The 144,179-nt window shown below is 38.9% G+C and overlaps 5 protein-coding genes and 1 pseudogene across 7 annotated transcripts; 2 read left to right on the plus strand and 4 right to left on the minus strand.

Moving 5' to 3' along the window:
- Window positions 1–7,247: 7,247 nt before the first annotated feature.
- Window positions 7,248–20,911, minus strand: fbxw10 (F-box and WD repeat domain containing 10). Its single transcript, XM_051673827.1, has 14 exons — window positions 20,383–20,911; window positions 18,597–18,776; window positions 18,243–18,524; window positions 17,629–17,756; window positions 17,333–17,449; window positions 17,102–17,208; window positions 15,925–16,128; window positions 15,718–15,839; window positions 15,214–15,368; window positions 14,859–15,001; window positions 13,838–13,996; window positions 12,569–12,756; window positions 10,443–10,643; window positions 7,248–7,963 (listed from the first exon to the last, which is right to left on the minus strand). Exons 1-14 carry the CDS (start codon window positions 20,909–20,911, stop codon window positions 7,248–7,250), a joined length of 3,231 nt encoding a protein of 1,076 aa, XP_051529787.1.
- A 4,263-nt stretch (window positions 20,912–25,174) lies between these two features.
- Window positions 25,175–49,660, plus strand: LOC127426848 (protein unc-13 homolog D-like). The gene is made up of 35 exons (XM_051673878.1): window positions 25,175–25,330; window positions 25,410–25,492; window positions 25,895–25,939; window positions 26,044–26,094; window positions 26,243–26,299; window positions 26,381–26,488; window positions 26,589–26,648; window positions 27,571–27,637; window positions 27,827–28,004; window positions 28,148–28,192; window positions 29,883–29,954; window positions 30,081–30,150; window positions 30,273–30,377; window positions 31,430–31,522; window positions 32,051–32,151; window positions 34,222–34,339; window positions 35,148–35,269; window positions 35,776–35,866; window positions 36,532–36,588; window positions 36,739–36,836; window positions 37,014–37,065; window positions 37,196–37,326; window positions 37,541–37,661; window positions 39,114–39,266; window positions 39,405–39,500; window positions 41,516–41,722; window positions 42,771–42,845; window positions 42,949–43,028; window positions 43,153–43,258; window positions 44,342–44,413; window positions 44,494–44,577; window positions 44,670–44,790; window positions 46,858–46,981; window positions 48,087–48,283; window positions 49,212–49,660. Exons 2-35 carry the CDS (start codon window positions 25,430–25,432, stop codon window positions 49,313–49,315), a joined length of 3,324 nt encoding a protein of 1,107 aa, XP_051529838.1. The 5' UTR covers window positions 25,175–25,330; window positions 25,410–25,429; the 3' UTR covers window positions 49,316–49,660.
- Window positions 49,661–50,869: 1,209 nt separating this feature from the next.
- On the minus strand, window positions 50,870–67,167 carry unk (unk zinc finger). The gene is made up of 15 exons (XM_051673879.1): window positions 66,882–67,167; window positions 66,101–66,310; window positions 65,839–66,015; window positions 63,727–63,857; window positions 63,085–63,220; window positions 61,681–61,798; window positions 60,831–60,915; window positions 57,676–57,899; window positions 57,340–57,405; window positions 57,074–57,242; window positions 55,433–55,531; window positions 54,672–54,857; window positions 54,321–54,505; window positions 52,625–52,885; window positions 50,870–51,205 (listed from the first exon to the last, which is right to left on the minus strand). The coding sequence occupies exons 1-15, from the start codon at window positions 67,031–67,033 to the stop codon at window positions 51,044–51,046; spliced, it is 2,361 nt and encodes a 786-aa protein (XP_051529839.1). The 5' UTR covers window positions 67,034–67,167; the 3' UTR covers window positions 50,870–51,043.
- A 512-nt stretch (window positions 67,168–67,679) lies between these two features.
- Window positions 67,680–78,696, minus strand: si:ch211-250n8.1 (uncharacterized). Of its 3 annotated transcripts, XM_051673880.1 has the most exons (16): window positions 78,528–78,696; window positions 77,553–77,657; window positions 77,152–77,227; window positions 76,245–76,401; window positions 76,121–76,166; window positions 74,670–74,728; window positions 74,466–74,501; window positions 70,360–70,412; window positions 69,956–70,088; window positions 69,587–69,804; window positions 69,417–69,462; window positions 69,109–69,174; window positions 68,946–69,005; window positions 68,777–68,865; window positions 68,382–68,476; window positions 67,680–68,207 (listed from the first exon to the last, which is right to left on the minus strand). In XM_051673880.1, exons 1-16 carry the CDS (start codon window positions 78,562–78,564, stop codon window positions 68,173–68,175), a joined length of 1,311 nt encoding a protein of 436 aa, XP_051529840.1. In that variant the 5' UTR covers window positions 78,565–78,696; the 3' UTR covers window positions 67,680–68,172. The 3 variants fall into 3 exon arrangements, with proteins under 3 accessions (XP_051529840.1, XP_051529842.1, XP_051529841.1); XM_051673882.1 differs by lacking the exon at window positions 77,553–77,657; XM_051673881.1 differs by lacking the exon at window positions 70,360–70,412 and having other exon boundaries at window positions 69,956–70,048.
- Window positions 78,697–80,393: 1,697 nt separating this feature from the next.
- LOC127426795 (endoribonuclease Dicer-like) lies at window positions 80,394–82,400 on the plus strand (annotated as a pseudogene).
- Window positions 82,401–82,452: 52 nt separating this feature from the next.
- On the minus strand, window positions 82,453–89,489 carry LOC127426796 (galanin receptor 2a-like). Its single transcript, XM_051673828.1, has 4 exons — window positions 89,143–89,489; window positions 87,240–87,902; window positions 86,867–86,953; window positions 82,453–82,510 (listed from the first exon to the last, which is right to left on the minus strand). The coding sequence occupies exons 1-4, from the start codon at window positions 89,487–89,489 to the stop codon at window positions 82,453–82,455; spliced, it is 1,155 nt and encodes a 384-aa protein (XP_051529788.1).
- Between the last annotated feature and the right edge of the window lie 54,690 nt (window positions 89,490–144,179).

Here is a 144,179-nt window from a genome sequence, read left to right on the forward strand (position 1 = left end):
ACTTATTACATTAGCTAGTAGCTCATGAGTCATGCATGTTAGCAAGACACAAGTTAACTATATTTGTCTTTTGGCTTTTGGCTAATCAGCTGTAAAGTTGAGGCACTGGTAGCTTAGTCTTTTGTTCATCACCACTCACCTCCACACAAGCCAAGAAAAACATCTTGGTTACTGTCGTAACCTCCGTTCCCTGATGGAGGGAACGAGACTTTGTGTCGATGTAGTGACACTAGGGGTCACCCTTGGGAGCCCCAAACACCTCAGATCTTTGAGAAAAGGCCAATGAGAATTGGCAAGTGGAATTTGCATGCCACTCCCCCGGACATACGGGTATAAAAGGAGCTGGCTCGCAACCACTCATTCAGGTTTTGTGCTGAGGAGCCGAGACAGGGTCCCGGCCATTTCAGCGGGTAGTACAGCATTGTGGAAGGGGAACGGAGTCAGGGAACGGAGGTTACGACGGTAACCGAGACGTTCCCCTTCTGTCACTCACTCGACATTGTGTCGATGTAGTGACACTAGGGGTCCCTATACGAAACGCCACAACTAGCTGAACTGTGTTACTTGGACTGCTGGTGCCGGTGCAAGCAAGCTGCTGTGTACGTAGCAGCAGGTGCACCGGTCTGCACGTAGCCTCCCCCAACGCCCCAAAAAAACGTTGTATAGTTGCCCATATCCCTAGGGGGGAAGAGATGTATCTAGTATGGGAGCAGGCCGTGCCATTTTCTCTATGTTTTCTCTCCACAGAGTATTCAGTTATTCGGCAGGGGCCATTTTAACGCTCAATATATGTGCTGGGGAAGGTGTTCTTTTCCTATCCTATTCTTTCAGGGGGAAAAGACCCCATGAAGACCACATCCTGCCCAGAGGGGAGGTAACTGGTGGCAAGCATGTCATGTGGGCTCAGAGCCGCACATGGAAGAGGCACGGTGGTAGGTCCTGCCTGAAAGGGGAGAAGCTCTACAAACACACCGACTGGGACAGAGAGGGCTCTGCCGAAGGGAGACGCAGGTCTGCCGACAGGGAGACCGTACTGCGGAAAATACATTACAGGGGGTTACCGGAGTAACCTGCACCTGTGGAGCACCTACCTCAGTAAGGGCATATTAGCACATGTACTGTGAATTCCATTGAGAACAATGCTCCCCAAAGACAAATTGGAAGGATTTTGGGCATTTCACCCTCTACAGTGCACAATATAGTTAAAAGATTCAAGGAAACTGGTCAAATCTCGGTGGGTAAAGGGCAAGACAAAAACCACTTCTGAATTTGCGTGATCTCCGATCCCTCAGACGTCACTGTCTTAAAAAACGTCATTCATCTGCAATGGATATCATGAACATGGGCTTGGGATAACTTTAGTAAACCTTTGTTAGTCAACTCCACTCGCTGCTTCCACAGATGCAAATTAAGACTTTACTATGCAAAGCAGAAGCCCTACATCAACACTGTCCAGAAGCGCTGCCGACTTCTCTGGGCTTGGTCTCATCTTAGATGGAAAGTAGAACAGTGGAACCGTGTTTTTTGGACAGAAGAGTCCACATTTCAACATTTGTTTGAAAAACACAGCCGTCATGTTCTCCAGGCCATTCAAGCTGTTATTAGCGTCAGGTCCAAAAGCCAGTGTCTGTATGGGCCAGGGGTGTGTCAGTGCCCATGTCATGGGTAACTCGCACATCTGTGAGAACACCATGAATGCAGACAGATATGTACAAATTTTGGAACAACATATACTACCACCCAGCCCCATCTTTTCCAGGGACGTCCCTGCTTGTCCAGCAGGACAACTTCAAACCACATACTGCCCAGATTACAAGTGCATGGCTGTGTAAGCAGAGAGTGTGGGTGCTAAACTGACCTGCCTGCAGTCCTGACCTGTATCCAATTGAGAATGTGAGGCGCATTATGAAGCACACCATACTGCAATGAAGACCTCATCCAATTGTGCAGCTAAAGACCTACATAATGGATGAATGGGGGAAAATTCCACTTATTAATCTTAACAAACTTGTGTCTTCGGTGCCCATATGCTTAAAAAGTGTTATTAGAACTAATAGTGATGTTTCACAGTGGTAAATACTCGACTGTTCCAACTTTTTTGGAGCGTGTTGCAATCATCTGATTTGAAATTACTGTACATTAAAAAAAAATTCACAGGGTAAAACATCATATAATGTGTAGCTGTAGAGCATTCATTATAGCAAAGGGTGAATATAATTTACAAATCACTCATTTTTGTTTTTATTAGCATTTTTCACACTGTCCCAACATTTTTGGAATTGGGGTTGTATGGTCTGAAACACAATTGTTTTCGTGTTCCATCGCCGGACACCAATTCCAAGTAAACTTCCCGTTGCCTTTGAAAGAATGCAATGTGAATGTTGTTCAAAGTAACACTTATCTTTAACAACACTTTCAAAGTGAATATCAGGCACAACAGTGCCGCTATAACACGGGCCGCCATCTTGATTGTTTTGGTTGAATGGATCACATGACAGTGTCATATAACAACAAATATATCATCATTTACCAATATATCTGTTTTCCCAGTCCAACGTAAAGATGCTGTTTTCAAATTTATCCACTTGGGAGAGCATTTTCAAAAAGGTCAGTTTTCGCTGACAAAAACGCTGTCTCAATGTGGACTAAAGGCCAAAACGTAGAGAAAAAGATGCGTTTTCAAACGAAAACGTACTAGTGTGGACGTGGCCTAAGTTAGAATACTATCTTACTAGGCAGTAGACAGCAAGGCAGCTCACTAGGTTTTAAAGCAGAACCAAAGTCTTGTAATAAAAAAAAAAAAAAAGATGTGGCTTTCATATTCCTCTGTTTACGTATTTACAGTAAGACATTTCATTAGGTTAAGACAATTACATAACTATTTACTTCAGCAACTGTATATTTAATCTGCATCTCATAAGATGTACTATACACTGTGCACTTACACTATGCACTTGGCCATCTAGTGTATGAATTTTTAAAGTTTAGTATTATCTCAAATGGAAATCTAGCGGGGGGGTTCGTTTGTTTGTTTGTGTTTTACTACACAGAAGCATTCTGCATTTTTCAGCTGATGGAAGTGACATTTCAAATGCACATGATGTTGCTGCTAGCCATAGCACATTAGCCAACCTCAGTCTAAAATTTAAATCTCAAATAATGTACATATTCACACAATGTGGGGTGATGGTAAAGCATTCAACACACGCTTGCAAGGTGCTGTCTTCACAGAAGTATTTGTTTTGTCAAGCCAGCATCATGACCACCACTGAGCACAACACACTACTTGCACTACAAAATGTCAATTAAATTTGGGAAAATATTATTTGGACACAAAGACAAACGCATGCATATGTAGCTAAGGATGGCAGAAATAGTCATAGTATGGTAGTATGCCATTCCGAGCTCAGCCCAAGTTTCTAGTGATCCTGGTCTCATGACAAGTCGTAATAATACTACAAGATGGTGAAATCTTAAGAAATCTTACAAGTTGGATCTTTTACTCCCATAGAGAACTTTAGCCCCTAACCCAAACATAACCATGAAGTCTATAATGAAGTCAAACGTCCCTAAACCCAACCATTACTAAAATAAAAATAAAAAATACATTTAAAAAAACTTTGGTGTACAACTTCTGTATATTTATTTAAATGCATAAATACATTTTTCACAGATGTTTCCTTTCTTTAAATGAGGTGTTGGACAGGAGGCTTGCTTAAATTTGATGTGTGTATTGTATTGATTTGAAATTCTGTGTTAATTGGTTGGTCTAAAATTAATACCCTTTCGTACAAGCCAAGTCATACGTTATTATATGATTTTGCACATACAAATTAAAATTGGGTATGGATTATTAGTTGTCATAAGACTATGTTGAAATATGTGTCGCAAAATTTTGCAGATTGGGTTTGCTCATTTTATAGGTTAGTAAAAACTATCTTTCAGAAATGAGGCCAAAATTAATATAGCTGCTCTGTCTGCCCTCATTCTGTCATGTCTTCCAAGCCTTGGGACAACACTGTCAAATGTCAGTATAAACAGGGGTAAAAAAAACTGTGGTTTAGGAGTTAAAATATAAGCCACTGGAACCTTTAAGCAACAGCCTGCCATGTGCTTCCAACTGCCAACTCCTCTGTAGTTGCAGAAATGTGATTTGACAGTTCATCATGGCTAAATCCCTCTTGCTCCCAGTCAAATGGAGATCACAAGGCCCTCTGGTCATTCATATGCACTGATTCTGCCTTATTGTTCATCTTTTCAACCCGCATTTGAGCTGTTTTATGGAAAGCAGAGGCTTCTTTCAAGAACCCTTCCTGCTTTCTGCTTGCATCCAGCTTCAATGCCTCCCACCCCAGGTCTCAGAGAGGAACAGGAGCCTTGTGCGCACTCCTGCATGAAGCCTGTCTGTTGTTCACCTTTGCTTTGATTTCATGCTCGTTATCTCACCATGGAACCAGTGACCCCGCACAAGAAGGCCGCTACCTGGGGGAACAATGCTGGGTTTCCAGGATTTTGGTGGCCACTGAGAAGGTTTCAAATGTTCCTGGTGGGCATTCTCCTCCCCTGATTTCAGACACATTCAGTGGACTGGGAGAAAGGAGGGACACCGTGAAACCCAATTTTCTGCAGATTAAAGCAAATTAGCACAAGAGTTCTCCTGCAAGAGTGGGTGAGGGGTGATTGCTCTTACTGTGGCCCACCCCTCGATCTCCAGCGCTTTCACTTGTTGTTGGCTTCCTCCACTGCACCGCTGCACACCTGTTGAATGCTTAAACGGACTTCCTCAAACGGAACCACTTCCAGTAATGCCCTAAAGGCAATGGTGAAGAGCAGGTGGCAAGAAGAATGAACGGTTCAGGATGGGCCATCAACAGCTGCTGGACACAAAACCAATGGCATCAATGGTTCATCAGAAATGCACTGAAAAGTATCACGTAACTAATTTGTGCTCTAAATCACTTTGTAGTCTGACATTACACTAACACATTTGTTTAGAGTAAGTGAGTCAAAGAAAAATACACTCACCGGCAAGTATCCTGTGTCCAAATGTATCCACAACTTGATTGTTTCGTGATTGATCGGTGAAGGTTTTACCAAAGAAAATACTGTCGGTTTTCAGCAGTTGCTGTGGTGACTGAACATAATGGTTTGAGGTAATCTTTGATTTGAATTGCTACACTAAACATTCACATGCCAGATAACTGGCCTTGACTTGTACTCGATATTGTTGTAATATTTGTATTTACGCATTTGGCAATGCATTTATCCAAAGCGACTTACAGTGATCTTGGGCTACACACTTTAAACAATTTATGCATTCTCAGGGAACTGAACCTGTGTTATTGGCATTGCTAGCACCATGCTCTATCCTGAACTACAGGAACTACAATATTATAACAGACCAACAGCCAAAGCTTCTCAGGAATATTGCATGTGATGCCTCCAACCCCATCTCATGACAAGTCGAAAGGCTTGTAGTTGATGGTGAAATCGTACGAGTTGCCTCGCATAAAAACGGATGACTTTTACTCCCAAAGAAGAAAAAGTAAACGAACCAACAAACTATGTGATTACGATTTTCTTAAGTTTAACCCCTAAACCTAACCATGATTTTAATAGGAAAATCACTAATGTACCACAGAAGAAAGAAAACACCAGGGTTTGGAACGAGATGAGGGAAGCGTATTACATTGACATACATCAGTCATTTGTATAAATAAATATGGAAGTAGTTACCAGATTAGTTCATAGATGTTTCTTTTCTTTAAAATAAAGTGTTGGATTGGAGACTAGCTTGAATTTGACGTCTGTGAAATGATTTGAAACCTTGTTAGCTGATTGGTTGATTTGTATGGGAATAAAAATCTTAACTTTTGGCTCTGACTTGGCTAGTATATCTTATAATTTGGCCATCTCATACAAATTATTAGAGATGTCATGAGACTATGTTGGATGCCTCATCCAAACACTATGAAGAGTAGGAGAGACAGAAAGCTGTCTATAACAGCCATGAAAGAATTTAGTTTTTGAGTTTGTTTTTCTCAAACTTGGGAGTAAAAATGGAAAGTCAGCTTGATGACACTGATATTCTAAATTACAGACGTTTCTCTGTATGAGAAGTTTTTTGTTTTTTCACTACAAATAATTAAGATTTAATGTGCGAGCCTATTTTATAGGACAGCCCTAAAAATGCTACTTTATACTTATCTTTATAGTTTGGGAACTTAAAGAGATTACGTTTGCGAGCCAGTAGTCTGCTGAACAGCTTGGAACAGCTCATTTGTTTAAAGGGAAATTTGTATTACTGATAGCAGAATTACATTTCCATATCAACTCTGCTTTCAACAGAAATAAACCACAGCTCGAGGACAATTTAGTATTCCGTTTCAGTTTCTAGAACAGTTCCATAGGAGTCAGTTACATTCAAAGAGACTAAAAGGGAGAGATGTTTGACTGTGATGTCAAGGTTCTTCAATGATCTCTAATAGTGTGTGGTAAATCAAATTTATTTTAAGAGTCTCTAAAATTCAGCAGAATATGATTTATATAACAAAACCAAAAGACATTACTTCCGAGGGAGTATTATTACCTTGTACTCTGATGTCCTTTAGCATCAAAAAGTATTTTCTATACAAAATAAAGCCACTCAAATTAAACTTGGTACGAATAAATGTAAAGTACATTGATATAATGGTGCACAAATCCAATAAATTATATTTAAGGCCAAAGAGTATTTAAAAGTTTTAACTTACAGCATATTAAGAGCATAAAACACTAATGCACTGAGAGCTCTTGATGAACACCTACACCAAATGAAAAAAAAAAAATCTACCATAACATTTTACATTTTATATTATGATGTTATGCATGTTACTTTTTTAGAGTACAAAATATCCTGAGAATTCAGTTGTGGTAGCTTCTTGGCTAAAAGTGTGAGTCATGCCTTAAAGTGATAGTTCACCCCAAAAAAACGACAATTCTATAATTTCCTCACACTTATGTTGTGTAGTAAGACATTCTTTCTTCCATGGAACACAAAAGGAGATGTTAGGTAGATTGACAGCCTCAGTCAATATTTACTTGCATTGCATGGGGGAAAAAAATATATAAAATAAGTGAATGGAGTGTTTCACAGAAGAAAGTAAGTCATATGGGTGAGTAAATGACAGAGTTTTTATTTTGGGATGAACTATCCTTTTTAGATTTTAGTACCTTCTCCTAGATTAGGTGCACACACCTAGTTTCCTTTACTGAGGACAATAGCTGTGCTTCCAAAACGTTTTATCATGGTCACCTCTTCCATGTGTATGAATCTGCTGTTGCCTACTCTGCTCCTGAATGAATTCCTCTAACTGTGTGTCTGTCCTCAACTGAAAGGTTCCCTGCTCCCTGAATGGGTCTAGGGGGTTGTGATATGTGCTGGACATACTAGTCATATCAAAATCTTCAGGACAATGTGGGACCATGGAAGTTCGCCTCATAAACAATCGCTGTGGAGCCTTGCCATCTTCCTGGGAAGTGGTAATCAGTGGGCCAATTTTGTTTATCCCAGCCCTAACTTTCAATGATGTATGAGATTGTTTGGGTGGAGATCCTTTGGGGCATTCTGCCTCCAGATGGTCAGGAGAGTGGGTGATGAAACAGGTCTGTCTGGACTGTAGAGAGCGCTGTCCCATCAGTTTATGAGACAATGGGGTTTGGGGAATTAGGGAGGCAGAGTCTTTATATTGAGTGCCTATGGATGGACCTGGGTGACAAGGCCCCCAGGCATCTCGCACTCTGGCATTCAGCTCCAAGTTAGACCTGGCCAGGTCACCGTACTGGCTCTGCTGGGAGCAGTTGGTTCTCAGTAGAGTTAGGTCAAGGGTTGAAGGGTGGTAAGGGCCTCTTTTTCTCACCCTGTCTCTGAATGCCTTTTCGCTCTGGCTGAGCACTGAGTTTTCGATGTTAGAAGTCTTCTTATCTATGAATAAGAAAGCCATCTTAAAACTTCATGCATTAATAATCATCTGAGACTATTGAGTATATAATATGATAATATTTTTTTTTTCTATCTTTCTTTTAAACCTGGAAATTAGAAATTAACTTTTTATCATTTTGAAAAAAAAGTATTGATGCAAAAAAAAAATAATAATTCTAGCTCACTAATTAAATGTAAGCACATCTGAGACATTGACCATGCTAACTCCTTTGTAGAAAGGGTCAGATATTTTTGCTGTAGAGAAAGAGAGAATAATAATAATAATAATAATAATAATAATATATATATATATATATATATGAACTGTGTTTTTTTGTACTTATTTGAAGAATGAAAAAATGGTAAAATGAAAAACTGAAATCAAATAGGGTACAATGAATACAACAAATGAAATACAACACATGAAATACGGTAGAGGCTAATGTCAAAAGAAAATACAAACAGAACATCAGCTTACCCATATGCTTCAGCATACATCACCTTAATACAAGCTTATATAATTCACAGCATTTTATACATTCAAGTATTTGCTTAAATATTCAAAGCATTTTATGCATTTAACACAAGCTCAAATCACTCACAGTATTTTACTTATTTTTAACCAGGCTTTAAGGACAGGTATAATGATTTAAACAATAGAATTCTCATATTTTCACTTATTTGGAAAACACACTGTGCAATAAATCATTAAACAAGATATGATCAATACTAATTTTACATACCCAGTTCTCACATGTGTGCACAGAACGTGGTCAAACTCGACACATGTAATCCATATGCATCCTTCAAAAAAGATCCTTAACAAACACTAAATTTTAACATTCAACTCTTCTGAACACATATTTAATGTAATTAATCAACATTTTGTGTAAAATGTGATATTTACCTAAAGAATTATTTATCGATGAACAAAACAGGGAGCTCTCTTGCGAAACACTCCAGTCTTAAAGGGGCCACGTCCAATTTATAACGTGTTAAATTACTCCACTTGGCTACAATAATGTATATATATATATATATATATATATATATATATATATATATATATATATATATATATATTTATATAAGTTTGCAGATTACAGTAAGGCACTTACAATGGAAGTGAATGGGGTCAACCCATAAACATTAAAATACACGTGTAAAACAGACATAAACATTATACGTGTTCAAATGATTTTATTGTTATAAAATCTCTGTTCTACATGATTTAAGTGTGATAAAAAATTGCTTACAGGTTTTATCACCGTTGTGTTGTCATGGCAATAAAATTCTAATTTTTATATCATTTTAGACTGATAAGAGATGCAGTCCAATCCACAGGGTCCCTAAGCAGTGTTAACTGCTCCCTACTCACTGAGCAAAGGATATCTGTTTAAGTTCACTTCACTTGAAAAAAATGTGTTCATTTGGAAAACCCTGCAGTGTCATCAAACACAGACAATGCTTTAATCGTGCAGATTACGGGGTGATATTACACAATATACTTGTGTAAATGCATATAAATGAACTATAAATATCCTTACATCGACATATATAATTTTAGAAAATACATCTATAATAATATACTTACAAAAATGTAGTTATACAGTGTTTAAATTCAAATATTTCTCTAGACTTTTAACCCGTACGTTAAATGACTGTAGCTGTTTAATATAGAAAATACATTTTATGTTGTAATTTTTTAATATGCGTGTCTTTTTAATTGTTCTATGAGCAATCGTTATGATAATGGATGTAACGGCTGCATCTCGTGCGCTTTGCACTCGCGCACAACCACATAGTAAGCACACCTGGGGTGAATTAAGCTTAATTAAAACGTCAGCGTCTCTAACCCCTTTTGTTTATTTGATTTTAGCGTTTATTTTAGCCAAACTACGTCAGTACTCTGCTGGTTCACAATGACTGGTGGGTAAATTTCCCTCTCCACTTCCTGTGAAGTGATGTATCGATATACACTTATTCCCTATGCCGTTTGGAGTTCCCTTATAAGTGAACATGTACGCACCTTCGGAATGTAATCTCACTTATGATGGCTGAATACAGTGTGAAGTCCACTTCGGAGGACCGTAACGGTCGATTGAAATGCACTCAAGGTAAGTAAACCATTTTATCACACTAAAATCATGTTAATATGTATAATGTTTAAGTCTTGTTGCTACGCTATTGAAACGGTGTGTATTTTTATATTTATGGACTTACCCCATTCACTTCCATTGTAAGTGCCTTAATATAACCAGCATTTTTGCTTTTTTGTTAAATAAACATGGGACGAGTCGAAATTATGTTTTTTTTTTTTTTTTTGTGGTACTCAACATCATAACACAAATGCTGTCAAGTGAGCTGAACTTGCATTGAAACTTGAACATTCCTTTAAATACTCATAAGAACATATTCATAGTGTTTGGATAATGTTAATACAAAACTGTCAATAGCAAATCTACTTGAGCAACTTTCTTACCCAAGCTGGTGATGGCAGTCCTCTGTGTGTGGATGACTCTACTTTGAAAGTCCTTACTGTGTCCACTGACAGGTCTGCCTGCTGAAAGAACAGGCCGGTGCTTGGTGAAGAAGTCATTCTGCAGTTCAATGGCAGCTCTGCTGCGCCGATAAGCCTGGAGCTTACTCCATGTCGCCGCTCTTCTGGACACCTGCTGAGTATCTGAAGGCACAACAATCGAGAAGGGTCTTTCTACGTCCTGCAAGACTACAACACGGCCCACTACAAGACATGTCCCCTTCAAAAAAATAAATAAAAAAATGGCAAAATGCTTAAAGGGATAGTTCATCCAAAAATGATAATTCTCTCATTACTTACTCACCCTTATGCCATCCCAGATGTGTATGACTTTCTTTCTTCTGCAGAACATAAAATTTGATTTTTAGAAGAATATTTCAGCTTTGTATGTCCATACAATGCAAGTGAATGGGTGCCAACATTTTGATACTCCAAAAAGAACATAAAGGCATCATAAAAGTAATCCATATGACTCCAGTATTTTAATCCATATTTTCAGAAGTGATATGATAGGTGTGGGTGAGAAACAGATCAATATTTAAGTAATTTGTTGCTTTAAATTCTTCTCCCTGCCCAGTAGGGGGCGGTATGCATGAAGAATGTGAATCACCAAAAACACAAGAAGAAGAATGTGAAAGTGCTCTGTTTCGCTTTAGAAGATATAGATTTAACCACTGGAGTCTTATGGGTTACTTTTATGCTGACTTGTGTGGTTTTTGGAGCTTAAAATTTTTGGCACCCATTCACTTGCATTGTATGGACCCAAAAGCTGAGAAATTCTTCTAAAAATCTTCATTTGAGTTCAGCAGATGAAAGAAAGTCATAAACATCTGGGATGGCATAAGGGGGAGTAAATGATGAGAGAATTTTCATTTTTGGGTGAACTATTCCTTTAAGTCTTGCAACAGTTGGATGTCACATTCATATACTGTGTTTGTTGTGTTTATTTGGAGACATTACCTTTTCAGTCAGGTATAGAACTGATTTTAAAATTTTGATCTATGTCTACAAGGCCCTGTCTGGTCTTGCTCCACAATACATTTGTGAACTTTTGCACCCATAATCACCTCCTAGAACGCTGAGATCTTGTAACCAAATTTTTCTATCTGTTCCCCGCTGTCGTTGCAAGTCCAAGGGAGATCGAGCATTCTCTGTTGTTGCCCCCAAGCTTTGGAACAGTCTCCCTACTCATGTGAGGTTGCCCCTATCCTTGTCTAATTTTAAGACTTCTCTTAAAACTTATCTGTATTCCATATCGTTTAATAATATCTAGGGTCGTTTTATATAAAACTTGATTGTTTTAGATATTTGTTTATACTATATCACTCTTTTATCTATTTTGTACAGCACTTTGGTTCAACAGTTGTTATTTTTAAATGTGCTTTAAAAATAAATTTGACTTGACTTACCTTAACTCTACCCCTAACCACAAAGATAAAAAAAAAAAGAATTGTTAGTAAAATTATTAAATAAAAATGCTTGAAAGTTCTATTGAATACAACCATACCGCCATATCACTACGTGGTGAAAGTGAGGAGAAACATGACGCAAATAAAGAGGAAAAGAAGCTTGCGGTGTGCTAAGCTAATAGGCTAACCGGTTAGAGAAATGTTTAATTTCACCATTTATATCTTCGGTTTAATAATATGACGTGACATATAATTAAAAAAGTTATTCTTTGTCATATTTACAGTACATAATTCAGAGCACATGAATCATACTGTGATGCATAGGATTTTACAAGTTCTTTCAGCCAATAGAATCGCTTTGGGGGTGTTACTTGGAGTGGGCATGCCGTATAGTAGGTGTTCCTTATCGTCTTGTGAGATGGAGTCTCAGACAAATACACTTGCAAAAATCAGCAACATTAAGCACTATAGATGTCACCCATATAAGCCTCATTCTTTAGTAAAACATGGTGTACTATTTTATAAAACATGACCAGTTCAAATCTATCTGCTAATAGTCTATTGTGACAAACAGTTTAAGACTAATGAAAACCATAACTAAGGCCAGAATTGTCCATTCTGAATATAAATTTGACCATTTGGCCATTTGAAAGAAGATACCTTGTGCATGCTTCAGACTTTTTGGGCTGGATGGGCTCGCTCGAGTCCGTTCTGAACTCCGAAGTGCACATTCAGGGGAGACAAGATGAGACCAATCCAAAAAATCCCTCACGGCACTGGCAGAGTAGTCCCAATGAACTTCAGTGAACTGTAGCATCAGAGTACTGTCTCTGGTGTTCACCATAACACTGAGAGCATGAGATGAGACATCAAACCTTACGCCTGTTTTACATAGCATGCCGAAGCAGCACGTGAGCCGAACAGAAGCAGTGCATCACAACAATTTCACAGCAAAAAACACGTGTGGTTTTACACCAGCAGCGTTTCTGCTGCAGAAACTGCTGCGCTCTATACACAAAATAAAGTTATAACTTTTATCAGGAGTGTGCTATTGATAAGTGTTACTAGCTTGATCGTCATGAAATATTATTTGCATGATGCTGGTGTAATCTAATGCAGTCTTGTAGAATTATTTAATGTAGTGACAGCCAACACAATAAGCTCTGCTCATTTTTAAACATCATTATTTAGTGGAAGGGGAGGACGATGAGCCTGAATGTTGTTTTTCACAACAGAGGATGGTTTGACCACTCGGTTTGGCTCGATCACACTTAATAAAATAGCTTAATAATATAGTCATGTTAATAAAAAGTCATTATGCACAACCATTGAATAGCGTTATCTCTTTGTTGAACAGCATCTCACGTTCTGAATTTTTTGCAAGTCTATGACTTGCAGTTTTAAACGATAAAACCGCATGTCTGCTTCTATATATATATATATATATATACGTATAAAATAGTATAAAATAATAATTAAAATAATTTAATATTGTTTTTGTGTGATTTTATTATTATTATTATTATTATTTAGTTTTCCTATGAGCTGTAATTAAAGTAAAATCACACTACACTAAACATATATGCTTATTCTGTGCATTATCTACTTTTTCGTATCAACTCTTCTTCATGATGTCCATCAACAGTGCAGTGTCAATTTAATTCAGCATGTGCTGCGCTGCAAAAGTAGACTCGACGCCGAAACTCCCGCTGCAGTGCAGCTCACGCGCTGCTTCTACTTCCGATGTAAATACACTAATTTGTTAACATGAATGCAGAAAAAAATATGCACTGCTTATGTCCTGGTTTAGCATGCGGTGTAAAACAGGCATTATTACAACACAAGAGTGGCATGACTGTTCCCTCGATGGGTAGCTGTATGCCATGCGCAGAACATTTTTTATATATTTCAGAGGCAAGGTAAACTCACATGTTATTGTGTGTATGCAAGGACAGAACGGGGCTCTGCTGCATGTTTGTCTTGATAACTCTCATGCAGTCCCCATTTAAGAAGTTGAAGATCCTGATCTTTCCGTCCATGCAGCCGGTAATAACCCGCAGGAACAGGAAACACATTGTCAACACCTCTCTACAGATTATAAAAGAAAATATACATGAGAACAAATAATTTTTCTTAAAGGGGTCATGACATGAGGAATCAAATTTTCCTTGATCTGTTGACATATAAGAGATCATTGTAATTCAAAAACACACTGTACTGTAAGTTTCAGAACTCAAAACTTTCTCCTTACTGCGCAAAAAAAAAAAAAAAAAAGCATTTGTTGAAACCAAGCTGCTAAAATGTCTCGTTCTCTACTTCCTCCACATTGTGATGTCACACTGTGGTAGACATTTGCATCTGACCATGTCCACAACAACACATTAACACCTACTTTACCTTATCCCTTCCGTAGCCCCGCCCAGTAGTGGTGAGCATTGAGATGGCAGGGAGAGAACAGGTCAGTCAAGAGCAGAGAGACAATCATAACAGTGGGTGTTTACTGTCAAGTCTTAAATGAGAAGCAGCACCAAAACCGAGCGTTTCTGACAAAAGGTCAGCATAAGGGTGGAAAATTATCATGTTTTATAAATATACATGAATGTTTTTTGTGCAAAAAAATATATTTTTAATATATAAAAATATATTATAAGTGAACCTCAAGAAGATATTAAAATAATAAAAAATCCTTGTCATGACCCCTTTAACTGATGGAGCATAGCACTAGCAATGTAAAGGTCATTGACTTGATTGCCAGGGAACATACATAAATATAAAATGTATACAATTAATGCACTGCACTATACCTTGGATAAAAGCATCTGCCAAATGAATTAATGTAAATGTATGGTACTACCCAGTCATGCTATTGAAGAGTGGCCAGCAGTATGACTAATGCCAAAAGTATTAGTCATCATTGGATATCTCGTATTTTCACATCTCAGCAACTTACTTTGGATGCTGGAAGCTCATCAGACTCTTCTTGAAGTTACAGTTGGTGCTCCACGCCTTGACCACCCCATCTGACCCTCCAGACAGGATATGCCACTGGTCGAGACACAGACACAGCACTGCCCCCTTATGGCCACTGATTTGCTTTTAATGGGGAGAGAATGCTCCAGTGAGGAGCATTCAAGTATTCAGTATTTGATTTGTTGAGTATATGTGGCTGGTATTTGTGGTAAATGTCTTGAATGAACAGGAATATCCATTTGTTTATGATTAATTCTTTAAGTCAAGGATGAAAAAACGGTTCTGAGGCGAAAAAACACAAGCTTGTACTTGAAAAAGTTAATTTAGCTCCTTACCCTCATGAGTGATGCAGTTTCAATGCTCCACATCCTGACCAGACCTCTAGTACAGCTGCTGATCACCAGGCTTTCATCAGTTTTTACGCACATGATTGGTTTAAGGTGTTTAAACTTGAGATTGTCAATGGACTTCCCCGTCAGCAGGTTCCACACTATTATTAACACACCCACACAGACACATATTTCCAAGCTATTAGGCTTGAGTCTGCTGTAATTATACATACCCCGGTGAAAAAACAACTACACCATGTCTAAGGTCTCCTAACCTGGCCATTCTGGTTAGTAGTTTTAGAGGATTTTGGGGCATTTGTCAGCTGGGAGGCCATCTGGCACACAATCTGAAAACCATTTTGGCTGCTAAGACCAGCAAACCACCTTAGTATGCATAGTAAACCTGCTTTATGTAACAGACTCCTGTTTAAGGGGCATCATGATATTTTTACAATGACAGAATGATTGTTTCTGTTATGTTGTTTCTGAGAATCAGTTATGGCAGTCTACCTTTAACTCGGCAGTCTTTGGCACCAGATACCAGTCTATCTCCATACAAATCCAGGCAGTTTATTGTGCCAAAATGTCCATGAAATATCATTGTACATACGCCTGACTTCAGGTTCCAGCACCTGTGATAGGAGTGCATAAATAAGTTCCCACATTTTTTATTGTGCTCCATAATCTTAGTCTGTTATATTTCTTTATGATTCTAACCTGATGCTGAGGTCATAGCTTGCACTTATGACTAAGTCTCTTTCTTCACAGACCAGCACTGCTCTGACACTCCCTGCATGTCCCTGGAACACTGGAGGAACCTCTTTCAATGATGCCACATCCAACAACCTGACAGTACGGTCCCTGGACCCAATAGCCACAAACTGACCCCCAGCATAATGCATCACTCTACTGGAATCCTCTCTGTGTGAGGGGAAAGTGACAAGAAGTATTAAAACTCTAAAAAGAATCATCAAGGCTTTGTAAATTCATATGGCAGTGTTGCAGCTTGAAGGAACAGATCACCCAAAAATGAAAATTCTCTCATCATTTACTCACCCTCATGCCATCCCAGATTGGTATGACTTTCTTTCTTTTGTAGAACACAAACAAAGATTTTTAAAAGAATATCTCAATAGTGACAAAACTTTGAAGCTCCAAAAAGCACATAAATGCAGCATAAAAGTAATCCATATTACTTCAGTGGTTAAGTCCATGACTTCAGAAGTGACCCAAACGATTTTGGGTAAGAACAGACTAACATTTAACTCCTTTTTCACTGTACATCTTGCCACTGGAGTCTCTATCATGTATTGCAGTCCATCAAGCTTGATTACACTTCCTAGTGTTTGACACAAAGGATAATAAACACATAGGAAGTGTAATCAAGTTGAAATCATGATCGCCAAGGAGACTGCTGATGTCAAGATTGACAGTGAAAAAGGAGATACATTTTGGTTTGTTCTCACCAAACAACAATTGGATTTCTTCAAAAGACAAGGATTAAACCACTGGGTCATATGGATTACTTTTATGCTGTCTTTATGTGCTTTTCGGAGCTTCAAAGTTTTATTCACCATTCACTTGCATTGTATAAACCTTCAGAGCTGAGATATTCTTCTAAAAATCTTTGTGTTCAGCAGAAGAAAGTCATACACATCTGGGATGGCATGAGGGTGAGTAAATGATGAGAGAATTCACCTTTTTGGGTGAACCATTCCTTTAACATTTGCTTTTCTATTACATTATTAATAATATCCAGGAAAATTGTTAGAAATACTTTGTTTAATGTTCTTTAATGCAATATGTTTGATTATATTTTATATATTGGATGGATGGAGAGAGAGAGAGAGCGAGAGAGAGAGAGAGAGAGAGAGAGAGAGAGAGAGAAAGATACCTTTCCAGCAGGACCAAGATGTTATAGACTCCACAGTACACATTTCGTTCTTCCATTTGGACTGTCTTAGTTTTAATGCCTGTGTAAACAGATCTAAAGTCCTTTTCCTGTGGAAAAAAAATGCAACAATCATAAACCGTCAAAGTGGAGATTTCAACATGTAATTGAACTGAACTAAATTCCATTGCTTAGAAAGAGAGTCAAACATAATGATATGGTAGATTTTTGTACCACCTTATATTTGGGGAAGGATTCTCCATGCCACAGGTGCTTTTCCTCCTCACTGATGGGCACTTGGACCTCACATATTTTGGCATAAAAAGGGTTGATCTTAGATGTAGAGTTACCCTGAAAATGTATGTAAATCATACAAATGTATATACTAGGAAGGAAGCAAACACACAGTCGATTTTACTGAACTAACTAATCATGTACCAACTGAAATTACTGTTAGCGTTATACTGTGATATTTTGATGAGTTGTCAACAGACATAAACAGTAGATATAGTTAGTTTCTGCAGCATTACCTGCAGGATCATGGCCTGTTTCTCAACACTCTTTTTTACTTCCATCTCTGTTAAGATCTCCTCTGTTAGGCATCGCCAGTGCTTGGACACACATTTACAACTGTACAGTGAGGCCTTGTCCAAAAGTCCTAGAAGTGTCAGACATTATGAACACTATCTATTAGGGTATATATTTCAAGGTTGAACTCCACATATTTATGGCAACCAACATTGAAATAGCAGCACTTAAAGTAATAGTAATAATTGTAATTTATAGATATCAGTTTGTCCTTAAAAAATCCAAATAGATACTGTATAGATGGTCTCTTGAAAACAAGTACTCTCGAAGTAAAGAGTGTTTTTGGAATCAAACCAACCTATTTGCAATAAAGCCACAGGCAATAAAGTCGTTTGCACAAAAGCGCAGGTCTAGGCTATTTCATGGGGCTGGAAGTAAGTCTACAAGTTCAGTGACAGTGAAAGAAAGCATCCAGATTCATATGAACTAGTCAAGGCTAAACTGGCAATACAACCATCTGAGAAAGGGGAAACAAGTCTATTTTATTTTATTTTATTTTATTTTATGAACTGTGACATTATGCAGTGCCTTAGGAAAAGTAGACCTCTACACTCACCCAAAATCCTCTTTGCAATATCGACTGGCAGACTTCGGATTAAATCTCTATGGCGGCTCACCCCTGACAGAGATTTGGACGACCTGGGGACCACTGTTAGGGCCGGATCATCTGAGCTGTCGCAGTCTGAATCTCTGTGTTTTCTCCTTGTGTTCCAGGGGTTCACACTCTGCATGTACATCTCTTCACAGCTACTCTTGAAAGATTTGATGTTCTTTGCTGGATAGCACACATTAGTGTAAAAAATTAATGGCTTTGAATTAGATTCAATAGGTTCAACCACTAATGCATTTCAAATGTCTTAATGGTGCAGCAACAATTGGACAAGAGTCTATTAACAAGAAAAAGCTCAACACTTACTCTGTTCTAAGCACTCCTGTTTAAAGACATCTGTTTCGCTGCCCTGTTGAGTTTCTTGAGGAAGATCAACTGGCTCATATAAAGAACATGCTTGAAAGAGAAGATCCAGATCTGGGTGGTCATCCGAGTGGTAGGAGAAACGTGACTCTGTAACTGACAGATCTGCAATGATATCTGAGCCTAGGGGGAAAAGTCTAAAATCAGGCAAACTATTACATTTCAACAATAATGACATTTTTTAATGTTTTAAGGGGTATGTGTTTAAAGGAATAGTTCACCCAAAAATACAAAAAATATCTCATCATTTACTCACCCTCATGCCATCCCAGATGTGTATGACTTTCTTTTTTCTGCAGAACATGAATAAAGATTTTTAGAAGAATATTTCAGCTGCGTAGGTCCATACAATGCAAGTGAATGGGTGCCAACATTTTGACACTCCAAACATTACATAAAGGCAGCATAACAGTAATCCATATGACTCCAGTGGATAAATCCATATCTTCTGAATGATATCATAGGTGTGGGTGAGAAACAGATCAATATTTAAGTCAATTTTTGCTTAAAATTCTTCTTCCTGCCCAGTAGGGGGCGATATACATGAAGAATGTGAATCACCAAACACACAAGAAGAAGAATGTGAAAGTTAAAGTGGAGCCTGACTGAGCAGGGAGGAGAATTGATAGTAAAAATGGACTTAAATATTGTTCTGTTTGTTACCCACACCTATTATATAGCTTCTAAAGACACTGATTTAACAAGCAGAGTCATATGGATTAATTTTACACTGACTTGTGCGATTTCTGGAGCTTCAAAATTATTTTTGACACCCGTTCACTTGAATTGTATGGACCAAAAGAGCTGAGAAATTCTTCTAAAAATCTTCGTGTTCTGCTGAAGAAAGAAAGTCACACACATCTGGGATGGCGTAAGAGTGAGTAAATGATGAGAGAATTTTCATTTTTGGGTGAACTATTCCTTTAATATTAAAGGGGTCATGACATGAGGAATAACATTTTTCTTGATCTTTTCATTGTACAAGGAAAACATACTGTATGTTTCAGAATTCAAAACTTCCTCCTCACTGCAAAAATAGCATTTGTTGAAACCAAGCTGCCAAAACGACTCGTTCTCTACTTCTTCCACTTTGTGATGTCACACTGTGATACACATTTGCATCAGACCGCCTCCACTGCAACACATCAACGCCTACTTTACCTCATTATTTCCGTAGTCCCGCCCAGTAGTTGTGAGCAGTGAGATGGCGAGAGAACAGGTCAGTCAAGAGCAGAGAACCAGTCACAACAGTGGCCATTTACTGTCGTCTTAAAGGAGAAGCAGAACCAAAACAGAGCGTTTCTGACAGAGGGTCAGAACGAGTGTGAAAAATTATAATGTTTTACAAATATTTATCTTTTTACTTTTTTTTTTTTTTTTTTTTTGTGAAGAAAACTACTAATATTATTATAAGTGAATCTTAAGGAACATATTAAAATAATAATAAGATATGTCATGACCCCTTTATTTTAAAGCCACTGAATCATTCAAATATCACTGTAGAGAAGACCGTAGTAAGGTTATGATTACAATGTTGAAATCATAGAGTATACAATGTACAGTAGACTTATAATTTGTATATGGCATATGCACAAATGCTATGTTATCAAATTAAATTATGGCAAAGTTTAATTGAGAGGAGATTATATTCACATGAATTATTATATTCATTTTATGATCATTGTTTAGTTTTATATTTTTGTCATTTCATATGCATTCTCACCAGCATTGCTGAACTGAAGAAATTTGTGTTTCTCCCAAACAATCAGGACACGCACCAGATTTCCTAACATGTGCAAAAGGGAGGTGTCACAAAAAGACAAGATGGACAGCAGATAGTTTGACTTGGTCCAGCTTGGGCTCTTCCTAAACCATTCCCAGGTTTCCAACATGTCCATGCCATGCATTTTTGCGTCCGGAGTTCTACCCATGCGCTGGGTGGTGCTGATGGTGTCCTCAGGTTTTCTCGGCTGGGCTCTGGACCTGGCATAGGTGAAATCTTTCCCCGTTGTCACTTGCAAAACACCCTGGAGATTCTCCAGGATGTGAAGATTCTGACAGCGCACAAGAATGCCAGTAAGGAACCTCTGCTGGGATGCTCCACCAGCCTTTTGCAGCCACTGGGTGTAGTTGTAAAGTTTGTCAGAGAGGACACAGGACTGACAGTGTCCGCAGATGCTGATCTCTTCATCCTCTCCTTTACAAGTCCATTCAAACATTGAATCACCCGTTAAGCATTTCACTTCAGTCATCTTAATAATCCAGGGATGTGCAAATCCTAACAAATGTGTGGGTTTGAAACCCTGAATTGTAGATTATTAGAGCAACTGTTTCAAGCACCTTCCGAGAAACTTTGCCAAAGTTTTGACGCCTGTGTTGCCAGGCAACAAGCGCACTACTGTACACGCTACTTCACTGCAAGTTCTGAGCTCACCGATTCTATTCACTGTAATCAAAGACGCCGCAAAGATTTACATTCAACTCGCAAGAGATTTGTCTTAATGGCACATTAACATTAGACATTGTCCTGTTGGTCAGAACAATAGTACAGGGTTTAAACCGTAGAGGAAAATATTTTACTTGCACTTCGTTTCCGCAGAGAGAGCAAATGTGTCGATGCCGTTGGTTATTGATCAGTTGTTGGCTGAAGAGTTCTGTATGGTGGCCCAGGGGTGCACAACACAACAAAATTAATTTCGCTGTGCTGTGGCTTAAAGGAATATTCGGGGTTCAATACAAGTTAAGCTCAATTGACAGCGTTTGTGACCACAAATATTTATTTTGACTCGGCCTTCCTTTAAAAAAAAAAAAAAAAAAAAAGTAGAAGCAAAAATCTGGGTTCCAGTGAGGCACTTACAATAGAAGTGAATGGGGGCCAATTTTGAACATTAAAATACTCGCTGTTTCAAAAGTATAGCCACAAGACATAAAGGATATGTGTGTATGATTATAGTGTGATCAAATCGCTTACTAACCTTTTCTGTGTAAAGTTATAGCCCATTTTACAACTTTGTGTAAACAAACCCTAAAACCCTGAAATGACTGTAAAATTGAGGATTTAAACAACTTTACAGCTCAAATAATACACAAGTTTTAACAGAAGAATTGTGGCAAGTGCTTTTATAAAATTATAAGCTTCACATTTCTGTGTTTAAACCCTGCAAAAAATGGGACACATTCACTTTCATTGTAAGTGCCTCACCGTAACCTCGATTTTTGCTTTTTTTTAAAAAAAAAAAAAAAGAAAAGGAGGGTCGAGTCGAAATACATTTTTGTGGTAATCAAAATTATGCCACAAATACTGTTGATTGAGATTAACTTGTATTGAACCCGGAACATTAATGTTATTGTCTTGTGTCTTACTTCCGTTGAGCTGTGGTTGTGTTGTTTAATTTAGTTGAGTTGTAGTTTAATTTAATTTTACCTTGGCTTTTCTGTTATGTTGTGGCTTAATTCATTATGTTGTAGCTTAATTTTGTTGTGTTGCGGCTTAATTTTGTTGTGTTGCGGCTTAATTCATTATGTTGCGGCTTAATTTTGTTGTGTTGCGGCTTAATTTTGTTGTGTTGCGGCTTAATTCATTATGTTGTGGCTTAATTTTGTTGTGTTGTGGCTTAATTTTGTTGTGTTGCGGCTTAATTCATTAGTTTAATTTCATTTTACCTTGGCTTTTCTGTTATGTTGTGGCTTAATTCATTATGTTGTGGCTTAATTTTGTTGTGTTGCGGCTTAATTGTGTTGTGTTGCAGCTTAATTCATTATGTTGCGGCTTAATTTTGTTGTGTTGCGGCTTAATTCATTATGTTGTGGCTTAATTTTGTTGTGTTGCGGCTTAATTGTGTTGTGTTGCGGCTTAATTAATTATGTTGTGGCTTAATTTTGTTGTGTTGCGGCTTAATTGTGTTGTGTTGCGGCTTAATTCATTATGTTGCGGCTTAATTTTGTTGTGTTGCGGCTTAATTTTGTTGTGTTGCGGCTTAATTTCATTATGTTGTGGCTTAATTTTGTTGTGTTGTGGCTTAATTTTGTTGTGTTGCGGCTTAATTCATTATGTTGTGGCTTCATTTTACCTTGGCTTTTCTGTTGTGTTGCGGCTTAATTCATTATGTTGTGGCTTAATTTTGTTGTGTTGCGGCTTAATTGTGTTGTGTTGCAGCTTAATTCATTATGTTGCGGCTTAATTTTGTTGTGTTGCGGCTTAATTCATTATGTTGTGGCTTAATTTTGTTGTGTTGCGGCTTAATTGTGTTGTGTTGCGGCTTAATTCATTATGTTGTGGCTTAATTTTGTTGTGTTGCGGCTTAATTGTGTTGTGTTGCGGCTTAATTCATTATGTTGTGGCTTAATTTTGTTGTGTTGCGGCTTAATTTTGTTGTGTTGCGGCTTAATTCATTATGTTGTGGCTTAATTTTGTTGTGTTGCGGCTTAATTTTGTTGTGTTGCGGCTTAATTCATTATGTTGTGGCTTAATTTTGTTGTGTTGTGGCTTAATTTTGTTGTGTTGCGGCTTAATTTTGTTGTGTTGTGGCTTAATTCATTATGTTGTGGCTTAATTTTGTTGTGTTGCGGCTTAATTCATTATGTTGTGGCTTAATTTTGTTGTGTTGCGGCTTAATTCATTATGTTGTGGCTTAATTTTGTTGTGTTGTGGCTTAATTTTGTTGTGTTGTGGCTTAATTTTGTTGTGTTGCGGCTTAATTCATTATGTTGTGGCTTAATTTTGTTGTGTTGTGGCTTAATTGTGTTGTGTTGCAGCTTAATTCATTATGTTGTGGCTTAATTTTGTTGTGTTGCGGCTTAATTTTGTTGTGTTGTGGCTTATTCATTATGTTGTGGCTTAATTTTGTTGTGTTGCGGCTTAATTCATTATGTTGTGGCTTAATTTTGTTGTGTTGTGGCTTAATTTTGTTGTGTTGCGGCTTAATTCATTATGTTGTGGCTTAATTGTGTCGTGTTGCAGCTTAATTCATTATGTTGCGGCTTAATTCATTATGTTGTGGCTTAATTTTGTTGTGTTGTGGCTTAATTGTGTTGTGTTGCGGCTTAATTCATTATGTTGTGGCTTAATTGTGTCGTGTTGCAGCTTAATTCATTATGTTGCGGCTTACTTCATTATGTTGTGGCTTAATTTTGTTGTGTTGTGGTTTAATTTTGTTTTGTTGCGGCTTAATTCATTATGTTGTGGCTTAATTTTGTTGTGTTGCGGCTTAATTCAACACAGTGTTACTAGAGTAGCAGCCTACCACACACATGTGGGATGAAATATAGGGATGGATGAACAATGTTTACCAGTGCACAGAGTGCTTTTACCTTAGCCTTTAAAGTTTTCTCCTTATTTGATGCCGATCTGTGTTTTTGTGTTGTCCAGGGTTTCGTTTGAGATGCAAAAACTCATCTTCAATTTGACCACAAGATGTCGTACTTGCATATTGTACAGCAATTGTTGTGTGATATGCTCAAAAAAATATTTTTAGATTGATGCATTTCAGTTTCATAACAAAATTACTTCTAATTGAATTGAGTATTATTTAATAAAATACGAAAACTATATATTTTATTTGTATAAGTTAAATAAATGTACGTTTTATTTCATTTTGTTAAACGTTACACAGTTCAGTTTTATTGGATTTTTCTTATGAAATTGAAATGTGTTAATCTTAAAAATTATATTGAATTGATTATTAAAAATTAAATTAGTATAAATTAGATAGAATTTGTCAGAAAATCTTAATAGGATCAATAAACAATATCAGGGACTCACAGTTTCCAAACACCACCATTTTTTTCCACCAACAATGTTTGCTGTAGTCATGCAGCCAATGGCACTCTCTCCACATGAAAAACTATGCATAATAAAACAAAATTTTGCAATTATGCCTTATGGACATACTGTAGTGCAGCATTATTTTATTCAATGTTGTGAGAACATATGGTCCTTCATTTGAACCATTTGATTTTTGTTTCCAGTCATTTTATTAATTTCAGTAGAGAACTTCAAACTTCTTGAAGAACTTCTTGAGAACTTGACCATTACTTGAAGAACAGTTCTCATGATCTTCCTTTTTTAAAAGTTTGTGAGTTACATTTTTAATCTAGTTTCAATGTAAAAGTTTACATGTTTTAGAAGCTAAATTTATCTGACATATCTTTCTTTACATCTCCCATTGATTTTTTCCCAACAGAGATCCACACGATTGTTGCTATGCAGTTGGAAGGCTTTTCCTCTTCATAATGCAAATCAGCAGTGTTCTTCATGTATTACTGCATGTTATATGTTGATATGCACCAGAACTCATCATGCATTACAAAGACCAGCTGTGTCAAATGGTGCAAAATTTAGTCCTATATAGCTACAGAGGGTTGATGTGTCAAACCATGGAAACTATGAGAAAACAGCATCCTGTTTGAAAAGAACCAACCATGACTGTGCTGTGGTGATTTAAACTGTGGCTAAATACACAAAGATGAAGAGAGAGTGGCATAGATATGCACGTGGTGAGAGAGGAAGGAAGATGGAGTGAAAGAACTACAAGAGGAGTGGTAACATCTTCTCAAATATGAAGAAACAGATAAGTTTCGTACAGGAAACGACAGCTTCCGCAACCTACATGAGAAAGTGCTTGTATTTATTGAGACGTTTGACTCTTTGAAACGGCAAAAAAGAGAAACAGGTAGTATCATACACCCACATTATATATCTAGTATTAAGGAGGGTTGAATAATCGGTTGAGGACGATCTTTCATGTGTAGGTCAGAAACTTGCTGAAAACATGGTACCAGTCCAAGATGGGGCATCCATACATGGGGAAAAGCTACTTATTCCCCCTAAAGAGGTTAGTATTTGTCACTGTTATAATGATATAAATGCATTTATTATAATTCATAAAATATAACTTTTGACACTTTAAACTTTAAGTTTTATGCACTTAAGTAAAAAAGGAAAGTCTTAGCCAACATAAGTATATCTTGGCAACTGCTTGGAGTAGAAACATAAAAATTAAATCATTAAAAAGCTAAAACTTTCCCCTTTTTACTTAGACAAGTGCCATGTAGAGTAATTATGCCATGAATCTACATCTGTGAATAAAGATTTCTGTTTAAATACATGTCTGCAAACAACAAGTATTTGCATGTTGTTTAACAATACAATTTCCAGCCTGACAATTGCAAAATCTACCATCAGTAATTTTGTTTTCATTTAATTTTCCCATTTCTTTGTTTATTTCATCCCATAGGCTCATATGGAAAGTTCAGGGTCCAGCAGGGTCCGACAGAGGCAGGTATGAAGGTTCCTTTTTATTTTCTTTCTTGAAATTTAATATTTTTTTTCTTTTTTTTTTTTCTTGGAATTAAATAATTAAATTAAATTGAATTGAATTATCAGGCCTCCCCTGCAAGGAGAATTGGCATGACCAGACGATGGAAGGAGAGAAAGGTATAGAATTGTTCATGATATTTTTAAAGGGCTAATCATCTAAAAGTGATTTAAACACTAACATTGCCAGGTTGCTTTTTGAATGGAGGACTTTTTATCATTTAAAATGACTAATAATAAGTATATTTGTTATATTATAATCTTCAAGGATTTTAAGGACACAGAGAACCCAGAGGAGAATGAGAAGAAACATAAAGAGATGGAGGTAATGATCTAACCGAAAACCGATAACTTTCAAGTATGTCCTATGAGCGGTTTCGAATAATGACCATGATTATCCCTGCAGCTCAACCCACTGTACAAGGAACTTCTGTACACAATCACTCACAGATTAGGAAAAACTCACACAAAAGAGAAATACAGTGCCAAGCAGTTACAAGACTACATCAGAGAGGTAAACCAATACACATACAATTTTTTCACTCCCGAAAATTTGTTAGTGGTCTCAATTAATGTTCTAGATTTTTGAGTCTTAAATATTCATTCTCACACAGGCATTTTCTATGAAAGAAGCAGAGCATGAAAGCTTAAGTGAAAAAGTCCAAAGCTCATTGGTAAGAATAGTGTTTACATACATTTGAACATAAATCACTGTGACATAATATAATCTAATAATTTGTATAGAATGTACAGTCAGCCAGTAATTGCAACAGATAAACCCTGACAAGGTGATCAAGATCCTGACACATGACAGGGCCTTCTTGTATAACCCTGAAGGCAAGGACATAGCCAGGAAATTACTTTTGGGTGGGCCTCAATAAAAATGGATGGGCCAAGTTTTTGCCCAATATCTTTCTTTCTTTTTTTCTTTTATTTTCTGTTTTTTATTTTTATTTTATTTTTATCAAATTTTCCTTAACAACAGATAAGCGGCACATTCAAACAGTTCTTTCATGCTTTCTGAAATCAGAATTTATGCATTTTTGAAACTATTTAGAATATATAGTTGAAGTCAAAGAATAATCTCTAAAATTCTGAGTGGGCCTGGGTCTAATTTGGGTGGACCCAAGCCCACCCTGGCCCACCCTTGGCTATGCCACTGCCTGAAGGGGTTTATTTTGCATTAATGACTGGCTGGCTGTACATCATTCCACTTACACAGCTACTTAACAAATTGATAAATAAATGGACATTAATTTGAGTTTAAATTATTTTACTATAGTAAGAAAATGAGAGATAAGTCCTGAAACTAGTACAGCTACTGTATTAATTATATATATATATATATATATATATATATATATATATATATGTATATATATATATATATATATATATATATATATATATATATATATATATATATATATATATATATATTTGAATGCACAGTACCCCAGTGGACCAATCAGAATTAAGTATTCCAGAGAGCCATGTTATAAGTGAATTTATGTTATTTCAGCCTCTATATCATGATGTTACTTATGTTATTACTGTATATGCTGGATTATTTTATGTAAATCTCTTCACGGTTAGAATCCAGTTTACTGCCTGATGGTTACAGTGAAACAAGCCAAGGGTATTCTTGGGAAAGACATCAGTGGTAATATATTTTTTTTTGTTGTTGTTGAGTGAGGGTTGTTCAATTTACTGTATAGTATGCAAAAAATACAGAACGTCATAGCATGAATGTATTTACGTATCCCTGCAAAACAGATTAAAAGTATAAAAAAAAATCAAATAACTATATATAGACAATTATCTACATTTATCTCACCCATTTTTATAACAGGATTCAGTGATCCATACTGCCTGCTGTCAATGCTACATGAAAACAAAAATTCTCAAAGTGGCGTCTCTTCACATAAACCCCAGAAAGCAGTAGTGCGGGACTCAGCTAAAGGGCAGGTGTTCCAGACAAATATAAAGAAACAGACACTCAACCCCATCTGGGATGAGACTTTCAAATTGTGAGTACACAGAACTCACTTAAAATTTCTGTAGACTTTTTAGAGTATTTGACCAGCTGTTCCTGCAATATTTTAAACTTTAATGCATTTTGAGCATGAATTAAAACATTTATTTATCATTTTGCATATTTGCTTACTTTTAGGGAGTTTGAGGACATCTCAAGTGCCAATTTCCACATCGAGATGTGGTAAGTGATCAAAACTTTCAAATTTTTTGAGAATGATCATATTATGCTTTCATAGTATTGTCAGTGTTGGGGAGTATTAGGGAGTAATGGATTACATGTAATATGGATTTGTTTGTTTTTTTTTGTTTTTTTCTAAATCTTTGTAATTAATCTTTGTATCTTGTATTTACTTGTAAAACCATGTGTAATCAGATTAATCAGTTTTTATTACATTACTGATCAGCCAATGGCAATAACTGATGGGAGGAACATGCCTCAAGTTGTTCCTTTGTACAATGGGCCAATAACTAGTGCTTAATTTATTGACAATGCAACTTAATCATTTTCACCATGAATATGCACACTGGCCCATGCTTTACAATGGCAGAAAAAGCACTAGTCTTAGATCAAGGCCACACCTTCTCATGAATAATTATGAGAAGGTAAAAATCCACAACATATCTAGAGATAGTCACTCATAATTCATTTTAGTCAATGTTGTTGTTTGTAAAGCTGGACGGGTCACTCACAACAATCAGAGGAATTTTTTATAGTGGCACAGATATTTGGGCCCTTTTTTGTGCAAGCGTTAAGCGCAGCACTATGCTTTAAGTCATACGTGCAAAGTCAGTGGGCATGGCCATGAAGTTTTGGTATTTTCGTGCAAGCATGCGCTAAATCTAGGCGCAACTTGCTTCGGCGAAATTGCACACGCAAAGGGCTAATGGGCTGGGTCAAGTGCAGTTTAATTCTGAGGTTCTTCTCCAGTTACTGAACCATTTGTGTCTAATTATAGAGTCCTTTCCTGTGAAGCACTAGCGATATAAAGACAGCATATTCATAAGAAGTTGGTAGTGTAAATGAACTGTATGCAATGAATTAGGAATAGAAATATGGACTTACTGTACATACTTTTGTGTATTAACTGTTCCTTGTTGAATGTCAGGCATATTTCTATGACACGCTCCTTTTATAAGTATTAAAAATGTGGTTCTCATCAGGATTTGGGTGTACGCTCTGTTAAATTATAGAGAATGTAAGTATTATTAATATTTTTTATATACTGACACACAAATCATGACTAGTATAAACAGTGATTGTATCAGAAAGCACTTCACTTCCAGTCGATTTTGAAAAATGTTATTCATTTCTTGAAACATGAAAAAATTAAACCAAAAATCTCTTGAAATTCAAATTACACTTCAAACAAAACTAAAATATAATCATATTATGAAGTGGTCAAAAAAATTCCCACCCACGCCCACTTGCGCTTTGCACTGGCACGAAAATTGCACTTAGAATTAACGCTCTCACAAAAATTGTATAAGTAGCTCATGATTGTAGCATGTAGCACTGCTCTTTGCACGCTCTCCAAAACAGAGCCCACAGTGTTTACTGTTTTCGAGGAAATCAGCCAAGGAATGCCTTTCAGTTGACACTTCATAGTAAGCTGGGATAAAGTATTTTAACACAGAAAAAGTTTTCACATTTCAGCTTCAATGATTAGATTTTCATCAAGCGTCCTAGTAATCAGATTACATTATCTAAAAGTTTAATATAAAAATTACATTACAAATTACAATTTTAGTCATGAAATTTGTAATCAGTATTGGATTACATTTCAGAAGTAATCTTCCCAACACTGAATATTGTACTGTATATTTTATATTATGATTTAATTCTAAGGACCTCAAAAACTTTTGTTTTAAAGGGACAAAGACGAGGAGGTGTCACTGGTGCAAAAATTGGATGAGTTTCGCACAAACATCCATGGACTTAAAAGGTTTAAAACATTTAAAGATTTAAATATAACACACTTTAAAAACCTTTAATATAAACACATGAACAATGTGTTTAAAGTTGTGTTGGCATTTCATTTTATGTTGAGTGTCAAATTATTTCTTGTTAGGATGATAAAAGATGCAAAAAAGGAGAAAGGCCAGGATGATTTTTTAGGGAATGTTATTCTAAAATTAAAGGTATTGTGCATCACACTGGTCAAGATTGCATCATTTTCGATTTCCATATATTAGGACTTACCTGTCCTGTTTTTATGTATTTTTGTTACCTGTTGCGCTTTACATTTGAATGTTGTGGGCAGGACCTGCATTGCACAGAGGACAGCTGGTACACCCTGGAGCCCCGAACAGAGACATACCCAGACAGAGGACAGTGTCATCTTCAGCTTAAATTCATTCATAAAGAAGTGAGAGCTTTGCATTTCCCCTGTGTTAATTAACAGGCCAGGACTGAATAAAGTTTGCCAGTGCTCAAACACTGTGGTTTATGTTTGGTTAACTGGTAAAAGTTATAAAGGCATTGCACAAAGAGTATTCTTTGTTCAAACTTTCCTGCAAAGAAATTATGAAGTGTGATTTTAATATACAGTACTGTGCAAAAGTTTTAGGCACATAAGATGGTTCACAAAAACATTAGTCTTCAGATGTTTTTTTATATCTTCAGATTTAGTGTGTCAATAGGAAATATACATTTTAGACTCCCAAACATTACTTTTGCAAATAAAATAGAACAGGAGAACAGGGAGCCCTGCGACAGATGGCATGGCCCCTACAGAGCCCCCCACTAAACATCAAGTCAGTCTGGGATTACATGAAGAGACATAAACTATTGAGACAACCTAAATAAATAAAAGAACTGTGGTGAATTCTCCAAGAAGCTTGGAACATCCTATCTGCCAACAACCAAGAAAAACTGTGTCCAGGTGTACCTAGGAGAATTGGTGCTGTTTTAAAGACAAAGATGGTCACACCAAATATTAATTTAGCTTTTTTAATGTTTACTGGACTTTGTATGATGTTAATTGATAAATGAAAACTATTTATGGCATTATTTTTGAAGACATCCTCACTATGCAACATTTTGCACTGTACTGTATTTTTATTTATTTTTTTTAAATGAAGTGCAACTGTGTGAATGCCCACAGCTTTGAAACTTACAGCTGAGACAATTATTTTCAGTTCATCTTGTAATTTTTGAGAACTGAACCTAAATGCACAGTTATTTTCATGTGCAATGTTATTCACAATGAGTCAGTGATAAGATACAACATAGCATAGTGTCTGATTAATGAACACATTTTTCAAACTCACAAGAATGCTGAATTTGTAGACTGCCTCTGCATTTCCAGACCAAACCAGAGAAGTACTTCAAATCTTTTTTTTCTGCATTTACTCAAGATTAACTGACTTAAAGACACTTATAAAGCCCTTATTCTAATGGTTGATTTATGATTGACAGCGAGATGAAACCCTGAGTGCTGGACGGAGTCATTATGTGAACTACTGTGGCATCCTGCAACAGTTTGTTCAAGCTCAAATCTCTAAGCAACAGGTACATTCCCACCTCACACTGAAAGTTTGTACTGTACCTGTCATCAGTGTGTGATGAAAAGAGACAGTATTGTTGAGAAGATAATGAATGCTTTCAGTGGTTCTGTGATATGAAACCAGCTGTGGTACGACGGTTCAGTTTCTAAACTTAACAGAGAGTTAAATGAGACATTTATACATGTTTCTGTAGACCTTATAAAAGATCCAGTTAGGTTACTTAATGGGAGGTTAAAACAGCCATTTGTTGTGTAAGTTTCCAGCTCAGTCATAAAGCATTGCCTGTCATGCAATACTGTTTACATATTATATTCTGTTTACCATAAAGGTTAAACTCAACTATTAGTTTTCATAACATAGTCTGTATATCTGTTAGAAACCAGACAGTGATAACAGATTGCTCTTGACATTTTGCAGCATGGAAGACCTTCCATGTGCTGGCATTTGCACCACACTCCATTGTTCAGCTTTAAATTTCTCCATCACCCCACCTCTTTCTCTTTTTCAATCTTACTCGATTCTTACCCCTCAGGACAGTAACCCATGGAAAGGAGAGCTGTGTGGGGAGGGGACGGCCCTACTTGAGTACTACGCCACTCAGAATGACATTTCACCTTTTCTTCAAGACTTGGCGTAAGCACCAACATGGCACATGTTATGCTATGTGTGAGAAATGTATTAGAGACCAAGATGTGAAAATTACATGTCTGTGGTGACGTTTTTGCTAAATGATGTGACGTTGTTCCTAACACGTATCGCAGCATTACTGTACCATGGTGAAATGTCCATTGTGAGGCATTAAAGCAAGTTAACTTTTCTCCTCAACAGGTGAGGTTTTTAAAGGAATATTCCGGGTTCAATACAAGTTAAGCTTAATCGACAGCATTTGTGGCATAATACTGATTACCACAAAAACAAATTTCGACTGGTACCTCCTTTTCTTAAAAAAAAAAGCAAAAATCCGGGTTACAGTGAGGCACTTTTCTATGTAAAGTTATAGCCAATTTTACAACTTCGTTGACATGACAATGTCATTTCAACAAACACTAAAACGACTGAAAAAATGCGATTAAAACCACTTTACAGCAAAAAAAAAAAAAAAAAAAAAGAAAGTTTTAACAAAATAATTAAAGCTAGGGTGTGCAATCTTTTCCAGAAACATTTTTTGTTATACCGGTTGAAAGTCTCTTCACATCCTGAGAGCAATCAATAATTTAAGTGGTCTAAATGTAAATATATATATATATATATATATATATATCTTCTGTGGAAGGGACAGGACTAAAAAATTATCGACCAATCATTGCATTCGGTCCGAATGTAATGATAGGATGTCCTTCCTGTCTGTCAATCTATATTTGCATACCGCCGCGCATCTTGTTCGCGCAGACAATCGCACATCATCAGCGCGGGTTCCTTGACACTGTGCAGAGCGAGCACGAGAATGGAAGGCGAACCGCAGCTACCTTATGTTCCTCCTGAACCACCAGTAAAAGGAAACAAGAAAAGAAAGACCGTGTTAGAAACTTCTACAACGGAAAAACCAACACATCTCTCCTCCTGGCACTTAGACTATGCTCTGTGTGTGTGAGTTCATGTGTGATAGAATAGGCGTGGCTTTGGAGACACCTCTGAAGCGAGGGCGGGCTCTATGCTTTCAAAGCTAGCTTTCTAACTGCTAGCCTCTCTGGATTACACACCCTAGCTTTAATGCAATTGCTTTTTATAAAATTATAAGCTTCACATTTCTGCCTTTAAACCCTCCAAAAATTGGTTCCATTCACTTCCATTGTAAGTGCCTCACTGGAACCTCGATTTTGTTTTGTTTTTAAAGAAAAGGGAGGACGAGTCAAAATTAATTTTTGTGGTAATCAACATTATGCCACAAATGCTGCCGATTGAGCTTAACTTGTATTGAACCTTGAATATTCCTTTAAGGTTAATGCTCTATCAAGTTTGAAATCAACAGAACCTACCTTCCTACCCTAAACCTTAAACCTAAACCTAAACGATAGTGTCATAGCCTACATGCAAATCTGAGATGAGAAAAGCAATTGCTGAAGCAACCATACCATTTTGTGGTGCTTCTGTGACACTTTCAGCAGATGCATTGATTCATGTGCTCATCAGGACTCGTGCACTGGTCTTTTGCATCGCAAGTGCAACGCTCTATCAGCTGAGCTACTGTGCGCTTGAACAAGCTTGTAAATATAGCTGTTTATGTAATACAAACATTCAATTGTTTTGCCTTACAAGTCATGCTATAGTGTGAGTGCATTGTGTGAGGAACAGGACAAAAAGTACGTTTATGAACCGAAAATCTACCGTTTTACTTGTAATTTATATTAATGTGAATAAAAGTGCATCAAATAAAAATGTTGTTGTAGTGCATCTTGTTTATTTCACCAGGAAACTGCTGTGAAACGAAATAGAACTAGAAATGAACTAGCCACAAAAAATAATTTGCAAAAATGTAGGTACAGTATAGTAACATGATTCAATGAGACTAGGTTGCAATGAAAATAATGTTTTTTACACTTACATGTTGTTGTACTACATACAACTCAGTGACTCTCAACTCAGTTGAACTCAATAATAACTCTTATGCCTTTCAGAGTGCAGTTTACAAGTAACGAATGGAATAAATGCTGATTAATTTAAATCTATTTTACATATGTGTGGGTTGTTTGTGGGGCTATACAGGAAGTGGGTGGCATACAGTAAACTGTACCAAAACCTGGAGGTGGACTCAATGGTGCTTTTTCAGCAGCTGACCAGTATAGAGTATCACTGGGACCAACAGGAACTCCCCCAACAACAAGTTAGTAATTCTTGCTAAATCTTATGCCCATGTGATATGAAATTTCAACAGTTTTTAGAGTGGGTGTAGATGCACAGAATTAGAAAATACTTTCGACAGTACAGTTATTTTGCAACAGTATCACATGATGTGTTAGCACTTTAACACAGAAATTGTCAAAACATTTATGTACTGTCATCATGCCAAAGCCTCACCCAAAGGAAATCGTTATCACTCAGAGGTTGCTCTTTCATAGCTCATATGAATAGCTCTTAATGGAGAGCTCAGTTATGTTTCATTAATGTAACTTTTTCTCCTAAAATTCCTTAGGAAAATAAATAAATAAACACAAATGAGACAATTGTTGAAAATCTATGGATTGCATAGATCAGATTATTTGGTCTTGGAAGACTTTGAGGACAAATGTTCATATTGAAATCTGTTTGCTTGCAAACTTTTGTATCTTAGTAAATCTGAGCACAGTTTGAGATATGTTGAAACTCTAGAGGAGACATGTTAGGTTACTGGGGTCTTTTCTCAATTTTGCTTTTCATTTGCTTTTTATTAAATATCACTGTTGTGTAGGAGAAACAACAGATATGGCATCTTTCCGATGGGCTGCAGTTAATTTGGTGCAGTTTTTTGCTTTTACAAGAAAGCGTGACATTTCGTAAGCATTGTTATGTACTGTTACACAAAAACACTGTGTTTCGGCATGGTCTAAGTTTTAGTATTAAGTTTACATGTTTATAATGATCATACAAAGATCGTGATGACATTCGCGTGTGTGTGTGTGCGTGCGCGTGCGTGCGTGTGTTTGTGGTTACAGAAACAGGAGCTAGGTGATTCTCTACATGGGTTTCTGCAGTATGGGCTCTGCTTAGTGTCCAAATACAGAGACATCTTTCCACCAACCCCCAAAACAACACCACGGCTACATACACTGCTCAGGTAACACACACATTTTTGTTGTTCAGTTTTGGTGGGGACTTTCCATTGCATTTTATTGTATTTGTACTGAGCTAATGATATTTTCTATCCCATAATCCTACATCTGAACTTAATCCTCCCAAAAACCATCTTGCAGTTTTAGATATTCATCAAAACATTATTTAGTTTGTTTACTAAGTCATTTTCCTCATAGGGACAGTTGGCTGGTCCACATAATTTAAGTGAAAAAAAAAAAAAAAAGTTTAAAAGTAAAAAAAACTATCATCTATCTATCTATCTATCTATCTATCTATCTATCTATCTATATTTCTATCTATCTATCTATCTATATTTCTATCTATCTATCTATCTGTCTCAGTGGGAACACACATACAACCACATATAACATGAATAATCTATTAATTATTAATAATATGTTTAACTATATCATTATGCAAATCTCTCATAATTTATTTCAGTGCTTTTGTGTGTGTGTGTGTGTGTGTGTGTGTGTGTGTGTTTTGTAGAGTTCTTGTCCAGATTTGTAAAACTCGAGCGTTTCAGAAGCTCAATCCTGCTCAATTTGACTTACATGATGAGGTCACCGATGCTGTTGCTGTGAGTAACAAAAATAAATATGAGATATATTAAAGCGAAATGAAAATCCCTGTTTGCACATGTCCAAAATATTGTGTTTGCTTATATAATTTATGAGTGTGACTTAATTTAAATATTTAAAATGATATTAAGCTATATTTATGGCGGTTTTGATATTTAAAGGTGCACCCAGTAATTTTTTCCTCATTAAAAATGTTTAACTTCTAAAAATATGAATTGCAATTTTGCAATATATGTAGGAAATCATGACCTTTCACATTAAAATGAAGACTCCAGTCATATCAGTAACTTTATAAAAGCTGTTAGGAGTCTACATGCAGAGGGTCCGCACATGGGGGCTGCCATGTTAGAATCACATGATCAGCCAAATACTACTTGCTTAATCTAAGTAACCATCCTGTTATTTGACACTTACACTCATTGATTAAAGTAATCATGGCTGATTGTGAATACTAAATTTCTACAATGGTATTGAAACTGAAAACTATTCATTTTAAATGATGCTGCATCCAAGCCGCTAGGTGTCAGTGTAAGTACAAGATGACACAAAGACAAAAGTTACTGAGTGCACCTCACTTTTTTTTTATTGCTAGATTTGATTAAATGATGGCTATAAAATAAAGGTATGCCATTCAGTCATTTCAAGCATGCTCGTTGTATTCCAGACTGGCACAGAAGAGTGGTTTAACATAAAAAAAGGTTTACATCAGCCCATGACTAAGGTAAGAAACACATTTTCTATATTTATAAAGATTATATATGATTAATTCTATATTTCGTATTATTATTATATGTTGCATTAACTTTGCCCATCTCCAGATACTGTACTTCTGTGAGTTTACTGTAGGTTAATTCTAAGCACTCTTTGACAGGATCTGTTAGAAACTGTCAACGCCCTCTCTTTGTTGATTGAAGAAGTGCAAAAAGACATCCAGCTCAGTAAAGATGTCTGGAACAAGGTGTTTGTTAGGTAAGAATAATACAACGTTTAGTCAGTTTAAACTCATTTTTGTATATATAATATCAAGTAAATACATTACACTTAGCTTGGATACAAGCCTTGCTTCCTCCTTTTCTGTTGTGTTTTAGTCAGGTCATGGACACTTCTAGCCACTGGATTGGCAAATAATTTTCTTTCTTTTTCCAGTGCTGTGCAGTTGGATGTTTTCACAGTGGTTTACCATAGGCTTGACTCTCTGGTGAGAATCAGGGATATACATCAAAACCATTGTGTATTCTCTGTTCAGTGTTTCTTTTAGATCAATAGATGTACTGTAACAGTTGTCCCATTACTGTTGTACTTCTGTTTGTATGTCCACATGTGTGCAGTTGGCTGATGAGTTAAAAGCTACCTTCTCTCAATTGGGTAATCAAATGGATCAGCTGCTGGCAAACAAACTGTTTCCTGTGTATCTTACCTTGCAAGCAATACACAAAGACAAAACCTGCTTACAAAAAAGGTCAGATGTTCACCAATGTTAATGTTTTATCTTAATGCATTTTTAGCTGCACTTTTAATTCTCACAATCACCTGTGACCCCTGAATCATCACATTTGCATAATAACAGTTTTGAAATCTGTTAACTGTAATCTCATGTACTTCTGAGCATCTGTAACTTAGATCACAAATAACTAAACACCAAAGACGTATAACGTTTTAATTGCTCTGTTTAGGGGGATGTTGCTGCAGCTCACAAGTTTCCATGAGAACTTCAGAGATGCACTTCCATACTGGTTAAACAAAGCCTTTAGCACCACAATGGAGAGGGTGGAAAAGGCTGTACAGGTGGATCAGGTACGAGCATCAATCTGAAACTGCCTTTCAACACTGGGAAAGACAATGTCATGCTTTCTTTTTATTTTACCCATTAGACTGGAGGGATAGTTCTCCCAAAAATGAAAATTCTCTCATAATTTACTCACACTCATGCTATCCCAGATGAGTATAACTCTCTTTCTTCTACGGAACACAAACAAAGATTTTTAGAAGAATATCTCAGCTCTGTAGGTCCTCACAATGCAAGTGAATGATGCTCCAAAAGCACATAAAGGCAGCATAAAATTAATCCATATGACTCCAGGCGTTACATCCATATCTTCAGAAGCGATATAAATGTGGGTGAGAAACAGATCAATATTTAAGTGTTTTTTACTATAAAGCTCTACTTTCACTTTCACATTCTTCTTTTGTTTTTGATGATTCGCACTCTTCATGCATATCACCACCTACTGGGTAGGGAGGAAATTTATAGTACAAAAGGATTAAAATAATGATCTGTTTCTCACACACACCTATCATGTCACTTCTAAAGACATATACTGTATTTAAACACTGGAATCATATGGATTACTTTTATTCTGACTTTATGTGATTTTTGGAGCTTCAAAATTTTGGTCACCATTCACTTGCATTGTGAGGACCTACAGAGTATAAATACTTTTCTAAAAATATTTTTGTTCAGCAGAAGAAAGAACGTCATACACATCTGGGATAGCATGAGGGTGAGTAGATGATGAGAGAATTTTAATTTTTGGGTGAACTATTACTTTAAGCAGCGCATCAAGCAGCTCTAACTGTTATTGGTTCTTGCTAGATATTTCAGCTCATTTAAAGTCATTATGAATTCAAAATCAGCACTATTTACAAATGTAGAGCACATTCCTAGTCTTATTGAACACAATTTATCATAGCACATTATTGTCTTCGTTATCTTTTATCAATATGTAATAACGTGCTCCACCTCTGAAACAGCTTTTCTTATAGGCTGACATCACCAAGCCCTCTTATTTTTCAACTCCTCCCCTCCAACTACCCATAGAGACCACTTTTCAAGATCCAGTCACATCCTTTTTTCTTCTTCTCATTGAATATCCTGTTTCCCTCAGAAATATGTCTGATTATGGAGATATGGGTTGTGCATGCCAACTAAAAGATGTAGAATTACGTTTAATATTTATTGTCTAAATGTGTACTAACCCTACAACTGTCACATAAACAAATGTGTCATTTGAAAACTGCACTTGAAAACATTTAAGGAGCTGTTTTGACCACACGTGTCTTTGCACTATAAAGAATAAAGAGCTCAGTGTGAATATCCACTAAAGCATGTTTACTGTAGATTATCTGTCAAAAATAGGCAGTAATTTATGCCTACAGCAAACTTTATTTTTTACATGCATGCTCCATGTAAAGTTAGTAGCTGCTTGTCTAATACACACTCAGGAACACATTCTTTCTTTCTTGCAGTTGCAGCCACTGCAAACCGGAACAGTTCCCATCAAGCACAGCTCTTCTGCAGTGGACATTGCGGCATGTTTACATCCTGTTGCACAGCTCTGGGAACAGCTGAGCTGGCCTGACCCAGAGGAGGCCTTCATGCTTATGGTCAAACTCACAGAGGTAGGCATAACCCTTTTTTTTGTTGTTTAAGCATTTCATTAAACTGTTAGATGCATGAATTTAGACTGTGCAGTGTGTTGTATACACTGTTATCACATAATTCCACTAAATGTGTGTGCTTTTTTTTTTTTTTTACAGGATGTGTGTAAGATCGCGTCAACATACTGTCAGATGCTGAAGGCTCGAGTGAAGGAGCTCTCTGTTGACTCAGATCATGGCAGTGCTATAAACATGGTGAGATGGCGATGAGAGAAAAACATATTCAGGTCAAACTCCCATTCTGGGTTATTTGCATCTAAGCTCATGTAAAGCTTTGTGTTTTTTTTTTTTATGTTTGCTGTCTGATGTCTGAGACTGGGCATAGTGGTTAGTGACCTTAGGTGTAGTATTCTTGAAAGTATGTTTTATGGCGTTGTCACGTGTTGTGGTAGAGAAGATGATGAAGGAGAGGCGATGGATCTATTTGCAGGCTTTAATGGAGAAGATGAAGATATATAATAATGTGGAGTACCATAAACTAAATAAACCAACCATCACAACTATTACATAGATGAGAACTGACAAAGAATGATCAACACAGGAGGGTATTTATACACAACAGAACTAATAAGGGGATGGTAGACAGGTGAGGATGATGAGGAACAGCTGGTAGTGATAAGGGCAGTGCACTATGGGAAATGGAGTCCAGGGGGAAACTTCAAAATATGAGTCCATAGAAACAGGAGGGAGAAAGAACGTGACAGGCGTAGTGGTTAAAGATCTGGGCTGGCAACTAAAAGGTTGTAGTTTCAAACCAAGATCTAAAATGCCTGGATAGAGCTATCTGTTAGTGTTGCCTTTAATCTCAATGATTCTGTAGTTGCTCAGCTGGCGCATGCAACCCTGGAAGTATGCAGCTTGGATGCTGCCATCTTTCATTAATGGGCATTCAATTCTGGAGACATTAGGTGTGTTCGAATTGAACTGCGTCTTGCTTTACCAATCAGCGAGATTTGCCTTCTACAGTTGGGGGAGGAGTTTAAAAGAGGGCCGTCAAGCCGGACACTTTGTGCTTCCCGTCGTGTGCAGAACCTACATCAGTCACAGCAGATTGCATGATGTTTACTTTCTTTATTGCAGACAAAGTGGAATTCAGAAGGATGTTTGAATTTTACATACAATAACCAGAAACATTGTTCATTTGAAAAGGTTATGTGCTGCCGAATACAGTGCCTGCTGTGTGTACAAAAAAAATCCAAAAAAGCCTGTATTATTATAATACCATTAATGGAGTCTGTATTTTTTAATTGTTTTAATGTATAAACATGATATAAACTTGATGTACTGTTCTAAGAACGCAGATTTGTTTAGTGGAACAGAAGGTTTTAGACTAAACACCTTGGTAATTGCATAATACCATACTACTCTTATTTCTGCCATAGACTGACATTGCACAAGTAGTAAGAGTAGTGTGTGTAGTATGCCATTGCGAACTCAGCCCATGAAATTCACATCACCATTGTCACTTTGTGAGTCTGGCCAATCGCGAATAAGCTGTGTCTTCATCAGAGCTTGTGCAGCCACTCAGGAACAACTGTGCTGTGCCAGACGGCTGGTCTCCAATCGCTCTCTCGGTACTTTAATGGCATACGTCATGGTGATACGGCTGTGGCCCCATCTCAAGTCAGACAAAACTTATAACCGACATGCACTGCTTCAAGTCTGGTGCCAATCGGTCTGTGCATTGTGTGTAAGTTGAACACACCCAATTTGTTTGGAGCCAAGCATCTGAGCCATAAATGCCATGTGACCAAGGATGTACCCAAATGGTCAAGAATGGGGGGTACCCAATGGAAAAGTTTAAGAATCTGCCCATCTTGATTGATATGAATATTGGTGGGCACGTGTCTCTGTTCCACTATATCCACTATTATTCTAATATTTTTTCATGCTGTATGAGTCCTCCAAATATGGCACTTGTGAAACATCTGCTGCTTTTTTTTTTTTTGCGTCTAGCAATTGATGTGTAGAGTATTCAGTCTTTTTTGTGAATCTGTATTGGTGTGTGATACTTAATGGCTGCATCCGAAAATGTCTTGCTGCCTAATCACTTAATTGGCTTAACCGACAGTGTTTTGAATGAATGGATCTCTTAAAGAAACTGGTCTCAGAACCAGAACTGAGTCTCTTTTGCATAGTATTTTAACCTGATTTCTATGGCCATCGGAATGTGGTTGTAATTTATCTCTTCCTGGTTTATGCATGTCCAGCTGTGTGTAGTGGTGAATGATCTGGAGCATCTTCATACGGTTTTGAAACATCTACCAGAGCAACTGAATTGGAAAGGGCTTCGGAAAGATACGTGGAATGTGATTGGAGAGGCTCAGTTCCAGAACACACTTCATTCACAGCTGCAACACACACAGTCCGCCCTAAACCGAGAGATCCGCTCTGCGGTTGACACACTAGGGAAGAAGGTATTGTAACCATAATGTCATCTATGCCATCAGTTTGAGTCTATGGGAGATCTTGTATTTTGATGAAGTTTTATGACATTATGTGCAGAGATCTCTGTTTGCCAAACAACTGAAGACAGGCAGAGTGTTTGGGAAAACAGTCAATAATGTTGTGATTCCGTTAGAAATGACACACTGTAGCTTTAACTTAAAGGAATAGTTCACCCAAAAATGAAAATTATCTCATCATTTACTCACTCTTATGCCATCCCAGATGTGTATGACTTTCTTTCTTCCGCTGAACACAAACAAAGATTTTTAGAAGAATATTTCAGCTCTGTAGGTCCTCACAATGCAAGTGAATGGTGACCAAAATTTTGAAGCTCCAAAAGCACTTAAAGGCAGCATGAAAGTAAAACATATGACTCCAGTCCATCGGTCTACAATATTACTCAGTCAGTCCATATTTTCAGAAGCGATATTATAGTATAGGTGAGAAACAAATCAATATTTAAGTCCTTTTTCAGTCAATCTTCACTTTCACTTTCACATTCTTCTGTTGTTTTTGGCAATTTTTATTCTTTGTGCATATATATTTTTGGAGCTTCAAACTTTTGGTACCCATTCACTTGTATTGTGAGGAACTTTCAAAGAGAAATTTCATTTTTGGGTGAACTATCCCTTTAAGGCTTCCAAACTCAAATGATTGACCATTACAGACCTTAGGCTGGACTGTTTAGAGCCCTTCCACAAGACCATGTTTTACCTTATTTGACTGAATTGCTTTTATGTAAAAAAAAAAAAAAAAAAATACTGTTTGCAAAGTATTACTGGAATTAGTCTTAGCATTTTTTCAGTTTTAATTTCACTGGTTCATATAGTCCTGAAGTGCATTAAAGTAATCTGCCACATCTACTTGAGCTCTTCCTGAGGAGGTGATGCAAGAAGCCACTTTCCTCAGTGAAGATATCAGTTTCTTTGTTAGAGTAAGAAAGCTACAGTACACACAAATGCTGACATAATACACAGCCAAAACATGTTATACCATGTCTGTTTTCTCTCTATATAGTTGAAAAGAGATATTGAGACATATGTAGGCAACATGGCTACACGTCATAGGCTTCCCTCTAGATCGACAGAAGAGGTAAGGCCTATATTTTCTAGCTTTTAATGTTTTTAGTGTTATCAGCTTGAGGTATAAATTGTCATTATCTCTAAAGTACTGAGTGTGTGACTCTTGTCTTCAGGCTGTGGTTCCTTTAATGAGATATCTGGAGACAGAACTTCAGTATATGAATGAAAATCTGGTACAGGAAAATTTTAATAGGTATCTTAACAATTTCTTTCACACATATATTAAGTATGACTATATCTGTACCATTATATACTTTTAACTACATTTTTAAAACATGGAATACGTCATTTTGATTGTCATTCTCTCTCACTATCAGTCTTCTTACCCCATTGTGGTTGAACTCGGTAAAGATTCTGCAACAGATGTCTCAACAGGAGGACAGTAACCTGGTTTACTTTCAGAGATTACTGTACACACTGCAGGTCAGTTAACTCAGTTTTTTAAGTGTGCAATTACTTTTCTAAACAATCAGAATTTAGATTTTTTTCCTGATAAAACATATATAGTAACCAGTATATCACAGAGACTTGTTGGTGGGCTCTTTTGACCTGGACCAGTAAGTAACCACTTAGCAACAACCAAATAGCAACACACTAACAACCACTTAGAACACATTAGCAACCTCATAGTAACACCCTAGCAACCACCCACAACACCTTAGCATCAAGGTGACAAGTTTTGCATTGGCAAGCACAGAGACTATTTAGCCTGGGACGGAGTACTTGTATTAAAATTAATGGGAGAAATTGGAACGGCTAACATGGCGGATGTAGAAAAGGAATTCCTGACTTACAGGTAAAATTACCTTTCCGATACAGACATTGCATTAGCAGAACCAGCCTGAAAAATCATTTTTTTTTTTTTTTTTTCCAAAAGAAACACAATTTATTAAAATATTGTTATTGTCAGATTTGACTGCTAATTAGAAATAGACCTTATTCACGCTAGCGCCATCTTTGATTTTTAATTGGAATGACAACGAGGCCGTGAAGGATAGACTTACCATCTCTTCAATGGCATGAAAGGTTAAAGCTGTAAAAAGCTCCTAGATTACATCTGACTTTCCACAACTAATGTTGTCTGGAGTTCTTTGTATACTGAATGTTCTTGGACAGATATTTTATCAATGATTTGTCAGCGGAACGATCCAAAAACACTTTAAACTGCAGTACAGCCCATTGAAGAGACTGTAAATCTATCCCTCGCAGCCTTGTTGTCATTCCCATTAAAAATAAAAAATGGCGCTAGCTTGAACAAGGTTTATGTGTTATTTGATTATATTCTTGACCAACCATTTTGGGGATTTTGGTCTTTCTCCATTCAAGTAGATAGGACTTGTACTTTTATGCCGCTTGTATCCATAGAAAATAGCTCCCCGTGAGCATTCCACAGATGGGCACCGAGTGGACTGTCTTGCCTTGAAAGGGACTTTGGCAAGCACCACTCATATTTTCTTCACAAATTTAAAAATGATGCTTTATGTGTTTGTTCTCCATTATCGACAGTGTTTAGAACAGTGTTTTCATGCTGAAGGGAATGGACTTCCTCTTGAGACACTACATACTGATGAATACAAGGTCAGTCAATGTTTCATACTTTTTTTTTTTCTTCATTTATTTTCCACTCTAATATTTCTCTTTCAATTTTGTTTCCCTAGACACTGCAAGCACACCTAACACAGAACTCTTTAAGCTGTAACCAGCTGATAGAGAAATTCTTTGAGAGAAAAGTGTGTGAACAGGTGAGTACACAGTGCATGAAATCACCCATAACACCCAGCAAGGTGTTTGCATGCATGTGTAATCGAACTTGTTTTGGCTACATCCTCAACAGAAAGTGTTCAATGGAGAGAAATATGGAGCTGTCACTCTGATCACTTCATTCAAACGCTTAGACCAGAAACTGCATGTAGAGGTGCTCAACGCTGTCAACCTTACCCCTCTCGACTCAAATGGTGAGAGGACAAAGACATTTTTTTTTTTAAATGCAGGTAACTGTCAAAGCATTTGAAAATCAAAATAACATTATATATGACATGAGGAAGGAGAAACTGACTCAATTGCAACCTTGAATATGTTGGTAGTGAGTGAAACTGTATGTTCCTAACAGAATACAGTGGCTCTAAAAAGTTTTTGGACACTTAAAGAAATATTCTGGGTTCAATACAAGTTAAGCTCAATTCACAGCATTTGTGGCATAATGTTAATTACACAAAAATTAATGTCGACTTGTCCCTTTTCTTAACAAAAGGTACAAATCTGGATTATAGTGATGCACTTACAAAATAAGTCAGTAGCCGCTTTTCCACTATCATGCCAATGCGAGCCAGGGCCATAAACTGGTCAGCCAGAGTCAATAGCCTCGGACCATGAGCCACAAGACCAAAATCGCTCTGCATTCCCACCTTCGGGCCAAAAGCCCTGCAGCGTTGCTCTAAAACCTGCCCTTAATACGACGCCCTGGTGCATACGTCACACACCGCCCATTTCTCAAGCCAAAACAAACACGTATGTTATATAGTTATCTAGAATATCACGTTTATATTGTATGGAAATGTTAGCTAGCTAGCAAGATAATTTAATGCTGACAACTCACCGACTTTAACTGCCATGGTGTCCCCAGTGGTCTCTCCACTAACAACAGAACGATGTCCCAGCACAACGTCCATGATCTCGAACCATGGAAAGTTCTTCCTTTGGGCGCCACTTTGTCCACTGTGCATCTTAAAGGATTTGTAATGTGTCCGCAATTTTTCCCGCTGAGATGCAGGTGTGTGACGTCATACAAATATGTCGGCATCCAGAGATGTACAAAGTTAGTGATAAACTTTCACTTTTATTAAATGATATCGATCAATGAGTCAAAGTTCCTACATTACAAGATATTAAAGCTTGTTAAACAAATGTTTTCAGAGACTGGTGCACAAAACACAGTAAATTAAACTCTCTTTTGATGATCGTACACCTGTAGCACATATGCTAGCGTAGCAGCATTTTTTTATCAGTTGGGTTGTTAGGAAACAGCCAAACCCGTCATGCTAATGGGAGTGTTGCAGTATTGGTTGTTTAAACGTAATTTTCCAAGCATCTGGCAATGGAATTCCTTTATGGTCGGAGTTCGGAGAATTCTAGTAGGAATATCCCAAATTCGACTTGAATGAAATGCAGCATGCGTGTCTCACTAAACTCGGCAGGCCAAAGGCCATTGGCAGTTGGTCCAAAATAAACCAAAAGGAGGCACGATTAAGCCCCGGAAATGACAGTGGGTACGCAACTGGCCTTGGCACGCACTAGCACGCCTTCATTTGGCCCGACAGTGGAAACACGGCTAATGGGGCCTATCCGTAAATATTGAAATACTCAATGTTTTAAAAGTATAGCCACAAGACATAAACAGTATGTGTTAACATGATTTTAGTGTGAAAAAAAGCTAATTAACCTTTTCTGCGTAAAGTTATTTCCAATTTTACAACTTCATTGTCATTACAACGTAACACGTAAAATCCTACAGCCGTAAAATCGATGATTTAAACAACTTTGCAACTCAAATAATACATAAGTTTTAACAGAAGAATTAAAATAAGTGCTTTTATAAAATTATAAGCTTCACATTTCTGCCTTTAAACCCTCCAAAAATTGTCCCCATTCACTTCCATTTTAAGTGCCTTTCTGTAACCTTGATTTTTGCTTTTCTAATAAAACAAATACTGTTGACTGAACTTGAGATTGAACATGTATTGTACTCTGAATATTGCTTGAAGTCATTGCATTAGAAAAATATAAAAACAAGTGGAATTTGTTTTTAAGAAAGGTGGCACAAGCACAATTTTCACTCAAACCATGTAACAAAAAGAAGTTTGTTAGTTAGTTCTGAAGTTACAGTAGTTCTGAGAAATGGATGAGCCTTATTTGTTTGCGATGCCACTTGGTTTGATAGACTATCTAATGCAATGGACACTTTCTGGGGCAGCTGTGAATATCCTTGGTCATTCTATCAAACTGGATTGTCTTGTCCTTTACAGGTTCCAGTGATCCTTTTGTTCAGCTGTCTCTAGAACCAAAGCATGTGTTCCCTGCGATAGAGTCACGCTCCACCAAGATCAAGAACTGTGATCTCAACCCATTGTTTGAAGAGTCCTTCGAATTGTGCGTAAACACACACACACACATCACTTTTAAATACGACACCAGTTTTACAGTTTTAATTGCTTTTCAAATGTCCTAAAAGCTCTTTCTTGTAAGGCAATGAAATCTAGGACATTTTACATGTAATACTGGCTTTTTAGTGTCCAACTATGATCAAATTCTTAAGCTCTTCTAGGGTGAATCTAAGAAAAACATGTCCAGGTCACATTTTTTCACATAGAAAATGAAGCTTATTTGTAGGGACCATTAGGATTAATTTTTTTTTTTTACATTCTGACATTATTTTCATGACGTGTGCACATTTTCCACTAAGATTCTCATTTCTCTAATCAGGTTGTTTTACTCTTTATTTTATTAGTAATTCTTTGTAGTTCTCAATGGTGATTCTCATTGGATTCTCATTACTGTTAACCAATAAGGTTCTATTTGTTAACACTAAGAAGTGTATCAGGAACCATGAACTAACAATGAACAATATTTTTATGACTACCACCCCTGGAGTCACGAGTTCAAATCCAGAGTGTGCTGAGTGACTCCAGCCAGGTCTCCTAAGCAACCAAATTGGCTCGGTTGCTAGGGAAGGTAGAGTCACATGGGGTAACCTACTCGTGGTTGTGATTAGTGGTTCTCACTCTCAGTGGGGCGCATGGTAAGTTGTGCATGGTTCGTGGAGTCTCCGCGGTGTCATGCACAGCGAGCCATGTGAAAAGATGTGTGGATTGATTCTCTCAGAAGTGGAGGCAACTGAGACTTGTCCTCTGCCACCCAGATTGAGGTAACCGTGCCACCACGCAGACCTAGTAAACTGTGGGAATTGGGCATTCCAAATTGGGGAGAAAACAGGATAAAATAAAATACAAAAATAAATTTAAGAAAAAAAGGACAAAAAGTCGCGTCACTTATCAAATTAATGCGATATGACCCGTATTTTAAACTGGACAGATGGCGTCATGGCGAAATCACCCAAGATCGTTAATTTTTGTGTGAACTATCCCTTTAAGGAGGGGTATAGAACTGACATGATCTTGACAGTTTTGATATTCATTCTATGCACCAAATTTTATATTCCGGTTGTAATGTTATTCCTGTCCTCTGGGGGGCACAGTCTCATTACATTAGAGCAGTGTCAGTTTCCGGGAGCATGTCTGTTGGTGACAGTGCTGGACCATGACACATTAAGGAGTGATGACTTCGAAGGAGAGGCGTTCCTCTCTCTGAAGGCAGTGCCAGGAGTTGGGGGCGGAGACAATAACCCTACACCTGCACAGATCCGCCTACCTCTGATGCATCCCAAACCCAACAGTACGTCACTTCCTGTTATATGCACCCCATTTTCTACATTAACTATCAGATAACCAATACTTGTATAACATTACAAGTAACATGTTTTTGTTTCATTTTAAACCATATTATGTTTTGACTCTCATAGCAAAATTACACCCTAATAGATCACTTTCACTGTCAAAATATAGCATTTAAAGGAATAGTTCTCTCCAAATTAAAAATGGTAATCATTTACTCACCCTTATGTTGTCCCTGTATTAATTTCTTTCTTCCATGAAACAATAAAGGTGTATTGTGGAATCCTAAACTTCTGCTGTGCATAAAATGAAAAGTAAATGGTAATTTGTACTGCCAAGATTTAAAAGGTCAAAAAAGCACAATCAAGCATCAGAAAATAAGTTGACATGACCTGAATATACGTAGTTATTCACTGATAATATTCCTCAGCTTACTTATGTTAAAAAAAAAAAAAAAAAAAAAAAAAAGGCACATTCAGATGTGTCATGCCATGTTATTGACGGCAAACACCACTGTTTCCTGTGTCATGTGACTGATTTTATGAGATTAGTCACATGACACGAGATTTGAGAGCTACAGCAGAGGGGAAGATTATCAGTGAACAATGACTTAAATTTCAGTCTGTTCCTTACACAAGTCTCGAATGGCTTCAGAAGACTTTGGATATAGCTTACGAAATAAATGGACAACTTCTATGGTACGTAATGTCCTTTTTGAAGCTTGGCAGCATAAAACACCATCCATTTTCCTTGCATAGAAAAGAGCAGCTTGGAAATTCTACCAAACATCTTTAGTTTCATAAGAAAGTTATACACGGTTGGAAGAACAGCTGAGTAAAAAAATGACAATTTTTTTATGCCATTTAGATCTAGGCCATTATGCTATCTAGAGATTCAGTGACTTCATGTTATTGGTTATGTTTTTATAGGTGACAATATCTTGAAGTTACTTGAGGCCAGGAAAGGTGAAAGAGATGCTCAGGCCTTCGTTAAACTACGCAGACAGAGAGAAAAGAAGTCTCAAGAAGCTTAAGGGAAAAAAAAAATGGACAGCATCAGTCTAAAAACAAAAAAACATTTCTTGCCTTATTTAAAGTTGTAACTTTTAAGAGTCTTGTGTTTAATTATTGTACAATGAAGATATTGTTAGCGTTTTAATTAAAAAGTATAAATACACCCTTTTCATCCAAAAATATACATTTGTTTATTGTCTTTACAAAAGCAGACTGAAACACTGTATATGAACAAAACTAAGCAGGTGATTTCTGAATTCACAGTGAATCTGTTTAAAAGAGAGTCATCAGTTGACCCTCCCATACAACTTTACCTTCAAACAGAATTCAACCAAAATCATCCAAATAAATCTAAACACACTGGACTGCTCTTGTTTGGTAATCAGTGCACATGAATTCTATTCTTTTCCGACATCTGTTCAAATAAAATGTCTCTAAATGAACCGTAAGCTGCTGTTGGTTTAGTTAACAGGCAAAATTACTCGATGCAGATGCAAATGCAATTTCAAATAAAATGTGCATTATAAGAACAAGATCAAAAGACAAGTGTGTGTGTGTGTGTGTGTGTGTGTATGTGTTCGCCCTTCTTTCTCCAGGACTCCAGTTTCATGATTCTGAAAACAAAAACCTGAGAATTAAAAGATTTCCTTTTAATTTTTGCTTTGTAGCAGTCACTGAACTCCTGTAGAACACCCCTGGAACTTAAACTTAAAAAATCCTATAAAATGGTAAATTTCCTATATTTCCTACCTATTATGCTAATGTGTATAGATTACAAAATTTCCCCGGCCTGACAAATCATTCCAGTTGCACTAAAGATATAACAACTGCATTTTGTCTGTAAACATTTCAGAATGTTCACGGAATGTTTTGGAAGGACATTCCACATTTCGTTTTAAAAGTTTGTTTAAAAAAAAAATATGATAAGATTGTCTTACTATATAAGAGTCATACTGTATGCGTGTGCTTCTACATATAGCATATAGGGAATATCACCGTTTGGTATCATGGTTTTCACTTAACTATTTCCTTAATTTCTCTAAATGTGCTGTAATTGAAGCACTAACTATATTTTATTAGTGCTTTAGAAAACCTAGACCAGGCCTGAATACTTGTACAGGTTATGACTGCTATGTTCTCATTTAAAAGAAAATAACAATTACAAGAGACATAAGCATATTCATATATCTGTGAAGTGTTTATCCCCACAATAAACATGAAAATACCAAAAATAAATAATAAATTTGGTAAGAACAAGAAGCTTCTCTTCTCAGTCATTTCTCTTGTTTTGACTCCGCTGAGGTCTAGCTCTGGTTGTTATCCCTGCTTGTTGGTGTAAAAGTTTAGATTAGATATGACGATCCCTTGTTTGAGAACCCTTTCTGAAACTAGACAATGGAGTCTTACCTTCTGATATGGTCAATATGAAGCCAAAAAGATTGTACAAATTCATATTTGAAATTAGTCTCAGCTTGAAGCCAAGATAAGGCCAAGGAGGTTCCATTCTTCTGGATATGGGTCAAATTAAGTCCACGGTCATGTCTGTTTTACCAGTACAAGTGGCTTTCAGAGAGGGGGAACAAAAAAAAAAAAAAGAGCAGAACAGATATTTGGGGAAAAACTTTAGCCCTAATTTTGTTAAAAAAATGTATTAGATCATAGTAATACCCAAGTGAGAGAAGATACTGTGAAGGACGAGGGTTTATGTCTAGTGTCTGGATTATATTAGATTAGGATTAAGTCTCAGTTTATGACTGGGGGATATTCAGGCTCTGCTGGTGTTCAGTGCACAGCGGGCATTCCGTCGAGGCTGCACATCGCTCACAGTGCAGGCCGTGTTGGCATGGCAACGCCACCGAGCCCATTTCGTCACAAGATACACAATATAATCTCTGCTTCCTTAACACCGCCTGAAAGGATGAAGGAGACAGAAAGACAGTGAAGAGGAGATATTAAATAAAACCAACATGTCTTCTTATTACTCAATCTGTACATCAGATTATTGGGTGAATCTTACAAAGAAATGTCCAGGTCATATTGCATTTTCCAAGGAAATGTTTATCTTCATAATTACCTTAAACATTTTTTGGTTTCTCCCATCTAACAAAAAAATGATACATTATATAAATTGTAAACTACATTTATAAAGTACAATCGTAAGTATTTAATAGAGGAATTTTCGTTTCATTAAAAATAATAATAATAATAGTTGGACACTATGATTTCCATTACTGACAATGAGATTTACCATATTAACAGATTATTTTAAATACTGTAATGGGGGAGTGGGGGGGGATCTCATTCTCAGTTAGAAAAATCATTGGTCACCTGGACATTTGTAATAAAATTAGCCTAAATTAAATTCAGTATATGAAATTCTAGGATGCAATCTTACAACTGGATTCAACACTTTTCCTTATAATCTAAATAAATAGCTTTTTTTCACATTACAGTAATGGGAATATATTTTTACATTATAAGCTTCTACCTATTTTTCGAGGGGGTTGTAAATGTGCATAATTGCATAATGTCACAAAGAAAAAAATCTTAAAGGATTTTTTAATTCTGAAAATCACTTCCTCAGTCTCATGTTGTTCCAAACCCATAAGACTTAAGTGTGAAACAAAAAGAGATGTTAGGCAGAATGACAGCCTCAATCACCATTCACTTTCATTGTCTGGAAAAAGATGCAATGAAAGGGAACGGCAGAAAGAAAAAGAGAGATACAAGTTTGGAACAAAGTTAATCATGACAGAATTGTCATTTTTAGATGAATCAGTCCTTTAAAGGTGTACTCAGTAGTTTTTAGCTGGCTTTTACTTATCCCAACGGTCCCAGTAGTACTTGTGGTTTTGGACTCTACTGACACCTGTCATCTTGGATACTGGAAATTTGATTACCAAATGCTGCCACTTCATACTGAAGATATTTATCTTCTGTTTTGTTACTTTTAGTCTGTGTTTTTCTCTGTCTAATTCAACACACATCCCTATTATGGACATTCTTGGATTTAATCCAAAAGCATGTTCGCACATTGTTGCATGCTGGCAGCCACGACTCATGAGCACTCTGGCAATTAAATCATTTTCAGAATATTTCTAAAAAATTATATTAATATCTTTGTGTAAAAATAAATTGAATTAGCAAAAACTTACTGAGTGCAACTTTAACTGCTTTGGCCTCATAGGCTTCATTTTTTTTAATGTAAATTCTAATTACAATTATTGGTAGGTGACATATGAACTGAACATTTCTAGACAGTTTTTGTAAGATTCATCCATTTTCCATCCAAGTGTGTGATGGGTGCAGATAGCAGGTGTGTGCATTACCTGTTCTACAGTGCGTAAGCAGGTGCAGATCTGTGCCTGCAGGCTGCAGATGGAGCTGAGCGGTAATCTGTGCAGTAACTGCAGCTGGTGAAGTTGTAGATGTGGGTTTTCTGCGTGCCTCAAGCTCTCTAGTGCCTCCTCCAAGACAGCGGCTTGCTTCTGCGCCTCCTCTTCAGACTGCCGTGCTCGTTCGGCCTCCATACCCAGCTGACCTGCCAGAAGACGCGCCTCTTCCGCATCTGCTTTTAAGACTGCCCATGACTGAACCAAAAAAAAAAAACAGAAAATCTACAGTCAAAACAGGGCCTGTACTAGGATGCGATCTGTGGTGGGGTACTTGTATGTTTGGTGAGGTGGGGTGGGGTGCCCCTTGAATCACAGTCACTATCAGTCAGGGCGGGAGGATCAGAAGTTTCTGTGGGGGCTCAAGGCAAATCTTTTAGGCCCGGCCACGACTCAAAACAATAACCATGATTTATACTAATTATTTATAGCTTTTACTGTTCTGCGTCTAAGTTACATATGGATTCTGGCCAACAGAAATGTACATATTAAAGGAATATTTCAGCCAAAAATTTAAATTCTCTTACCATATATTCACTCTCATGCCATTCCAGATGTGAAAGACTTACTTTCTTCAGCAGAACACAAACAAAGATTTTTAGAAAAATTTCTCAGCTCTGTAGGTCTATACAATGCAAATGAATGGTGATCAGACCTTTGTATCTCCAAAAATCACATAACGGAAACACAGAAGTAATCCATACGACTCTAGTGTTTTAATCCATACCTTCAGAAGCAATATAATACGAGTGAGTGTGAAACAGAACAATATTTAAGTCCTTTTTAACTCTAAATCTCCACTTTAACTTTCACTTTCAAATGTAAAAGTGAAAATGAAACTAAACAGGCACCACATGTGACTTTTAGATGTAAAAGTGAAAGTGAGATTTAGAGTAAAAAAAGGACTTACATTTTGATCCGTTTCTCACCCAGACCTATTAGATCGCTTTTGTAGATATTAATTAAAACACTAGAGTCATATGGATTACTTCTGTTTCATTTATGTGATTTTTGGAACTACAGAGGTCTGATCACCATTTACTTGCATTGTGAGGACCAACAGAGCAGACATGTTCTTCTACAAATCTTTGTGTTCTGCTGAGGAAAAAAAGTCATACACATCTGAGATGGCATAAGGGTGAGTAAATAACACAATTTTCATTTTTGGGTGAACTATCCGTTGAACATACATTACAGAATCTACCAAAAATAATAATAAAAAACGTTTTCACAGATTGTTTTTATGAATATCATAAAAAAAAAAAAGTTTAATTTCAGTATACATGTGTACATATAAATTGCCATAATTAAATAGCTTTAGCCTATCATATTTCTGCATTGTATCAACCACTGGCAACCCTGCTCTCTAGTTATCATAATCAGCGTTTCAAAAACTCCTGAAGGTCAATAACTAACTTACATATAGAAGTCTTAATAGTACAGTGAAAACTTCCTTATTAATTCTAAGGTTAAAGAGAAGATGGAAAATAGCTATGGAAAACTAAATTACGAAGAAACATTGGCTAACATTATAACTGAAATACAGGGTGAAAAAAAACAAACTAAAATGAACATGGCCCCTTTAAAGTCCCCAATATCTTCCACTTAAACACAGACACAGCTTGTGTCTGACCTGAGCCATCTGTCTCCAGCTGTGGTCCCAGTGTTTCAGCACCCGGTGTGCCTCCTCCACTTCCTGTTTGAGACGGGACGCTTCTGCGTACATGGTCCCTGTGGAGAGCAGAGCAGGAGGGGTACCTGGAGAAGTCTGACCTGTAGGAAAATGTTCCCAAATACTGCTGCTCATTCCATTTAAACCTTAAAAAAAAAAAAAGAAGAAATTTTAGGTTTAGCATATCCCCTCCCAAGCAAAAAAAACAAACAAAAAAAACAGGATGATTCATATTTTAATATTGAAAAAATATAGATCAACACAGTTTTTAGTAAAATAGCTGCCACTGAAGTCAATAAAAATAATGCAAACCTAAAGAACCATGGGAGGTCCCTAAAAAGCTGCTCTCTGATTGGCTATGTTGTAGCAGCTGTGCAGAGAGGAATGGAGAGTGGTGAGCTCTGATTGGTGGAGAAGGTGAGGGTGATCTGAAAGGGGAGGGGCTACTTAAGGAGCCAGGAATGTTGACAGGTGCTGAACTCTGTAACTGACTGCCTCCTATGAAAAGAAACAGAAAAGAATAAAATGTCATAAGCTGTGTCCAAATTCATGTAATGTCAGAGTATGTATTGCATTTGATGTTGACCATCCTTCTCTGACATTTTTTAAAGAACTTTTTTTTGGTATGCAGGTCAGTAGTATAATTACTTTCCTGGACATACTTCATATGGGAATGTGGGCATTGTTCTGTAACCCGAATACATGACATAGTAACAACAACTGTGAAAATAATCTTTTCTGGTTTTGTAAAACAAGCACAACTTTTTTTATAGTATGCTTTTAGCATACTATATAGAAGGGAAGTATGCATATTATGCAATGGCGATATTATGAAACCATGTGTCCGTATGACACATGGTTTCATAATATCACCATTTATTTACCCATTACAGATGCATCCTTTAAAGACAGCACAGAACTGAAGGAAGATCAGAACTATTCTTTTAGAATTATTCTACTATTTTTAGTCTAATAGAACTATAACAAGGCTCAAATGCAGTATTTTCCCATTCACATTCAGGAACAGAACTGTCAGTTATACTACAGTTTATCTGACAAGACTTGTTACCAACCCAACATGAGCCCCATGCTTGGCAGGCTTGAATTCTCCAAACTTTTCTCAAGAGCTGAGACTCCAAAGTCATTCAGGTCCAGATCATCCAGTGCAGACTCTAAAAAAGAGAAACAGATGCTGTTTCAGTCCTATCGCACAAAATGTCAAAGTCATTCTAGCAATAGTACAGTTTAAAGTAAACGTTAACACTTTACAACAAGGTTCCATTTGTTAACATTAGTTCAAATGAAAATTCTCTCATTTACTTACCCTCCTGGCATCCAAGATGTGTATGACTTTCTTCTGCAGAACACAAATGAATATTTTTAGAAGAATATTTCAGCTGTAGGTACTTAAAATGCAAGTGAATGGGTGCTAACATTTTGAAGCTCCAAAATCCACATAAAGGGAGTATAAAAGTAATCCATATGACTCCAGTGTTTAAATCCATGTGTTCAGACACAATATGATAGGTGTGGGTGAGAAACAGATCAATATTTAAGTCATTTTTTATCATTAGGGAGCGATATGCACGAATAATGTGAATCACCAAAAACAGGAGAAAGTGAAGGAAAAAGGACTTAACCTTTGATCAGTTTCTCACCCACACCTCTCATATTGCTTCAGAAGATGTTAATTTAACCACCAGAGTTGTCTGGAGTACTTTTATGTTGCCCTTATGTGGATTCTGGAGCTTCAAATTGTTGGCACCCATTCACCTGCATTGTATGGACCTACAGAGCTGTGATATTCTTCTAAAAATCTTTGTGTTCAGCAGATGAAAGTCATACACAACTGGGATTGCATGAGGGTGAGTAAATGATGAGAGAATTTTCATTTTTGGGTGAACTAACCCTTTAACAACATTAGTTAACATAAACTAACAATGACCAATACTTTTACAGCAAGTTACTGTTAGTTTCAACATATACCAATACATTTTAAAAATAAACAAATGCATTTGATAACATTAATGCACTTTATGAACTGACATGAACTAACAATGAACAATTGTCTTTTTATTAACAAACATTAATAAAGATTAATAAATGCTGTAAATAATATATTGTTAATTGTTTGTTCATGATACATAATGCATTAACTAATGTTAACGAATATTGTAAAGTGTTACCAGTAAATCTTAAAAAGCTCAAAATAGTCATATTGATATATTAAATCAATATATTCGTATTCATGTTCACAAACATCAAATTATTCCTAAACACCATAAAGTGATACATATTCCCCAAACATAAAATTTAAGAACCCTTATTAGCATGAATTGTCGTCAATAACTCTTATTCTGTGTCTACACAGCAAGTAAACTGAACAACAGAATGCTACCAAACTAGATGGCTACTATTATAATAAACAAAGCTGTCTACACTGCAAGTCTAGTGAATCCTGCTATGCAGACATCTTCGATGCAGGGTAGACACAGAGTCTAACTCTATTCTAGTATTTAGTCTCCAAGATCACCCTGACCCCTGATCAGGCCCAAAATAATTATTTGTTTTTGCATTTTCTCGGGTGATTTTGTGGGGAGAATATGTAGAATGCTGCAGAATGGTTAAATATTTGTTTAACACAAGCCACTTTCTGCATAAAGAGTATTCCAATTCTGCAGAAACTTTCCATGTGGGCCTGCCCCATCACTCACCCACTACAGATTCCACCGTGTCACTTGTGGGGTAGAAGGGGAGAGCGTTGGCGTTCATGCCAGAAGAGGGACCAGGCGGTGCAGGGCTGGGTGGGGTGGCTGCCAGGCTTGAGGGTACACTGGAGGACAAACTTAGAGGACTACCGACAGGAAGAAACACCAACAAATCCTGAAACCACATGATAAAGAAAAAAAATTACACAGAGAACGTGTAGGCGTATTTGTAACTTTCATTAGTGTCGTTCTGTTTTGAGTGTGTCCAGTACCTGTTTGCTGTGCATGGAGGAGATTTCCCTGCTTCGTTGTTCCATTGCAAAACTTTTCTGTTTGGCCTAAAAGAAAAATAGTTTTATTGAAATGAAAATATATGAAATGGTAAACTCAAAATACAGATTATACATCTCACAAGCTTGTCTTTAATTGGTGTAGTAATTGTAGGGATGTCTCTAATATATCACATTGGCTTAGGGGGCAGGTTTTGCTCTATAAACAACCATTTCCAGGATTGCCATGACAGTGGAAGCCTGTGCTTATTGCAAGCATACAGAATATTTTCCATTAAATGCCTTCAAAAGAGTGTTGAAAAGCTGTCATTGCTGTACCTGGTCTTCCCTCTCAAACCCGGGGGCTTTCCCATAACCGCCCTCCCCTCCTGAGCTGGCTTCAAATCTGGAGGACTCCTCAAACAGAACCCGTCCCAGCAGTCCTTCCTCTGTGGCGGCACTTGGGCCACTGTGGGTGGAGTCTTCAGATGGGGCAGGGCAGGAAGTTGCAAGAGGAGGTGAACTGCATTGTAAAGCCAGTTGCTCCTCACTGACACTCAATTCTGTCAAGAGAAACAGAAAATTAAATAAAACATTGACCTCATTGTGGTGAACCATTGGAACAGATGACATTCCATGAGCCAGTTTATGGCAGAGCCCCACTCTAACTGTCAAGGCAAAGAAGAGTGTCTCCATTTTGATTGGATCGTGGCAGGACCAACACAAACAAATGCCAAGCACAGCCACCAGATAAGCTGCTCGCACAACTGCCAGACACCCCTCACAAGGCAGGAAAGACCTTTCAACAAGTTGGAAAAACTTCTCATTGGTCCATCAGTGGTTTCTTAGCAACCTCTCAAACCCCCAATCCAGAGTTGAGATAAAGACCATACATTTTCTTCAAGACCTCTTGAAGCAGCATTAACATGCCACGTGGCAAAAGTTGAAACAAAGAAGCCACAAAGACAAATTTGTACACACAAACTTTTACTCCTAACATGGACACTAACTGCAACACATCCACTCCATGTTTGTTCACTGAACTGTTTATGTAAATTGCAGTTGCTTGATTAACACAATAGTTCACACAATCTGAACTATTAAAGTCCCTCTCCAGTCACTGGTTTAACCCCTAAAAACTAATCTTTGTTAACCAAAATTACATATTTAAAAGTTTTTTTCCATGAAAATAATCCCTTCATGCCATAAAATGGCTTAGATAACACTATACCTTTGCCTAATTTAATATGCACGGATCTATGAATATGCAAATTAGTCCCCGCCTCCATCTCCACTCACCCCTGCATCGCTCGCCTGCAGCTCGGGTTTGCTGTGTCTCCAGGATAAATTGATGGAACTGCGTTGGGCTTCAATATAAAAGTTTAGTGGCAAAACCCATCTGTTTTTGGGTAAAATGTTCAAAACAGTTCTCTGGAAAATTACTTCTGCAAACCTGAGTTTTCTCTGGAAGTTTTACCGGGACATTATGATTTTTCCAAATAAACTGCACCCATTTATCTCAGATTTTCCAATAATTTGGTAATACATGAAGGCTCACCATTTCTCCTTTCACAACTTTGCATCCAAAAACAGAACATGTTGCAAAATACTGATACATAGCTACACCTTGCTTCGCCGTAGCATATGCCATTGATATGGAAAGCCCCACCCCGCAAATTGACGGGATTGGTTCCTTCGGACTGTGACATATGAAACCCTCGCTGTCTGAATCCGTGTTTTTGAGACTGTCTTTGGTACACTGCAGTTGCAAGGCAAAAAAGCTCAGCCATGGCGTTGACTGCTGATTTCACTCATGGTATGTCTTCTAGCATATAAAAAATAAAACACCATATGGACATGTAAACAATGTTACAAACTTGATTTTCACTGGAGGGGATCTTTAAGGTATATATGAAGGCATGCATAATATTTAATCTTTCAATATAATGTTTGGACTCTATATCTTCAGAAAAATTAGTATTTTTGAAGAAGTCTGAAAAAGGAACAATGCATAGATGAGACTTTAAATACATTAAACTGTGTACTTTAAAATATGCAAATGTTCCACACAGAGAAGGGAGGGTGAGCCACACTGTATGGGCCCCCTCCGATCTCAGCAGCCAAACATAACCTTGAAACAAGAAGCGCAAAACTGAAATCTCTTCCTCATCAGGAGGATATAAAGTATCCTTACAACAGCCACACCTTTATTCTGGTCTCACTTTACAAGAGAGAGGCAATAACAGAATAATAATGAACATTTTTAATCTCTGCCCTGAGTGGTAGATGTAACAGAATATAAACCATCCAACATGCTAAGTCTCACTCCATGAGAAGAGGATAACAGATCATCTAACGTTCCCAGTGTCCATCCGAGAGACAGTAGAAGATCGACCAAGTACCAAGTCTCAATACAAGAGACTACTGCAACGGCAAGTGTGGAATCCCTATACCAGGGAGATAACTACAGCGACAAGGTTTAGCTTTGGTGGGCAAACATTCTCTTCAAATTTCGTGCATCTGCGTGTTCCAGATGATGAATCTTGCACCGACATAAGGGCTGTATATCTGCCTGTTCCAGATTGCAAGAACCCTCTTGGTGCCTTCAGGAGATCAGCATTCCTCAGCTCCTTCGTGTCCAAGGCTGCTGAAGTGGAATCCCCACTGTAACGTGGCCCTGAGCCCCAGTGGAAAACGTCGGCGTTACCGAACTTATCGATCGATCAAGGAGAACGTAAATATCACATCTTAACCTCTTTCCAGAGACCTTGGCATTATTGTATACTATCAGTTTATAATTTTCTAATGTTCTTTAGATTACATAACCGGTGTATCAAATGTCTAGCAAATAATCTTTGAGTTATTTGTTTCAATAGAAATAAGGTTTTCACCTTATTAGAGAAACAGCTATTTATCTTTCATAAGATAATAGTCATACTTTGCCATTGCTACCTCCAATTCAACCACTTGCATCTTTCCATCCTATGCACTTTTATTTACCTATTCATTTATATTATTCTTTAACATATTAGTACCATTTTGTAGTTTTTGTTAGTTATTCTTGTTTATCTTTTTGTAAATAAAATTCATTTTATTACAACTGTGTGTTCCTTGTGTTGGTGACACAGAAGAGCTCTAAAGGGTTATGAAATCTCACAAATCCTTCAGATTAATCAGATGACCAGCTCCCTCCAATTTACAAATACCTAATTTATTGAATGGTCCATTTGGATCATTATTTTACTGTTAAGTTGAAACTCCTTAGCTAGTGCCCCGAGGATGGAGGGAGTGGCCATCTGATAATAATAAACACAAACACACCTTAAGTGATGTGTGATCAAAAAAAATCACCACATACTTTGGTGTCTTGTGTGAGGCCCAGTTCATTTCAGCTGGTGCCAGTGTGATTTTCATTACACCATCATCAACAATAAAAATGTAAATAAACAGTGTCCCCCTTATTACTTGTTAACTTTCCAAAATGTATCACTTACTTTCTAAATGAGCAAAAGCACAGAACGGCCCTCTGGGACAGTTGCCACTCTGTTGCATGTCGTTGCATTTAGTAGATTTGTATATCTGTGGAGGTAAAAGGGTAATTCATTCAGTAGATGTTTACGTTTTCTGAAGAAAATCTAAAGCCTAATTTAAACAATGGAAGAAGCCAAACTTTTTCTTTTTTTTTCCCCCCTTTTTCACCCAATTTGGAATGCCCAATTCCCAGTGCGCTTTTAAGTCCTCGTGGTCACGTAGTGATTCGCCTCAATCCGGGTGGCGGAGGATGAATCCCAGTTGTCTCTGCGTCTGAGACCATCAACCCACGCATCGTGGCTTGTTGAGCGCGTTGCCACGGAGACATAGCGCGTGTGGAGGCTTCACGCCACCCACCGCCGGGTCCGCGCTTAACTCACCACGCGCCCCACCGAGAACGAACCACATTGTAGCGACCACGAGGATGTTACCCCATGTGACTCTACTCTCCCTAGCAACCGGGCCAATTTGGTTGCTTAGGAGACCTGGCTGGAGTCACTCAGCACACCCTGGGATTTGAACTAGGAGCTAGCGAACTCCAGGGGTGGTAGCCAGCGTCTTTTACCACTGAGCTACCCAGGCCCCGAAGAAGCCAAACTTAAGGAAAATAAATAAAAATAAAATAAAAGATATCCTTAGCAAGCACTAATCATCAATTTACAAAATAAAAGGAAAAAAAAGATACTAAATTAAAATCCCTAATAACTATCACAAACATATCATAATCAAATAGTCATGATTTTCTTGTATAACATCCATTAGGGCACAAGAACATGTGAAGTACTGCTCCTTTAAATAGTGTTTGTGAAGTACCTCTGGATGAAACTGTTGTTCTGTCCGAGTGTGGCAGTACTGGCAGCTTTCTCCGCTTTCACATTTACTGGGGTCACCCCACTCGTCACTGTGCTTGACTGAGGGACACGGCAGGGCTCTTTACATACAAACATGAACAAGACAATTGTGAATTAAAAGGATAGTTAACCATAGTAACATCCTAATGGTGTTCCAAATCCTTATGATTTTATGATACAAGCGTCAGTCACCATTCACTTCCATTGTATGGAAAAAAAGATGCAACCAAAGTGAAAAGTGAGGGTGAGGAAATGACCAGAATATTGTCAATTTTGGATGAACGATCCATTTGTTTCAATTTAGATTTTTACAAGTAGCAGTTGTACCTGTCAGATTGATCTATAATTATTTTTGAACCTACAGAAACACCCCCCCGCCCCCATAAAAAAAGTCTTCCATTATTTACTCACCCACAAGTCATTCCAAACCGATATGCAGTTATTTTTTACATCAATTAAAGGAAGTTTTTTGGTCCTAAAATACAACAAAACCCATTAAAGAACAATTAAAGTAGTCCATATGACTCATAGTCTTCTGAAGCCATATGATAGCCTCACTTAATGTGAGGAACAGACTGAAATTTAGGTTGTTATTCACTGAAAATATTCCCTTCCATGGCAGCTCTTAAATGTGAGAACCAATGGTATTTCTGCGTCAGTGCCTTAATAAATATCAGCATATGGATTTGGAAGTACACTAGGGTGAGTTCAAGGAATATTCCGGGTTCAATACAAGTTAAACTGAATCAACAGAATTTGTGTTATAATGTTGATTGCAACAAAAAAGTATTTTGAGTCGTCCGTCCTTTTCTTTAAATGAGCAAAAATGGAGGTACTTACAATGGAAGGTAATGGGGCAAATTTTTGGCGGTATTAAAGAGAAATGTGAAGCTTATAATTTTATAAAAGCACTTACATTAATTCTACTGTTAAAACTCATGTATTATTTGAACTTTAAAGTTGTTTAAATTTTAATTTTTACGGTTGTTTTAGGGTTTAAGGCGTTACGTTGCCATGGCAACAAAGTTTTAAATTAATATAACTACACAGAGAAGGTTAGTAAGCAATTTTATCACACTAAAATTGCTTTACCATGCATACTGTTTACGTTTTGTGGCTATACAGTTGAAACTGAGTATTTTAACATTTATGAACTGGCCCCATTTACTTCCATTGTAAGTGCTTCACTGTAACCTCGATTTTTGCTTTTTTAAAGAAAAGGAGGGTCAAGTCAAAATTATTTTACTGTCGATTGAGTTAACTTGTATTGAACCTGGAATATTCCTTTCATAAAAGACAGAATTTTATTTTTGGATTATCTGTTCCTTAAATGTAATCTATAAAACTGAGAATTTTTATTGCAAACCTGTATTTGTGTTTGTGAGGGCTCCGTCTGCGGTCTTTGCTGTTGTGATAGTAGGGACATGCATAGCCCTGTCGGCATAGCCGTGGAGGTTTTTTGCAAAGCTCTGTCTTGTAGTGGGAGAGCACGAAACTGTTGTCTGCATAAAGAGAGAAAGAAATGAGCAGGATATCATGGTGAAAATTAGGCATGACATTTAAGCTGTGTGTCTGCATTCAGTGTGGAGCAGGGTTATTAAAGCTTGGAATTTAGTTTTTATTTCTTTATTATTCTCAACTTTTCCTTCCAAATTAGTTCAGTTTTCACTCTGACTGTTAAAGTTTTTTTTCCAATGTTTTTTATTTTCAATGTATTAAGTTTTTAATTTTGTTTTAGTGTTTTTAGGCTGCCAAAGTATAAGCTTAACTGATATCATTTAAATATGGTTAAAATAATTCAATTTTAAAAAGTAAAATTTTGTTATCGCTATCACCATTTTATTAAAGCGGGTTGTAAAGGTTTTCAAATTGTGTAGTATACTGTGTATCAAAACGAAAATTAAATTGAGTCATTTATATTTCATTTTAATTTTATCGGTTAATGAAAAAAAAAAACATTCAGTTTTCGGTAACAATTATTACACTGGTGTGGAGAGGTTGATTTCACCTTGCCAGCGTGGATCTTCACTCAGGATCTTTTCTATAAGAGCAGTGCTGGCCACAACGCCTGACTGTCCTTCTCCAGATGGCCCCTCAACCAATCCTGTGGCAACTTGGGCTTCTAATACCTGAACCTCTCTGAGCAACAGGAAATTGAGAATACAAATGTCAAGACAAGGAAAAATCAAAGCATCATACCCAGCATGAGCACACAACAAAATCAATGTTTATTATAACTCTGTGTAATGAAAGGATATGAATTAAAAGGCTTTTCATTAAATAGTTTACACTGTAATGACAACTGTCATTGTTTACTCATTCTTACATGGTTCCAAATCATTCTTTGTTCCCTTCCATACAATGAAAGTACAGAACTGTGCAAAAGTTTTAGGCACTTGTGAAAAATGTTGCATAGTGAGGATGTCTTCAAAAATAATGACATAAATTGTTTTCAATGATCAATTAATGTCATACAAAGTCCAGTAAACATATAAAGCTAACTCAATATTTGGTGTGGCCACCTTTGCCTTTAAAACAGCACCAATTCTCCTAGACCAATTCTTCAATTTAGGCTGTCTCAATTGCTTCTGTCTCTATATGTAATCTCAGACTGACTCGATGTTCAGTGGGGGACTCTGTGGGGGCAATGCCATCTCTTGCTGAGCACCCTGTTCTTCTATTCTAATCTTTTCTATCTGCAAAAGTAATGTTTGGGAGTCTAAAATATATTTTTCCTATTGACACACTAAAACTGAAGATATAAATAACCATCTTAAGACAAATGTTTTTGTGAAACATCTTAAGTGCCTAAAACTTTACTGTACATAAGCAGAATAAAAATTGAATAGTCCACCCAAAAAAACAAAAACAAAAATAATTTACTAACCCTAGCCATCCCAGATGTGTACGTCTTTCTTTCTTCTACAGAACACAAATTAAGATTCTTAGAAGGATAGCTCTGCTCTGTAGGTCCAAACAAGGTTCAAAGTCCAAAACTTAAGGCAGCATATAAGTAATTCATACGACCCCAGTGTTTTAATCCATGTCTTCTGAAGCGATCCAGTCGGTTTTGGGTGAAAACAGACCAAAATATAACTCCTTTTTCGCTATCAATCTTGACATCTGCAGTCTCCTTGGCTATAATGATTTCAAGCTCGATTACACTTCCTAGCGCCATCTAGCTCTTCACATGCGTCAAGCACTAGGAAGTTAATCGAGCTTGAAATCATGATCGTGCCTAGATACTGCAATGGCAAAATGTACAGTGAAAAGGGGGTTACATTTTGGTCTGTTCTCACCCAAAACTGATTGTATCGCTTCAGAAGACATTTATTACACTACTGCAGTCGAACGGATTTATTTTATGCTGCATTTATGTGCTTTTTGGAGCTTTAAAGTTTTGGTCACCATTCACGTGCATTTTATGGATCTACAGAGCTGAGATAATATTAAAAAAAAAATTTAAAAAAAATTGTGTTCTGCAGAAAAATAAAACTCATATCTGGGATGGCATGAGGGTGAGTGATGAGATTTTTGGGTGAACTTTAAAGTAGCATAGCAATCCTAATTTAAATTGTCATTCACTGAAAATCTTGCTCGCCTTGAAATCATATTTTCGATCGCACATATTCAAACTTGTTACGTTAAGACACGCCACACCAGGTTCAACATCAATAATGTCAAACACGGTTGGTTTTCCTTTAGTTATATAACCAATCACGATGTGCAAAATTGAAATACATGAAGGTATGAATGAGATTTGAGAGCTTCTGCACAGGGGAAGATTTTCAGTGAATAAGTAATTAACTTAATTTTCAGTCTGCTCTTGCACAAAACTATCATATGCCTTCATAATACTTGTTAAGTTGTGTTTGTGTCATATTGACTACTTTTATGATGCCTTTTTTGCCCTTTTTGGAGCTTGACAGCCCCTGATATATAATTTCATTGTATGGTAAAAAGCAGCAGGAACATGTTTCAAAATATCTCCTGCTTTGTTTCATGAAGAAAGGAAGTTTGGAACAACAAGAGTGATTCAATTGACAAAATTTTCGTTATTGTGTGCATTATTAACTTATCGATTAAACACAAAAACACACACTTCTTGTTTGCAACCCACCTGATGTCATAGACAGGGCTTCGGAGGTCATGGGAGCCATGAGCAAAGGCACAGTGAGGGCCGTTCTTACTGCAGTGGCCCTTCCCATCAGTCTCATGTATACATGAACCAGTCTTATAGTAGCGCAGGTGATACCGTCTCTCTGTGTCTCCAGCTGTTCGGTGCAGAAATGGACACCTGTCAACACAAATTAAAAAGATATATTAGCATAAATTCAGACATTGTGGCCAAAGCCAGAAAAGAAGTTTCTACTGGTTCTTACTCATCTCCATCGGGACACATTCCTGTGCCCTCGTCGTATTTAACACAGTACACATCAGGGCTGTAATTAAAGGTTCCATCTCGCCGGCGAATCGGCCTCCGTCGTCTCTGGTTTAAGAAGTGCCAGTGGAAGCAGGTGAAGGGACGGTGCTGGGTGCACTTGTGCTGCACAAACAATGGACACTGCTCTGTCCTAAACTCCTTCAGGTATCTAAACACCAAAAATAAAGAGAAAAACAATGAAGAGATGATGAAGGTAACTAAAGAGGGGGAGAATAAAATGAAAGAGACTACAGACTTTAATCAAAACCTGGGCACAGCTATATAGATCTTGTAAGTTGAAAACTTCTATTCTACTAAGAAATACAATTGTAGACTACACTATCTAAATATCTGTAATATCTACCATTGCTTTGGCCTGTGTGGTTCTGTAAACAGATGCTTCAAAAATCTTAACGTATGACCATACAAAAGCATGTAGCTTGGATCAGGATTTCACCATGCATACCTATCAGAACATGAAAGGATTGCATACAGTAGCATGCATTCTTTATTATTGTCAAAAATCAGCAGATCTCTTGCAAAGATGTTAAAGTACATCTTTCAAAACATCATCTAATTTCAATGCATGCAAAACATCACGGTACTAGGCCTCCATAAAGCAAGCACAGCTGTTTGTAGATCATATAATCCCAATTAGTGGCGTGTAATAGGTCTATTGTATGAAGGATGTGTGATTTGCATGAGAGATTAGGTGGGTGTAAAGGTGTTTCGTTACGTACGTGTAATGCTGGGGCTTCTCGGGCTGTGCGTGCAACACGTTAGCGGGGGACGTCGTGCCGCCTGCGGAGGGAGAGGAGCACGAGGAGGACGATGAAGGTCCAAGGTTGGCCGCAGCACCCGAAGAACCGGACTGAGATGGCGCTTTTGACATTATTTATCGATTTAATGGCCATCAAACAATTTAATATTGAGTGAGCTGCGAAGTCCGCATTCTTTTTCCATGTGCGCATGCGCCAGATCTGGCGAGGAGGAAATTCCGGGCCATTTTGATGACGTCACAGAGGCATGAAGTTGGACATTGTGCGCAGTTGTTATTCTCCAAATTAAGAACGAGAATTGTTTCAAATTAAAAGTCGCACATTTAAAAAAAAAAAAAAAAAAAAAAAAAAAAGAGGTGGCGTTCATTTGTTACTTCACCTTTTGTTATGGAGTATTTCTTCATGACAGCATTTAGGATATGTGTCCTTGCCTTACTCTTTGATATTTTTAGACTTTATAAAGTGGGGTCTAAAAGTCTGAGACCGTTAGTAAAATAATAATATTAATAGTAATAATAATAATTTAATACTAATTTAATTTAATATTAAATAATTGTAATAATGTAACTGAATTTTAAATAATTAATCAATTTTAGGTTTGCAATTTTTTTACATTTTTCATTACAAATTTTATTATCAGCATGACAATTTGAGTGAAAATGTAAATTGAATTTAGCATTAAAAAAAATCACATTTTGTTTGTTCTCCTTTTGCTTAAATGACAGCATGCATTCGAGCTGAAATGGAACATGGAATCTAGAAATAAAGCAGAATCTTTCTTTAGTGCAGGATCATAACATTTATTTGTTTCATTTTGTCAATACATAAAGAAATACAGTAAATATAACTTTGTTTATTTAAAAAAAAAAAAAAAAAATCTTGGATTTTCAAATCTGTCTCAGGACTTATAGACCCCACTGCATACTTTTATTTAGAGGTGATTTGTTTTCTTGTTTGTATTAAAGTGTTTTAAAATGCGTGTACATTATTAAAACAGACAAAATAATCCAGATTCTTTGTTTGTCTGTGTTTTTTTTTTTTTTTTTTTTTTAACATCAAATCTTGACTGGAACAAAAAAGACAACATTGACTCTGTCTTTTATGTATTTCAATCAAAATAATATTGCACAGGCTATTACGTTTTTAGAATATTCTTATGTCATATATGCTAATACAAACAATATAATATATTTTCTTTAGAAATACATGTAAACTTCATCAGATCTCCAGTCCACTCAAGTGTTGAGGTTTTTCATACAAACCATTCTGTGTGTTTGAACCCAGCAGCTGTGAGGATATAAAAATAAATAATAAATATATATATATATATATATATATATATATATATATATATATATATATATATATATATATAATAATAATTAACTAAATGAGGGTTGGCATGATTTGTCATGCCTTTCATTATATTAACCCTGTGAATTATGGTGGTATCAGACTCACCTATACGGTTAACAATTTCTTCACATTCAATACTTGTGGCAGCCTGTAGGACCACACAACAGAAGCCCGCTGGTCTGCCCGCTTGCGGTGGATCTCTGAAACAGGCAATGCAATGCTAACATTTAACAAAAAGTAAATGCCAAGTTCAAAAACACTAAGCCTGTCCAAAGTCTGGAAGGATATATCATGGATAAGCAAATGGAATGCAGATAAACCAGTCTTATAATTTGCTTGCCATTTATTAAAATTCCAACACCATATCACTTCACGCTAAAAAGGAAAGCACAATTAGAGGATTCAACATGGCATGAAACAGCATGCCTTGCACCTCATTAAAGCAAGTATATAGTATATCAACAGATGTTTATTATACAACATTTTCTCAAGATACTTACAATACACAAAAAGCAAAAATGGTCAAATCAGGTTGGCTTCCAAACCTTCCAACACATGATATCTCTGGGAAGTGGTGTTGAAAGAGCTCCTGTTTGAAAGGAGAGACATTGTCTTAATTAGTCTTCACTTTCCACCAGTTATTCTCATGCAAAAACTGATAATACAAACCTGCTTATTGGTCTTATCTGTGCAGGTAAGGTGAGTCTCCTTTACATCCAGCAATACTTCCTATCCAACATCAAAACCAGAAAGCATGCATGAAAATTTTATATAGGTGTCAAGACTAGCTTATGTTTGAAAACTCACTTGCTCAATTGTAAATATAATGTACCTTTCTTGCCTGTTTGCTCTCCATGACAGCAGGAATGGCATGCTGCAACACCTCCTTACCTCCATACTTAAAATGAAAGGAAAGTAACATTAATATTCCAAATTTGCATTGGATCTAGTTCACTTTTAATTGCGCACAAGTGTTTTTACATTGTACAATATGCACAGCAGGGGTTCTCTTGCAAAATATGTAAGATACTCTGAAATAAGTATGATTTTAGGATCAGTTATTCACTTTAATACAAAAATACACATGTATGGATTAAAGCCAAGCAGGAGCACCATAAAAAGAGAAGTTTACACAACTACCATTCCTATGTTTGCTTTTCCTAGGAGATGCACGGCATACAGGATCCTGTTAATAAAACATGAACAGACAGTTACAAGCTGCGGCTGTTTATGGTATTTGAGAATAATACAGTTGCAAACACACATGCCATCTTTATTGAGAGTAAATTTCAATGGGGCTGCTTGTTCACCTGCCGTCTTTCACACACTGCGTCTGGCCTTTCCTTTGACCCACAGTTCTATCCTGGTGAGAGGCTGGTTTTGGGCCAAACTGAAGAGATGGTTTTTCCTGTTTGAGTTGCCGTAAGTGTTTGACCAAAGGCTGGTAGATGGATCCATCTCCTCCTCTCCATCGTATCAGACGAATGGAAAGCGGCTGACCCTTTAACTTAGAAAGAACCACACCTGCCTTTGGAAAAAGTGTGTGGCATGTTAGTCAGATTTTGAGCTCTATAGTGCATTTTTTAATGTAAAGTAACAGTTTACCACAGAATGAAAATTTGGGGTATGCCAGTATGTAGGGTCATGCAGTACATTATCTGGGTCATGTTTCTACTGACCTGTCCATTGCTAGCATTCCTTAGTGATATTCCATTGATTTCATCAATGATGTCACCAGGCTCTGCAAACATGTCCACCTGAGCTTGACTACCCTGAAGCAAGTCAAACACAAACACACGTCCATCTAGGTACCTTTAAGAGAGAAAGATTATTACTATTTAATTATAATATATAATATGACATTGGAATGCATTGCAAATACTGAGTAATGTGTATATCTGCTTTAAGTATACATTCAAGTAAACAAAAAACTTTTGTACCAATGTATTAGACTTGCGTTTTCTCAACACCAACAGCAAAAAGAGGATTAGAATGTTTGCAAAAATAACTAATATCTATAAAATCTCTAATAAGTTGAATAAATCCAGAATTCAGAATTGGAACGACATGCCAACATGCTAACCTGAGCACCACCCCCAACTCCCGACATGGAACAGTCTCATAGATTTCACAAACCTAAAACACAAGCAAGGTTTGCAACATGCAGTTCAACATTACGTCTTCATGCCGAAACAGCCAAATTAAAGGAATATTCCAGGTTCAATACAAGTTGGGGTCTATTAACAGCATTTGCACATACCTATATACAAACAACATAAAGTTAATTTCCACAAAAGCAAGTTTCGACTCGTCCCTCGTTTATTTAAAAAAAGCAAAAATCATGGTTAAAGTAAGGCACTTAATAGGGCCAGTCAATAAACACTAAAATAAACATTTCAAAAGTATAGCCACAAGACAAGATAAATATTATACATGGTAACATGATTTTAGTGTGATAAAATCACGTACTAACCATATGTGTGTACAGTTAACCCCAATATTACAACTTTGTTGCCATTACAATGACACCCTGTGATCCCAGTATTGGACATAACTTCACACAGATAAGGTTAGTAAGCGATTTTACCTCACTAAAATCGAGTTAACACATATAATGTTTAGGTCTTGTAACTATACTTTTGAAACAGTGTGTATTTTGATGTGTAAGGATTGGCCCCATTCACTTCCATTGTAAGTGCCTCACTGTATCTAGGATGTTTGTATGGGATCAAAATCCCGTCAAAAGTATTGCGGTCACGGATCCAAAAATAATAAGTGTGAATAAAAATAATAAGCGTGAATCAAAAACTAATAAACGCAAATAAAATAAAAAATAAGCGCAAAAATAAATAAAAAGCGCAGATCAAAATAATAAGCGCAGATCAAAATAATTAGCGCAGATCAAAAAATAACAAGCATGAATCAAAAATATATAAACACATTAAAAATATGCTGCAAAAAAAAACAAAAATTAAAGTCATCAGAATTGCTAACAAAATCATGTTTTCCTTGGTTATACTACTGTTTATTGTGCTCTCTGACAATTTTGCTCATATTTTCATTTTTTTGCACGCTTATGCTGTATTTTTCTTTGCTTTTGTTTCCAAGGTCTGCACTTGATTTTCCAAAACTTGTGAGTAGAGTTACATGTAAATCAGGGGGCGTTTTTTGTGTCCCTATTGGTCCACTAGTTCTTGATCGACAGCTCCTCTAGCCAATCATTCGAAGAGGGGAGGTGACGTCACTTCAATGCAATTCCGAAGGCTGCTGCTCAATATTATATTATTTGTGGTTGATAGATACGCTGCTTGTGTCTGAGTATATTCTGCCAGCTCTAGGAAACAATGTGTTGTCCGAGTAGGCCATTATCATAGTCCGTTAACACGTGTATCGAGTCAGCTGAATTTAGTTACCAGAGTTTAGTTTAGGCATTATTTTTGATTTATTTATTTAATACATTTTTGGATTTTCTCCCCTTTTCTCCCCAATCTGGAATGCCCAATTCCCAATGCATTCTAAATCCTCGTGGTGGCATTGTGACTCACCTCAATCCGGGTGGCGGAGGACGAATCTCAGCTGCCTCCAAGTCTGAGACCGTCAATCCGCGCATCTTATCACGTGGCTTGTTGAACGCATTACTTCGGAGACATAGCGCATGTGGAGGCTTCACGCTATTCTCCGCGGCATCCACGCACAACTCACCAGGTGCCCCACCGAGAGCGAGAACCACACAGTGACCACGAGGAGGTCACCCCATGTGACTCTACCCTCCCTAGCAACCGGGCCAATTTGGTTGCTTAGGAGACCTGATTGGAGTAACTCAGCACACCCTGGATTCGAACTCGCGACTCCAGCGGTGGTAGTCAGCGTCAATACTCGCTGAGCTACCCAGGCCCCAAGTTTAGGCATTATTTAAGACTTCCTTGTTTGTAGATTATTGGCTATCTAAAAAATGTGGATGTTCGATGCATGTTTTTACTAGCTGCACCAATGTAGTCACGAGTGCAGAACCCAACTTGATCTGCTTTTCCATATTGCTGAACGTGCCGTTATGTACTGATCCTACATTGGCACCGTTGGCATGGCTACATGTAGTTTCTTTTTCCACGATACTGCAGTGAAATCAGAAACAAGTGACCAAGCATCCCCACATCAATAAATAATGCAATAAAGTTGGCTTGACGTTGGACGTTCTTTATTCAAAAATAGTCGCAAATTTAGGGACCGTCTCTAAAGATACAGGCAACATTGGAGCATACATATCCAAAACATTTACAAACATTTCCATAACATAGAGTATACAACTTCAGTAACATTTGAAGCCAAGTACTCCAAAGTGTACAAGTAGGTGTCAGCAATAATGCACACCTTTTAGATTTTTTATATAATGAAAAAAAAAAATGTCCAATTAGATGTAAGCATTTCTATATTCTTCAGTATTGTAATAGGCCTTAGTGTCGGGATCTGGATTTTATTTCATGGAAAAGCGGATCAACTTGGGTTCTGAACTCGTGACTACATTGGTACAGCTAGTAAAAACATGCATCAAACATCCACACCAACCCAGCCTGTTTTTTTTTTTTTTTTAGATATGCAGCCAATAACCTACAAACAAGGAAGTCTTAAATAATGCCTAAACTAAAACTCTGCTAACTAAATTCAGCTGACTCAATACATGTGTTAACGGACTATGATAATGGCCTACTCGGACAACACATTGTTTCCTAGAGCTGGCAGAAAATACTCAAAACAGACACAAGCAGCGTATCTATCAACCACAAATAATATAATATTGAGCAGCAGCCGTCGGAGCAGTGTTGCCAACTAGTTTCAATGGAAAGTAGCTAAAGCCTGCTCGAAAAGTCATGTCGCTAGATGACATAATACGCTAATTAGCATATTCATGACGTCATCGCGGCTCATTTGCATTTTGCATAGTGTCCGCCCTTTACATGTGTTTGCTTCTCTGTGCTTACCGTACATACTGTAATACCCTATTAATTCCCTATATCTATCAATCACTCAGAGAGAAAGTTAGAAGCGACAGAAACTTTCTTATCTTTTCTGTCACACAGCGCTCAGCCATATTTACAAAAAACTATGAGCATATTTACAAAAACAAAACAAAAACTATGAGCATGTTTAAAAAAAAAAAAAAGTGCATATTTACAAAAAAATACAATTAATCTCTTTAAATTTAAAGCAAAAGGGGAGCAAACAATACAGATTCATGATTGGTCCTTGACAACGCTGTTTGCACATGTGCAGCTCATTCACGTCTATGTCAGCTGCCGTGCAGTCAGCTGATTGTGCTGATCCGCCTTCTCACCTCTCTCTCTGTCAGTCTCACTGAACAGAGAAGACGCAGAGAGAGGTGTGCCTCCGAGTCCGGGCAGGAAAGCAAGACCACGCGCTCACGTGGCAGTACTGGCAACTTTCTTCTACGGAAGGTTTATCCAAAAAGTCGCTAGATTTGTCGCTAGGCGCTTTTTTGAACAAAAGTCGCTAAAGAGTTCTGAAAAGTCACTAAATCTAGCGACAAAGTCGCTAAGTTGGCAACACTGCGTCGGAGTTGCATTGAAGTGACGTCACCTCTCCTCTTCGAATGACTGGCTAGAAGAGGAGTTGTCGATCAAGAACTAGTGGACCATAGCGATGCAAATGCCCCCTGATTTACATGAAACTCTACTCACAAGTTTTGGAAAACCAAGCGCAGAACTTGGAAACAAAAACAAAGAAAAATACAGCACGTAGAATGAAAATATGAGCAAAATTGTTAGACAGCACAAAAAGCAGTAATATAACCAAGGAAAACATGATTTTGTTTGCAATTCTGTTGACTTTGCTTTAATTTTTCTTTTTAGTTTTTTTTTGCAGCATATATTAAATGTGTTTATATTTTTGATTCATGCTTGTTATTTTTTGATCTGCACTAATTATTTTGATCTGCGCTTATTTCTTTTTGCGCTTATTATTTTTTGATTCACGCTTATTATTTTGGATCCGTGACCGCAATACTTTTGACGGGATTTTTATCCCATATGATATCCCTTTGTTTTGATAAACAAGGGGTGAGTCCAAATAATGTTTCGTGGTAATCAACATTATGCCGCAAATACTGTTAATTAAGCTTAACATGTATTGAACCAGGAATATTCTTTTAAATGTGCCAGATCATTGAAATCATACCGGAAGCAGCCAGCTTTCATCCAGGAAGCTGCAGTTCTGACATGAAAGTTAAAGAGAGGAAATGTCCAATCATATCATTGCATGACATTGACATTGTTTTCAAAAGGATGCCAATATACAGAAACAGATGGTAACATCGCTGAACACAAAACATAGAAAAGCCTTTAGCCAATGCAGAGGTTTAGCATTATGGTTCATACGTACCTCAATACTAAGCTTAAAGTCCATTTCTGACAATACCATAGACAGTGAGAGAAATGGTTCTGTTTGGAGACAGTTAAAATAGGTTAATTATGGCAAACGCACAGTAGGCTATCTTACTGCATAAAGCTGAAGGGTGTAACTTTTTCAGTGTTAAATTACTTTTTCCTATCCCAGCTGATTATGTACAGACCACTTTAACTAAGCCATTCGTAGGTTGATTTCCTCAAAAATTGTAAACACTGCATCTGTTTGGCAGTGTTGGCTGTTCGTTTTTAGTGGCCTGTCCAGCTTAGAGGGTCAGGATAGAATTAGCTGGTTAGTAGCAGGTCCCTGATAGCACTGTAAGTCGATTTGGATTCTGCCAAATGCATAAATGTAAATGTAACTGCACCCTATGATGGCAAAAAGCATTTTTCTCCACTGAAAGCCATTCAAAAGTAGCCTTGTTTTCCCGAGAAACATTTAAATCAAAAATGTTAATTACATTATAGAATTTTTTTTGCCGGTGACAGATTGCTTTTGAAGGGATTGTGGAGACGTCAAATGGACTAACATATTTCCCTATGTGTCACCATTGACGATTGATAAGTCATGTTGTACCCGATCCCGGAACTGAGCACCCTTGAGCAAAGATGGCAGCCTCCATTTTGCATGCTTCAGGTAACCCTGCGCTAGCTAAGAACTGCCATAGAGATAAATGGTTTTGAAAACAGATAGCTTTCTCCAGGTATTTTATGTGCCTTTCAAGTGGAATCAGATTTATCATAATTAAAAGTTCCAAGCACATGAATGATCAACCAAAGTTGTATTTACAAGTGGGAAACTCTAGTTGGAAAACTATTGATTGACTAATGTCATTTATTTAAAAAATATTAATTTGTTATATATGACCGTCAACTAATGACTCAGCCTTCGCAGTTTGTTTTAAGCAAACGTAATAATAATTTGTTAGATACCATGCATTATATACAATATAATAATATGTATTGTGTATAGTGATGCAGGTTTATTCACTTTTTACTGGTATAACAGAAAAAGAGCTTTTACCAACATTCGTAATGTGTTTGAGTTTGGCATCTTCCGCATTTTGTTTCATGACGTCATAGCAGGGCCATTTCAGACAATTCTAGTGCCTACCCCCCCCCCCCCCCCCAGTAGGTGGTGCCCTATGCGACAGCCTAGTTCGCCTATGCCTATAAATGGCCCTGTGTCATAGTAACAACCACCCAACTCGGAGGTAGGAGATATTTAGGTCTACTTGAAGGTAGCACTACAGCTTCTTGGTCCACACAATAACATTGGCTCGACCAATCAATGTTTGAAAAAGTGGTTTGAAAAACAATGTTTATTTTTGCAATTCTGTTTAGTGACACTAGTGTTGCAGAAATGAAACACTTTAGCTTTAAGAATCTCAGCTAGAAACTTACACAAACAAACATACAGAAACTCACCCACAAACTCCTCATTTCTCAGAATGGCAATGTAAGGGCTATACAACTGCAAAGAATAGAACTGATGTTTATTATCCGTAAAAGATAGGCCTTTTCAGTCATCACTTTTGGAGTGTACACTAACCTCTATTACTCTGTTTGTGTGTAATAGATGTTTTACTACATTTCCCAGAGTTTTTCTCATCAGCATCAGGCGTATGAAGAAGCGTCCTCGGCCCTGAAAGTTAGTAAGTTTGGTGCAGGCTGTAGTCTGTTGTACTGCCAAAGAGACGGAACTCAGCCTTCAGGAACAGACAGAAAGTTCTGCTCAGATAGGCCACATTTATATGCTATTATAATTTTCATTTATATTCTATTTTATTTTCAACAATACCCTGACTGAGATCAATCATTTGCTCTATAGACCTTAGTTCTATGGTGGCATATTTAATTAGGCATAAATGAAACACAGGTTATCATTCATGTCAAATTAAATGTATAATCTACCCTGACAAATAATGCCCATTATTTATAAAACATAAAATACAAAAGACATGTATTACCCAAAACCAAAGATGACAAATGAGTACAGACAGTGTGCATATTAATAAGACAACAGAACTGCAAATCACCTTGCAAGAACTGTTTTAATCTGAAGTGTGTCATTTCAGCAGCACTAGCATCACCAAATGGAGCTGGTGAAATAATTACTTTTTTTCCCCAAACAGGTTTCCCAAAACACTCACCGTTCATCTATTATTCGGCCAAAAAGATTGTCTGGCTGGTCGGGATGCTCAAACAAATAGCTCAGTGATTGAATAGACCCACTGGGTCACAGTGTTTCCATTTTTAGGGGAAATCAAACAATAAATGGCCAACTAATGTATATATATATATATATATATATATATATATATATATATATATATATATATATATATATATATATATATATATACTGTAGCTGGGATAGGAGAAAGTGTTTTAAAGTTGAAAAAATGACACACTTCAGCTTTAACTGTTAAGGCAGATTTTAAGAGTTACAATCTCACCTGCCACATGAGTCGTGCTGCAGAAGCTGTTCAAAACAATGCCAGTAATCTCTATGTGCCAAACTGAGAATGGGCTCTAAAAACATATACAGTATGCACCACTGTTTATTACACAGAGAAATGAAAGTATCATTTATATTCACTTTTATTTGTTTGGTATTTTATTTTATTTTATTTTTTTCATCCTTACTATCTGTAGATTGTACTAAACATCATCTTGTATTTGTTACATATGTTTTTTTGTTGTTGTTTTTTTTTTTTTTTTTCTCATAATGTGTGCAAAGTCAATGTTATAATGGCCCTTCTGTGTGCATTTGGTGACAACTGATGATTTGCGTTCTCATATGTGTATGTTTATGTATCGGAGAGTAGCCTAATACGTGCTGGTGTGTGGAGCTCACGTTGTAGTCCCTTTCGCAGTATAAGTTCGAGGAGCTCACAGCACGATGCCAGGTGTGGGCTGGAGTCAGTCACTGTGCCCTCCAATTTTAAATTCAGAATGCACACTGTGAATAAACGTACAGATGATGGTTAATAGTTGTTTTTCTGTCATGGTGAATAGGATAACGTGATATGGCTGGAATAATACTTGCATCATTAACTCAGACCAAAACAGCAGCTTTGGCATCCTGGTTGCCGTAGAGCTCACCAGCTGTGCGTGTTTCCCCCAGTCCACATTCACACAGGACACGTTCTTTGCTATGAGCGTCGCGTTTTAAATACGGCGCGTCACTGCAGCAAGACTGAGCGCAATAGAATAACAGGGGCCGTTCACACCGAACATATCTTATGCAAAGAAAAAGAGACGCAGCGCCACGAAAAGAGCAGAACGCAGGTGTCTCGATACGCGTTTTCAACAGCTGAAGTTATATTATTAAAATGGCACGACTCTAAAACGCGGCGCTCCTGCACGAAACGTTTTTTTTTTTTTTTTTTTTTTTGTTGTTTTTAAAGTACGTGTTCGTTCTGAATGGCCACTTGTTTGGACACGGGCGTCTTTGAAACGTTTATGAACGCAATAATATGCTTTCAAGACGCGACGTAAGGGCCAAAGAGTCCGTCTACGTGTGCACAGACCAAAAATGAAAAAAAAAGAGACGGAGACGGAAAGCAAGTACACTATGTGAACGCGCCCCACACCTCCAATACGTCCAACCTCACTAATTCAATTTGGCTTGTCTGATTGTGTAAAAACAAGTAGCCGGTCTCAGCCTGAGTCATCATAACAACAGGCAGCACTGATAGTCCACCAACCACAAGCTCTTCAGTTTGAGTGAAGAAGCAACAGCTGAACTATAAGACAAAACCCCTCAAATCGAAGGCCAAACACAGTCTTTACAGATGCATATGATTATATACTGTTTGGGATATCCTACCTTTTAGTGTTTCAATAAGCGGGTCTTTCGCCGGCATTACTGTCAATGGGATCAGCTGGAGCTGGAGTCGTGTTTCGAAAACCTCTGCGCGAATATAAGCGCATATTCCGAGACATTCATCGAGCTCCTCTGGACTGAAGTGCGCCTTTATAAAAAAAAAAAAAAAAAAAAAAAATCAATAACCCGTCATTTGAGGCTTGTTTTCTTAAGGCTGGTTGATGAGTGAAATTGGAAACACGGTCATAAATGTAGGCTAGGTGGCGTGCAGTGAAGTCCCATATGATAATGTGCATAATTATGATGATACTGGCGCCCTCTTGATGAGTTCAATGAATTTACACATCAGATTTAGTCTATTAATTTCTTCACTCAAAAAAAAAAAAAAAAAAAAAAAAAAAAAAAGAAAGAAATTTGAATGCATATTAATTTCATAACAAGATCCAATACACTTGAACTGAGTAATCTTAAACAAAATAAAATATAAAAACCATAGTATTTTACGTTTTATTCATTTCAGTTGTAGCACAACTCAATTGAATCTCATTTTCTAAGGCGCTTTGGATAAAAGTGTCTGCTAAATGAATAAATGTAAATCTTATAATTGGCAAAAAAAAATTTTGAGTTTAAAGCATTATTCAAATATTACCTAAATATTGGAAAAATAATATACAATAAAAATAAAAAATAAAAACCTGGAAAGCATATATATATATATATATATATATATATATATATATATATATATATATATATATATATATATATATAATACTAATTATGTTAATACATAATAATTATTTATATTATTAGCATCATTATTATCATTATGTTGGCTTGACAACTTATTATTATTATTATTATTATTATTATTATTATGAGACTAAAATTTCTAACACTAACTAGACTAACTAGAGCTTTCAAGCTACATCCACCAAACTCGGCTCAGACCTTCAGACTGTTCTATATCTTTTCTAATTGATCGGTTTTCCTAAAACGGACGACCAAAACTCCCAAAAATCCCATAGACTTACTTTAACAGACTGTTCAAATGGGCCAAATCTCTTCAAACTATCTATCTATCTATCTATCTATCTATCTATCTATCTATCTATCTATCTATCTATCTATCTATCTATCTATCTATCTATCTGTCTGTCTGTCTGTCTGTCTGTAACTCTTAAGCAACCATTTAGTGCACCCAGCTTACATTGATATCTCCAGATCAGAATAACATAGAGACTTCATTGTTGGCTTGTATGACTCAGGCCAGCAAGCAGCCTTGTTAGTAACACCCTGGAAACTGCCTAGCAACCAAATTAACTCACCCTAGCAACCAAGTAGCAAAAAACACATCTCTGCACCAGAACATCGTAGAGACTTCTGGGTTGGCTCATTTGACTCAAGCTAGCAAGGAGCCTTTTGAGTATCACCCTGGTTACTGCCTAGCAACCAAATGAGCTAACGCTAGAAACCAAGTATCTAAGTGCTAAAACATGTAATGGGTGCCAAAAATGTGATGCTCCAAAAAGCACATCAAGGCATCATAAAAGTAGTCCATATGACTCCAGTGTTTTAATCCATATTCTCAGGTGTGGGTGAGAAACTGATCGATATTTTAGTCCTTTCTTTGTAGAAATTCTTCTCCCTGCCCAGTAGGGGGCGATATGAGTGAAGAATGTGAATTATCATAAACACAAGAAGAAGAATGTAGAAATGATCTGTTTCTCACCCACATCTATCATATCGCTTCTGAAGATATTTATTTAACCACTAGAGTCTTATGGGTTACTTTTATGCTGACATGTGTGATTTTTGGAGCTTGAAATCTTTGGCACCCATTCACTTGTATTGTATGTTGTACATGAAATGGGTATTGAGTGGGTAGAATTCAATGAAGCTGTCAGCTGAGGACATGTGAGGTGTCTATTTCTAAAACTAGAGACTCTGGTGTACTTATCCTCTTGTTTAGTTGTACATTTGGCCTTCCACATCTCTTTCTGTCCTTGTTAGAGCCAGTTGTCCTTTGTCTTTGAAGACTGTAGTGTACAACTTTGTATGACATCTTTGGGTTTTTTGGCAATTTCAAGCATTGTATAGCCTTCATTCCTCAAAACAATGATTGACTGATGAGTTTCTAGAGAAAGCTGTTTCTTTTTTGCCATTTTTGACCTAATATTGACATGCCAGTTTATTGCATACTGTAGCAACTCAAAAATCTAGAGAGGCTAGAAATGTTGGGGGACTCTTTTCTGAAACATACCATCACCACCTCCCTGTTCTGTACATATCCTGATGCCCATGAGGGTAGGCTGTCATACATGAGAAGCAAGAATGTTAGCAACTGTAATCTTTACCATCTGGGCAAGAAAAAGGGCCTTCCTAGTCGAATGGTGGTGTCCATCTTCAATCCTCCTGTAAACTGGTTGCCTCTGGGCTACATTTTGAATCAAGACAAAAGCAGCACAGACAAGTGGGACTCAGATGAGAATAAAGATTTGCACAATGGAAAAGCCAGTGTTGATGAGGAAGATGATAATGAGGGAGAGGATGTGGAGGTTGAGCCATCTATGGATGAGGTGAATGTTGATGATGTGCTGGAATATGACTCTGATCACATCAGGTTCATCGATAACATGCTGATTGGCTCCGGCGCCTTCGGGAAGAAGATATCGCTCCAGCTGTCCGAACCCAGATACGAATGGAAAGCGCCCCCCCCCAAAAAAAACACAACAGCCCCTTTCCCCCAGACAGTGGTGCTGAGGAGTTTGACTACATTTCCTGGGATGCCATGTGCTACCTGGATCCCAGCAAAGCAGGTGAGGAGGATGACTTCAAGGTGGTATTCTGGAACCCTTCCAAGGAAAATTATGGCACAGATATTGGAAAGCATTCCATCTCCTACGACCTCCACACCGAGCAGTGTATCGCAGATAAGAGCATTGCCGACTGTGTGGAGGCCCTGCTGAGATGCTACCTCACCAGCTGTGGGGAGAGGGCAGCCCAAATGTTCCTGTGCTCCCTCGGCCTGAAGGTGCTCCCTGTGGAGAAGCAGAGTTCCGTGGGGTCAACTGAGTTGCAGTATGGCTGGGTGAAGATCCCTCCACGCTGCACGTTCGACCACCCAGATGCTGAACGGACCCTGAACCACCTCATTTCAGGCTTTGAGAACTTTGAGAAGAAGATCAACTTCATTTAAAAAAAAAATAAATAAAAAAGGCGTATCTTCTGCAGGCCTTCACCCTCATCTCGTATCATTACAACATCATCACAGATTGTTATCAGCGGTTGGAGTTCCTTGGTGATGCAATTTTACACTACCTCATAACAAAGAACCTTTATGAAGATCCGCGGCAGCACTCCCTGGGCGTGCTGACTGACCTGCACTCTGCACTTGTCAACAGCACCATATTTGCTAACCTGGCTGTCAAGTACGATTACCAAAAGTACTTGAAAGCTGTCTCACAAGAACTGTTCCACGTGATCGCTGATTTTGTGTAATTTCAGCTGGAGAAGAACGAAATGCAAAGACTGGATTCCGAGCTTCGCTGATCTGAGGAAGATGAGGAGAAAGAGGAAGACATTGAGGTCCCCAAAGCCATGGGAGACATCTTTGAATAACTTGCCGGTGCAATTTACATGGATAGCAGGATGTCACTTGAGACAGTTTGGCAAGTGTATTATCCAATGATGAGCCCACTCATAGAAATATTATCTGCTAATGTTCCTCGTTCACTGGTGCGTGAACTCCCGGAGATGGAGCCAGAGACGGCCAAGTTCAGCCCTGTGGAAAGAACCTACAATGGAAAAGTATGAGTGATGGTGGAAGTGGTGGGCAAAGGCAAGTTTAAATGTGTGGGCTGCAGCTACAGATAGCCAAGTCAGCTTCCAATCAACCAATCAACCTCAGGTCCAAAACAACTGAGCTTCAGACAGCAGAACCCCTCTCGACACCACGTGAAGAATCCTCACTGACCGCGTTCTCACTGGGGTTGCCAAATAACATAAATTAAGTGTCAAAAGATTTCAGTATAATCCATATAGGGTTCATTTTTCATTTTATTCTTACGTGCACAAACACAATCTTTCTTTTTCTCCCAGCTTTGTTTGATCACAAGTGCTTTTTAAAAAAGTCAGGTCTTTTTCCCCCTTTTCCCTCTTTTTTATTAACATTAATAAATGATGTATGCTTTGCGTTGTGGTAGTGAGTAAAGAAGCTAAAGCTTATAGGTTGTATTAGAATGTACATATTTAAACTCCAGTGTATCGGATAAATAAGAGAAAACAAAACTGATTTAAAAAAACACTATTCATCAATCTGTGCACTAGTGCCAGTTTTGTGGCAGTTTTTAAATGCTTTGGCAGAATACCAAAATTTTACATTCCTGATTACTGTAATCAATGTAGCTGTAAACGGCACTTGAGGATGCATGTTTATGTAGCTATCTGTTATCTAAGCCAACTTTATGAGTTGTATTGACGTCATAAAGCTACCAATCTACAATATATAGAAAATGCAATATTAAATGTCTATGACACATTGATACTTGGGTTTCAGTAATGTCTTTTTGATACCGATATTGATAATTAGTTGATAGTCTTTATGAATATTAGATGTCTCCATAGACTGACTGACTGAAAAAAGGAGGACATATCACCTGGGAAAATATGCTGCAGATTTTATATTAAAAAAGGAAAGAGAAAAATAGGATTACATAATAAGATACAAAGCACCTTTACGTACTGTCTTTAAGACAAACTGATATTTCACTAGATGACTTCACTTGCATCAATTACTAAAATAGTTCGAGAATTGGTACCCCATTTTTGTTTCTTTTAGATTTTTATGCTTGAAGGGGAAACGCTGAGAAAATTGTTCTCCGCACATAAGCTTGATGCTTCTCTATCATTATGCATCTGAACAGAATGGTTACATAACGCTTGAGAAAATTGATAAATTGCACTCTGATACATTCTGCATTTCTATCTTAAAAGCCATGCATCTCGTCTTTTCACTTTCCTCTTTCTGCAGTCTTACTAGGTTGCCAACTGTAATGACTTTTCAGTCAATTACTAAGTAGTATGTCGACTAAAAAGTGGGCACTCTTAACCATGTTTACTCTAGGAATAAGTGTGTGAAAATTGTGTAAACTAATTTTGATTTTGTGGGGACACATTTTGAAGGCTACTTAACTTTTCCCACTCCTCGTTCTGTCTGTATCTCCTTTACATAATTCAGTTATTATGTTTTGGACAAATTCCTGAAGTTACATAATCCCAGGCATTGCTACCTCAGAAGACCCCTGCGAATAGTTTGACCTTATCATAAACCAATGGTTTGTGGATATGCCTTTTTACAGTTAGGCACATAATTATATATATATACAGTATATGTATACACTCATGACTATTTGCACTAGAAAACATTCCCACTGGCATTGAATTTGCATCTTTTAATGGAGTATGCTCTAAAATAGTGCCTTTCAACCCTGAAACAATAATGTAACATCTAGACATGTGATTCAATGGACTTTTGGTGCCATGCTTCATACTGGATATTTTCTTCAGATTTTTTGAACATGTGACTTTTTTCTGTTTCTGAAACTCGGTAGACAATTTTGTTTTCGATTTATTGGCTACAGATTGTGTTGTGGGCCAATTTAGCCAAGATTTATGTTAGTTTGAGGCTGTAATCAAAGTAGGCCACTGCCCCATCTCGACAGTGAGTGCAATCTGGTTCCGTTTTAGCAAGAGTTGAGTGACCCTCTTTACATGATCTCGGTCGCAACCCCAGAGTTGATCTTGCGATTTGAATACAGAAGGTCATTGGAAATTAATGGTTTTCCACACTCAACCCTCAGACTATTCAAACGTGTGTTTTTAAAAAAAAATGTTATAGCTTGTTACAATGTTTTTCCAAGCCTCTAAATGGCACACACGGTTTTTTTTTTTCCTTTTCTTTTTCTCACAATTCTTACCTTATTGTAAACTTTGTTTTCACTTGGATTTGTTTTTCTGTCAGCTTTCAAAGAATGTGAAATCACACATAAGGTTGCACCACATAGATACAGATTCTTATTTTTTAATAAAGCAAAATAGACTTTTCACAACAATTACTGAATTATTTATGCCAGTGCTAGTCCCACAGAACAGATATCAAGCTAAGTGATATCTTAGTAAAAAGAAAAAGCTGAAATAAATGAGTTTTTTTTAATTTTTTTTCATTATCTGTGAGAGTGTTAACATAAAGTGGTCCTCCAGCATATCATAAGCTGCAGGTTGTTTTCCTTCATGGTGGATAATAATTATTCTGTGTTTTCGTATATTCTTTTTTTAACATGTAGCACAAATATAAATTGCACTCGGGCGCCATACATTACCTCAAGTCAGAATGAAAGAAAAAAAAAACTAAACAACATGTAAATATGATGTCGTAATGTTTAAAGGAATAACTTGTGGTTTTGGCCTGGCTGCTGTTTGCATCGCTGGTATTTTACCAATGTATTTAAAAGATCAGAGAGATACAGTACAATGTTGCCTGCAGGATATCAACAGAGAAAATACACTGTAGAAAAGTTATGAATTTCTACAATCTGGGGCTACATATGTGTCCTATGTGTACATTCATGTCCTCCTGCCTTAATGTAATCTTTAAATATGGAATTGTAATTTAATCCATCTAGTCCTTTGACTGACATGATTTTCAAATGTTTGGGGACCACACTGTCTTTCAACCCATCACCCCCTTCCTGCCCATAATAGTTCAATTAACAGTCCAGATATGATAGTGCATGTCAGTGACGACCCCTTCTTCCCACCTGTGTTTTCTTTTTTAGACTAAAACATTGAACAGATCTGATTAAATCAGCCCTAAATATATTTAAAAGGGCTTTATTTCATAGCAAAGTGTCATACTTTTTTTTTTCCCTTTAAGAAAAAGAAATTGTCTGATAAAAGTCAAACCACTTGCAGTAGCAAGGTGTTCAAAGCGAACATAGCAGCACGTGTGGCAAGCTCCTATTGAAGCTCACTATTAACCGAATGGGGAAGACAGTTGTTAGGATTTTAAATGGAGAATTATGAGCTACAAACTGCAGCGGAATCTGTATTTTTAAGGGACGTGCATTTAAATGACTGTATCCATGCTGCAGTGGTTTGCATTCTGCACCTTATGGATCACAAAACTTTTAAAATTCTGTTCTCCCCCCTCTTTTTTAAGTAATTGTAGTATATCTACAATAAATGGTATGGTTGTTAAAAAAAATAATATTAAAAAAAATAAAATAAAAAAATCATTTTTTTTTTTTTTTTTTTTTAAATACTGGACCTTAATGCTTACTTAATTTACAATTTTTAAAACCATGACTTGCACTGCACACAAATAACTAATATTAGCATTATATTCATGCTGGTTAGCCAGAGGGGAACTGGCCCTCACAGTGAGCCTGGTTTCTCCCAAGGTTATTTTTCTCCATAAACCAAAATCTTATGGAGTTTTGTGTTCCTTGCCACAGTCTCCTTCAGCTTGCTCACAGGGCTTCTAAATACAATTATTATTTAATTTCTATACACATCTTACAATCATATTTAATCAAACTACACAATGATCACTGTAAGACATTATAGATATTACATTTTCATTTTTGTTTCTGTTGTTGTTAATGCATGATTTCCTCTAAAGCTGCTTTGAAACGATGTGTGTTGTGAAAAGCGCTATACAAATAAAAATAACTTGACTTGACTAGATACATGACACATTTTTAAACATGCCTTTTCTAATGTGGCAAAATCAACTTTTTCTTGAGCTGTACTCCATGAATGCTTGTGAAAAGAATCAAATTATTATTATTATTATTATTATTATTTTTATTTTTTTTGGTGCATTGGTTACACTCAAAGGAATATTTGTGCCTATTTTTAAGATTTACGCATTTAAATTACATTACAAAATTCCATAAAATTGAATTGTGTTATTTTCAGTCAGATTAAATTAATAAAACTTAAAATATTACGTTGTTTTATTTTATTTAGTTAAAAATTACTCTATTCAATTTCGTTGATATGTTATGTAATTGAAATGTGTAAATCTAAAAAAAATTTTTTTTGAGTGAATACATCAACAGCTAATTTATTACACTATGCCTAATGGAGCTGAGAATGGCAGAAAACATTTCAGTTTTTTTTCTAAAAATAAATTTTATGAAATTAAAAATTATTAAATAAATCATCCAATAGCTCAAAGATCTGCTTGATGAAATTGTTATGAATGTTCAGTGTGCGAACATTTGGACAAAACAACTTAATGACAGCACTGTCCATTGATAATTTAATTTGTATCATACCTCCGGAAATCCTTACTGTGTTTCACAGTGGTCTGCATAGCCACAAAACACACAGCCACCACCGCACAGTGACGAAAGCTGCCAACACTGACAAAACACAGAAGCAAGAGATAATTTTAAACATCAGTCACTGTCCTCATCAAAAAACAATAAGATCTGCTCCCTCTCTTTTTAACAATCTCTGCCACTATGACAACTTTTCTTACATAACCAGCATGTTAAATGCTTTTAAAAGCCACCGGAATGGAACAGTTTTATACTACGGTGAATGCTGATTTGACATCGGGTAAGAGTGTGAGAGTTTTATGTCACATAAAATGTCAAGAAGGCACTTTTCTTTCCACTTTTTCTCCAGAGCCGACCCTGTGTTGACCCTTCACTATGATTGGAGCCTTCGCTTGAGGCAGCTTCCACCAGGCTCACCGTCTGCACCGGCTGCACAGTGTGAACCCGGTTAACAACTCGGTTATTTAAGGCACAGCCAAACACCTTCTTGAAGCCCTTCCGAAAGTGCTTAGACACCAAGGCGTAAACAATGGGGTTCAGGCAGGAGTTGGTGTAAGCCACCAGGTGAGAGAGAATGCGAAGGACATAGGTAGTGTGATTAAGCGGGAAGTGGCCAAACCACATGCATAAGATGACCAGGTGATGGGGCAACCAGCATAAACAGAAGAGCACAGTCACGATGATTATCATCTTGGTCACTTTGCGCTTGGCCTTGCGGGATTCAGACATGTCCTGCATGGGCTCCATAGAGGTCCACAGGTAACGGATGGTGCGGCTGTATGTGATACCAAGAATGAGGACTGGGATTAGGTAGCCGAATATGAAGGTGCACACATCCATGGCTCTACGATGCTCAATGTTCCAGGCTGGAATGCAAAGGGTGGCTCCATCCAGATCCATCTGCTGATAGTAGCTGAGGTATGGACTGGAGAAGAACAGGGATAAAGCCCACACCATGCTAATGGAGGTCAGAGCATTACGGGGAGTTCTCATCTCTCTTGAGCGCAGGGGGTACCGAATGGCGAAATATCTTTAGAGAAGAGTGCAAAACAATCAATATACTGTATATAAATGCAATCGAAATCCAGTCTCAATTCCAACAATAAATTTACATTAGGGTATTGGCAATCTATTGTGGACACTAAATGTGTAATGGATTATGATTACATGCTACATGTGCCCAAATAGAGAGCTGTTTAAGTGATAGCAGAATGTTTGTTGTATTGCCTTTCAATTGTTTATCCCTTTTGCATATAGCAAAAGCATTTGACATGACTGGATGAACAAATATTGGAGATAGTGTTTTAGCATCTGGATTTTGTGAAAGACATTGTAAAACGTGGTAACCTGCAATTGTTGGCTTAAGGAGCTCTTCCTGATTCCGGACTAATCTAACCATTAAAATGAGTTTTGTTGGTGTACCCTACTGCATTCAGGTTGATTCTGTGATGTTAAATCATATTTTTGACTTGAATAAAACCAATTCATTAGATATTATCACATGAAGCACATTTTCAGTGCATTTTATTCAAATTTAGTAATAATAATTGAAATAACACCATTGTATTAAAATCACATCATTTCTACTCTCCTAGGTCCTCTACATTAATGATGAATATAGATTTATCAATTGAATCAATATTAATCATATGCTGTAAAAAAAAAAACAGAAAAAAAAGAAAAAACAATAATAAAAAAAAACAAAAACAGAAAAAAAAACATTCCAGCTAACCAAAAATGTGCTTCATCTAAAAAAAAAAAAAAAATAAAAAAAAAAAAATAAGAGTAACATATAAATTAACTGGTTTTATTTAATTCAAGAATATCATTTAGTATACTGAATCAACCTGCCTGCAGGTTACAGGATAATGAAAGTCATTTTTTTAGGGTCAGATCAGCTATAAATGTCTCCTCAAGTCTCAAGGTAGGCTACTGTATATGTAACTGCATATTTTCACTTTTTAATTTTATTAATCTTATAAGGACGCCCATTTCTAAAAAATAAAAATAAAAAAAATTATGATTTTTGTTACGTGTATGATGTAAATGTTATTTGACAAGCCAAAAGAACAGTTACGCTAACAATAAAAGTGTATTGCTGTTCTCTAAATGAAGGGCATCAGCTATTACTGTTCTTCGGTAAAATTATTCAATATTGTTAACAGTAATAACTAAATAAATTGTGCGTTTATTCATGAATTGGTCTGAATGAATCATTGCATTGGAAAGAATAGCGCACGCTGATTGCGGGCAGCAGGATGAGGACGCACCTGTCCAGAGACACAGCAGCGAGCGTAAAAATACTCGCATACATGGTCAGGTAGATGATAAAGTGCACAGCTTTGCACACAAATGGTCCAAAGACCCACTCGTCCATGGTGTAGATGGTGGCTTGGAGAGGCACGCAGAAGACGATGAAGCAGAGGTCCGCCAGCCCGAGGTTCAGGATGAACAGGTTGGTGGTCTTCGTGTTCATCTGCCCGTTACGAATGAGAACGGCGAGCACAAGACAGTTTCCCACGGTGCCAACCAAAAAGATAACCGTGAATATGACCGATATTATTACCAACTCAGCTTTAAAGTTGGATGAGAAATGAATCTGTTGAGATGCGTTCATCGTGGACACTTTCATACCGCTGAAATGTCCGAAAAGGCTTCAACAATACTTAGAATCCATATGGACTCGAATAAAGAACTTTCACACCGTCCTTTTTGCATAGAGTCTTAGGCTGTAAATACACGATAAACACAACCTAAGAAAGAAACGCATCGTAGCATGTCTAGATGGTTTTCATGCAGGTATAGATGAGATGGGAGGAGCTGAACATCGGGTGGTCATTCAAACGCATCACTCCCATCAGCAGCCTCCCCCTCCATTATAATCATCCAAGAACTTTCTTTCTTAGGCTTGCAAAAATATATTTATTTTAATTTATTTTTTAATCTACAATAAAATTACATTTGTATTGATACAGAATGAATTCACAACTTTAGTGAGGCTTCTAAAGAATTCAGTATAGTATAGCTTGTATAGGAGAAATGTATTTTGAGTAATCAAATTTATGTTGTTAAGTTGCAGTTAATATACACTACCGTTAAAAAGTTTGGGGTCACTTGCCTGAAATGTTCCTCATGATCTTAAAAATCTTTTGATCTGAAGGTGTATGCTTAAATATTTGAAATTAGTTTTGTAGACAAAAATATAATTGTGCCAACATATTAATTTATTTAATTACAAAACTAAAATTGTAATTATAAAAAAATAAATAAAAACGTTTTTGAAATGGATGACTTGGACCGAATAATTAAGAAAAAGAGCCACTAAGTGCCCAACATAGATGGGAACTCCTTCAATACTGTTTAAAAAGCATCCCGGGGTGATACCTCAAGAAGATGGTTGAGAAAATGTCAAGAGTACATGTCTGCAAATTCTAGGCAAAGGGTGACTACTTTGAAGATGCTAAAATATAACACAGTTTTGATTTATTGTGGTAACAACATAATTCCCATATTTCCATTTCTATTATTCCATAGTTGTGATGACTTTACTATTATTCTAAAATGTGAAAAAAAAAATAAATAAATAAATAAATTAAAAAAAAATAAAATAAATAAATAAAGAAATAAAGAAAGAAAGAATGAGTAAGTGACCCTAAACTTTTGAATGGTAGTATCTATCTATCTATCTATCTATCTATCTATCTATCTATCTATCTATCTATCTATCTATATATATATACTAGGGTTGCAACAGTATGAGGAGTTGATGAATCTGACAGGCAGTCGAGGAGGAAAGGAGATGCGCACGCGCAGGTGAGATTCTCCATCCGGTTGCATTTTTTCCCCTCAATACCGTAGATAAGCAAATGTACATGGTATGTACATCAGTTTTCATACCGTGGTATACCGTGAAACGTATACCGCTGCAACCCTAATATACACACACACAGCTCTGGAACAAATTAAGAGACTACTGCAAAATTATCAGTTTATCTGGATTTACTATTTATAGGTATGTGTTTGAGTAAAATGAACATTTTTGTTTTATTCTATAAAGTACTGACAACATTTCTCCCAAATTCCAAATAAAAATATTGTCATTTAGAGCATTTATTTGCTGGATAAAATAACAAAAAAGATGCAGTTTTTCATATTCATATTCAAGTTCATATTAATTTTTAAAAAACACAATACTAATGTTTTAACTTAGGAAGTGTTCAGAAATCAATATTTGGTGGAATAACCCTGATTTTCAATCATAGCTTTCATGCATCTTGGCATGCTCTCTACCAGTCATTCACATTGCTGTTGGGTGAATTTATGCCACTCCTGGCATAAAAATTCAAACAGCTCGGATTTGTTTGATGGCTTGTGGCCATCCATCTTCCTCTTGATCACATTCCAGAGGTTTTCAATGGGGTTCAGGACTGGAGATTGGGCTGACCATGACAGGGTCTTGACCCGGTGGTCCTCCATCCACACCTTGATTGACCTGACTATGTGGCATGGAGCATTGTCCTGCTGGAAAAACCAATCCTCAGAGTTGGGGAACATTGTCAGAGCAGAAGGAAGCAAGTTTTTTTTTTTTCCAGGATAACCTTGTATGTGGCTTGATTCATGCGTCCATCACAAAGACGAATCTGCCCGATTCCAGCCTTGCTGAAGCACCCCAGATCATCTCCGATCCCCCACCAAATTTCACAGTGGGTGCAAGGCACTCTGGCTTGAAGGCCTCTCCAGATCTCCGTCTAACCATTAGACGACCAGGTGGAGGATTGGTGATGATCTGTAGGTGACAGAACAACAAAGTTTACTAATGCCAACCGCAATTTCAACAGAATTCCACTGATCACTAAAATACCTTTTTCACACTCCGGGTTTTGGAACACGGAAGTAAACGACTGCAGGGTAAACATCGACAGCGGTGACTGGGAGTGAATGGGAGATCACAGAAAATATTATTTTCACTTACCCATTTGCTCCAAGACCAAAAGAAAAAATGCACTATTATGTTTGAATGACTTTCCAGAAGAGGAAAAAAATAGAGAGCAGTGGATTAAGCAAGTCAGATGGGAGAAGATGCCAAATTTAATGTCACTCTCTCAGCAGCTGTAATCGAAACCCCCTCGCAGCTGTGGTAATACATTTTTTAAAACAAATTCTAGGGTAATATAACAATAAGCATAGTGTTATAAATTTACTCTCAATATTTAAAAAATGTATATAAAATATATAAAAATATATAAAAAACTTGAGATTTACGTTGCTAAATAAGGCAGAAATGCGTCATCACAGTCTTGGCGCATGCACAGGAGTTTTCTTGATGTCTGAGGAAAAGAAGCAGGAATATTTCACTTCGTAAGTTCGTTGGAAATGCTAAATGGAAAATGTCTCAGTTAAGTACGTAACCTCTGTTCCCTGAGATGAAGGGAACGAGACATTGCGTTTTGCTAACGCATATGGGGTGTGTCCTTCCACACTACCTAGTTGAAACCTCTCTACAATAAGGGCAATATTCTAATATTGGCTATGGTGTTTGAGCCCCGCCCTTTTAGGCGTGAAGCTCTCTGCTATAAAAGCAGGTGTGCAAACACCATTCCTCAGAATTTTCTGACTGAGGGACAAGGAGCGCATCGCTTGCACCTCAAAAGAACTCTGAGTCTTGTAGTGCGGCCAGCATTCACAATGTCTTGTTCCCTTCATCTCAGAGAATCGAGGTTACATAGGTAACCGAGACATTCCCTTATGACTCGGTACACTTGACATTGCGTTTTGCTAATGCGTATGGGGAACAGAATCCCATCACGCCGCACTACACGACATAACCTTCCAGAGAGGAAACATGATGCCACAGTCCCGCGGGATGGCGACCGACATGAGTATGTCGCAAGTGAATGACCCTCATGTTGGGCCAGGAGGGGAGCACTCAGAATGAATTTATGAACTATAGTCATATAATATGAATTAACCCCTTCACGAACCCAGTCGGGAAGGGAGTTTAATTATAATGAAAGTGCTTGTGACTTTATGGTAAATTACAATGGCCTGAATGCAGGCGGTTGTGTAAAATGATGGGGAGCCCATACTTAAAGGAAGGGGCATAAGTATATGTTTGGCAAGCGAAACAGCAAGCGCTCTAAACAGAGAGGACTTGTGATGAGAGATACATTACGTCTAGGTTGTAAAACCTTGCAAATGTGTTTTGAGAAGACCATCCTGCTGCAAAACATATGTCTTGTAAAGACACACCGTTTATCCATGCCCATGAGGAGGCCATGCCTCTACTTGAGTGTGCTTTAACACCAATTGGGCAAATCTTACCTTACGACTAGTAAGCCAGGGCAATCGCATCAATGATCCAGTGAGAAAGTCTTTGCTTGGAGATGGACATTCCTTTCATGTTGCATAGCACACAAAGAGCTGATCGGACATTCTGAACTGGCAGGTGCACTCAACATATGCATGTAGCGCCGGCACAGGGCATAACAAATACAAGGATTGTTCCTCATCTGAATTAAATGGAGGAGGGAAGGCGGCTTGAAGGTGAACCTATGTGTCAGCACATAGCCTTTTCTGTGTTTGACAGTGGCTTTTGAAAGACCAGGGCCAAACTCCAGACATTAATTTTCAATTGATAGTGCATGTAAGTCACTGACCCGTTTTACTGAGACCAGAGCAAGCAGTAGTGTGGTCTTAATGGAGAGCATGCACAAATCAACAGAGTCCAAAGGCTCGAAGGGGGGCCCTGCGAGTGCTTTTTGGACCAAAGTTAGGTCCCATGTTGGGAATGTAGCTGGCCGAGGTTGATTTAATCATCTTGCTCCTCTAAGGAACTTTATGATTAAATTATGTTTGCCTATATTGGCGCTGGCTTCAGGTGCGTGATACGCAGATATAGTCACCACATAAACTTTGAGTGTTGATGGAGTGAGTCCTGCGTCTAAACGGTCTTGAAGAATTATGAGAATTTCATTTATGGGGCAGTGTACTGGGTCTTTTCCATGTGAAAGACACCAATCAGTGAACACAAGGCGTCTCGTGGATGGCGCTCTGGCCTGTAAAATGGTGTTCATGACAGAATGCATCAGTTCTGGTGTGTTTAGCATGCTCCGTTCAGGGGCCACACATGCAGGTTCCACAGCTTGGGCTGGGGATGCCAGATTGTGCCTTGCACCTGAGAGAGGAGATCCCTCCTCAGTGGTATTTCCCATGGTGAGCTGTATAATATCTCTATCATTTCCAGAAACCATGGCAGATTGGGCCATTTCGGTGCAACCAATAGAATCGTTTCCTTGTCCTCTTGGACTTTGCATATGACAGAGTGAATTAGGCACACCGGCAGATGTGCATATTTGCGTTTTGCCGGCCATTTGTGGGCCATTGCCGCTCCCAGTAGGGCTTGGGACTTAGAGTAGCAGAGGGAACAGTGGGTGTTCTCCACTGTAGCAAATAGATCGATTTCTGCTTTGCCGAATATTTCCCAAATCCTCAGGACAGTTGAAGAGGATGAAGTCTCCATTCGCCTGGTATCATACCTTGGCGTGGCAATAGGTCCGCACCGTAATTCAGACGGCCTGGGACATATGTCGCTCTCAGGAAAAGGAGATGAAGCTTGCTCCACAGGAGGAGGTGATGCGTCAGTCTCATCAATGGCAGTGAATGAATTCCGCCTTGGCAGTTTATGTATACCACAACTGTCATGTTGTCTGAGTGAACCAGAACATGACAGTTCGCTATATCTGACTGAAAAGCCTTCAGTACAAGGAATACAGCCGATAGATCTAGGCAGTTGGTGTAGAGCAGCTATACAGTGGCGAGATATAGTGATGTGCATGCGCCCACGGCGCCAAGCATTTTGTGGCACATGGCGCTTGAGCCAGCACTGAAGAGGTCTCATGTGTAAAAGTCCTAATGGAATGATGGCGGATGCCGCCACAATAATCGCCAAAGTTTTTTGAAACAGCTTCAGTGGAAGTGTTCTCCCCAGTTTGAACTGAGACAGACACTGTAGAAAGGCCTGAATGTGCTCACTCATGAGGTATGCGTGCCCGCTCACGGAGTCGAGACAGGCTCCCAAAAAGGAGATTTGTTGGCCAGGGGGGAGCGTGCTCTTTGCCCACTTGACATTGAGGCCCAAGCTGTTTAGATGCTGAAGCAGTAAGTCTCTGTGCTGGCATAACAGAGCCTCTGATTGGGCCAGTAACAGCCAACTGTCAATGTAGTTCAAAATGCGCACGCCACACAGATTCAAAGGGGCAAGAATCGCATTGATGCACTTTGTGAACGTACAAGGAGCCAGAGACAACCCGAAGGGCAGGACTTTGAATTGATACGCCATTCCCTCGAACGTGAATCTCAAAAACATCCTGTGAGGTTGCACAATTTGGACATGAAAGTACGCATCTTTCAGATCTATCGATGCAAACCAATCATGTGGGCGGACGTGCGATAAGATCCGTTTCTGAGTAATCATTTTCAATGGGCGCTTTACAAGTGCCAGATTCAAATGTCTCAGATCTAGGATTGGCAGAAGACCGCCATCTTTCTTTGAGACAAGAAAATAATGGCTGTAAAACCCTTTTTGGGTTTGACAATTTGTGACAACCTCTATCGCATTTTTCGCAAGGAGATTGTGTATTTCAGCAAGTAACACTGGTGCGTCTTTGGACGAAACTATGGAAGACAGAACGCTGTTGAGACGGGGTGGCCGACTTGCAAATTGGATCGTATACCCATGTTCGATCGTTTTTAGCACCCAATCTGAAATACCCGTAAGGGCTCATCACGCGTCTGCATAACAGGACAGAGGGCAATTTGTTCATTGTATGATATAATGCACCGCTCGCCAGTGGGAAGTGGTTGTGCACAATGTGTGGGCTTTGAAGAGGAAAAGAGCTCTTTATTGAGAATGTGTGTGCATCTCGTGCATGTGCAACGAGGGCTGTATTCTTTTTTGCATTTATTGCATTTATTGCATTTTTCATTGCATTCAGATGAATGTGAGACACAGAAACAACATTTTGAACAATATTGTGAACAGCAATATCCGTTTGGGTGGCTTAGAGGCGGCTGGTGGTGGCGCTGAGGCAGCAGGCATGGGGCTTTTGGCCGGGCACTGGCTCGAAAAAGAGAGGGAGCAAACTGGCTGTGATACATTACTCCGTTTCAGCATAAAGTGTCTCATAGCCTGCGAGTGTAGCTGAATCGCGACGTAATGCTCAGCAAATTTATCCACAGAGCTGCCGAAGAGGCTGGCTGGAGACACTGGAGCATCCAACAGAGCGTCTTTTTCCTTGTCATGCATTCCGTGAGGGTCAGCCAGATGTGATGATTCAGAACTACCAGGTTGCCCATTGACTTGCCAATGGCCTGTGCAGTGACTTTTGTGGCACGCAGCGCTAAGTCCGTAGCAGTGCAGAGCTCTTTGAATGTCGCTGGATCGTAGCCTTGCTCATCCATTTGCTTGAGGAGCTTGGCTTGAAAGACCTGGAGCACCGCCATCGGATGGAGTGCTGAACCATCTTGGCCTGCTGCTGAGTATGCTCTGACAGCCAGTGTGGATGTCAGTTGACAGGGCTTGGAAGGATGAATGGGGCATGATTTCCATGTCCTGCTACTCGCTGGGCAGAGGTGTACCCCTACCGCCTCCGCCACGGGGGTAGATGGGCATAACCATTTTCTTCCCCGTGATCCACATTAGAGAGGATGTATTCACTGTGCAGGCAAGCTGAATAGGGTGTGCGCCAGGATTTTGACAGGGAAGAATGGGGCAGATCTACGAGATGCAGTTGCTTGATGGCGTCCGGACTGCAGGAACCATTTATCAAGGTGAGATTGTGTAGGTTCCTCTGGAGGAGACCACTCGATATAAAGCTTTTCGACCACCCTTGAAAGGATGAGAAGCATCTCCTTGTCAGTGGCGCATACACGTTCCTTGCCCTCGCTGGGGAAAGGGAGGTAGCATCATCCAATGAACACTCGCCTGATGCAGCGAGAGACATGACATCGTCATCATCCTCAGCATCAGAACCACAGAACGAGACGAGGCCGCGCGTCATGCACATAATTTATCGGCATAGACGCATTACGTGGCGATTGAGGGGCTCACGGGGCATGTGCTGGCACTAGGTCCAACTCAAATTCATCCTACTCGACCTCACGGCCTCGCCGTGCCTCCTCATGTGATCCCTTGGGTGTCACAGAAGAGGTGGGTGGGAGGGCACGGGAGGCTGAATCGTCCCTCAGAACGAGGGCGATTCATGAGCGAAACGTCGTGAGACTCATGCCCTCGCTGTGAGGGCAGTCTGTCTCCATGAGAGCTGACATGGGCATGACCCAGACAGAGAATGCAGCTCTCATGCTGATCTGACAGTGGGATGTGCCTCTCACACAAGGAACACTTACAGAATGACATCTTTAAAAAGACGCGAACACGTAAGCGACTCTTTTAGATTTATATATATATATATATATATATATATATACAATACTGTGTTTTAGGCACTTGGGAATAATGTTGCATAGTAAGGATGTCTTTAAAAAATAATGCCATAAATAGTTTTCAATGATCAATTAACATCATACAAAGTCCAGTAAACATAAAATAAAGCTAAATCAATATTTGGTGTGACCACCTTTGCCTTCAAAACAGCACCAGTTCTCCTAGGTACACCTGGATACAGTTTTTCTTGGTTGTTAGCAGATAGGATGTTCCAAGCTTCTTGGAGAATTTGCCACAGTTCTTCTAACTCTTTCGGCTGTCTCAATTGCTTCTGTCTCTTCTTGTAATCCCAGACTGACTCAATTTTCAGTGGGGGGCTCTGTGGGGACCATGCCATCTGTTGCAGGGCTCCCTGTTCTTCTGTTCTATTCTGTTCTACTCTATTTGCAAAAGAAATGTTTGGGAGTCTAAAATGTATATTTCCTATTGACACACTAAAGCTGAAAATATAAATAACCATCTGTGGTGAGCAGGGCGGGGCTGAGCGGCATCTGGGCAGAGCGAGGCTGGGAAGATAAGTGGTGAATGACTTTCACCTGCATGCCACACCGGTCTCGCATTCCAGTGAGGGGCAGCAGGAGTACTTAAGGAGAAGAGATAGCGGCAGATGGGAGAGAGAGATGCAGGAAGCTGTTTGTGTGGGTCTGCATGTCAGAAGTGCAGGTGCTTAAAAGCAGCGCATATGTTGAATGTATGGCTGAGAAGTCTTATTGTGGAACGCTGAAAAGTCTTCGACAATAAATGTCTGTGTGCTTTGTCAACCCTGTCCCAGCTTCCTCCTTACCGTCGCAATTGTTACACCATCTTATGTGTCTAAGACTTTTGCACAGTACTGTATATATATATATATATATATATATATATATATATATATATATACACTATATTGCCAAAAGTATTCGCTCATCTGCCTTTAGACGCATATGAATTTAAGTGACATCCCATTCTTAATCCACAGGGTTTAATATGACGTCGGCCCACCCTTTGCAGCTATAACAGCTTCAACTCTTCTGGGAAGGCTTTCCACAAGGTTTAGGAGTGTGTTTATGGGAATTTTTGACCATTCTTCCAGAAGCGCATTTGTGAGGTCAGACACTGATGTTGGACGAGAAGGCCTGGCTCGCAGTCTTCGTTCTAATTCATCCCAAAGGTGCTCTATCGGGTTGAGGTCAGGACTCTGTGCAGGCCAGTCAAGTTCTTCCACACCAAACTCGCTCATCCATGTCTTTATGGACCTTGCTTTGTGCACTGGTGCGCAGTCATGTTGGATCAGGAAGGGGCCATCCCCAAACTGTTCCCACAAATTTGGGAGCATGGAATTGTCCAAAATCTCTTGATATGCTGAAGCATTCAGAGTTCCTTTCACTGGAACTAAGGGGCCAAGCCCAGCTCCTGAAAAACAACCCCACACCATAATCCCCCCTCCACCAAACTTCACAGTTGGCACAATGCAGTCAGACAACTACTGTTCTCCTGGCAACCACCAAACCCAGACTCATCCATCAGATTGCCAGATGGAGAAGCGTGATTCGTCACTCCAGAGAATGCGTCTCCACTGCTCTAGAGTCCAGTGGCGGCGTGCTTTACACCACTGCATCCAACGCTTTGCATTTCACTTGGTGATGTATGGCTTGGATGCAGCTGCTTGGCCATGGAAACCCATTCCATGAAGCTCTCTATGCACTGTTCTTGAGCTAATCTGAAGGCCACATGAACTTTGGAGGTCTGTAGCGATTGACTCTGCAGAAAGTTGGCGACCTCTGCGCACTATGCGCCTCAGCATCCGCTGACCCCTCTCTGTCATTTTACGTGGCCTACCACTTCGTGGCCGAGTTGCTGTCATTCCCAATCGCTTCCACTTTGTTATAATACCACTGACAGTTGACTGTGGAATATTTAGTAGCGAGGAAATTTCACAACTAGACTTGTTGCACAGGTGGCATCCTATCACAGTACCACCCTGGAATTCACTGAGCTCCTGAGAGCGGCCCATTCTTTCACAAATGTTTGTAGAAGCAGTCTGCATGCCTAGGTGCTTCATTTTACACACCTGTGGCCATGGAAGTGATTGGAACACCTGAATTTAATTATTTGGATGAGTGAGCAAATACTTTTGGCAATATAGTGTATATTTACAGACAATATAACAATATACAATGCTTATAAGGATACACAACTCCTGCCGAAGCTCTGCGGGGAATCAGGATGCTGAAGTGGCCCGTTCACCAGTGAAGCGTCAAGCAGCGAGGTGGAGTGATGTTTGCCTTAGCACTGCAGGGGAGCGGAGAGTCTTCTCGTTGCCGTGAAGATCCTGCCCGCTGACAGGTGTAGTCGACGGCAAAGCAGTAGAGGGCTTCTAGACGAGAGATGAATCGCTGTCTTGAAGGAAGAAAATTCTGAGGAATGGTGTTTGTGCACCTGCTTCTATAGAGGACAGCTTCGTGCCTAAAAGGGCGGGGCTCAAACACCACAGCCAATTTAAGAATATTGGCGTTATTGTAGAGAGGTTTCAACTAGGTTGTGTGGAAGGACACTCCCCATATGCGATAGCAAAATGCAATGTCAAGTGTACTGAGTCGTAAGGGAACTGACTTTAATAGGCTATATAATAGTGATTTTGGGATGTCTAATATTTTTCTTGTGCCATCTAAAGTGTATGCCTTTAAATCTGAACTTATTTATATTTTTATCATTTAAAGTGAACATGAATGACAGAGCTAGTACCTAGCATTAGCCTGCTGTGTAGATTAGAATTACTGAGAGGTTGGGCGCAATTATAACAATGGTTATGAAATAAACACCGTGTGACATTCGAATCTTTAAATTCTGCATAATTACAAATAAGGATTTGGGTAGAACAAGTAAAGTTGTATGGAGCAGTTGTAACACTTTGAATACTTCCCTTCTCATGCAAGTTTGAACTGATGTTTTCAGTGTACATGTTTATATTAGCATCCTCTCTCTGAGTGGGAAATTTAAAGGAGCCAGTCCAAAATGCTGCAAAAAATATTAGAGAACATCTGTTCATCTGGGGCTGGTCATTATTCCTGATGGACCGTGAAAGTAAACTTTCTTTATTTTAATTATTGATTTGTCTACTAAAAATGAACATATTTTGTGACATGTTAGGATGCAAGGACACTGAGAAAATTAAGCAAACATGCAATAAGGTGGTGTGTGGGGAACAGATGTAACACTGTTAAAACTGCACCAGCTGAATAAGAAACATGCAGCAAATGCTCCTGCTAGAATTTTGCTAGCTTCTAAAATTGGAACTATGTATGCAGGTTTTTGACATTTAGGCCTATTTTATTGGTAGACAGATAAAGGCATCTCATATGGAAAAATGGCATGTTTATTCTGGTGAGTATTTGTGTAGTATAGCAAAAAGCAAAAAGTGTTATAACTGTACTTGGTCTAACCTATAATTACATGTAATCACAGTTTAAAGTGTTTTTGGATCATTCCACGAAAAAAAAAAAAAAAAAACATTGATAAAATATCTGTCCAAGAACATTCAGTATACAAAGAACTCCAGACAACACGAGTAAAAGTATGACACGAGTAACATCAGATGTGATCTAGGAGCTTTATACAGCTTTATACCATTTGTGCCATTGAAGAGACTGTAAGTCTATCCCTCTCAGCCTCGTTGTCATTCCCATTAAAAATCAAGGATGGCGCTAGCGTGAATAAAGTCAATACAGGGAGCAACATATGTGATGAATGAACTTGTAAGCACACAAGTGTACCACAAGAGGGCAGCACTGTCACAAAAAATGATAAACTAGCGCTGGAGAACAACACAACACACTTATGTTTTGCAGATTTAGGCCTACGTTTCCCACGGTCATGGAAAACCTGGTAAAATCAATGAATTTCATAATTCTTTTCTTCTTCTCTTTTTTTTCAGGCCAGGAAACATCATGGAAATTTATAAAATATTAAAATTCATGGAAAAATCATGGACATTGTTATAGTGAAAACACATTTTTGTAGTTATGCTCTCCTCTAAAATATTTCATTTGCTAGATATTGCTTTTGTGTAGAATGAAATATGCTTGCAAGCCAAAGTGAAGTCTGATTTGAGCTCAAGTCACTCTTTTGAGTCAGTTCTTTTCAATGAATCAGTCAAACCGGTTTACAAATTGGTCTAAATAATTAGTTAGTGAATCAATCTAAATAAAAATTATTTTTAAAATAAAATTAATTGGTCAAAAAGGCCTCACTAAACTATCCACCTTCTTTCATTCCTTTAAAATGTCTGACCAATTGTAATGATTGAATGAAGACAGTATTGTATCAATTAATCAAGAAGCTCCCAAGCATCTAATGTTGCTTCAGAACTTTGTGGATGACAAACCACAAATTATAAAATGTGTAAAATGTTTGACTTCAATAGAGTCGGTAAAAATTCACTGCCGTTTCTTGCAGGTTCCTGCTTATTTCACACTATTTCTTTGCTGGTTGGTTACTATTTTTCAAAGAAATGGCTGAAATATCTCAGTCTTCAAAGTGGCCAAGGATGTCTCTGTAATGACTTAACCTGCTGTTGGTGGGTTTCTGTCAAAATAATGACTACTGCCACTGGAGTCAACTGAACAGCGCTACATTCATACAGAGCGAGGAAAAACAGAAGAAAACGAAATTTTCCCTTCCTTTCCTTTGCACATTTATCACTCTCTTTTACGTTCTTTACGTCACACAGTCTTTTTCTGGACACTTGCTGTCTTTTATTGGCTGTGGTTTCCCAGCCACACAAATCCTAAAGAATTGGAGGTGCTACATTTTCTGATGGCCTGCTTAACCAACTGTTACTGCAGTGAGGTTATTATATCAGGTGAGCTTGGCCTAAATGACCCCTTTATGTGCATATTCACCAGAGGAAATGATACAATAGGCTGTGAACTTGTTGTTCTGGTGGGCTTGGCTCGTTCAAAGCTGCTGGGTGATATAGAGGTAACAAGAGCTGACAGTCTCATGCTGGCCACACATGGGAATATTCTGAGGCCCAGTCATTACAAATCATTCGAATGTGCATCAGCTGGGTGACTGAGAAAAGAGACACTATGGGAAGTATAAGCTATGCTTAAGAAATAAGAGACTGAAGAATGAAAAAACTAAATAAAAAATAATAATAATGATTTTGAAAGCATTCATGTATGCATGAAGGAATAAGCTAAATATAGGCTTGACAGAATAATTTTCGGGCGCTGGATGTGATGAGAAGATGATGTCATCAGGGTTCCCATAGTCATTGAAAACCTGGAAATATTAGGGAATTTTGTTGCGATTTACAGGAAAAGTCATGGAAATTAATAGAATCTTATAAAGTAATGGACATTTTTGTTATAGAAATGATTTTTGTCTCTGTATGATTTAAAAATCTGTGTGCAGTAATCACAAATGAATAGAAAAGTCAGGGGAATTTATTAGTCAAAAGGTGTGGGAACAGAAGGTTTGTGTCATGCAAAAACCAGCCAAATGCATTTTGAAAAAAATGCAGATATGTTATCAAGTTACCTTTTTATCCAGAGCTCTTTTACAGCATTTTATGATGCATAATATTTTTTTCAGTCTATTAGGTCATGCTATTGTTTGAAAAAAGGTCTTAGAAAGGACACAACATAGTAGGTTGCTTAATAGTCACTATCAGACTTTAAGTAATGGTTTGTGTGTGTTTAGGCCATGTGCTCTGTGCAGGAAGTTTTATTTCATTACTGGCTTTTTCATGGAGGCCCGCCAGTCGAAGTGGCAAGGAGATGTCAGGAATCAACATAAAGGATTTTTTTTTTTCTGCTGGCCCTGTATTTGAAGTAGTGCAGGGCCATTTTCATTTCATAGAATGTTAGCATATATAACATATATTATATTGTATATATATATATAACTGTATATAATATAACATATTTTATGTGTTGGAAAAATGTGTCATTAAATGTTACGTATTCTTTATTAAAACAAGCTTTAAAATAACACTTTTACAGCTATAAATTCATAAACATCCTTTTGCTGGAAAACTATACAAAATATGGTAGGAAACATTACCAATTTGTAAAATATTCTAAGTGATCCAAACTATCAAGTTATTCTTACAGTTTTGACAATCTTTATCTATATTAGCCAGCTACAAAATGTTATCTTTGTTAATGGCCTTTAGAGTGATCAGGGAGTGACACCTGTCATAAAGCAACAGCCTCAGTACAGTACATGTGCTTTAATTGGGCAATAAGAGCCAAATGTACAGGTATGACTTTGATTAAATTAATGGCTATGCATGTAACCATGGTATGTTGTGCACATTTTTCTTTTTCTTTCACAGACCGGAGGTTTCATAAGACTTGAGATCTCTTCATCCCTTGAAATGCCTCTTCCCCCCATTTTCCATATGTGATAGCCCCACATGTTATGAATAGCATGCACTTTTAATACGTGTGTTTGTGTGTGTGTTTCTAGCGGATAGCGTCACTGCTTTGGGAAAGGGGCTAAAGGAGTGTTTCATTATAAACCTGTACCAATAAAAAGATGCTGGCAAGATTTGGCTTTGGCTTCTTCTTATTTTGAGTGTGTGTGACTATTAAGAAGACAGTGAGACTATTACATTCTAGTTCCCTTGTTATGCATTGTTAATCTAAACACTGGGCAAATTCACTAAACAGATGTGCCGCTTTTGCCCATGATATTTCATCGCAAAAACCTGCGCCTTATTCACTAACCACCCCCAGCTTATTTTAGCAGCTGCAATCAGCACAGAAATTGCGCTGCATCATGAGTATTTAAATTAATTCATTGTCATTCCTTTATGCTCCTCCTTTCTATGTAAATTAGGTTCATTGTAGATTGTGCTTGATTCACAAAAAATGCCTGGCACAGTTTAGATTGCACTATTACTGCGAATGAAAGTAGGCGCTAAAATGTATTTTATGAAAAACAGATGTTTGTGTATGTAGCAAAACTTCACACAGGGAGGGAAGGAGGACACAGGGAACTGGGTTTCTTCAGTCTCAGGTAAGGCTTTTTAATTGTCATCTTTCTGAGCTTACAGCTTCACAATAACTCAATAGCTTCACAATAACTTATTAGCTTCACATTAACTCTTTAGCTTCACATTAACACATCAACTACTCAGCAGGACTGGCTCTCTCTCCCCTTCTTGTCGGTGGCATGGTCCATTTATACCGCTCTCCCCAAGCTCATTGCAACTAGAAACAGGTGTTAATCATAATCTGGCTCAGGTGTATCCACCCTTACCGCTTTCTCTCTCTCCAGGTGGACCATATAAAATCTCTCTCTCTCCAGGCGGTTGAATAAAATCGAGCAGTGCCCAACCGATCGAGCAACTCATCAATGCGAGGCATTGGGTAGGCATCAAATTTAGACACCGCGTTTACTTTTCTATAATCCACACAGAACCGTACAGACCCGTCGCTCTTAGGAACTAGAACAACCGGTCTGGACCAATCGCTGTGGGATTCCTCTATTACCCCTATATCGAGCATTGCATCCAATTCTTCCTGAACAATTTTCTTTTTGTGCTCGGGCAATCGGTAGGGACGGCTACGTACCACCACCCCCGGCTTGGTCTCAATGTGGAGCTGGATGAGGTTTGTATGACCCGATAGAGGGGAAAACACATCTGCAAACTCCTGTTGCAACTTGGCAACCTCTGCGAGTTGATATGGTGAGAGGTGGTCTCCGCAAGTGACCAGGGTGATATGATTGTGTTTTGTATTCACCGTAGCCAACATCACAGGGACCGCTTCCCTCCATAATTTCAGGAGGTTGAGGTGATATATTTGATATGCGCCCCCTCTATCGGTTCGCTTTACCTCACAATCGAGATCCCCCACTCGTCGTGTGACCTCAAAGGGTCCTTGCCACTTGGCAAGTAATTTGGAGCCCGATGTGGGGAGTAATATGAGTACCTTTTCTCCCGGTGCAAATTCCCGCAGCCGAGTTCCCGTTATACAGTCGGCTCTGTCATTCTTGAGTGTTAGTTGCCCCAAGGTGTGGAGTTTTGCTCTAAGATCAAGAACGTATTGAATTTCATTCTTACTTTTTGAAGGTCCCTCCTCCCAAGCTTTCCGTATGACATCAAGCACACCGTGCAGGCACCGCCCATACAGCAGCTCGAATGTGGAAAACGCAGTGGAGGCTTGCGGGACCTCTCATATTGCGAATAACAGGGGATCGAGCCATTTGTCCCAATTTCTAGCATCCTCGTGCACGAATTTACAAATCATGTTTTTAAGGGTTTTATTAAATCGCTCCACCAGGCCATCTGTTTGTGGATGGTAAACCCTGGTGCGAATTTACTTAATGTCCAATAATTCGTAAAGCTCGCGTAGTGTCCATGACATAAAATTTGTGCCCTGATCAGTGAGGATTTCTTTCAGAATCCCCACCCGGGAGATTATTTTTAAGAGTGCCTCCGCAACACTATGTGCTGAGATGCTGCATAGAGACACTGCTTCTGGATATCACATTGCATAGTCCACTAGGACTAATACAAAGCGATGTCCACGTGCTGACCGTTCTAATGGCCCGACGAGGTCCATGCCAATTCTCTCATAGGGGACCTTGATCAGCAGAAGGGGGTGCAATGGCACTTTTGGGGTGGCCGGTGGATTCACCAGCTGACATTCGCAGCATGCCCACCTGTGAACATCGCCGCCAATGCCCGGCCAATAAAAATGGGCTATTAGTTGGTTCAGTGTTTTTCTTTCCCCTAAGTGACCCACCATCGGATTATAATGAGCCGCCTGGAACACCATTTCCTGGCGGCTCCTCTGTATTAAGAGCTGGGTTGTATCTTCCTTTGTTTGAGCATACTGCATCACTCTATACAACCGCTCATTTATAATTGTGAAATAGGGATATGAAAGTGTGACATTCGGCCAGAGTTGTTGACCATCGATCACTCTCATTTGGTTGAAGGTGTGCTAAAGGGTTTCATCTCGCGACTGCTCCAAAGGGAAATCCCCTTTGGGAAATCCCTTGAGGAAAGGAGGGGCTGCAGCCTCTCTCCCCCTCATGTCATCCTGACATGGAGCTGACGAAGATGGCCCCGGCTCCGCCTCCCCTGCCAGAGCATCACACATTTCACATCTCGTCGCTTTTGTGCAGGACCCATTCGCACATATTCCTTTTAATACATTTCTGAATTCAGGCCAATTAGTCCCCAAAATCAGCGGATGAGTGAGGCGGGAACTAACCGCGGCCTCCACTCTATGTTTTGTTCCCCAAAATTTGATCACAATGGTCACCACGGGGTAATTGTGAATATCCCCATGCACACACTTCACCCTTACCATTTTAGCTGTGCCCAAAGCCTCGTGTTGAACCAAGCATTGGTGGATAGTGGTTTGATTAAAACCCGTGTCCACCAATGCTTGGTGAGTACCCCCCTTGACTCTTACCAGTATCCGGTATGCTCTGGCCTGATCGGGGGAAGCCTGTGGAGCCTCGGGGATCCTGAGGAAGTGATCATGAGGAAGTTTTACATCATGATGTAGATTGGAATGCAGGTCAGGTGCAAAAAACTTAATATAAATAAAATAGACTGCTCCTCTCTCACTGTTGATTGCATGCTAGTGATTACCACTCTGTTTGATTTTGAAAAATGTATGACATAATATAAGAAATATTTAAGATTCCACACAATCAGTAATCAAATATGCAAATTTGTGACATTAACTGTGTTAACTCATTTTGTACAAAAGGACAGGTTTTCATTCATTAAAGCACTTTCACAAGATGCTCTGTGAAAATTCACATGCAAGATTTATCAAAATGTTTTCCCTCAAACTGTTATGCTGATAATATCATTTGTAATGAAAAATAAATGATAATAATAGAAAAATGCAAAATAGAAACACTGACCAGGAAAATAAAAAATGGCACACACAATGTCAAAAAGGTTGCCGACCCCTGGTCTAAAATGTGCAAAAGAAAGGGTGAGCTAAACTTAGACTGCCTAAAGACTTTATTCTATCTGCATCTCGCTAAATGTAGTGCCCTTTCTTTACTCTCTTTTCCTCTGACCTTGTTCAGATAGTTGGCCCCGGTTCTCCAAAGTTCAAAGGTCATGGAGGTCAGGTGGCAGTGCGTGCAGGTGCTTCTGGGAGTTTGGGAGTGAGCAAGGGGAGAGGAAGGGGGAGCATGTGCATGCAGTGAGGCCACAATCACGCAAGCTGCATGTGGTTTGGCACTGGCAGCCAAGATCTCTCACTCTGCGTGTCTCAGACTTTCTCCCAGGGCTATCCAATCTTTCCTCCATCCTTCCACTCACTTCACCGCCTGCTGCCCGCCCCGACTCCCAACCACACACAAATGGTTTGAATAAAAGACCGGCATGACTGGGCCATGTCTTCTGAAGAAATCCCAAAGAGTAATAGTTTACTTAGCCTAAATACCCCCGATTAGACGTATTCAAACATTGTTGTTATGCGGTGGAAACTCAAGGACCCATTGGCCGAGGCTTTTAACCCCGTTCCAGAAAGGACCCACAGCAGTTTTATGTCATACATGAACCACAGTTTCTGGTGAACTTCAAAGAATTGAAGAGAAATAAAAAGAAGGAACAGCAGCATCAATGAAACGCCTAAACAAAACAATGAATTGAAATTCCGAAACCATATGAACATGGATGGTGGAAGGCACATGGTATGCAAGCTTCTGTAACTACTGCAAAACACACCCAACCACAAGAGTTAAGTGCATTGCGTATTATTTTCCTCCCATGTTAACGGTGCATTTAAAAGGATTTCAAAATCTCTAATGCTACCTGGAAGTAACCTCTTTGACTGTCAGAGTAGCATGAAAAGCTTACATTTTGGAAAAGGATTAGATGACTCGGAGTTAGGAATTTGACTCTAATAACCAAGGAAATGTTCAAGAAAACGTGACATATGCAGTTAATATACTGCAAAACTACTAGAATTTAGATTTTCAACAAATCATTAAAAATGGAACAAAACTTGAGTGGATATTTGTCATGATTTATAGAATAGTGGTTAAAAGTAGTTAATGTACAGTAGGGGAGTGACTTAAAAGGGCTAAACATCTCATGCCACATCTAATTAAACCATTATCTTCTTTTGGCTGCTCCTTTTAGGGGTCGCCACAGCGGACCAGCCGTGATCTGCATATTTGACTTGGCACGGGTTTTGTGCTGGATATCAAAATAAACCATTATTAAATCTGTTAATCGGATCACACCACACTGGATGGATCAAAACTCATCTGATTCTACAATTCAATAACATATTGTTATTTTCTAAATACTTTACCAACCAACTGGTTGGTTTACACTTTTTGACAATACCCATCCGCACAGCTGCAGATTTCGCAGACGAGGTCATTTTCTCGCCAGTCAAGGTGATTGAGGCTCTATTTCCAGACAGCAGTGCTTTGAACTTTGGATGCCCTGGCTCGATGGCAAGCTCTTCTGCCGTGCTCAGCCGACTACACACTTATGTTTGGCTGCCAAGGCTTAAGTTGGGAATATTACAGAAATGCATCTCATGTATTTCAAAGGTTGAGAGAGTGGCTGGAAAGCACACCTGTGTACAGTGCATGTCATCAAGACCTGGCAAAGCTCACAAGCACATTGGGCCCTTCTGTCTTATTAAGCACCCTCTGCATCATTGAAATTTGTTCTTTGCATTAAGGTCCACAGGAGGATGTTTAGAGGTCATCGTCTGAAAAAATTACATCACCTGTGAAATGGGGTCAAGCCCAGGCTCTCTGAGATGACTAGCGCAAAGTCATCAAGGAAAGTTACATTTTACTGTTCTGTCATTATATTGGTCATTCACAGGAAATAACAAGAATAAAGAGCCTCTTTTAGTAATGGACTGTATCAAGCAGGCTGCAATGGACAGTAGCACTTGAGTTAAGACCATAAAAATAAAACAAAGTGAGATAAATTACCTTTCTGATCTAATTTTAGAATTAATAATTTTTCTTTGAGTTCTCATGTCACCTCTCAACTAAGAAGGTGGTAGGTAATAAAACACAAATTAGGCAACAACGCAAACACACCCACAAAATCTGTGCTGAACGCAATTTGCATAGTACAATTCTGGTCTTGTGGGTCCGTTCTGAGCGCTATATACTGGAGGATGCAGTAGACTGCCGTGATCTTGCACACTCTGCCGGGACTGTATATCATAACCCCACTGCTGTGATCCAGACACCTGAATGATCTTTTTAAACATGCTGAAAGTGCGCTTGACTACACAACACATATAATTAATGCCAGGTTTTAACACTCTTCTCCATCATTTGATCATTATTTGTTGAATTACTACTGCCATTATCAATAGAGAATGTACACTAATATCTCTTTTAAATAACAATCATTTCACCACCTGTTTTCCTCGGTCGGTAATAGTGCAAATTGCAAAGAGTTTTCTGAATGAAACGCAATCTATGAGCCTAATTTAAAAAGAAAGGATGCATATTAGTGCAGAAAGGAATGCCAATCACTTAAGTTAAATATTCAAGACAGCGCTATTTCAGTGCTGACTGTGCTGCTTACATTAGATTGTGGGTGGTTAGTGAATAAATGCAGGATGCACAACTGTTTAGTGTATTCACCCCAAAAATGTCAGTGAGTTTGAAAACAATACAACTTTCCTAACACTCTCTTTACTTTATATACCATATATACAAATCAGATTAGAGATGAATTGCTAATAAAAACCAAATGTTCACAGCAAACATAATTTGGAAAACATGAATAATCTTAAATAATTTGGCACACTAATCATCTTCCTATTTTACAAATATGCATATATGTGTGTGGGATTGATGCAACAGCTGCAGCAGCACCTTACTTAAAGTTATGGATGCTTTGGTAAATAGTGTAGGTCATACTTGATGAAAAGTTTCCAACTGTGGAAATAAATAGTGCTAGCACACTACGACAAACTTAGAAAAGTTTGGTTTGCCCCTGAGGAAAAATTTGTTGAGCAGGATGTCTGCAGACAAACCGGTTTGAAACAAAATAGTCACACATCGTTTCATCTTACAGCAGCTTACTTCTTCCAAGCATTTGCATTGTGTTAGTGTACAGAGCTAAGAGAAGCTTCACCAAAAGAATCTCATAGTCAGTCCAGGCTATTGATTGATTTTCCCCGACCTCTTCATCTCTTCATTCAAGTTTGGTTTAAGTCTATGACCCATCAAGACTGTCATTTCTCCTGAGCTAGACTAAAATGACTTGGAATGTGGCCTATTAACCACATTCTAAGGCCACTCCAGAGCCTCTAAAATAGATTGAGAAAGCCCTTTGCATGCCTTACTATCCTCAAGGGAAAGCAGGGCTTAAAGTCCCGGCAGATGCAGACTGATTTTCCCCTGCTTTAATGAGAATGACAGAGAGAGAGGAGACCACGCAACGGGTATTTATAGAAACAGCTGGAATGTCTAGGCTAATTGTGCTTAGTCTATTGCTCCTTGCATAGTCTGTTCACAATTCCAGTGTTTTTCAACAGTAAACGCTAAAAGAAGAAACACACCACTAAAGCAAAAGAGAGGAATCTATCTGTAATAGCAAGATTTCATCCACAATGCAGAGTTGATGTGGAATCATTATGCTCTGTAGTGCATATCATATTCTACTTGTTGCAAATTAGTGATGCATTTCATATACTTCTCTGCCATTGTTTCAGGAAAGAAGCAAAAAGTAAAACATCAAAAAGTACATTTTTATTAATTATCTAAAGCAACATCAACAAGAAGCAGAAATGGCCTAGGATCATTACAGAGCCAACACCTCATTTCAAACAGCTGTTTTAAACGTCGCAGCTGAAAAATGACATGAATCAGATTCTCCTGTCATCAGGTTGATCATCATTGCCTTTTTTTCTTAGAGATTCACTTAGAAGATCAATGGTCCTCCTTTGCCCCCCTCATCTCCTCTTAAATGGGGAAAACCTAAGACGCAGAAAGAGCAAGTTGCACTAATGAAACACACACTGTTTCCTAGAAATCACTAAATCAGTTGCAGTGCACAGCGTGTCATGTTTACTCTTTGTTGTCACTAAACACCGTTCCGCCACTGGTCAGATCAGTTGTTGGGGCTATTTGTGCTTATGTGTATGATGTTTTTAAGCCAGTTAAACTAATGCAGGAAAAACTTATCCAGGTTTTGGGTGTGGAGATGATGCCTGCTGTCTAGAAGAACATGCTTAAAAGAGAAAAACATGTCTGCAATGATTGTACTTGGAGGTAATCCTTTGCAATTTGAACCAACAATGACATACTCCCTGTAATTAAACATATTTAGCTGGACAATGCGGAATAATCAGTTGATCTTCAACTAAAGTATAAATCAGAGCAGAGATCGACATGGAAAAAGTGTGTCACCCACTGCAGAAAATATGATCCTACGGAACATGCGCACAAGCAGCCCAGTGTCACTTTACATGTGACAGAGCATCCGCTCGCAGCCCACATCTGTGTAACACTCAACTCTGCTCTGCACTGGGGCAAACACCCAGCGGTCTTTCTTTGTTTGAGTTTCTTTATGATACAGTGCTCTGACCTGAGGTGAGGAAAGGCCAAACTTTAAATAGTTTATTCGTTTATTACCATGTGCTCCATCCAGATTGGAGCATAAGGTAATGCAGGGCTCAACAGTAAGGATGTCAGAAAGTTTGAGGACAGTTTTGATGGAACTGTCTCTTGCTTTTTAAGGCCAGTGTTACGTTGTCACAACACTCTTTACTGCAAATTCCACAGATTTAAAAGTAAGGTCAAAAGCAATAGAACACATTATAATCAATGATGCAGTCTACACTGGAAGTGTCCGAGAGTAAAATTTAATTTTTGCACAGCACGCGCTGGTGCTACTACTGTCAACAGCACAAATACTGTAAATGGTTTAAAATGTTTGTGTTGACTCATCCAGTGTAGACAGCCTCAAGCCGTTGTGTTGCATCAATGGATGTGCCCGGTGTAGACAAGGTGTTCTCATCAGCCTCTCTTCACAATTCAACAGTTTTAAAGAATTTTTTATTTTTTTAGAAAATGTTTTTAAGAATATGTGATATCATTGAAAGAAAGCATATCAACTGAACTTTTAAGAAACATCAGCATTTTTATGACAGAACTTTAATAATTAGAGCTAAAATGTAGAAACCATGTATGAATGAAAATTTCATAGTAAACAAAATAATTATCATATAAATTAATGACTGCTGTCAAACATTTCAATCATTGGTCCAGTCAGACAGAACCAAAGAATCCTACAAAAAAAAAAAAAAAATCCTTAATGTCCGTGTTAAATATGATCTTACCTGAACAATTTCTTGGTCACTAATCTTTTTTCATTTTTTCTAAAATAGATATGCCACAACCACCATCACCACTACCATTAATCTAAATTCAATATAATAGCCAAATAAAAAACATGGAAAAGTCAAAGAACAATATATTGTTTAGAAGTACACTATGATATTAGATTATTGTTATCACACACATGACTCTATGAAAGAAATCCTGAATGTCTGTCCCCTTCAGTTTTTTTTGGCTGGTGGTTGTACATGAGACATTATTGGTCGTTCAGGGGCAGATTCACTAAACAGTTGCGCTACTTTTGCGTGTGGTATTCAAGTGCAAAAACCTGCGTCTTATTCACTAACAACCTGCAATCTGTTTTAGCTATCACAATCAGCACTGAAATTGTGCAGCGACTTGAGTATTTAAATGAAGTCATTGTCATTCCATTCCACACAAACACACCTCCTTTCTATGCAAAATTGGCTCATTGTAGATTGAGCTTCATTCACAAAATTTGCCTGGCACAATTTAGATTGTGCTAATACCGCCAAATGAAAGTAAACGTTTGTGAACATTTTGAACCGATCATATCAGCAGTAAAAAAATAATCATCAAATAATGGAGAAGAGCGTTATAACCTGGCATATACGTATTCAGATGTGCGGTGTGGTCAAGTGCAAGCTCTGCATGTTTAAGAGATGATCCAGGTATCTGGATCAAAGTAACAGGAGGAGGCGCTGCTCCAGGCTCATCATTGTCAGCGATCGAGTTGCACCCTGGAGATTTATGTATGCTACTACTATAATATTGTCCGAACGCATCAGAACGTGGTGATTCACTATGTCGGAATGAAAAGCCTTCAAGTCTAGGAAGACAGCTAGCAGTTCTAGGCAGCTGATGTGCCATGCCCACTTCACACCCTGCTGGTAAAAGGCTGGAGCTGTCCATGGTGCTAGAGCAGCCAGACAGCGATGGGTTAACACCAATGCGCATACGCCCCTGGCGTGCTGTGGTACACGATGTTTGAGCCAGCACTGGAGAAGTCTCATGTGTAAAACAAGGTTATGATAGTTTTGAATTTTGAATTTAGTTTTTATTTCTATTTCATTTTCAATTTTTCACTCAAATTTAGTTTAGTTTTAAATTTTTTTTGTTAGTTCTTTACTAGTTTTATTTTATTTTAGTTTTGTTCATTAGTTATTTGTTAGTTTTAGTTTAGTTTTTCAGTATATATGGTTTTTATTTTAGTTTCAGTATTTATATTAAGGGATATTGGAGAATGGGGAAAACATGTATTTGTGTAATGTGGGTCATATAGCTGGACTCCCCAATGTCCAATTTGTAAATAATATTATTGTGGGTGGCCTTCAAATAGGATTTTGCTTAGGGTCCCCATATGGTTAGAAACAGCCCTGCTAATAGTACAGCTCTGCAATCAACTCGATTCTCCGGGACAGAAATGTAAACTGTGCTGGGTAGGGGAGGAGGCTATTGTCATATGGTAGTTATTACGTACGGTAGTCAAAGAAAAGCCTCCATCGCATCATTTACAGCAGGGGTGCTCACACTTCTATGGAATGAGATCTACTTTTTCATGTTATTGCAGCAAGATCTACCATATGCAATATATATACATTGTCACAATACCAAAATGTTTGTAGTTGTTAGTGAAATTTGACAATATTGATACCAGCTTATCACAACAAATAATCACTAATTAATTTGTTATGTGAGAATTATACTTAATTTATTATTCAAGACTTCTAATCAGTCAGTAATAAAATAATAATAGAGCAATGAATAGAAATAATTAAAATAGAACAAAAAATACAAAATTAAGAAAACAGTGCTTTTGTTAACAGCTTTAAATGTTTTTAACAGCAGTATCTAGTAAACATTCAAAATGAAATGAGCCTAATTACTCATAGAGCCTAATTACTACTGGTCGTCACTGTATAATGTATAATAAATTAAGACTTTTAAAGCTAAAAAGGTTATCCAGTCAAGAACAGTGAGTGGTTTTCTCATTTTCTTGTTATGGTTCTTTGATTAATATTAACAACAGCAGCAGGTCTATTAGGTCACATTAGAATTTTTTTAAATGACTTCAGTGGAAATATTTTCCTCAATTTGAACTGAGACAGACATTGAAGAATGGTCTGAATGCGCTCGCTCGTGAGGTGTGCACGCATAATCACAGAGTCGAGTCGAACCCCCAAAAATGATCTGTTGGCTGGGAGAAAGTGTGCTTTTTGCCCAGTTGACACTGAGACCTAGGCTGTTCAAATGGAAAAGTAGCAAGTCTCTGTGCTCGCACTGTAGAGCCTCTGATCGGGCTAGTAATAGCCAATCGTAGAGGTAATTCAAAATGCACACAGTTCAAATGCACACAGTTTCAATGGGGCGAGCGCCACATCGATACATTTCGTGAACGTGCGGGGAGCCAGAGACAGGCTGAAGGGAATTACTTTGAATTGATACGCAGTTCCCTCGAACACAAATCTCAAAAACAGCCTGTGACGTGGTGCAATTTGTACATGAAAGTACATGTCCTTCAGATCTATTGACGCACACCAGTTCTGAAGACGGATGTGCAATAAGATTTGGGGGGGTTTCCATTGGTGCTTCTTTCGATAGGAAGTGCTTCATCGCTTGCGATTGCTTTTGCGCCACGATGAAGTGCTCTGCAAAGCCTTCCACTGGGTTGCCAAAGAGACCATCTGGTGACACAGGGGTGTCGAGGAGGGCAGCTTTATCAGGTCGTAGTGAGCTTTTTGTGTACCTCTGGGAAAAATGGTGCAGTTCTCCAGACCGCAGTCTGCTGACGCCTGCAGAAACCACTCACCCAGGTGAGATTTTTCTGGCTCTTCTGAAGGGGACCACATGAAACCAAGCTCCTCAACCCCCATGTGAGGACGCGAAACAGCTCTTTGTCATTGCTGTGTGCACGCTCCTCATCCTCTCTGACTGAAAAGGTAGCAACATCCTCCGTGGACCACTCACCCATATCTGATTCTGCGAAGGACATAGCATCATCCCCATCGTCAGAGCAGCCAACGTGATATGGCTGTGCGCTCCAAAAGAGGATTAGAGCTCATCACGTGCATACTACACTAGGGAGGTTGCTACATCGGAAGATCGGAACACAGAGGAGGTGGGTGGGAGGGAGCGGGAGGCAGGATCTTCCCTCAGAATGAGACTCATGCCCTCGATTTCTAGGAAAAGACACATTGCACGCAACATGATATATATATATATATATACATATATATATATATATATATATATATACATATACATATATATATATATATATATATATATATATATATATATATATATATATATATATAAAGCATACAGTAGCTCTTGCCAGAAAATTACGGGAAGCAGGTAGGTGTCTCGCTGAAGTGCTACGTTGTTCAATGACGAGCAACTGAAGCGAAGAACCTGTTCACTGAGAAGCGTCTTAGAGGGCGATGCTGAGAGAATCTTTCCAGAACACTGCAGGGGAGCAGTGAGTCTTCTCGCTGCAGGCGCTGAGTCGTACAGGCGATGAGCCATCCTTTCCATGTCTGCAGAGAAGATCCCATCCGCTGAAGAAGTGTATCTCGCCGGCGAAGCAGAGTGGGCTTTCAAGACTAGGGATGATGTCACTGTCACAAAAAATTGTGATTTGCACCCACTTATATAGGCCAAATGTGCGCCTAAAGGGGCGGGCTCAAACACCATTGCAATCACTGGTGTTATTGTACAAGGGCTTCAACTAACAGGGTTGGGAGGGGTACTTTTGAAATATATTCCATTACAGATTACAGAATACATGCTGTAAAATGTAATTTGTAACGTATTCCGTTAGATTACTCAAGGTCAGTAATGTATTCTAAATACTTTGGGTTACTTCTTCAGCACTGGTATATTTTTTCACTTGTTTTGATTATAAAAACTCTGCCAGTACAGTTGTAACATTGGGTACGTGGAGAGGAAGAGGAAGAGAGGAGATAAGGAGGAGGAGACTCTGGGGAAGCAGGCGGAGCCATGAGAGGCGGAGCCATGAGAGGCGGAGCCATGAGAGGAGGAGTCGAGGAAGATGGAGCCAAGGAAGGCTCGAGGGGAAGTGGGCGGAGCCTTGGAAGAGTCTGAAGGCAGAGCTGAGGCAGGCAGAGCCATGGAAGGCGGAGCCGTGGGAGGCTCGAGGGGCGGAGCCAGGAAAGGCTTGACAAAGGCAGGCGGAGCCATGGAAGGCTCTAAGGGCGGAGTCATGGAAGGCGGAGCCGTGAGGGGCTCGAGGGGCAGAGCCATAGAAGGCGGAGCCGTAAGAGACCCGAGGTGCTTGGAGCATAGCCAAAGGCTCGAAGGACCATGGTGGAGCCGGGGGCTCGGAGGACCGGGGCAGCGCCGAAGGCTCAGAGGTCCAATGCGGAGCTGGGGGATCGGAGGAATGAGGTGGAGCCGGTGGCACTGAGGACCAAGGCGGAGTTGGGGGAGAGGAGGTCCCTGGGGGAGGTGAAGGCGGAGCCAGGTGACTGATGGACCAAGGCGGAGCTGGAGGGACGAGGGACACCGGTGACGGCGATGGACTGATGGCTCACAGTGGAGACGAGGGGATGTAGAGCCGAGGTGTTGATGAGGGATCGGAGGGCCAAGGTGGAGTCCAGGGCTCAGAGGGCCAAGGCGGAGTCGGAGGGTCGACAGATCCCCTTGCCAGTGATTTCGTAGGGAGCGAAGGTCGAGCCGGTGATGTGGGAGGAGCCGGCTGACCAGGAGGAGGAGGAGGAGGAGGAAGTGTCCTGAGTGGAGCCAGTGGAGGAGGAAGGGACAGGGCACAGGACGGAACAAGGGTATCCATTAAGCTGGCTGGAACCAGCGGAGGATGAACGGTAGTCAAGGGGAGCAAGTCAAGGTCTACTAACTTGGCGCTAGCTGGCTCAGAGGAGGTCAAGGCTACAGGCACTGGCTCTTGGGACGGTCGAGGCTACAGGCACTGGCTCTTGGGACGGTCGAGGCTACAGGCACTGGCTTTGGGACGGTCGAGGCTACAGGCACTGGCTCTGGGATGGTCGAGGCTACAGGCACTGGCTCTGGGTCATTGACCGTGGCAGGTGTGGGCACTGGCTCGTTGACTGTGGCACGCATGGGTGCTGGCTCGTTGACCGTGGCAGGCTTGGCAGGAGGAGTCGTGGAAGGCTTGGAAGGAGGATCTTCCTTGTGTGTTAGAGGTGAGAGGAGATGTAGGGACAGCGTGGCTTGGACAAATTCTAAAAAGGGAAGATTTTCCACTTGCGGAAGGGCTGTGGGATGACGGAAGTTTAGGCCCATTCAATAAATGGCACAGAGGTAGGGGTCCGAGACAGTTGAGGAAGTGACGAGTTGACAGAATTTGATGGTGTAATCCATAAGAGGAAGTTCTTATTTAAATAATTTCATTAAAGGACCGGTCAGCTCCATGACTAAGTGTTGTGCTCGTTGGGGTCTGGCTTTCTGAGAGAGGAGGATAAGTGGGATCGCTGGAGTAGAGGAGGACATTGGGAGGAACAGGTAGATAAATCCGTATTTCTTTGTAGGTCAGTCCTTCTGTAACATTGGGTACGTGGAGAGGAAGAGGAAGAGAGGAGATGCAGGAGTGGAATCTTTAAATCCTTTAATTATAAACACTGGAGTGGAACAAACGCTAGAGCTAATATCACAAAATAGCAAATCAAGGAAATACTTCAATAACTCAACATAACACTTCAATACCTCAGCGTAACACTTCAAGGACTGACCAAGGAGTGGGCAAAACTAGAGGATATTTATACAAAAGGAACTAATGAGGGAATGGAATACAGGTGAGGATAATAAGAAACAGATGGAAGTGATGAGGACAGTGCACTATGGGAAATGAAGTCCGGGGGAAAACTTCAAAATAAGAGTCCTTGAAGAAAATGGGGAGACAGACTGTGACAACAGTAGGACAAAATACACATGTTAAAAATACATTCACTGAAAAACCTAAATATCTTATGCAGTGTTGTTTCTAAAACAAGATAAATCAAATGTATCTTGTTTTAGGGTTTTTAGATATTTTTACAGGAATACAATACAAAAATTATTATCAAGAATACAATTTTTGCCGTAATACCAAAGGTCTTACTAGAAAAAAAGAAATTATGATTTAACGTGAATTTTCTTGATAAAAAAATATGATCGTGCCTGGTAATGTGCATGTAAAATGGATAGAAATAGCATTTTAGCTTAGCGTAAAGCTGATAATGTTTTCTGCTCCAAACAATTCAAACTTACTTCTCTGTCTGCTCGTATGAATGTAACACATCATAAGAAAGTGTTTCACTGCTGTTCAAATGCACTTTGGATTGCATCATTTATATGTATAAATGTTTTCCATCTGAAAGGACTAAATATTAAATGAAACAAATGACAATAAAATGCAAAGTAATCTCTTCAGTAATCAAAATACTTTTTGAATGTAAATGTATTCTAATTACCAATGATTTAAATTGTAACTGTAGTGGAATACAGTTTGTATTTTAAATACATAATCCTGTTACATGTATTCCGTTACTCCCCAACCCTGTCAACTAGGTCGTTGGAGAAGGAATTCTCCATAGCGTTTACACAATGTTGAGTGAACCGTAATCAAAAGGGAACTGTGTGCATCTTTAAAAACAATTATAAGCCTAGTGATTTTTATTGTACAGAAAACTTTTCAAATGAAAACAAATATTTGATCTCAGACATCTGTTTTTATGCCTTAAAAACGTCAAAATTTGGTTGTTGTTGCGAATTCTGCTGATTTAAATGTCACCAAGGTAACATTGTCTATAGATATAAAGCTATAGCTGGCTAGTAATACATGTTTTTTTTTATGTTTTTTTTCAGAACTGCAAGAATGAATAGCAAAAAAAATGCAGGACTGCATCCTTAAAAACATAAAATTATAAACCAAATTTTATTTTATTTTTTGTAAAGAAAACATTGTCAATCTTACACTTGAAAAAAATAAAATAATAAAAATCGCTATTAAAACCATTTACAAACCTATTTTTTTTTCTTTTTTTTTTTCTAAAGAAAATAAGAAAAAGTAACATTACACTAAGAAAAAATAAAATTCCTGGCAAATAATAATACATCTCTAAAAAAATAAAATAAAAAAATTATATTTGGTGGTGAGGCCAGTGAAAAGTAAAGATCTGAACAACTGAGCAGATACAAATTCTTATTGTTGAGGCCTGTGGTGTTACCCTTCCCCCAACACTGTGAATGAGTTTACTGTCAACACATTATTTATTTAATTAAGTCACGAGACATTTGTTTACCAAACAGTACAGACAAGCACCTGTTAGTGTCCCTGTTTAACGTCATTATCTTTATTAATAACATTAAACTCAGCAGCTCATCAGACTGTGCACTACCTGTGATTACAGAAAATCACATGAACCTCCTTTGGAGTGGATGTGATGTAAGATAAGTAAATTTGTACTGAGCCCTGATGAGGTGCCTCAGTTCTCTAGCTGTCAGGGAAGCAGAAAGGAAGTGGCACTCAAACTCTTCCTGTTCACCTCACAGCACACTTTCTGCATTCTCATAACATCCCTAAAATAAAATGGAAAAAGGGCTGCATTTCATGTTGTACTTTTTTTTCAAGGCCTCTTATATAATTTCTAATGAGAATAATCAAAAACAAATGCAGACCATATTTTTATAGTACGAAATCATTGCATAGTAATTTTTAATGACTCCTTTCTCAGCCTTTTGTTCTCCCTCTCTCCCTTAGCTCTTCCACTGGCATTTCAACACAGAGGGCCAAGGGACAGAACAGGTTAAGAGCTCATCTGGTTTGTCTGGCAGACGGCGGCAGTGTTCTCATCGGCAGCAGTGTTCTCACAGGGCTTTACTGGTAGGGGGTCAGACTTTGGCAAAAAGCTTTAAAAATAACTGAACAGACAGAGTTATGACACAGCCTCTCATTACCACCTCTAGTAACTTTTGGTCACTCTACATTGATACCTTCTCTTCAGCTGACCGTTCCTTGCAACAACTGAAAATCTAGAATGCATGCTGGATTGATTTGTGTCTCTTTTGAACATTTAAGGTTATATTCAATTTTACAGGAAACAGATATTTTCATGATTATTAATATAATTTGTTTTAATGAAAAAGTCCCATGCGGTTTAGATTAGTATTTTATCCTCAGTATAATTTGTTTGACTTGTCCAAGGTGCACTACCCAAAAATACCTTGGAGGAGTTCAACAACAGAGTTCCTACGCATCCTGGAAAACCTGGAATTTTGCAATGCAGCTTTCCAGTCATGGTGTCAATCACACTAATTCATATTTGTCACTGCTGGTGGCTGCACGTTGTGAAGCAAAATCAACAGTTGATTGTCATGCACGAAGCCCTGTCAGGTACATTCTCTGCACATCTGCTGTCATCTCTGCTTTGCTCTGACAAGTAAGTATTGGTAAAGTGCAAAATATGATTTTTTCCTTCCAACATTGCTGTTGTGTTAACCACAAAACTTTTGAGTTGTAAACTTTAGACAATGACGACGGTCGAAATGCTGATTAAAAAAAATTAAATAATAATTCACACCCCAAGGTGGTAGCATGGTGATGCAGCCTTTACACATGTGAATTAATTTTCAATAATTCAACCATCAGAGTCCGCTTATAGCACAGCTACCACATTTCCATGATGTGGAAAACATGGACGGAATCACTGAATCCAGTCATAAAAATAGCATTAGCTATTATACACGTTATGTCACAGAATTTGACAATTGGGAAGAAAATTAATGTTTGAATGCATAAATAATCAAATTAAAATTGCAATATTTCCTTGTGTGATTATTAAGCGCAAAAGGGTGATATTGAATTTAATAAATAAATGATCTGCATGTGCTGCTTGCTTTAAAATGAATGTTTGAAGCCGCTCAAACACTGACATCACAGAGTCATGAGCAAAATGAGTGCTCTGTGTGTGTGGTAGATGCAGGGCTGTACAGTGTTGCTCACATTTGTGATTAAAAAAATTATAATGGCCGAATAGAAATGTTATCCCATTTGCACGTGTACGACAAGTTGTAGCTCTTGGAAAATCCACAAATGATGCATATTAACAGCGTTGCAACAAAAAAACATGTAAAATTAGTCTGATGTCTATTTTGCAATGGCAAAATCTCAAAAGTTTGAACTTCAGCACATGGCCATGGACACGTTATGTTCCCTTTGTGCTTTTTAAATAATATAATAAAATTTAATTAAACTGTCGAATACGGAATTCCGAAAAAAATAACCGTCCAATAACCACAATTTATACCATTGGTTGTTCTAATACTCAATTCTGATTGGCTGGAATGCGTGCAGTTCAAACCATTGAATGCACAGGTAAATCTGGTCAGTTTTAATCACCGTTCGATATTAATGCACTGTTTGTAACCATAGCAACATAACATTAAAGAGTAAATAGAGTGAACTATAGCAACTTAAAACATTTCCTAACCACTTTCATCAGCATAGAAAATATAATTTCTTTGCACAGAGGGTGAGAGATTGAAATCAGGACCTATTAAATTACGAAGACGGCTCCCCTCCTCCCCCGTCGCTGACCGGTCCCATGGTGGGTACCCTGAGCCAGGTAAGTGCTTCGATGTCTCCTGACTCAGCACGGCCACAAGCTCGGGGCTCGAGCCCTTTCGACGTGGCACCTTCGGCTCCGCCCCGCCCCTTGGTCCCCCTTGCCCGGAGCTTGGAGGTGTGGCTTGCACTCCCCAACCCATCTCAATGGATGACCAGGACCGTCCGACTTGGCTATGTGATTCAGTTTGCCAGGCGTCCGCCCGGGTTCAGCGGCGTCTGGGTTCAGCATAGCACATATAATTTTTTTGCACAGAGGGTGAGAGATTGAAATCAGGACCTATTAAATGCGTCTTTCGCTGTCCAGGAAGGTGATGCAAGACAATTTAAACTGTAATGTGTTGTGTATATTATGTTTTTGTGCTGAAGTGCCACCTATAACCAATAGAGGCCCCTCCGTGCTCACACATCTCTGACTCAAACACTAAAGGAGAAGTGCTGTTGTTTACAAAACGCAGATGGACATGCTTTTGCAGTGAAGCGTTACCGTGCAGGGACAAATTGCAATTTCATTAATTCAGTCAATCGTGCAGCCTTGATGGATACCATACCGATGTCTCAGAGGTCCAAATCTGCAGTTTCCAGAGTGTGTTTTGAATGGGTTTCCCCTTATTTTACAGTAAGTGCTACTTTTACTGTTACTGCCATGTTTGTGACACTAGGGGTTGCTCTTGAGAGCCCTAGACACCTCTGATCTTTGAGAAAAGGCCAATGGGAATTGGCGAGTGGAATTTGCATGCCACTCCCCCGAACATATGTGTATAAAAGGAGCTGGCTCGCAACCACTCATTTAGATTTTTTCTTCGGAGCCGAATGGTTGTGTTCAGCGAGCTGATTCCCTCTGCCGTTCCATTCATCTCTGTGAAAGCTGTTGGATTTACGGTGCATTACAGAAGTTTCTCCCCCTCGTGCACTGTTGAGTGCAGAGAATGCCCCTGGGTGCTTCAACAGCCTAAAAGAGTATATAGTCTTGCAAATAAAAGAGTATATTTTCTCTAAAAGAGTGGCACTGACGGAGAATGTCTTTTTAAAGATGCCTTTCCATCTGTATTTAATTCCTGGTTGCGGTCGTTACCTCTCCGCTTCTGATGGCCACAATCGCTGTCTCACGTGCTTGGGCACTGCCCACACGGAGACAGCGTTCGTGAATGGGTCATGTCCTCACTTCGAGAACATGACCATGGCAACGTTGCGGTCGCGGCTTTCCTTTGTCAGAGGGAAAGCCACCCCAGCAGCTCCCCGCCTCGGTCCTTCTACCTACAGGTATGAAGATGTGTCGGTTAGCACTAGGGGTAATTTGAGGACCCCAATTGGAGCCACTACGCAGGTTAACCCCCCACAGACCTCCCATTCCCCAGTATGCTCGTTTGCCCCGGTCGAGTTCTGGGATGAGACCGCCGGCTCGTTTCAGGGCTAGTTCGCGATCTCATTCAGCGCTCGCGAAGTGGATGAACTCTCGATCACAGCATCGGAGAGCAGGCTGGTCCAGTCTGACACCGAGGACTCGACTGGGCTCCCACCTCTGGGTGCGGACAATTGGTTCCTGGGCTCAGAGCACCGCTCACGTCCGCGCCCCACCCCAGTCCCTTTCTTCCCGGAGGTGCATGAGGAGCTCACGAGGTCGTGGCAGGCAACTTTCACTGCCTGGACCCGGTCTCTGAGCTTGTCTGTTCTCACTACCCTCGACGGTAGGGCTGCCAGGGGGTACTCAGCGATTCCCCAGGTGGATAAGGCGGTTGAGGTGCACCTGTGGCACAAACACACCCACGCCCGGGCGGTTGTGACAGATTACAAGGACAGCTCCCCTCCTTACCCATTGCTGACTGGTCCCATGGTGGGTACCCGGAGCCAGGTAAGTGCTTCGATGTCTCCTGACTCAGCATGGCCACGAGCTCAGGGCTCGAGCCCCTTCGATGTGGCGCCTTCGGCTCTGCCCCGCCACGAGGCCCCACCCACCGGTACATTCGACGTGATTGTCCCCTTGGTCCCCCTCGCCTGGAGCTTGGAGGCATGGCTTGTGCTCCCCAACCCGTTGCGATGGCTGACCAGGACCGTCCGACTTGGCTATGCGATTCAGTTTGCCAAGCGTCCGCCCGGGTACAGCGGCATCTGTTTTACCTCAGTGAAGGGTGAGAATGCCACCGCCCTGCACGCGGAGATCACGACCCTTCTGCGGAAGGACGCGATAGAGCCTGTCCCTCCAGCCGAGATGAAGAAGGGGTTCTTCATCGTACCCAAGATAGGCTGTGGACTGCGGCCAATCTTGGACCTGCGAGTACTGAACCGGGCCTTGCACAGACTCCCGTTCAAGATGCAGACGCAGAAACGCATTTTAGCAAGTGTCCGGCATCAAGATTTGTTCGCAGCGGTAGACCTGAGGGACGCGTACTTCCAGGTCTCGATTTTACCTCGGCACAGGCCCTTTTTGTGGTTCGCCTTCGAGGATCGGGCATACCAGTACAAAGTCCTCCCCTTCGGTCTGTCCCTGTCGCCTTGCGTCTTCACGAAAGTCGCAGAGGCAGCCTTTGCCCCTCTAAGGGAAGTGGGCATCCACATCCTCAACTCTCTCGACGACTGGCTGATCCTAGCTCACTCTCGAGACTTGTTGTGTGCGCACAGGGACCTGGTGCTCAGACACCTCAGCTGCTTAGGGCTTCGGGTCAGCTGGGAAAAGAGCAAGCTCTCCCCAGTACAGAGCATCTCTTTTCTCGGGTTGGCGTTAGACTCAGTCTCTATGATGGTGCGCCTCACGAGCGAGTGCGCGCAGTTGGTGCTGAACTGCCTAAAGTCGTTCAGGCGGAGAACGGCGGTCCCACTGAAGCAATTTCAGAGGCTCCTGGGGCATATGGCATCCTCGGCGGTGGTCACGCCGCTCGGGTTGATGCATATGAGACTGCTTCAGCACTGGCTTCAGACTCGAGATGGGCATGGCACCACGGCACACATCGCATGGTCATCACGCCGATCTGCCGCCACTTGTTCAGCCCTTGGATGGAACTTGCATTTCTGTGGGCAGGGGTCCCCTTACAGCAAGTGTCCAGGTGCGTCGTGGTTACGACAGATGCCTCCAAGCAGCATCCCAGCCACGGGCTCCTAGACAGGGCCACGACTGCGTTGGCATATCAACTGCCTCGAGTTGCTGGCAGTTGCTGGAGGCTTCCTTTCGTTCTTTGTATTGCGACCATTGTCTGGTAAAATAAACACTAGAGGCCCTACAACAACAATGACTTTCATTACCTTTCACACAAAACACTAGCAAAAAGGCTGATTATCAGTTCATAAACACTTTTTGCTCTCTTCTTTACACAATTGTAGGGCTTTGCTGGTTGTTTAGATCAGTGTTACTATCAGAAATAATTAATAATTATTTCTTTAGTTATTAATTAATATTTAAATTAATTAATTGAATCTAACTCATTAAAACCTCATATGGGGCTCCAGTAAATGTAGTCCGCTACGTTTAGGAGCGGGTTTGGTTATTAGCAATAATTAATAATTATCAAAGACAATTATTAATTATTAAAATCAATAGAACATTGATTTTAATCAGTTATCTTTTTCTAATCCTTTATATCAACAATTATCAAAGATAATCACTAATCATTAACATCGATGAAACATTAATTAAAATTAACACTAGCTTATTGATCATTCAGATTCAACAATCATCAAAGATAATTATAAATTATCAAAAATCAATAGAATATTAATAAGGATTAACATTGACGGGGCACCACCCTGGAATCAGGGACTAATAACCAGATTGTATAACAGTCTCAATATTAGATTGTTTTCTTAGGAAAATCAACATCCGAAGAATATCGATTTTCAGGGAAAAAAACAATGAATGAAGGCTTGAATCCGAGCACTGACATCCCATCAGCATGACACAGGTGAATGCAAAACAAACCAAAACACTTCTCTTTGTAATATAACAAAGTTTATTTATGCAGTAATATCAATTAATAATTAATACAATGCAGTCAATAAACTTCTGACTTACAACTACAAACTAAACAGTGATATGATTAGGTATGGAAACTAAAATAATCCTATAACACATAAGGTGTGTGTGTGTGAGAGTGTGTGTGTGTATGTCACACGAGACTTCCGGCCAGGCAATATGGCCGCGAATGTGGGCGGAGAGAAACCAGTCAATGGTAGCTTAGGGACAAAGCTGAGCTTTATCACGAAGCTATCTACTAGCCAAAAATGTGTGCTAGAATGTTTGGGAGGGGTCGCGTGTGTGTGTGTGGTTAGTACGAGAGAGAGAGAGAAATAAGTGATGGCCCCAAAGCCGATTTCGCGATCGTGGGAGAGAAAGCAGCTGTTAGTTTATCACTCAGAGACACGGTGGATGGCTGTAAACCATCCCGTGTTCTTTGATTCTTTAATGGATGAACTCAGTTTGCCGGTCTCACCCGCGATGGCGGAAATGCACAACAGTCCAATGTGGTTGGACCACAATACAGCAATCAAATTCGTGATAATTAATACCCTGAGTATTAATAATGAGCGGACATGGTGGTCCGTAAACTGTACAAGCAATACCTTGGTACACAAGAATAACACACTATAATATTCTATCTCTGCCCAGATGTAAACCTCTTACTTGAATCGCATGAGGACACAGAATGTGTGTTCATCCGTCCTTTAACTCAGACTCGGTTCCTCAATGCTCGGGTGATGACGGGAGGCCGTTTCCTCGATCTGTCGGCGGGCGGTACGGCTGCTGATTCTCAGTGGGCTGGCGGAGAAATCAGAAACGTCAGCTTGATTGAAGATGGAAGAGAAATCTTTAATCTCTTCACTTCTGCAAGCAAACGGATGAAGATGCGGATTGCTCGGCGGTCTTTTTCGGATCCGTTAGAGTGTTCGGTTGAACACAGAGTAATCTCAACTCGTCCAGCGAGATGGAGATTGTATGTCTTCTATCTGACTACATGAGGCCCAACACAATGCTATCTTTTAGTATGACATCAAAACACTTTTACTACAGCGCATGACTTGAAAGGCGATACATTTTAATGCTTGCATTACATAACCAACTACATTTACAAGCTTATTCAGGCATAATCAAGTTGTGCGGTAGGGGTGAAACGATTAGTCTACGTTATCGACAATGTCGACAATAAAAAACTGACTACAAAACTTTCCGTTGTCGAATAGTCGTTTGATCTCATTTAACGCAACATGAGATAATTTGAAACGCTTTTGATGTCGCGGGAGAGCAGCACTTGATTGAGGAGAGGAAGAAAACACAGCTTACAGTCCAGATGCACTCCAAACTTTCCAAACAGATTAAGATGATAAGTATGAGGGAAATAGAATATAAATACAGAAGCAGTGTCATCATGAAATAAAGCGGAGCCGTACCTGGCATTCTGCTTGAGGAAAACTTGCCTGTCAGAGTGTCAAAAAAAGGAAACACCCCAGCGTTATATCTTTAATGCATCCTTTATAAATGTTAAAATAATAAGAAAGCAGGTTGTATAAATAAGCACAAACCACGAAACTGTCATTTCTCTGTGTGGTCAGAGCCGTTTGTATGAGTTGCGTGAAAAAAAGCATGAGAGAGTTTCAAATTGCTCCCGGCTGATCGCGCGAAGACGCTCATCACTCACGCGCGCTTGCTGCAGCTAGATTTTAACATGATGGCTCGCGACGTAATGAATCATAATATATGTCACGGTGTGTATCTTATCGTGAAGAAAATCACAATTCGAGCTCTATTAAGAAGAGAGAGTTTGCTTTTTGTTAGTTAAAGCTATACAATTATACAATGCAAAAAAATAAATGCAAATAAAAAAGGTTTTTGAATTGTCTTTTGGTTTGTATTCCAATTTAAATATCTAAAACTCCTTACATACATTTACTTTAGGAGCTATACTGCAGAAGAATGTTGAATAAAATATTTAATATTTAAATATTTTAAAATATCTAAAAATCCTTAAAACAAGATACATAACCTGAGAAGCAACATATAAGATATTTAGAATTGCTTTCAGAGACTACATCTTGAATATGAGTATATTTTGTCTTTACTGCACTGGCAAAACTATGAACAAGTGAAAAAATACACTTATATTCAAGAAAAATTCTCGGAAAGCAATTCTAAATATCTTCTGTGTTGCTTCTCAAGTAAATGCATTTTGTTTTAAAGATTTTTAGATAATTTTAAATAGAAAACAAGACAAAAACACTTGATTACAGTAGGATTTGTTTGCAGTGAATTTTGTAATTAGTTAAACAATAAAATTCCAAGTATTTTCCCCCTTGTAATTCAGTGAATCTCATTTAGAGGTATTTTTAAAAGATTATTTTGTACTTCTTTGTAAATTTTTATTGTTAGTAAGCACGTTTAATACAACCTTCTAAGTACAAGCTAAATAGTCGGTTAAGAGCTAATGATTAATCTTTGGAATAATGGCCTGAATAGTCGAATAATAGTTCTAATAATCACTAGATTAGTCGATTATCAAAATAATTGTCAGTTGCAGCCCTACTGCGGTAGAAAAATGTGCAACACGGAGGACCGGGGTGCGAGCCCACCAGAGCTAGTCAGTCGACACGTAAAACGTAAGTCTCATAGAAGCACCATAAAATGGCGTTGATGCTTCAGCAATTTAGTTGTTCATGGCACATTTGCTTTAATTACACTATTGGCTAGGTTAAGGTTTACAGTAAGTTTAGGGCACGGGCATAGGTTTTGTGTATTTAAAACTCGATAGAGCATTAACCTTAAAAACCTCATCTGTTTGGGAAAACATTTAACTTGCTTTATGTACCACACAGTGGACATTTCACCTCAGAACTGCTGTGATATGTGTAAGGAGCCATGTAATTGCATTTTACAAAAATGTTGCCACAGTTACGTTATTTTCTGAGTTTGGGCTTGCCAACCAGCTTACGCTGGTTTTAGCTTTTTTTTTTTTTTTTCAGCAAGGATACATTGATTATCATTTATCTTATTCATGATGTGATGCACAATGCACTGCTAAAGAACCCTTTTCAACTTCAGAATGTTATTTTAATGGCAAGATAACTGATTTAATGTAAAAATAGTATGATATCTTATTTTTAGTTAGGCAATACCTTCCATTTGTGGTCAGATATTCTAAAGTTATGGCCAGATGTGCAGCCCACCAATAATGTTAGTGCAACCGGCAGTAAAAATGCCTACAACGACCAACAATGTAGCGACTAGGTGACCTCAGTGATAAAAACACTTTGTGGGGTTAAGAAGTGATGCTGCAACAGGAATAGACATATTAGACTTTCTTATATAGCTGGCTGTGTGTTTCACACGCTCCTACAGTCGAGGTAATGATATTTTACTTTCCTTCCTTCCACCTGTATGGTGGTTGCTGCCAAAATGTGAAAAGAATGAGACAAGACGACCACAAATACTCACGTCTCACTCATTGAAACACTGACTAAAACGGCAGTGTCAAGTCCCTAGGGCACACTGAAAGGCCAGAAGAAACACACAAATAATGACGTTACCACAAGAGAGGAATAACTGTGGTGAAGCCGAGAGAGGCAGCAGATCTGGCCTGTGCTGTCTGTGTTATTCAATCCACTTCCTCCTCTGTTCAGCAGTGCAGGCCATTAGCAGAGCTATGCATGGGAAATAGAGGCCTGCCAAAGGAAAGCTTCTAGTGTCAGGCTACATGTCCTGGGGTTCTGACAGACAGCCCCAAAGGGGGTGGCTGGTGTGAGGTCCCACTTAAAGGAATAGTTCACTCAAATAGAAAAAATCTGTCATAATTTACTCAAATCATTCCAAACCAGTATGACTTTCTAACCATAAAGCAAAATTCAAAAGGAGATGTTTCAATGTATATCGCAGGCCATCTTTTTCATACAGTAACTTTTTCATACAGACTCTTGTTTTGAAGTTTTCCCCTGAACTACATCTCCCAGAATTCACTGCCCTCATCACTTCCATCTGCTCCTCATCATCCTCACTTGTATTCCATTCCTTGTGTTTAAATACCTTCTAGTTTTGTTAATTCATTTGTCAGTCCTTGAAGTGTTACATTGTGTTGATGAAGTGTTACGTTGTGTTGTTAGTTTGTGATGTATAGCTTTATAGTTTGTTCTACTCCAGTGTTTGTTCCACTCCAGCGATTACTATTGTTGAGCTTTATTGTTTGTTCCACTCCAGTGTTTGTTTCCATTCCAGCGTTTGTTCTACTCCAGCGACTGCAATTAAAGGATTTAAAGTATTTACTCCTGCGTCTCCTCTCCTCTCTTCCACTCCAAGAACCCAGCGCTACAGAAGGACTGACCTACAAAGAATACTGATTCACTTACCTGCTCTTCCAAATGTCCTCCTCTCCTTCAGCGATCCCACTAATCCTCCTCTCCCAAGAAAGTCAGACCTCGACGAGCACATCATTGAGCATGGAGCTAACAGGGGTTTTCATGGAACTGTTCAGGCAGGATCTTCCCCTCTTGGAATATTCCAAGTTCTTCCAACTCGCTGCAACAACCACCATATCGGATATGTACCTCAAGTCCATTTACGGTATGGGTTTGATCTATCACGAACAACAGCACTTCCGGAGGCGGAGAATCTCTCCCTTGCGGATTATATCCTTGCCACACTGAACATCCATCACCCCTCGCTATCTTCCATTACCACGGTCACTCTTCTCCCAGATTTCTCCCCTCACATTGTGGGTTTTGGTGGGAACCCCGTGCCACCTCCTTGCTCCACGCCTTCCTCGGCTCCTTGCTCCAGGCCTTCCTCGGCTCCTTGCTCCAGGCCTTCCTCGGCTCCTTGCTCCATGCCTTCCTCGGCTCCTTGCTCCATGCCTTCCACTGCTCCTTGCTCCATGCCTTCCATGGCTCCTTGCTCCATGCTTCCACGGGCCTCCTTCCAAGCCGTCCACAACTCCTCCTTCCAAGCCTTCCACGACTCCTCCTTCCAAGCCTGCCATGGTCAACAAGCCAGCAGCTATGCCTGCCACAGTCAACGAGCCAGCGCTCTCTGAGCTTATTGTTCTAGATTCCATGCCCACCCATTGTACTCCTTCTCCGCTGGCTCTACCGAACATCATGGACACACTAGTTCCATCCAGTACCCTGGTCCTTCCTCCTCCGCTGGCTCCAATCAGGACACTTCCTCCTCCTCCTCCTCCTGGTCAGCCGGCTCCTCCCACGTCACTGGCTCGAACTTCGCTCACTGCGAAACCATGGTACCTCAAACCCTATGACTCTGCCTAGACCCTCCGTGCCCTGGAGTCCGCATTGGCCCTTCGTTGCCTCTGTCCCACCTCGGCTGTATGTCCTTTTGGCTCCACCATGGTCCTTCAGCCAATCGGCTTCTCCAGGGTCCCTTATCCCTCCAGCTTCACCTTGGTCAGTCGGTCACCTGGCTCCACCTTGGCTCTCCGAGTTTCCAGCTTCACCAGGGACCTCCTTCCCTACGGCTCCACCTCAGTCCTCAGTCCCACTGGCTCTGCCTCTGTCCTCAGAACCCCCAGGATCCTCCGAGCCTTCGGCGCTACCTCGGTCCTCCGAACCTTCGGCTGCACCCTGGCCCTTTGAGCCGTCGGCTACTCTCCGGGCACCAAGTTCCCTGGTTCCGCCTCCCACGGCTCCGCCTGCCTTCGTCGAGCCTCTCCTAGCTCTGCCCTCAGACTCTTCCACAGCTCCGCCCTCGGAGCCTTCCACGGCACTGCCCGCTTCCCCAGAGTCTCCTCCTCCAGCAGTTCCGCCTCCTGACCCAGTCCTTGCCCTTTGGCCGCCCCCCAGGCCTCCGGATCCATTCCCAGCCCCGAAGCCACCCCCAGGCCCCCTGATCGTCCTCCTTGGATCCCTCTTCACCTTCTGCGTAACCCTACCCTCCTCATCCATCTTTGGGCACCAGCAGTCGTCCTTTAAGGTGGGGGGGGGGGTAATGTCAGTCTGTCTCCCTCATGTTCTTCAAGGACTCTTATTTTGAAGTTTTCTCCTGAACTACATCTCCCAGAATTCACTGCCCTCATCACTTCCATCTGCTCCTCATCACTGTATTCCATTCCCTTCATTTAGCTCATTGTGTTTAAATACCCTCTAGTTTTGTTCATTCGTCAGTCCTTGAAGTGTTAGGTTGTGTTGATGAAGTGTTACGTTGTGTTGTTAGTTTGTAATGTATAGCTTTATAGTTTGTTCCACTCCAGTGTTTGTTCCACTCCAGCGTTTGTTCCACTCCAGCGATTACTATTGTTGAGCTTTATTGTTTGTTCCACTCCAGCTTTTGTTTCCACTCCAGCGTTTGTTCCACTCCAGTGATTACTATTGAGCTTTATTGTTTGTTCCACTCCAGCGTTTGTTCTACTCCAGCGATTGCTATTAAAGGATTTAAAGTATTTACTCCTGCGTCTCCTCTCTTCCACTTCAAGAACCCAGCGTTACAGCGCAACAGACATCATGGTTTTTACTGAAAAAAATGACAATTTGGGGCTGTTTCTCACCCAAACCTATTGTACAGTATGCCTTCGGAAGATCTGGAATATGGCACACAACTTGCATTGAGTACAATGCATCGGGAATTACTCATTTGTGCATGTACAGAATAAAAAAATAAACTATCTTTGATTTAGTTTCAGTTCAGATTATTTAACTTACTATTGCTGTGATGAGATTCCTTACACCTTAGGTCATCTTTGACTATCGCACTAGATCTCATTGCTTTTTCATTTCAGCGTCTCGCATAGGATTGCTGCAATTTTAGACACCAAGTAAAGTTAAAACGGACTTTAATTTTTAAAAACGCATCTCGAAACACCTGCGTTGGGTTTCATTCATTGTGCTGGGTTCTGAAGAAGTTGCAAAGAGGATTTCATGTGACTGGTACACCATTAAACATGATTAAGTGCTTGATAATAAACTAACTTACTAAGACCGTGTTTTTCCCTTTTGTTCCGGTGTACATATTTAGGTACAATAATTAGGCAAGTTCAATGCTATTTGATTTTAAATATTTAAAAAATCAAAGCACCCCAAAGAGGATATTTAATGCAGCAGTGTAAATCCACGTAATGACAAAACTTGCATTCACTGCCTCATGGAAATGTTAACCTGCCCGGTATGGAGGGGTGATTAAGAGACAGACACAGTGGGTGTGGTGTCAGGCCTCAGAGAGGCATTTATTGGAAATAATAATAAACAAAATGTTCAAAAAGAGGAAATAATTTGTTCATGGGGACACAGTGTCCAAAATAAAGATAAAATATCCCCGGCATTGCATCTAATTTGCACCGGGGGTCCGGGGTGCAGACCTGTCAGGGCACCTCATCAACATTCGCTGCCCAAATGAGGCTTATTAAATTGCACCTCTCCTCTCTCTGCCCTCTTCCGTTGTGAGCCTGGCTGAAGGACAGCCCTCAGAGGCAGGACGACGATGACGAGAGGGAGAGGTGGATTGTTCTGCCACAATATCCTCCCCAAATGTTGCCCCGATGGCACCATCTCTCATGCCCCTATCCGAGTCCAGAGATGGAGGTGCACACTCTTCAGTCATCCACATGAGAATGCTGTTTCCTCCACCAGGCCCTACATTCAGAGTGGACATATAGGGGATACCTCACCGAGCCAGCTCACCCCCTTGCTCACACCAGGGCGGGAACAGAGAAAACAGGAGTTAAACATGACAGCCTCAGCCAACCTCAGGGTAAATGCTTATTAAATGCCACTTACCCTTTTGATGTTTGGGAGGCTGTCCCCGTGGATTCTCAGTCCTGGTCCAGGCTTTCCATCTAACCACTGAATGAGAGGGCGAGTGACATCACTGCTGGTGCTCAACTGTGCCGTCTCTGTCCAAAAAAGTACCCACATTCTGAACCACTGTTTAGGGGTGAGCAAGAGACAGACACAGTGGTTGTGGTGTCAGGCCATTTATTGGAAATAATAGTAAACATAAAAGGTTAAAAAAGGGGAAATAAAGTGCCCATGGGGAAATTGTGTCCAAAATAATACTAAAATAGCCCGGCATCCTAGCCCGTCGGCCGTGATGCATGCTCCAATCCCCAGCGTCGCATCTAATTCACGCCAGGAGTATGGGGTGCGGGTCCGGCAACGCATCTAACTCGCGCCGGGCCCTCCCATGCCGTTCCTGGACCTGTAAGGGCACCTCATCATCCGCTGCCTAAAGGAGGTTTATTAAATTGTACCTCTCGTCTCTCCTGCCCACTACCGTTGTGAGCCTGGCTGAAGGGCAGCCGTCAGAGGCGGGGCAACGATGACGAGATGGAGGGGCAGATCGTTCCGCCACACCCGGCAGAACGCATATACAGGCAGTGACAGTTTGATTATTTTAGTTTGACTTTAAAGCAAGATTTTATCATTTGAAAATATATGTATTGTGCTTTTTAGGCTCGTTACTCACTGTGCACTTTGTTTGCTGCTATTTTAAGTAGTTTTTGAGGAAATTCCATCGCAATAAACGTTCTTTATTCCTGCATCCCGACTTCCAATGAAAATTAAAAAAAAAAAAAACAAAGGTAACCGTGCAAATCCCTAATTTTAACTGAAAAAGAAACATTTACTTTAATTTTATTGCCATTATTTATTCACCTATTTTTTATTTGTATTTTTACCATGATGCCTTATATTTCTCTAGTGAAGCACATAGTTTAAGTCACTAATAAAGCATTCCACAAACAAATTTCTATTGTTTTTAGACCTTCATATATTTATATATATGTGTATATATATATATATATATATATATATAAAGAATGAATGAAAAAAGTTACTTGGCATGTTCGACTATAGGTCTTATTTTGGTTGTAAAGCATACAGGACCCAGTTCATGCAAATTCCGAAATCTAAATACAGAGCACTGAAATAGGAATGACAGAAAGTCAGATCAAACTAACGACTAAAACTCTTTTCAAAGGCAAGACACTTGATATCTTTACCATTCTTAATGGACAGCTCTCATATTCTCTTGTTCCACTATTAACATGGACTATCCAGCCAACAAAATCAAACTTTGGTCCAAAGGGTACAGTTTTTCTTCTCACTCAAACCATAGTCATGGCTTTAAGGCAAGCGTGCTAGATGATCAAGATATTCATTTCTGAAAGAACATCTGAGCATTGCAAATATAACACATAACTACAAAAACATTGTAAAAATGCATGACTGATTGTAGGCATGCATACACTAAAACAATTCCACAATACCCTATATGACGACTCGTTTTCCCAAATCTAGCTCCACATACCACCACCATTCTTCAGCCTGCCCCCCTGTAGCCTGCGGTTATTCAACGTCCGCTGTTTTTCTCTGTTTATTGAAAGTGCACAGCTAGCTTCTCCGCCTGGTCAGAAGGGTTTAGGTGAAAAAGACCACCACGAGCCCCACATTGTGTTGACTCAGTTGCCTTGCCTCAGGCACGACAACATCCCCTGAGGAGAGTGACAGATCTGGAGATTTTAGACCCTGGCTAAGAACCTCTTCCCTGGTCCCTCACTCCTGTCAGGGGTCACTGCTTTCCAAGCCTAAAGCTTAGTTTGTTTCCCTCTCTCACTTGTAAACCAGTTTCATCTACCACATTGTTTGTCTGGTGGCCCTAGCCCTCCTCCTAGTTCACCCATCAAAACATCATCAGGCTTCCACAGAGAGGGCCAGAGAAATGCTCCTCAACATATTTAACTAATTTTTCCATAGGCTGCTATGAGATCCATTCCATCTATGCTTGTGCAGTACAGTAAGGTGAATTTGACCATGAATAAATCTGGATGCCTTGTTAAAAAAATAAGTTGTGTTTTGGCTGCTGGTCTGCAGCATTAGATGCTAGTGTCCCTACCAAGCTTCTCAACTAGCTTAACTAGCAAGCCTCCCTTGGTCATCTAGCTTCATCAGGAAGACCAGTGCCACCTAGAACAGCATAAACCAGCTTGGACCAGCATACAAATCCACACTGGTCTAAGCTAGTCTATTCTAAGATAATAAAATAAAATTCAAGGTCTTATTTAACAATCATGAAGAGGAAATTTGTACATTTCCAGTCAGACAGGTATATTTCTACAGCCTTTTCAACTGTTAGTTTATTCAATTCTTTATATCATGACTCAGGCTAGATGGAGTGTGGTGTCAAGCATGCCACTGAACATCAGTACTGCCATCTGTAATTCTAATGCCGGGTGGAACAGTCAAAGGGTACTGGCTGGCCATTATGTTGACGTACCCATGTCTGTATAGATTGCAGGCAAAATTGTTTACTGGCCTAGATGGCAGAGTGCTGATAATTTGTCCAGTTTAAGCCACAGGATTTGTCATTCTCAAGCCTTTGGGCTATGACAGAGCCTTTCATTCTGGCTATAATAGGCTGAGTGTGTCATAAGCATTTTCTCTATTATGTTTTATTGTACTTCTTCTCTAGAAAAATGTGGAGGTAAGCAATCGTTTTAACGTATGGGGGTGTTCCATGAGAGTACTTTGTCTGGTTTATTTTCTAATTATAATTTGGCTGACTCAGGACAAGACGTTTATTTAGTACAGTATAGAATTTTAAAATAAGTCTTAAAATAATTTTCTTTGTTAGGCAGAGCATGCCTGGTGGGTCAATGTTGACATCTATCACATCCAAAATGCATTCTCTTGTATGGTGTGCTGGTCACGTTCCGCTAATCAGTCGTAATGTTTTATTTACAATATGTCTGAGTTTTTGTTGTAGGGATTGAACCATGCCAAATATTTGATGCCATATCTTCATCTCCAGTAAAGGTAAATGGTTGAGGTCGCAGGCGTGGACCAGAATTCAGTCCTTCAGTCACGGCATTTGAACATTTTCCACATCAGCTAATTCCCTCCAATTCCTTACTCCTCTTCACCACAACCATTAGTCTTTCCGCTCTCACTCTCTCCATCCACAGTCACTAACTCAAACCCTTATTCCTCTCTCTTTCATTCTTTCTGAAGTGAGACCACTCTACAGCTACAGTGAGTAGCCTGTTCACAACCATCACTGATCTCACCATTTCGCTCTTCATTCAAGTAATATAATCTGCTTTTGTCCATACAAGTCTGTGGACGAATATCCCGTAGAGCCACGGCTCATTGGGAGTCTATGGCTGATAATTGTACCTTCAGATTTTAGGGAAGTAAAGATTGATGTTCATTGGACGAGAGGCTTTAAAAACTTGTGGGGTCCTGTCCAGACGCTGTGCTTCTCTGGGATTTTACTAGAGCTTTGTGAGTGCTGTTTGTATTTGATCTGCATATGATTGCCTATTGGACATTGGGCTTTCAAATCAATGTATTTTGTCCTGCCTGAAAGCCTAGCTTCTCTATATGGTGATTGGTTGTGCTTAGAAATGGGTAGGAGTTTGGAACAGACAGACAATATTTGAAATGGTGATATACATGATTGACAGCCTATGAAATGTAAAAGCACCACTGCCATCCATCCATCTATATAATCCATCAATCCATCCATCACCCACAACACCATAGCAACCACATAGCAACACACTAGCAACCAGCCAGAATATCCTAGCAGTGCCCTAACAGAAAACACTACACAGTGTTTGCATTTGCACATTAATTTTCAAAGCAATTGAGCTTGGCAACAGCAATAGACTTCAGACACCTAAAAACTAGATTTCCTAATGAAATGTATTGGCTTGGAAGTTTATCAGACAAGTCAAATTTATTTGTATAGCACTTTCCACAACAGGCATTGTTTCAAAGCAGCTGTTCATGAAATTATGCAAGACCTAGACTTCAGACTTCATGATTCTTGATATGGCCATTGACAGGTAGGAGTGGAAAATATGTAGAATACCAGATAATACAAGTCTGCATGGCTCACATCCATTTTCTTGATCAAGGCTTATCTTCTTTTTACAATAAATGCCTGTTATTACATTGTGACATCAAACACCATTCCATGAGCAAAACCCTCTCTTTGTTTCAAAGTTGCTCCGACCCTGTCTTTCACGTTGTCTTTCTTTTTTTCCAATCTAATAATCATTAATTCATTTCCTGTTGTCTTAGTGGAAAATGAGGGCAGCTTTTTCCCCCCGGGCTGCTGTTGTTGCTGTTTGTCTGTGTGTGATGGGAGCTTCTAGTCACCATGAATCATGCTTTTGATTCATAAGGCTGATTCAATGCAGTAAAATCCATTCCTGACAACTAGATTAGAAACAGCTTCTTGAGTGAGTGAGTGAGTGAGTGAGTGAGTGAAAAGAATATATTTCTCATATCATTTTGTTGTTTTTGTTTTTACACAGGCAGTTTTGTTATTGTGTGCAGATAGCAGATTCTGATTAATCTAATGTTTTGGCTGTCTATCTCAATGGATGTTTCAAACGTTAGTTAGCACTGCAGTAGAATTTCAAAGATATAAACAATATTTTTGTCAATAATTACAGTCACCCACATTTTGCAGATGGAACATAAACTGTTACTGCCTTCTTACTCTCCAAAAAATGTAATCAATTACAATCCAGACTTAACTATTCAAGTAAAACCAGGGAGAGTTATCAATTGTCAATTATCTGATTTTCATGGAATAGATCTGCAAATTTTAACTCATGTTTAACATTTTAAAAACTTTTTTAAATACCAACTTGCAGACTCATAGCCATAAAATAACCTCAGGTTCATGTTTGGAATCCAGCAAACACAGAAACACATGGATTGCAGCAGTGATCAATATGAACTGTGGACGCGAGAGCATTTTGACAAACGTGAGAAAACGGAAATGTAGATCACCACCAAAAGCACACCCAATCGATGGCCCAGAGCCTTTGGGCTAGTTGGTAAGTGCTGTGTATTGAGCATAGGAGGTACAAACACACTGGTAGCCCTTTTCCACCGAAATTGCGATGGTTCTTGTGCCGAGTCTGTGCTCCGCTGGTTCACGGCCAGGGCAATCTGGAGCGTGAACCAGGCGCGCTTTTCCACTGACCTGAGAGCTGAGTGGTGAAGTAACGGGTTACAGTCTACGTGGTAGTTTCACGTGACTACCTCAAACATAAACAAATCACAGTGTGTTTGTATATAGGTTTTTGCATTTGAGGACATATTTAAACATACAGATTAATGCAATCCATCATTATTACATAGCTCAACAAGATTGTCAGAGACGACATCTACGCTAAAGATGACAGGTAATGTAATTACATTATATGGTATGAACTATGGCTTAACTTGCCAAGTTCTGTAAACTATTACAGTGGATTCATTATTAACATTGGTGTAGCAGATGGTTGTATTTGGATTTTTGCCATAGCATATAATATTATTGATTGAAAATCCTACCGTTTTACTTGATGGATAGCCGCAATCTTCCAAACTTAGTGAGTAGCTGGTCAAAAATCCCCTTACAGAACAAAACAATGCACAAAATAAGATGACAACAGTGTAAGAAAAGCTAACAAAGTTGGCAAATATAACAACTTACTGAGATCAGCTGCACAGGACACTGGCGATTTAACTGTTTATCACGAGCATTACTGGCTGAATTTAATGCCCCGGTGCATCATTTCGTGCTGTATCTTCATTCTTGTAGAGTATTTTTTTCCTTTGCGATCTCTCTAGTTTATCTCGGGTCTTCATAAATACCATGTCGCAAGTAGAGCACTCGTTTCGTCATGTTACCTGAACGCTTTTGATATCTGATCATTTTGTGTTTTTTTTTATTGTTGTTATAGAGCGAAGAAGTACTCCTTGCTGCAGACAGTAGCTACTGTTGTTGTTTGGGAAAACTTTACCATTATGACGAAACATTATCCTGCCCTCTGTTCCTTGATGTAATCGGTTCCTGTGTGGATACCAGCAAGCTTTTGGGGTCGGTGCGGAACCAGGTTTTCGGCCCCGGAACAGCCATTGTGTGGAAATGTGTGGAACAGTTCAAGAATTCGCACCGACGCAGGAACCCGCACCCGAACCATGTCGGTGGAAAGGGCTATCACACATTTGATAAAGAACTCAGCTTTGTTTAAACCCCACACTTTGTTGGGAAATCTCTCACAAAACATGTTCACTTTCACTGTTATGTGCTCACAGTTCACTGAGCTGAAAAAAGGTCAATGCGGTCACACCAGTCAGCAACACTGTTTTTCTCATGGTGGAGCCATTCTCCAGGCTACGGAGTGAAGTATATGAGATGAATGACTCAGTAGATTGACTCAGATACCCTGGTGGTCCTTAATCTCTGTGATCAGGTATTGAAGCATTTCTCTAGAACTTAAAATCCAATCTGTAGATTTGAATCAGACCCAAGCTGAGTAGGTTATGCCCCAAAAAAGGTTATGCATTATAAAAAGGACAGCTTTGACCCTAAATTGATTAAATGAGCCATACTTGAAGCTGCAGTAAAATGTATAAAAACTCTCAACTGTGACTACACATATTATTGTGCTATGTTGCTACATTGCTTGACAACCGTAACAGCCTCCGGTTAGGCTAATTAACTTTATTTTTTATTTTTTATTGTAATATAATTGAATTGTTTCAAATTATTATCAGTATTAAATTATATCATTCTAAATAAACTATTTATTGAACATTGGTGCAGCTGCCCTGAAAAACATCCCAGATATGTGTTAAAATCACTGTAATGCACAACGTCTCATGTCCTATAGAATACAACACTCTGGTTCTGGTAGTAAAAATCACATTATTTTTCTTTCCATAGGGAATTTGATGCTATGAGCTCGTTAATCAGTGGCATATACTCCTGTTGAAGCCATCAGTCCACGTTATTTCAAGTTCATTTAAAAAAAAACTGTGTTTGACAGTGGAATTCCTGGTGAAAAACTGAGAAAGATTCACCAATCAGGCCAACAAAGCGCACCAAACGAGTTCTGCTGTGACCAGCCACTCAATAGAGCCATTCTCCCTACACTCTTAAACTACTTATAATATTTTTCAATAAACTTAAAATATATTGTTTCTAAACTTATAATCAACAATTTATCATCAATAAATTCCGATTTTATTCCGATTTTCAACTACTTTTTTTTATTCAAATCCATCCACATTGGAGCTGGTTGGTTTGGTTCGTGGCTAAGCACATTTTTATGATGACTTTAAAGAAATCCCAATGGAAAAGCACTGTTGCGCTCTATTGCTTTTATAGAGCAGAAACAATGGAAATATGATAAAAGACATATAATTTATATTTCTGCATTGCACAGCGCTTTGCTGTGTTTCCGACACAGATAAAGCAAAGACCAACCCAAGCACAACAGTGCCACAGCAAAAGGTCAGCTGATTCTGTGCCATAATATTGCCAGACTCACCCCTCCCACAAGCTTGAATGAAGTCATGCTGTTCAGGAACACAGTCATCAATAAGGACAATAGACTGTGCAGATCCTATCTGAGTCAAGCTGAGTTGCACCAATCGCATTTCTGGGAATGAACCATACTTTCTTACTTAACTTTCCTGTGTTTGATTGTGATCAGTTATAATTAACAACAATTCCTTATTGCCAGGAATCAAGCACTGTTAGAAGTGCCGTGTTTATGTGTGTATTGTTCAATGCTGTTGAGAGTTACTCTCACTCAAACTATAATATTTTAAGTATTAAATATTAAGGCTATTTCTTAATACAATATAATTTTTTTTTGCCATGAAATGTTAATTGAGTTTGCCGAGACATTCTAAGTAGGAATTTTAGGGATATGTTTCTCAGTGTGTGTTTTCTGTAAAATTCTTCCATAAACAGCTCTCTCCGGCTCATCCAGCTGGCCTTTCTGCAAGACCATTGGATGCACTTCACTTAGTAAGGATGTGAAAATATGAAAATGTGTATTCTAAATTTAGAATAATTTCCAAAGATGTCCCTTTCAAACACTTGAAGCTGAGCAGATCGCAAGTTGTTCTTCTATACGCCAAGTTTAATGTTTCAGAACACTTGCGTTTTGATCAAGCATGAGAGCGCAAGGCTTTAAATGTTGGACAGTGACAGCAGTTCCCGCTGTCCCCGCTGATCATGCACCTGGCAGGAGGCGGTGATATCATGGAAGATCTCTGGTTTACAGAGCTGGGCTATACATTGTCAAAAGCCTCATAAACCAGTTTTGTTGTGTAATAACAAAAGCCATAACCATGGAAATTCAAAAAATAAACTTTATTAAACAGGTACATCATGATTAGAAAAGGCGAGATGCCTTATACCAGGAAAAACAAGGCACAGATCGTGCCGAAATCATTTGTCAGATGCAATAGAGGTGCAGAAATCAAGAGTAGCAATGTTTTTCCATTGTGGAACCACAACATGAACATTTCATTGTACAGTAGTAGGAAGCTGTGAGGCAATAAACAGTGCAAGAATCAGAAGGGCTTTGACACTGAGCACTATGTTATGATCAGAGATGAGCTGAAGGTAGGTCACTGTTTAGGAGGGATTGTGGAGCTATTAGTTGTTCTCATAAGAAGGTACATTGTGAGTCCAAGCCAGTGCCATTTGTTCATCTGGAAAAAATGGTACAGAGTGGTGCTTTCAGAAGCTTAGTTTTCTCAGGAGAAATAAAAGCCTGAGATGGAGATTGCCTACAGATCCAGCATTCTAGATTTGTATTTTCACTGTAAAACATGAAATACTTGAAGTACCATTTGGAGTTCCTCAGATCGCCAGACTGGTGGAACACTTTGGAGAACATCTTAGTATCCTTTCAAAAATGGTTCTCTAAGGAACTTATAAAGTGGAACCCATCATTTTCTGGAAGAACTCTTTAAGACTGTTAATGGTTTCTCAAGCAGCCCCATCACAAGGAGGTTTGATGTGTAGGTGCGTAATATATGGGTTTCTTCAACTCTGGGTACTTTTTTCACGTGGATTTCTAGAAAGTAAAGTCTTGATACGTTATTTTACACTCTCTCTATTTTTTTACTTAATGGTGACTGTCCAACATGTACGTACATGCATCATAGGAGATTTATATAATTTTTGTCATTTTTATAAAAGTTATGAAATTTCCCACCACATCTCAAATTCTGTATGTGTTTAATAGAATTCTGTGGTGGAAATAACGGTGATGGAAATTACATTTTCTTTTTTTCTTCTTCTTTTTTTATAAAATGGCAGACTCCTTTGTCTTTTTAAGGCTAATTTCATAGGTAACATTTTATTTGTTAATAAGTACACTTACTTTTGATAAAACTTTATTAAGGGCAAAATTTTTGGTATGGTGGCAATGACATCACAATTGTGGGACAGTGCAGTTGAAATGGTTTATTTCACTCTTTATTTAGATGATCATGACGACCTATTTTAAGAGCGCTAGCACTATGCCATAAGTCATAAGTGCAAAGTCAGTGGGCATGGCCATTAAATTTAGGTATTTTCGTGCAAGCATGTGTTCAGACTAGGCGCAAGTGGGTTTGGTGAAATCACGCACGCATCATGCTAATGGGCTAGATCAAATGCAATTTGATTCCGAGGTTCTTCTCCGGTTATTGCAGGGTCTGCATCCTATTATATAGTAAATACCCTCAAGCAACAGTGAGACTTTATATACAAAAACAGCACATTCATGAGAAGTTGGTAGTGTAAATGGACTGTACACAATTAATTAGAATAATAGAAATATGGACATGCTTCTTTTATATGCTTAGAAAATGTTATTCTCGTCAGGATTTGGAAATATGCTATGTTAAATCATAGGGAATCAGAATCGGAATCAGAATCAGCTTTAATGCCAAGTATGCTTACACATACAAGGAATTTGTTTTGGTGACAGAAGCTTCCAGTGCACAAACAATACAATACAGCAACAAGATAGAGATAATAATAAAAAATAATAATAATAAAAAAAATAATTTTTTTTTTTATCAAAATAAAAATTTTATAGAAAAAGATTACTAAACACAGGACAAACAAACAAAAACAACAAAAGAATTGGAGCGCTCCACACCGAGGC

Source organism: Myxocyprinus asiaticus, chromosome 36 (genome assembly GCF_019703515.2).
Source record: "Myxocyprinus asiaticus isolate MX2 ecotype Aquarium Trade chromosome 36, UBuf_Myxa_2, whole genome shotgun sequence".
NCBI lineage: Eukaryota > Metazoa > Chordata > Actinopteri > Cypriniformes > Catostomidae > Myxocyprinus > Myxocyprinus asiaticus.

Coding starts and splice junctions, on each gene's coding strand:
- LOC127426796 (XM_051673828.1), bottom strand. CDS start 89,489: ATGAACGCATCTCAACAGATTCATTTCTCATCCAACTTTAAAGCTGAG. Junction 87,903..89,142: donor GCTGCTGTGTCTCTGGACAG/GTGCGTCCTCAT, acceptor TCTTCTCTAAAG/ATATTTCGCCATTCGGTACC. Junction 86,954..87,239: donor GGCTCCAATCATAGTGAAGG/GTCAACACAGGG, acceptor GTGTTTTGTCAG/TGTTGGCAGCTTTCGTCACT.
- si:ch211-250n8.1 (XM_051673880.1), bottom strand. CDS start 78,564: ATGCCGGCGAAAGACCCGCTTATTGAAACACTAAAAG. Junction 77,658..78,527: donor GCTTATTGAAACACTAAAAG/GTAGGATATCCC, acceptor GTTTATTCACAG/TGTGCATTCTGAATTTAAAA. Junction 76,167..76,244: donor ACACAAACAGAGTAATAGAG/GTTAGTGTACAC, acceptor TATTCTTTGCAG/TTGTATAGCCCTTACATTGC.
- LOC127426848 (XM_051673878.1), top strand. CDS start 25,430: ATGGTACCAGTCCAAGATGGGGCATCCATACATGGGGAAAAGCTACTT. Junction 30,151..30,272: donor ATGTTATTCTAAAATTAAAG/GTATTGTGCATC, acceptor TGTTGTGGGCAG/GACCTGCATTGCACAGAGGA. Junction 34,340..35,147: donor AGGAACTCCCCCAACAACAA/GTTAGTAATTCT, acceptor TTGTGGTTACAG/AAACAGGAGCTAGGTGATTC.
- unk (XM_051673879.1), bottom strand. CDS start 67,033: ATGTCAAAAGCGCCATCTCAGTCCGGTTCTTCGGGTGCTGCGGCCAAC. Junction 60,916..61,680: donor AACAACAGTTTCATCCAGAG/GTACTTCACAAA, acceptor TTACCTCCACAG/ATATACAAATCTACTAAATG. Junction 57,406..57,675: donor GGTTTGAGAGGGAAGACCAG/GTACAGCAATGA, acceptor TTTTTCTTTTAG/GCCAAACAGAAAAGTTTTGC.
- fbxw10 (XM_051673827.1), bottom strand. CDS start 20,911: ATGACTGAAGTGAAATGCTTAACGGGTGATTCAATGTTTGAATGGACT. Junction 17,450..17,628: donor AACAGGCCATGATCCTGCAG/GTAATGCTGCAG, acceptor ATACATTTTCAG/GGTAACTCTACATCTAAGAT. Junction 12,757..13,837: donor TTGCATACACACAATAACAT/GTGAGTTTACCT, acceptor TCATGCTCTCAG/TGTTATGGTGAACACCAGAG.